Raw genomic sequence first — 110,077 nt, forward strand, 5'->3', positions numbered from 1 at the left:
ATTATAAGAGGGACTTTATCTAACAAATGTGATCAGGGTAACCTAATTTTTTGTACCCTCAATTAATCCCAAACAATAAAAAAAAATTAATAAATTTAGGGTGGCGCCTGTGGCTCAGTGAGTAGGGCACCAGCCCCATATACCGAGGGTGGCAGGTTTGAACCCAGCCTGGGCCAAACTGCAACAAAAAAATAGCCGGGCATTGTGGCAAGTGCCTATAGTCCCAGCTACTTGGGAGGCTGAGGCAAGAGAATCGTCTAAGCCCAAGAGCTGGAGGTTGCTGTGAGCTGTGACACCACAACACTCTACTGAGGGCGACAAAATGAGACCCTGTCTCTAAAAAAAAAAAAGTAATACTCATAAATTTTAAAAAATAAAAAATAAAGCCCTCATATACCAGTCCAAGCAAGAACAAGACCCCGTCTCTACTAAAAATAGAAAAAATTATCTAGGTATCATGGTGGGCCCCTATAGTCCCAGCTACTTGGGAGGCTGAGGCAGGAGGATTATTTGAATCCAGGAGTTTAAGTAGCCTGGGCACGAAAGTAAGATTCTGTCTTGAAAAAAAAATAAATAAATCCTCATGTAACTGGAAAGACCTAGAACTACAGGGAGAAGAAATTGTTAAGAAAGCTCTCCTGGGCGGCGCCTGTGGCTCAGTCGGTAAGGCGCCGGCCCCATATACCGAGGGTGGCGGGTTCAAACCCAGCCCGGGCCAAACTGCAACCAAAAAATAGCCGGGCGTTGTGGCGGGTGCCTGTAGTCCCAGCTACTTGGGAGGCTGAGGCAAGAGAATCGCTTAAGCCCAGGAGTTGGAGGTTGCTGTGAGCTGTGTGAGGCCACAGCACTCTACAGAGGGCCATAAAGTGAGACTCTGTCTCTACAAAAAAAAAAAAAAAAAAGAAAGCTCTCCTTTCAGGTGGTGTAAGGGACTACTTTGATCCCTAGATGCTCTTCTGAGAGAGTTTGAAAGATTTTTTTTCTTGTCTTTCTGTTCTTTCTTTTTTTTTTTTTTTTGTTTGTACATGAGTGATTTTAATTGACTAACAAAATCAAATACTGAACTGGAAAGGTCAGGCAATCTGCTAATAGCAAAAAAATAACACAAATATAAAGGGTGCTGACTTTTCACTGGACTAAATATTAATAAAATGAAATTTTGTAATATACTTTGATCTTCAATAGAACTCTAATAGTCAAGCCTTCAGGAAGCAAAAGTTCATATAGTCTTTTCATCTTAACTAGAACAGTAGCATCATTTTTTCTCCTTGATCTATTTATTTATTTATTTATTTATTTTTTGCAATCACATGAGGGTGTTTATTCAAGCTTGAGCCTGGGCTGTCGGCACTCCCAGATGCAGCTGGGACCGAGAGCTGCGTGCTCGCGGTGCTGTGGGTTTTTTTCTTTCTTTTTTTTTCTTTTTTGAGACAGAGTCTCTAGCTGTTGCTGCCATGGGTAGAGTGCCATGGCATCATGACTCACAGCAGCCTCCAACTCCTGGGCTCAGGTGATCCTCTTGCCTCAATTTTCCTATTTTTAGTAGAGACAGGGTCTTGCATTTTGCTCAGGTTGGTTTCAAACTCGTGAGCTCAAGCTACCCACCTGCCTTGGCCTCCCAGAGTGCTAGGATTACAGGCGTGAGCCACTGCACCCTACAAAGTTTGCAAGATTTTCAGTTGGTTATTTCATCAGAGCTAGAGAAACAAGAAGAAACCCTCCCCCTCACTAAATTGTTTGTGTGTTTAGACACACAGATGCATACATTTGTGTTGTACTATATAGATATATCTTTTCTTCTTTAATATCCTTCAATAAAGGCTAATAGATATATCTTAATATATTATGTATCTTTTTTTTTAATTTTTTTTTTTTTTTTTTTTTTTTAGAGACAGAGTCTCACTTTATCGCCGTTGGTAGAGTGCCATTGCATCACAGCTCACAGCAACCTCCAAATCCTGGGTTTAGGCAATTCTCTTGCCTCAGCCTCCCAAGTAGCTGGGACTACAGGTGCTGCCACAACACCCAGCTATTTTTTTGTTGCAGTTTGGCCGGGGCTGGGTTTGAACCCACCACCCTCGGTATATGGGGCCGGCACCCTACTCACTGAGCCACAGTGCCACCCTATATTATGTATCTTAAGACAGAAAAGAAGTTAAAGGTATATAATTTCTTAAAAAACATATAGTATCATAGATGTTAAGCTATTATAATCAAAAGTCAATGGTAGTCTTGATCAACTTTTAAATAAAAGCCCTGGAAAATAATTTCTTTTCTTTTCTTTTTTTTTTTTAGAGGCAGAGTTTCACTTTGTTGCCCTCGGTAGAGTGCTGTAGCATCACAGCTCACAGCAATCTCCAGCTCTTGGGCTTAGGCGATTCTCTTGCCTCAGCCTCCCAAGTAGCTGGGACTATAGGCGCCTGCCACAACGCCTGGCTTTTTTTTTTTTAATTACAGTTTGGCTGGGGCTGGGTTTGAAACCACCACCCTTGGTACATAGGGCCGGCGCCCTACTCAATGAGCCACAGGCGCCGCCCAGTGAAGTTCTTCTTATCCAGTCTTCCATTCTGGTACCCTTGATAAGCACCCCTAAATACTAATCTCAGAAATACTCCCTGACTCCTGCTAAGTCTTGCAATTCTTTAAGTATATAGTCTCTGTTCTTCCTTATCAGGCCCAGCACAACCCTAAGTTATCAGTCTGGTAGGCAGAAAAGGAGAATGGGTGAGGGCAGCTTCAGAGGAGGGCACTTACCACCAACACAATGAAAGTGATAGGTCTTATTAGCATGTATAGGCCACCTCTTTAGTAAGCCCAGAGGGTCCAGAAGCCAATATCTGCAAAGGCACCCATCCAGATGTACCACCCATATTTTAGGATCCCAGGTTTTTATCTTTTTTTTTTTTTTGAGCATAGTCTTACTTTGTCACCCTCAGTAGAGCACTGTGGCATCACAGCTCACAGCAACCTCAAACTCTTCAGTGATTCTCTTGCCTCAGCCTCTCAAGTAGCTAGGACTACAGGTGCCCACCACAACGCCTGGCTATTTTTTGTTGTCATTGTTTAGCAGGCTCGGGCTGTGTTCAAACCCACTAGCCCCATGCATGTGGCTGACACCCTAACCACTGAGCAACAGGCACCAAGCCAATCCCGTTTTTATCATTAAGACCTTAATTTTCACCTAACACTGTTGCTTTGGCTGAGCAATGCAAACAGTAGTCATGCTTTAGGTCTTCAGTCTGCTCCTCAAATGTGCCTGCCCTTCTACTGGAAGAGATGGGCTCTCTTTGTAAGCTATAAGAGAGGTTCTGAATCTTACACTTAATCATTAGTTATTTGTTAAAGGTCTTCAGTCTCTCATTCTTCTTTAGAGTATCACTACAACTTAGCAGCAATAAGCCAACTCCACTGTCTTTGTAAGCATCATCCCCTCTTTGTTTCTTCCCTTCCTTTCCCTTTCCTTTCTCACTCTTCCAAGACAGGGTCTTACTCTGTTGCCAAGGCTAGAGTGCAGTGGTACAATCATAGCTCACTGCAAACTTGAATTCCTGATCCCAAGTGATGCTCCTGCCTCAGCCTCTTAGCCTTTTGAGTAGCTAGGACTATAGATGGGTGCCACCAAGCCTGGCTAATTGTTTTTTTTTTTTTTTTTTTTTTGAGAAACAAAGTTTCACTATATTTCTCAGGCTTGTCACAAACTCCTGCCTTCAAGCAATTCTCCGCCTCAGCCTCCTAAAGCACTGGGATCACAGGCATGAGCTACCATGTATGGCTTGATTTTCCTGTATTTTTGATAGGCCTAAAATACAGCACCTGCCACAGCTTTCCCCTCTGTCAGCATTCCCCTCCCGAGACAACACTTTCCCAGGTCACCATTAGCGAAATCTTTAACAACTGAAGCTCCACCTTGCGCCAAGTCCCACCAGGACAGCATCCTCTTCATCTGTTGGGCTGTAATTGAGGCAGTCCCAAGTGAGCCAAGTCTCCATCTTGCCACCTGTTTCCTTGGACCACTCCTGGTATTTGTGTTAGTCTGAGTCTTCCAAGAAGCATATGCTAAGATAGGATTAAACATACAAAGATTTTATTAGGGGAAATGACTGTGAAAGGAAATCAGAAGGGAAGAAGGGAACTGGGGAAGTGAACAGACTGCAATATAAAATAAGCCTAAATCAGGCGGCACCTATGGCTCAAGGAGTAGGGCGCCAGCCCCATATACTGGAGGTGGCAGGTTCAAACCCAGCTCTGGCCAAAAAAAAAAAAAAAAAAGAGCCTAAATCAGTGGGTGCGGTGGATCACGCATGTAATTCCAGCACTTGGTAGGCTGAGGCTGGTGGACTACCTGAAATCACGAGTTCAAGATCAACCTGAACAAGAGTGAGACCCCATCCCTAAAAAAAAATAGCTGGGTGGTGTGGTGGGCAGCTGTAGTTCCAGCTACCTGGGAGGCTGAGACAAGAGAATTGCTACAACCCAAGAGTTTGAGGTTGCTGTGAGCTAAGATGCCATGGCACTCTATCAAGGGTGACCAAGTGACACTCTCAAAATAAATAAATAAGCCTAAACCTCAGTGAAGGAGAGAGACAAGCAAGGTTAGGTAGAAGTATCCTAGACTACTGCCCAGTGTAAAAAAAGTTCAGCGGGGCGGTGCCTGTGGCTCAGTCGGTAAGGCACCGGCCCCATATACCGAGGGTGGCGAGTTCTAAACCCGGCCCCGGCTGAACTGCAACCAAAAAATAGCCAGGCGTTGTGGCGGGCGCCTGTAGTCCCAGCTACTCAGGAGGCTGAGGCAGGAGAATCGCTTAAGCCCAGGAGTTGGAGGTTGCTGTGAGCTGTATGATGCCATGGCACTCTACTGAGGGCCATAAAGTGAAACTCTGTCTCTACAAAAAAAAAAAAAAGTTCAGCAAGACTGTTGTGAGTCCCCAAGTCAAAGTTATTGATAATCAGAAGAGCCCCATATCTTCCAGGTATGAGCCTGCCTTAGTATGCTAATTATGTACAGTCACGTATGTTTCTTATAGGTGGAGGTCTTAGGCACTTCTCCTGGCCACCACATCTTGCGAGTGAAGTACTGAAATCTCCAACTAAAATTGTTGAATTATCTATTTTTGGCTCAGTGCCTGTGGCTCAGGCGGCTGAGGCATCAGCCACATACACCTGAGCTGGCAGGTTTAAATCCAGCCCAGGCCCGCCAAACAATGACAGCTGCAACCAAAAAATAGCCAGGCATTGTGGTGGGCGCCTATAGTCCCCACCTACTTGGGAGGCGGAGGCAAGAGACTCGCTTGAGCCCAGGAGTTGGAGTTTGCTGTGAGCTGTGATGGCACAGCACTCTACCCAGGGCGACAGCTTGAGGCTCTGTCTCAAAAAAAAAAAAAAAACCTATTTCTTTTTCAATTACGTCAGTTTTCTGCTTCATGTACTTTGGAGCTCTTTTGTTAGATGCTTATATATTTATAATGGTGATATATTTTTGATATATTGATTCATTTTCATTATTAAATGTCTCTGTTTGTCTCTAGCAATATAATCTAAATCCTAACACCTATTTTGTGTGATACAAAAATAGTCATTCCAGCTCTCTAAGGATGACTGCATGATGTACGATTCTCTTTTAGTTCTAACCTATCTGTGCCCACGAATCTAAAGTGTGCCTGTTGTAAGCAGTATATAACTGCATCTTGCTTTCATAGAAGATCAAGTTATGGTAGATCTGCTAACAGTACAGTGGTCTGCTAGCAACACATTCTCTCAGTTTTGATTTATCTGGTAATGGCTTTATTTCAATTTCATTCCCAAAAATAGTTTTACTATACATAGAATTCTTGGTTGAAAGGTTTTGTTCTCTTTAGGACACTATTAAAATTTGATTTAATATTTTCCTTCTTTTTTTTTTTTTTTTTTTGAGACAGAGTCTCAAGCTGTCACCCTGGGTAGAGTACTATGGCATCATAGCTCACAGCAACTTCCAGTTCTTGGGCTCAAGTGATCCTCTTGCTTCAGTTTTTCTATTTTTTTTTTTTTTTTTAGTAGACATGGGGTCTTGTTTTTTGCTTAGGCTGGTCATGATCTTGTGAGCTTAAGCAATCCACCTGCCTCAGCCTCCCAGAGTGCTAGGATTACAGGCATGAGCCACTGCACCCAGCCTGCTTTAATACTTCTTTGGAAAAAAAGAATACCACACTTTTAGTTAATGCCAAGAAACATTTTTATAGTACTAGTAAGCTTTTGTTTTTAATACTTATAATGCCATGAATTCGTGGGGAATAGGTTCCAGCACCTTATATTACTGTTAAATGGGTTCTCTTGGTTATCTTGTGTGCTATGCTATACACCTATAATGCCATGAATTCATGGGGAATGAATAGGTTCCAGCACCTAATATCACAGTTCCGTTGGTTCTCCTGGTTCTTCTGTGTGCTGTGCTGTATGCCTGTTATGCTATGAATTCACAGGGAATGGGTTCCAGGAGCTCAGGCTCCTTTCTGTTGGTTCTCACAAAGTGGGCTTCTCTGGGTGGAGCAGGCTGCGCTTCAGTTGAACTCAGGTACCTTCCTCTTTGGCTTCCTTCTTTTTCTCATCATTTTCCTTCACGCATTTCAGAAAGCTATCTCGCTCTTAGAGCGCTTAATATGCTCAATACGAACATTAATCCCCTTGGCAAGAATCTTGCCCTTAACTTGTTTGTTTACAACAATGCCAACAGCATGCTGGGTAACACTGTAAACTCTTCCAGTTTTGCCATGGTAACATTTGTGTGGCATGCCTTTTTGAACAGTACCCATTCCCTTGATGTCTACAATATCACCTTTCTCGTAGATTCACATATATGTGGCCAAAGGAACAACTCCATGTTTTCTAAAAGGCCTAGAGAACACGTATCGGGTGCCTCTCCTCTTTCCCTTTGTGTTTGTCATTTTGGTGAATTACTGGAAGATGGCGTCTCTGCCTAAATGAAGGGTTCAGAGGGTTTTTTGAGCTTTTTTGTTTACCTTGTTTTTGTTTTTAGTCACTTGGTTATGTCTTTCTGGCCTCCTTTTGTTTTCTTTTTCTCTTTTTTTTTTTTTTGGCCAGGGCTGTGTTTGAACCCGCCACCTCCGGCATATGGGACCGGCGCCCTACTCCTTGAGCCACAGGTGCCGCCCTTCTCTCTCTTTTTTTTTTTTTAATACTCTGTGAGACTCTGTCACGCTGGGTAAAGTGTCATAGCATCATAGCTCACAATAACCTCAAACTCTTGGGCTCAGCTCAATTCATAATAGCCAAGTCATGGAAGCAACCTAAGTGCCCATCAACCCATAAATGAATCAACAAACTGTGGTACAGGTATGCCATAGAATATTATGCAGCCATTAAAAAAGATAGAGACTTGGCACAGGAGTTATGGCACCAGCCACATACACCGAGTAAGCCAGGTTGAAACCTGGCCCAGGCCAGCTAAACAACAATGACAACTGCAACAAAAAATAGCCAGGCGTTGTGGTGGGCATCTGTAGTCCCAGCTAACTGGGAGGCTGAGGCAAGAGAATCACTTAAGCCCATGAGTTTGAGGTTGCTGTGAGCTGTGATGCAATAGCACTCTACTGAGGGTGACATAGTGAGACAAAAAAAGATGGAGACTTTACATCTTTTACATTTACCTGGATGGAGTTGAAATACAATCTTCCCAGTATTGCAAAAATGGAAAGATGAATATCCAATTAGTATGTACTCCATACTAATATGAAATCAATATATAAACAATTACACGTTCCTAAGAAAAATAAAACGCTAATATAGTCCAGTGCAGGGATAGAGGGAAGGGGGAAGGGACAGGACATATGGTAGAGGGAGGGAGGGCATGAAGCGGGATCTTACCTAATGTGCACATTGTCAGGGTATATATAATACACCCCCTGGGTGAGGAGCTCTTCTACATATGGAACTTTACCCTGGAAGTGAGAACAATGTAACGTAAATTGTACCCTCATATTAATTTGAATAAAGTTTAAATAAATAAATAAATTTAATTAATTAAAAAAAAACTCTTTGGGGTGGCGCCTGTGGCTCAAAGGAGTAGGGCACCGGCCCCATATGCCAGAGGGGGTGGATTCAAGCCCAGCCCCAGCCAAAAACTGCCAAAAAAAAAACCTCTTTGGCTCAAGTGATCCTCTTGCCTTAGCCTTCTTGAGTAGCTGGGACTACAATGAGCCCCCCACAATGCCCAGCTAGTTTTTCTTTTTCTTTTTTGAGACAGGGTCCCACTTTATCACCCCTGGTAGAGTGCCATGGCATCACAGCTCACAGTAACCTCAAACTCTTGGGCTCAAGTGATTCTTTTGCCTCAGCCTCCTGAGTAGCTGGCACTACAGGTGCCCACCACAGCACCCAGTTATTTTTAGAGATTGGGTCTCGCTCTGGCTCAGGAGGGTCTCAAACTTGTGAGCTCAAGCAATTCACCCTCCTCAGCCTCCCAAAGTGCTAGGATTACAGGTGTGAGCCATCGCGCCCAGCCTAGTTTTTCTTTTTTTGTAGAGACAGAGTCTCACTTTATGGCCCTCGGTAGAGTGCCGTGGCATCACACAGCTCACAGCAACCTCCAACTCCTGGGCCTAGGCGATTCTCCTGCCTCAGCCTCCCGAGTAGCTGGGACTACAGACGCCCGCCACAACGCCCAGCTATTTTTTTGTTGCAGTTTGGCCAGGGCCGGGTTTGAACCCGCCACCCTCAGTATATGGGGCCGGTGCCCTGCTCACTGAGCCACAGGCGCCGCCCAGCCTAGTTTTTCTATTTTTACTAGAGATAGTGACTGACTCTTGCTCAGGCTGGTCTTGAACTCCTGAGCTCAAGTAATCCACCCTCCTCAGCCTCATGGAGTGCTAGAATTACAGGCATGAGCCAGCACCTTCAGCCCCAATTTTTCTAGTGAGAAATTTAGGTATGAATTTTATTATTCTCCTAAATATGATGAGTCATTTTTCTCTTGCTACTTTTTTTTTCTTTTTTTTTTTTTCTCTTGCTACTTTAAAAGATTTTTTCTTCATTTCTGGCTTTCAGAAATTTCACTACAATATTTCTTTTTCTTTTCTTTTCTTTTTTGAGACAGAGCCTCAACCTGTAGCCCTGGGTAGAGTGCTGTGACATCATAGCTCATAGCAACCTCCAACTCCTGGGCTCAAGTGAGTCTCCTGCCTCAGCCTCCCAAGGAGCTGGGACTACAGGCACCTGCCACAATGCCTGGCTATTTTTTGGTTGCAGCCATATTGTCGTTTTGGCGGGCCGGGCTGGATTGGAACGCGCCAGCTCAGGTGTATGTGGCTGGCGCCTTAGCTGCTTGAGCCGCAGGCCCTGAGCCCACCACAGTATTTCTTAGGTACAGTTCTCTTTTGTCTATCCTTCTCAAGTTTCATTTAGCTTTTTGGATCTGTAAGTAAAGGTTTTTCATTAAATTTGAGAAGTTTTGTTTCATTTTGTTTTGTTTGTTTTGAGACAGAGTAGAATTGCTTAAGCCCAAGAGTTTGAGGTTTCTGTGAGCTGTGAAGCCACAGCTCTCTATCCAGGATGACAGCTTGAGACTCTAGCTCAAAAAAAAGGAAGAAAAGAAAAACAAAAAAGAATTCTTTCTTGAACTCCCTAAAGCAGTCTTTCTTAAAATGTGCTCCTTGGAACAGTAATCCTGGGAGGAAAAATGATACGAGGAACAAAAGAGTTCCGCCCCTCAATTTTTTTTTTTTTTTTTTTTTTTTGTAGAGACAGAGTCTCATTGTACCACCCTCGGTAGAGTGCCGTGGCGTCACACAGCTCACAGCAACCTCCAGCTCTTGGGCTTACGTGATTCTCTTGCCTCAGCCTCCCGAGTAGCTGGGACTACAGGCGCCTGCCACAACGCCCGGCTATTTTTTTGTTGCAGTTTGGCCGGGGCCGGGTTTGAACCCGCCACCCTCGGTATATGGGGCCGGCGCCTTACCGACTGAGCCACAGGCGCCGCCCAACCGTCCCTCAATTTTTTTTTTTTAACCACAGGTCATTTGTACCAGAATGTTTATTGCAGCTCAATTCACAATTGCTAAAAGGTGGAAGCAACCCAAGTGCCCATCAACCCATGAATGGATTAACAAACTCTGGCATATGTATACCACGGAATACTATTCGGCCTTAAGAAAAGATGGTTGGGCAGCGCCTGTGGCTAAGTGAGTAGGGCGCCGGCCCCATATGCCAAGAGTGGCGGGTTAGGACCCAGCCCCAGCCAAACTGCAACAGAAAAATAGCCGGGCGTTGTGGCGCACGCCTGTAGTCCCAGCTGCTCGGGAGGCTGAGGCAAGAGAATCGGGTAAGCCCAAGAGCTGGAGGTTGCTGTGAGCCGTGACGCCACAGCCACAGCACTCTACCTGAGGGCGGTACAGTGAGACTCTGTCTCTACAAAAAAAAAAAGAAAAGATGGCGACTTTACATCTTTCATGTTTACCTGGAGGGAGTTGAAACACAGTCTTCCTAGTAAAGTATCTCTAGAATGGAAAAAAAAAGTATCCAAAGTAATCAATACTAATATGAAACCAGTATATGAACAACCACACACCACACTTAAGAAAAACACAAGTATAGTATAGCATGGGGGAGGGGAGAAGAGGGAGAAGGGAGAGGGGAGGAGGAGAGATCTCACCTAATGTGCACAGTGAGAGGGTGCTCAGCATGCAGCCTGGGTGAAGGGCTCAGCTATAACTTTACCTTAGAATTGAAAACAATGTAACCGAAATATTTGTATCCTCATATTAATCTGAAATAAAACAAAAGAAAGAAATGCTTCTCTATGGTAACCAAGTGTTCATGCAACAAATTATCCCTTCCAAGGAAATAAACAGTATTTTGCTATCTTGAGAGATGGCCTAAGAGACCTGTTTACATTGAGAAAATATTTATTGATGTTAGCTTTCTACTTGATAAACATGTCCTGTTTAATATTCAGTTATTTAATAATTTATTATAATTGTTCTCTGGCTGAAAAAGTTAGAGATGTTTGGTGTAAAAAAATAAAATAATGCATAAAAATTTTATATAGAATGTGAGAGTCTCCTTTAGTCCTCTGCTAACAATCATTATTACAAGTTTAGTGTTACCATTTAGCTTTTAATATTTCATAATTGCAAAGTTGTTTTAGAATAACTGCTCACTAGTAGAAAAGTTGCATCTGTTTATCCTATCTAACCCAATCTGTACACATTAATAATTAAAAACATGTAGCCAGGCGTTGTGGCGGGCGCCTGTAGTCCCAGCTGCTCGGGAGGCTGAGGCAAGAGAATCGTGTAAGCCCAAGAGTTAGAGGTTGCTGTGAGCTGTGTGACACCATGGCACTCTACCTGAGGGCGGTACACTGAGACTCTGTCTCTACAAAAAAAAAATAATAATAATAATTAAAAACATGGAGACACAGACATTTGGAATCGAATAGAAAACCAGGAAATGAAACTAACATCTTACGACCATCTTACCATCTTACGACTTGTTAGGTTTATCTTCCATAAACCTAACAAGAACATACCTTGGGGGAAAGACTCCCTATTCAATAAATGGTGCTGGGAGAACTGGATGTCTACATGTAAAAGACTGAAACTGGACCCACACCTTTCTCCACTCACAAAAATTGATTCAAGATGGATAAAGGACTTAAATTTAAAGCATGAAACAATAAAAATCCTCAAAGAAAGCATAGGAAAAACACTGGAAGATATTGGCCTGGGGAAAGACTTCATGAAGAAGACTGCTGTGGCAATTGCAACAACAAAAATAAACAAATGGGACTGAATTTAATTGAAAAGCTTCTGTACAGCTAAGGAGACAACAACCAAAGCAAATAGACAACCTACACAATGGGAAAGGATATTTGCACATTTTGAATCAGACAAAAGCTTGATAACTAGAATCCATAGAGAACTCAAATTAATACACATGTAAAAAGCCAACAATCCCTATATCAATGGGCAAGAGACATGAAGAGAACCTTCTCTAAAGACAGACAAATAGCTAATAAACATATGTAAAAATGCTCATCATCCCTAATTATTACAGAAATGGAAATCAAAACTACCCTGAGATACCATCTAACCCCAGTGACAATGGCCCACATCACAAAATCTCAAAACTGCAGATGCTGGCGTGGATGTGGAGAGAAGGGAACACTTTTACACTGCTGGTGGGACTGCAAACTAATATAACCTTTTTGGAAGAAAGTATGGAGAAACCTTAAAGCACTCAACCTAGACCTCCCATTTGATCCTGCAATCCCATTACGGGGCATCTATCCAGAAGGAAAAAAATCCTCTTATCATAAGGACACTTGCACTAGACTATTTATTGCAGCTCAATTTACAATTGCCAAAATGTGGAAACAGCCTAAATGCCCATCAACCCAGGAATGGATTAACAAGCTGTGGTATGTGTACACCACGGAATACTATTCAGCTATTAAAACAAATGGAGACTTGGGCGGCTCCTATAGCTCAATGGAGTAGGGCGCTGGCCCTATATGCTGGAGGTGGCCGGTTCAAATCCAGCCCTGGCCAAAAACTGCAAAAAAAAAAAAAAAATGGAGACTTTATATCCTTTGTATTAACCTTCCACCTGGATGGAAGTGGAACACATTATTCTTAGTAAAGCATCACAAGAATAGAGAAGCATGAATCCTATGTACTCAATTTTTATATGAGGACAATTAAGGACACGGTGGGGGTGGGGGAAGGGGAGAGCAGAGAAAGAAAGAAGGAGGGAGGGGTGGGGAAAAGGAAGAGCAGAGAGAGGGAAGGAGGGAGGAGGGTGGGGCCTTGTGTGTGCCACACCTTTTGGGGTCAAGACACGATTGCAAGAGAGACTTTACCTAACAAATGCAATCAGTGTAACCTGGGTTCTTATACCCTCAATGAATCCCCAACAATAATAAAAAAAAAAAAAATTAAAAACATGTAAGCTTGAAAATAAATATTAACACATAAAAAATATGTGGGAGAAGAGAATATCAAAAGTTAATCCACATAGATAAGATGAAAGAATAAACAAACCTCAGGGAAAGAAAACTGAATACTGTGAAATCTGAAAACTTCCAACAACGAATAGAACACACAATAGATGGGAAACAAAGGGATAATTTGTTTATTTTAGCATGCACAAAACATCTTTTGAATGCTCTGACAATGTTACAAAAACTAGTTTCCTCTATGGCTATTACAAATTAAGATAAATTTTCAGGCTCAGCGCCCATAGCACAGTGGTTACAGCGCCAGCCACATGTACCAAGGCTGGCGGGTTCGAACCCAGCCTGGGCCATCTAAACAACAATGATAACTGCAATAAAAAATAGCCAGGTGTTGTGGCAGGCGCCTGTAGTCCCAGCTGAGGCAAGAGAATCGCTTAAGCCCAAGAGTTTGAGGTTGCTGTGAGCTGTGATGCCATGGCACCATACTGAGGGCAACATAGTGAGACTCTGTCTCAAAAAAAAAAAAAAGAAAAGAAAAAGGGCTTTAGATAACTGTCACCCTGTTAACACCTGCAGAACAATGAATGGTCAACTGAGAAAATAACTAAGCATTAATTTCCTCATTTCTTTTTTTTTTTTCCAAAAAGCACTTTGTCCACGGTAGAGTGCTGCAGCATCATAACTCACAGCAACCTCCAGCTCTTGGGCTTAGGCGATTCTCTTGCCTCAGCCTCCCAAGTAGCTGGGACTACAGGCACCCGCCACAATGCCCAGCTATTTTTTTTTTTTTTTTTGCTGCCATTTGGCCGGGGCCAGGTTTGAACCCACCACTCTCGGTAATGGGGCTGGCGCCCTACTCCCTGAGCCACAGGCACCAGCCCCAAGGGTTGACTTTTATTTTTTTTTCTTATTTAAAAGGTGTATTAGTACAGGATTGACTTTTAGATGTTCTAAGATCCCCCCGCCCTGATTTTTTACAATTATGACATTATAGCTTCTCTGCCACTTTTTCCTACATTGTTATACCTGACAGGAATTTTTAGCAGTATATCCTTAGTTTGGGATTTCATTTATGGGAACTGATTAGTGCAAATTGCATACTTAAGGCCAGGCACAGTGGCTCACCCTGTAATCCTAATATTCCGGGAGGCTGAGGCAGGTGTACTGCTTGAGCTCAGGAATTTGAGACCAGCCTGAACAAGAGTGAGACCCTGTTTTTACTAAAAATAGAAAAAAACTAGCCAGAAGTGGTGGTGGGCGCCTGCAGTCCCAGCTACTAGAGGCTGAGGCAAGAGGATCACCTGAGACCAAGAGATTCAGGTTGCAGAGAGCTATGATGATGCCATGGCACTCTAGGAAAGGTGACAGAGTAAGACTATGTCTCAAAAAACAAAAAAACCCTACAAATTGAACATTTCACCTTGAAATCTCAATTGTTAAATGTAATATACATGTTTCCATCAGCATGTAACTTACTCATCTCCATTTCACTTTTTTTTTTTTTTTTTTTTCAGTTTTTGGCCAGGGATGGGTTTGAACCTGCCACCTCCGGCATATGGGGCCAATGCCCTACTCCTTTGAGTCACAGGTGCTGCCTTTTTTTCTTTTTGAGACAGAGTCTCACTATGTTGCCGTTGGTAGAGTGCTGTGGCGTCACAGCTCACAGCAACCTCAAACTCTTGGGCTTAAGTGATTCTCTTGCCTCAGCCTCCCAAGTAGCTAGGAATAAAGGCACCTGCCACAATGCCCAGCTATTTTTTTTTTTCTTTTTAAAAATCTCTTTATGTTTTTTGCAGTTTTGGGCCGGGGCCAAGTTTGAACCCACCACCTCCAGTATATGGGGCCGGTGCCCTTCTCCTTTGAGCCACAGGCGCCACCCTATTTTTTTTTTTTTTTTTTTTTGAGACAGAATTTCACTTTGTCACCCTCAGTAGAGTGCTGGGAAGTCACAGCTCACAGCAATCTCCAGCTCTTGGGCGTAGGCGATTCTCCTGCCTCAGCCTCTCGAGTAGCTAGGTATACAGGCGCTGCCAGAATGCCCAGCTATTTTTTGTTGCAGTTTGGCTGGGGCCGGGTTTGAACCTGCCACCCTTGGTATATGGGGCTGGCGCCCTACTCATTGAGCCACAGATGCCACCCAATTTCAAATTTTTTTTTTTTTTTTTTTTTGCAGTTTTGGCTGGGCTGGGTTTTGAACCCACCACCTCCGGTATATGGGGCCAGCACCCTATTCTTTGAGCCACAGGCACCACCCCAATTTCAATATTTTAAAGTAACCTTTGGGCTTGTTTATTTGAAACTCGGAATTTTTAAATTAGTTACATCCACAGCTTTCTTTTAAAGTAAAGTAATAAAACTAAGTAATAACATTTTAAAATTCCCCTTTCCCTAAAAATTAGGCATATTCAAACACTTCTGTATATAAATAACACCTTATTACCAAGGAGAATATTTGCCAAAGGCATTAGTATTTCCTAGTAGCTGGGGAAACTGCTTCCTTCCTTTTGTACAATAGTTGATAAACAATCTGGCATTTTCTCCAAGTATTGTGCAAGAGTGGCCTCTGCCATAGGTGAAATGACTCAAACCCGATATAATTTATCCATTGTTCACAGAAATGATTCGTCTGTATTCTACACGGAATCTGTTAATGTGCCATAATGGAATATAATTAGCCAGCATATACAATGGTCGTTTGTGCATTTAAGAGAGAAAGGCTTCACTGTTGTTATTGTATTTTAAATGTTAAATTTTATGATACTGACTTTTATTATTTTCCCATCATATAAATAATACAGATTTTTTTTTGAGACAGAGTCTCACTATGTCACTCTCCATAGAGTGCAGTGGTGTCACAGCTCACAGCACCTCAAACTCTTGGGCTTAAGCAATTCTCTTGACTCAGCCTCCCGAGTAGCTGGGACTACAGGTGCCCTCCACAACACTGGGATTTTTTTTTTTTTTTTTTGTAGTTATCATTGTTTTTTGGCAGGCCCAGGCCAGGTTTGAACCCACCAGGCCTAGTGTATGTGGCCAGCACCCTAACTCCTGAGCTACAGGCACCAAGCCTTTACTTCACTTGTAAAAATAATTTCAGATTTATGTGAGAGCACAAACAATTAGGTTATAATGTCTGCATTTGTTAGGTATAGTCCTTGTTGTAGTGTGTCCTGCCCCCAGGAGGTGTGCATATACCCTTACATTTATCCTGTAAGTGAGAGGACACCAATTCCCTTATTTTTGCTTTTGTTCTTGTGTTTTTGGTGTCATATCCCAGAAGTCATTGCCAAATCCAATGTCATGAATCTTTTCCCCTACATTTTCTTTTTTTTTGTTTGTTTGTTTTTTGCAGTTTTTTTTTTTGTTTGTTTGTTTTGTCCAGGGCTGGGTTTGAACCTGCCATCTCCGGCATATGGGAGCAGCGCCCTAACCCTTTGAGCCACAGGTGCCGCCCTCCCCTACATTTTCTTCTAGAATTGTATTAGTTTTAGGTCTTATGTTTAGGTTTTTAATCTATTTTGAGTTAATTTTAGCATATTTTATAAGATAAAGGTCCAACTTAATTCTTTTGTATGTGAATATTCAAGTTTCCCAGTAACACTTGTTGAAGAGACTGCCTTTTCTTCTTTGAGTGGTGTTGGGACCTTTGTTGAAGATCACGTGGTCATCTACAGAAGAGTTTATTTATGGATTCTCTATCCCATTGGTCTGTTTGTCTGTCTTCATGACCTACCACACCGTTTTGTTTATTTTACCTTTGAAATATGTTTTGAAGTGAGGAACTGTGAATCCTCTGACTTTGTTCATTGTCACAACTGTTTTGTCTGTTCAGGATCCCCTGAGATTGTACATAAATTTTAGGATAAATTTTCTATTTCTGCAAAGAATGCCATTGGGCTCAGCGCCTGTGGCTCAAGCGGCTAAGGTGCCAGCTACATACACCTGAGCTGTGGGTTCAAATCCAGCCCAGGCCCGCCAAACAACAATGAAGGCTACAACCAAAAAAATAGCCAGGCATTGTGGCGGGTACCTGTAGTCCCAGCTACTTGGGAGGCGGAGGCAGGAGAATCACTTGAGCCCAGGAGTTGAAGGTTGCTGTGAGCTGTGACGCTACGGCACTCTACGCAGGGTGACAGCTTGAGGCTCTGTCTCAAAAACAAACAAACAAACAAACAAAACAAAAAAAAAGAATGCCATTGGGACTTTGATATTTAAAATTGCATTGAATGTATAATCAATTTGTGTTAATTTGCTTTTTTTTTTTTGAGACAGAGTCTCACTATGTCACCCTCAGTTGAGTGCTGTAGCGTCACAGCTCACACAACCTCAAACTCCTAGGCTTAAGAGATTCTCTTGTCTCAGCCTCCTAAGTAGCTGGGACTATAGGCACCCGCCACAATGCCCGGCCATTTTTTGTTGCAGTTGTCATTGTTGTTTTATCTGGTCTGGGCTGGGCTCAAAGCTGGGTGCAAGTAGCCAGTGCCATAACCACTGTGCTATGCGTGCCAAGCCTCAATTTGAGTTAAAAGAGGTCTTTGTTAGCCAAAATTTCATTAACCAAGTCCCCACAATTAAGGGATGAAGAAAAGATTGTCCTAACACACATTTACTAGTGAACCATAAATTATATTTACTAGTGAACCAAGATCACATGCAATGATGGTGAACTTTTAACGCAATCAATATACATTTATACCATTCCTTTTTTTTTTTTTTTTTTGTAGAGACAGAGTCTCACTGTACCGCCCTCTGGTAGAGTGCCGTGGCGTCACACGGCTCACAGCAACCTCTAACTCTTGGGCTTACGTGATTCTCTTGCCTCAGCCTCCGGAGCAGCTGAGACTACAGGCGCCCGCCACAACGCCCGGCTATTTTTTTGTTGCAGTTTGGCCGGGGCTGGGTTTGAACCCGCCACCCTCGGCATATGGGGCCGGCGCCCTACTCACTGAGCCACAGGCGCCGCCCCATTTATACCATTCCTAATACTGAACAGTATCACATTGTGAAGGTCTACTGTAATTTATTTGATTAATCCTTTTTTAAAAGTTAGATATTTTGCCTTTTTAATTAGGTAAGAATGTGAAAATATTCTTAAATATTCTTGTTGGGCTATGTGCCTGATTGTTTCTTTTCTGGATCAAAGGTTGTACATATTTTTAAGGCATTTGCTACATCTTGCTAAATTGCTTGTAAAAGTTTAACTTAATTTAATCTTCTACCAGCAGTGTGTATCTACAGTCCTTTATCTTGTCTATAGTGAGTGCTATTTTTTAATATTAAAAAAATTATTATTTTTGGGCGGCGCCTGTGGCTCAGTTGGTAGGGCGCCGGCCCCATATACTGAGAGTGGTGGGTTCAAGCCCGGCCTGGCCAAACTGCAACCAAAAAATGGCCGGGCGTTGTGGCGGGCGCCTGTAGTCCCAGCTGCTCGGGAGGCTGAGGCAAGAGAATCGCTTGAGCACGGGAGTTGGAGGTTGCTGTGAGCTGTGTGAGGCCACGGCAATCTACAGAGGGCCATAGTGTGAGACTCTGTCTCTACAAAAAAAAAAAAAAATTATGGGCGGCGCCTGTGGCTCAGTGAGTAGGGCGCCGGCCCCATATGCCGAGGGTGGCGGGTTCAAGCCCAGCCCTGGCCAAACTGCATCCAAAAAATAGCCGGGTGTTGTGGCGGGTGCCTGTAGTCCCAGCTGCTCGGGAGGCTGAGGCAAGAGAATCGCGTAAGCCCAAGAGTTAGAGGTTGCTGTGAGCCGTGTGACGCCACGGCACTCTACCCGAGGGCGGTACAGTGAGACTCTGTCTCTACAAAAAAAAAAAAATTATTATTTTTAAAAATGGGTCTGAGCGTGGTAGCTGACACCTGTAATCCCAGCACTTTGGGAGGCTGAGGCAGGAAGATCGCTTGAGACCAGGAGTTGAAGAAATGGGGTTTCAGTATGTTGCCCAGGCTGGACTTGAAGTCCTGGGTTTAAGTGATCCTCCCTCTTCAGCCTCTCATGTAGCAGAGACTACAAGCAGGCGTCAACATGCCCAGCTTTTTTTTTTTTTTGGAGTCTCAGTTTGTCGCCCTCGATAGTGCTGCGGTGTCACAGCTTACAGCAACCCCCGGCTCTTGGGCTTAGGCAATTCTCTTGCCTTAGCCTCCCAAGTAGCTGGGACCACAGGTGCCTGCCACAATACCCAGCTATTTTTTGTTGCAGTTTGGCCGGGGCCAGGTATGAACCCGCCACCCTCGGTATAGGGGGCTGGCGCCCTACTCACTAAGCCACAGGTGCCACTCACCCCCTTTTTTTTTTTTTTAAAGACAGAGTGTCTTACTTTGTCGCCCTCAGTAGAGTGCCATTGCTTCATAGTTCATGACAACCTCAAACTCTTAGGCTTAAGAGATCCCCTTGCCTCAGCCTCCCAAGGAGCTGGGAGTATAGGAACTCACCAAGCTAGTTTTTCTATTTTTAGTAGATACAGGATCTTGTTCTTCAGGCTGGTCTCAAATTCCTGAGTTCAAGCATTCCACCTGCCTTGGCCTCCCAGGGTGCTCGGATTACAGGTGTGAGCCACCCATGCCTGGCCTAGTTTATCTTTCTTTTCTTTTATATATGTACTCAGCCAATGCTGCTGCTCTTACCATGTCTAAACACAGCTAATGCTTTCCTGCATCTGTGTTCATGCTGTTTCCCTTGTCAAAAGGGCCTTGTCATCACAACCTATCGAAATTAAAATTTATATGCTACTTCCTTCATGATTCTTCTTAACTGAATCGAAGTTTTTCTTACTTAAGACACACATTTTTTGGGGGGCCGGGGCTGGGTTTGAACCTGCCACCTCCAGTATATGGGGCTGGCGTCCTATTCCTTTCAGCCACAGGCACCACCCGACACCTACATTTTTTATGCCCCTCTGAGTGTTCTTCCTTGACATATTTTTTTAAAACCAACACTGGTTTATAAATGCCCTCAGGATAAGAGATAAACATATTGATTTTTGTATCCATTATAAAGCCTAACAGGACACCCTACTTATTATAGCAGTTTATTTATTTAATGGATGAAGACAAAATGTTACTTCTCCTATTACAATGTAAGTTCACTAGAGAAGTAGGCATCTGCTTATAAAAATTCTGTTTACAAGCATCTTTTGAACAATGTGGTTTCATTAGAATAAACAATGTTTAAGGCCTCTATTTCTGATATTTTATATTTCCAAATACATCTGGGATACTGTAATAGACCTGATTTCAGCCATTATGTACTAGTCTGGATTCCCCCCCCAAAACAGACCTTAAACTAAGGATTTAAGGGCAAATAGTTTATTTGGGAGGTGACTTGAGAAATTACCAGTAGGAGAGCAGGAGAGTGAAAAAGGGAAGGGAAGTCCACAAGTTTTTTTTGTTTTGTTTTGTTTTTTTGTAGAGACAGAGTCTCATTGTACCACCCTCGGTAGAGTGCCGTGGCGTCACACGGCTCACAGCAACCTCCAGCTCTTGGGCTTACGTGATTCTCTTGCCTCAGCCTCCTGAGCAGCTGGGACTACAGGCGCCCGCCACAACGCCCGGCTATTTTTTTTTTTGTTGCAGTTTGGCCGGGGCTGGGCTTGAACCCGCCACCCTCGGTATATGGGGCCGGCGCCCTACTCACTGAGCCACAGGCGCCGCCCAGTCCACAAGTTTTGAAGTCAGTTGTCACTGTGGATAAATGGAAAAGTGGGAGTCAGTGAAGATATGTATTTCAGAGTTATCCCAACTGTCACAATCAAAAAAGAAAAAAGAAAAAGAAGAAATCAGAAATGTTCCATCTGTGGTGGGAGCCAAGGTATTTATAAGCCAATTCTGTCAGTCATGGGTTCAGAGCTTTCCCAAGAGGCCTTAATTCTCTGCACTTCCAGATGGCCTGGCTAGAAGGGCAGAGGTTCCTGTGGCCAGAAGACCTCAGGCATCTGGAAGTTGGCGACATAAATACAAAAGTTAGACCCAGAGGGTGGGCAGGAAATTGACCGGTCTACTATGCTTCAGGATGAAATCTTAAAATTATATACAGTTTTACAAATTTAGATATTTCAGAATATTTTTAGGTTATATGTCCAAGAGTAAAAGCAAAACCCATGTTGGCATGAAAAGACACAGAAACAGGTGGCACCTATGGCTCAGTGGGTAGGGTGGCAGCCCCATATACCGAGGGTGGCAGGTTCGAACCTGGCCCCGGCCAAACTGCAACAAAAAATAGCAGGGCGTTGTGGCCAGCACCTATAGTCCTAGCTACTTAGGAGGCTGAGGCAAGAGAATCGCCTAAGCCCAAGAGTTGGAGGTTGCTGTGAGCTGTGACACTACAGCACTCAACCAAGGGCGATAAAGTGAGACTCTAAAAAAAGAAAGAAAGAAAAAGAAAAGACAGAAACAAAATTTGGTATAGCAGAGGTATAAGATTCTAATAGAAAAAACAAATTATATGATATACAGTGTGAAAATCATTTGGAAAAACAAAAAAATGTAACTATTAAATCCAAACCATTTTTTTTTCCTCTATAACCCTTAGGCTAGTTTGAAATGTGCAATATGTTAGCCTTCAGGTAGATCTGGACTAGAAAAAAATATTTTTTATATGTTTACTTTTACATGGTTCTATATATGCACACAACCAACCCATACCCAATCCTCCCATTTACCTACCAGTTATTTTAGGTTTCAAAAATGGTAAAAAAAAAAAAAAAAAAAAAAGTTTTAAGTAAAATTAAAATACACACACACACACATAGGGAGAGACTAGGTAGTATGTGCACAAAGTAAAAAATTAAATAGTACTAAAAAGTATAAAGATGTAAATCTTTCCTATGTATTTCTCCCCAAAGGCAGTCAGTCTTGACTAGGTTCTCATATATCTTTAAGACAGTTAACCAAGGGCGGCGCCTGTGGCTCAGTCGGTAAGGCGCTGGCCCCATATGCCGAGGGTGGCGAGTTCAAACCCGGCCCCGGCCGAACTGCAACAAAAAAATAGCCGGGCGTTGTGGCGGGCGCCTGTAGTCCCAGCTGCTCGGGAGGCTGAGGCAAGAGAATCGCTTAAGCCCAGGAGCTGGAGGTTGCTGTGAGCTGTGTGAGGCCACGGCACTCTACTGAGGGCCATAAAGTGAGACTCCGTCTCTACAAAAAAAAAAAAAAAAAAAAAGACAGTTAACCAAGGCTGGGCATGGTGGCTCATGCCTATAATCCTAGCACTCTGGGAGGCTGAGGCAGGTGGATTGTCTGAGCTCACAGGCTTGAGATCAGCCTGAGCAAGAGCCAGACCCCGTCTCTAAAAAACAGCTGGGCATTGTGGCGGGTGCCTATAGCCCCAGCTACTTGGGAGGCTGAGGCAAGATGATCGCTTCAGCCCAAGAGTTTGTGGTTTCTGTGAGCTAAGATGCCATGGCACTCTACTAAAGACGACAAAGTGAGACTCTGTCACACACACAAAAAAGATAGTTAACTATATAACACACACATAAAGAGCATATGTGTTCTCCCACTTAAAAAAATAGTAGTGTAGGGCGGTACCTGTGGCTCAAGGAGTAGGGCATCGGTCCCATATGCCAGAGGTGGTGGGTTCAAACCCAGCCCCGGCCAAAAAAAAAAAAAAAATAGGGGCGGCACCTGTGGCTCAAAGGAGTAGGGCACCGGCCCCATATGCCGGAGGTGGCGGGTTCAAACCCAGCTCCGGCCAAAAACTACAAAAAATAAATAAATAAATAATAAAAAAAAAATAGTAGTGTATATTATAGACAATTCTTAGTTTTTTTTTTTTTTTTTTTTTTTTTTTTTGCGGTTTTTGGCCGGGGCTGGGTTCGAACCCGCCACCTCTGGCATATGGGGCCGGCGCCCTACCCCTTTGAGCCACAGGCGCCGCCCACAATTCTTAGTTTTAAAAATCACTATATCTAGGGCCAGGCACAGTGGCTCACATCTGTAATCCGAGCATTATAGGAAGCTGAGGCCAGTGGATTGCTTGAGCTCAGGAGTGAGACCCCATCACTAAAAATAGCTGGGCATTGTGGGGACTCCCATAGTCCCAGCTACTTGGGAAGCTCAGGCAAGAGAACCACTGGAGCCCAAGTGGCTCCTGTAATCCCAGCTACTTGGGAAGCTGAGGCAAGAGAATCACTGGAGACCCAGGGTTTGAGGATGCTGTGAGCTGTGATACTACAGCACTCCCCAGGGCTACAGAGCGAGACTCTGTCTAAAAAAAAAAAAAGGATGTTGTGGAAGCAGAGTAGTTAACAATCAAAGAAGAGAACCTCAACAAAGGGTGCTGGCATGAAGTGATACTTTACAAGAAAATGATTTGCAAGGAAAAGGATTTAAAATTAAATTTTTTTTTCAAAAATGACCCGGTTTTTGGGGACAAGATGTTAAACTCCTATGTCTTTCTTCTTCGGCTCAACTGTGAAGATGCCAGAGAAGCAAGAAGGGTGCTGACAGCTACCCAAACTTCACATGGTAACTGTAAGAAAACCCTGGGAGTAAAAAAAAAAAAAAAAAAGACTCTATCCGTTTCTGAACCCAAGGAAATGCAATCTAAGTAAGAGGGCTAATATGAAAAATGGGGCAGCGCCTGTGGCTCAGTCGGTAAGGCGCCGGCCCCATATACCGAGGGTGGCAGGTTCAAACCCGGCCTGGCTGAACTGCAACCAAAAAATAGCCGGGCGTTGTGGTGGGCGCCTGTAGTCCCAGCTACTCGGGAGGCTGAGGCAAGAGAATCGCTTAAGCCCAGGAGTTGGAGGTTGCTGTGAGTTGTGTGATGCCACGGCACTCTACCGAGGGCCATAAAGTGAGACTCTGTCTCTAAAAAAAAAAAAAAAGAAAAAAAAGAAAAAGATATTCTGGAGGAGAATTTAGTTGTGTCTTTTTCTTTCTCCCCCAGGTTGGACTGGACACATCATTGTTTACTCCTTTTTGACCAGGGGGTAGAAAAATGTCAGCAACATAGTATCAGGCTAGTGCCAGAGCAATACTAGGGTACTGTTAGAACCTGGAGGAGATAACTATAGGTGCTCACTTACTTCCAACTGTTTTCCTCTGGATCCCTCCTCTCCCCTTACCTCCAGTGACTGCAAGAAAGCAGTTCTGTGTAGAGAGGGAAATAAAACTCAGGGATATCAAACAGGGGAGATTGGGGAGGAGGGAAAAGGCAAAAATCCACCTAATGGGTACAACGAACACTATTTGGGTGATGGGCACACCTATCCCTGTGATTTGAGCATTACAAAGCAATCTTTGTAACCAGAAAATATTTGTACTCCCTCAATATTTTGAAATTAAAAAGAAAGCAAGGCCTTGGTGTGTGCCACACCTTTTGGGGGCAAGACACAATTGTAAGAGGGACTTTACCTAACAAATGCAATCAGTGTCACCCTGTTTCTTGTACTCTCAATGAATCCCCAACAATAAAAAAAATAAAAAAAAAAAGAAAGTAAAGAAAGCAGCTCTTAGGTGCCCGGTGTGGTGGTTCACACCTGTAATCCTAGCATTCTGAGAGGCCGAGGTGGATGGATCACTTGAACTCAGAAGTTCAAGACCAGTCTGAGCAAAAGAGCGAGACCCCCATCTCTACTAAAAATAGAAAAATGGAGGCAAGAGGATCTCTTCAGCCCAAGAACTTGAGGTTGCTGTAAGCTATAATGCCACAGCACTCTAGTCAGGGCACCAGAGTGAGACTCTGTCTGAAAAATAAAAAAAGAAAGCAGTTTTTAGGACAGAGCAGAGCAGAAAAGACAATTTTCCATGAGGAGCAGAGTTCACTATGAAGTGGGAGTGACGGGCAGATAAAAGGAGATGGTCCAGTCCCGACATCTGAGGACTACAGGCAACAGAGAAGACAAATGGAACATCTTACTCCAGAGAATTAATAGATGAACCAAAACAAGAATTGAAAATAAACATATTAAATATCATTAAAGGGGTAAGAGAGGCTATTGGGAAAAGGAAGAAATAGTAAAAAAATTTGCTCAGCACCTGTGGCTCAAGCAGCTAAGGTGCTAGCCACATACACCTGAGCTGGCAGGTTCAAATCCAGCCCGGGCCCACCAAACAACAATGATGGCTGCAACCAAAAAACAGCCGGACATTGTGGTGGGTGCCTGTAGTCCACAACAATGACGGCTGCAACCAAAAAACAGCTGGACATTGTGGTGGGTGCCTGTAGTCCTAACTACTTGGGAGGCGGAGGCAGGAGAATTGCTTGAGCCTAGGAGTTTGAGGTTGCTGTGAGCTGTGATACCACAGCACTCTACCTAGGGAGACAGTTTGAGGCTCTGTCTCAAAAAAAAAAAAAAAAGAAAGAAAGAAAATTATGCTGGGAATAAAAAATATAATAACTGAAAGAAAAAAGATCAATGACAGGATTAATGTGAAAAATGAGTAAATAAATCCAAAGAACAAACTAGCAAGCTGGAAGATATGTTCAGGAACTCTTTAAGAATATGTCTTTGAAAAAAAAAAAAAAAAAAGTCTTTGTGGCCAGGCACAGTGGCTCACGCCTATAATCCCAGCAATCTGGGAGGCCAATCTGAGTGGATTGCCTGAGCTCACGGGTTCGAGACCAACCTGAGCAAGAGCAAGACCCCATCTCTAAGAAGTGCTGTGGTAGGCTCCTGTACTCCCAGCTACTCCCAGAGGCTGAGACAAGAGAATGCTTGAGCCTAAGTGTTTGCAGTTGCTGTGAGCTATGATGCTCCAGCACTCTACCTAGGGCGATAAAGTGAGACTCTGTCTCAAAAAAAAAAAAAAAAAAAATGACTGAGAACCCAAGATTTTGGGCGGTGCCTGTGGCTCACTGAGTAGGGTGCTGGCCCCATATACTGAGGGTGGCAAGTTTGAACCCGGCCCGGGGCCAAACTGCAACAACAAAAAAATAGCTAGTGGCGGACACCTGTAGTCCCAGCTACTTGGGAGGCTGAGGCAAGAGAATCACCTAAGCCCAAGAGCTGGAGGTTGCTGTGAGCTGTGATGCCACAGCACTCTACCAAGGGCCACAAAGTGAGACTCTGTCTCTAAAGAAAAAGAAAAGGCTGATGTCATTTTAATCTTTATTTCTTCTTTTGATTGCTATTCAATTTTCTCTTTATTAGGGATTTCAGTAATGTGATTTGACGTGGTTTTGTTTTTACATTTATCTTTCTTGGGGTTAGTTGAGATTCTTGGATCTATGGAGGTAGTTAAAAACAGTATCAAACACTATATATAATAACTGTATCCCATATGGTCAAAAGCTAGAGGAAAGACTGCATATGTTAAGTAGAGATATGGAAGATATAAAAATGTCCCAAATTGAACTCCCAGAAATGAAAACTGAAATGTCTTAGGTGAAAAATATACTAGACAGGGCGGCGCCTGTGGCTCAAGGAGTAGGGCGCTGGTCCCATATGCCGGAGGTGGCGGGTTCAAACCCAGCCCCGGCCAAAAACCAAAAAAAAAAAAAAAAAAAAAAAGAAAGAAAAATATACTAGATAGAACAATACTATGTTTATTAGTGAATTTGTAGACAAAGCACTAGAAACCATCTAAAATAAAACACAAAGAAAGGGAAGAGAGAAAATTTACCACAGGGATCTTACATTTCTGAGAAAGAAGAGGTGAAGTTATTGAGTAAAAATGAGATGAGCTACAACAGGGGTTCTCAACCTGCGACATTAGGAAGGTTGAGAACCACTGAGCTACAATGTGGTAAAAGAGAGAAGTGGGAAGTTCTTCCAAGAGAGGAAATGGAATAGGTATTTAAGAAAAGGGATAAATGTGTGGCAGGCGCCTGTAGTCCCAGTTGCTCGGGAGGCTGAGGCAGGAGAATCGCGTAAGCCCAAGAGTTAGAGGTTGCTGTGAGCCGTGTGACGCCACGGCACTCTACCCGAGGGCGGTACCGTGAGACTCTGTCTCTACAAAAAAAAAAAAAAAAAGAAAAGGGATAAATGGTAAGATTGGTAAAGAGAATACAAAACCAAGTTGAGTTTATATGATGTGCTTTGTGTGATGGTTCCATTCTCCTGTCATCACTCTAGAAACATCAGAAAGATTTTCATCATTTCTCTCCTTTTTCTATTCTCCAAGCTATGTCAAACTAGTCCTGTGAATTGCTCTCAGAGTTTCTCATATTCATCTTTCTTTTCAAAAATAACAACCCAGTTATTACTTTTTCTGTGTGCTTATACTTCAAAATAGTCTGCTAACCTGCCATCAATCCTGAATTGTACTGCCAATTAATTTTCCTATGGTATAACTTTGATCATGGCACTCTTTTTGGCTCTAAAATGTTCAAAGACTCCATTCCCACTGTCTTCTGAATAAAGTTGGGATTTGTGTGTATCTGCAATTCAAAGTTCGACCTCATTTTCTAGCTTTTCAAAAGTTCTGTATCTATACTAAATTATGTTACCTTCAACTAAGCTTTGTTTAATTACCTCTTACTTTAATCATTAACTTAACAAGTTCTTTTTTCTTTCTTTTTTTTTTTGGAGACAGGGTCTCAAGCTGTCGCCCTGGGTAGAGTGGCGATGCCACAGCTCACAGTAATCTCCAACTCTTTGGCTCAAGCAATTCTCTTGCCTCTGCCTCCCAAGTAGCTGGGACTACAGGTGCCCGCCACAACACCGGCTATTTTTTTGTTGCAGTTGTCATTGTTGTGTTAGCTGGCCCAGGCCAGGTTTGAACCCACCATCCTCGGTGTATGCAGCTGGCACACTGAGCTACGGGTGCTGCCTAACTTAACAAATTCTTATTAAGCATCTACAGTGTGGTATTGGTCTAAATGCCAGTAATGAAGTCACTTTCTTTCAATCAAATTTCATAGAGGTTGATCACTGCCATATAATCAATTTTCCAAATTTTCAAAGTTTAAAATCAGACCTCAGGGAGGGTTAAGATCATCATGATGTAGTTACTTCAGGAGGTTTTACATTAAATAGCCAATTGGCATCTCTCCATGTTCAATACTCACAGAAGGAATTATTTCCAGGTGGTTCAAAAAAGAACACTGAGAATAACCACAGAAAAATAAGAAAATCATATTGAAATGAATGAAAGACATCTGGCTAGCTCTGTAGAGAGCAATTTCCCTCCACCTGGGAAAGACTAAGTGACCCGTACCACACTAATACTCTAATGGAAGTGCATTAGTGTGTGTTCCACACTAATGGAAAGTGAAAAATTCGCTGAGCTTTTGCGTATTCACCTCTTTGATCTTCCATTACATCACCCAGTCTCTTCCCACCCAAGGTAACACTATTAAGTCACCATTCTCTTATTTTCCTTTTTTTTTTGTAGAGACAGAGTCTCACTTTACCGCCTTCAGTAGAGTGCCATGATGTCACAGGACTCACAGCAACCTCTAGCTCTTGGGCTTCCGTGATTCTCCTGCCTCAGCCTCCCGAGCAGCTGGGATTACAGGCGTCTGCCACAACGCCCGGCTATTTTTTGGTTGCAGTTCAGCTGGGGCTGGGTTTGAACCCGCCACCCTCAGTATATGGGGCCGGCGCCCTACTCACTGAGCCACAGGCGCCACCCCTTATTTTCCCTTTTAATATCACATGTAAATATATTCAAAATATTGCTTTTGGGGTGGGTTAGATGTTATTAACTTAAGATAAAGTCTACCGCATGCCGTATGTCATCCTTATTTTTGTGTAGTCACCATAGAACAGGCCCTAAGCTGGAGGTACAGTAAGTCAATATGAGATAGAGATTCTGAAAAGACCTAGAATCAGGGACCTGAAGCAATGATGTTCAACAGGATAGCTTATGGTATTTGTGTCTCGGTGTGAGTAAAATCAGTGTTTTGTAGGCAGCACAGTAAATCCCTAAGGTGAAGAATAACAGTTTAAATAGTCAGTAAAAGTGAATTATTGTCCAAAATGCACCCTGGGAATACTAAGTATGATAAAATATGTTTGCAATGGGCAAAAATCACAACAGATTTTAAGCTGCTGTTAAGACTGCCCAGACTCACACATGAGGAAAGGAATGTGAATTTGTTTCGGTAAAGAATTTTCTAAGGCCTCTTCTAACTCTAACATCATACAAATTTACTGTCAAAGTGAAGTTTTTATATTTTTCTTTCCTGATAAAAAGGGCCTTTCAACTACTCTGTGGGAGGCTCATCACCATATCAGGTTAAACTCCAGAGACAAATTTACTGTAAAGTTAACAAAACTTAGATTTCTAGGCTCCACATTTAAACTGATCCCTTCAATTTTTTTTTTTTTTTTTGAGAGTCTTATTCTGTTAACCTTGGTAGGGGCATCAGAGCTCACAGCAACCTCAGACTCCTGGGCTCAAAAGATCCTTTTGCTTCACCCTTTCAAGTAGATAGGACTACTATAGGTGCCTGTCACAATGCCCGGGTAGTTATTTTAGAGACAGAGGTCTTGCTTTTGCTCAGGCTGGTTTTGAATTTGTAAGCTCAAGCAATCCCCTTGCTTTGGCTTTCCAGAGTGCTAGGATTACAGGCATGAGCTACCATACTCAGCCCACTAGTCCCTTCTAAATAAATATTCACATTTGTGGGGCAGCGCCTGTGGCTCAAAGGTTTGGCTGTTGACCCCATATGCTGGAGGTAGTGGGTTCAAGCCCAGCCCCGGCCAAAAACTGAAGAAAAAAAAAAAGAAAGAAAGAAAGAAAATTTTAAATATTCACATTTGTACCTAATTTTGACTTATCATTTTGTGTTCTTTTTTTAAAAAAGAGAATTGTAGGGCGGCGCCTGTGGCTCAAGGAGTAGGGTGCCAGTCCCATATGCCAGAGGTGGCAGGTTCAAACCTAGCCCAGGCCAAAAACCAAAAAAAAAGAGAATTGTATATTCTTTTTTTTTTTTTTGTAGAGACAGAGTCTCACTGTACCGCCCTCGGGTAGAGTGCCGTGGCCACGGCTCACAGCAACCTCTAATTCTTGGGCTTACGCGATTCTCTTGCCTCAGCCTCCCGAGCAGCTGGGACTACAGGCGCCTGCCACAACGCCCGGCTATTTTTTTGTTGCAGTTTGGCCAGGGCTGGGTTTGAACCCGCCACCCTTGGCATATGGGGCCGGCGCCTTACCGACTGAGCCACAGGCGCTGCCCCTTTTTTTTTTTTTGTAGAGACAGAGTCTCACTTTATGGCCCTCGGTAGAGTGCCATGGCATCACACAGCTCACAGCAACCTCCAACTCCTGGGCTTAAGCGATTCTCTTGCCTCAGCCTCCCGAGTAGCTGGGACTACAGGCGCCCGCCACAACGCCCGGCTATGAGAATTGTATATTCTTATGTCACTTAAAACTTTGCGATGCCCTTGAAGGAACTTTAGAATTGTTGATTTTTTTTTTTTTTTTTGAGACAAAGCCTCAAGCTGTCGCCCTGGGTAGAGTGCCATGGCATCACAGCTCACAGCAACCTCCAACTCCTGGGCTCAAGCGAGTCTCCTGCCTCCACTTCCCAAGTAGCCAGGACTACAGGCACCTGCCACAACGCCCAGCTATTTTTTGGTTGCAGCTGTCATTGTTGTTTGGCAGGCCCAGGCTGGATTCAAACCTGCCAGCTCAGATGTATGTGGCTGGTGCCCTAGCTGCTTGAGCCACAGGCACGGAGCCTTAATTTTTTTTTTTTCCGAGACAGAGTCTCAAGCTGTTGCCCTGGGTAGAGTGCCGTAACGTCATGGCTCACAGCAACCTCCAACTCTTGGGCTTAAGCGATTCTCTTGCCTAATCCCTGCCTCCCAAGTAGCTGGGATTACAGGCGCCCGCCACAATGCCCGGCTATATTTTTGTTGCAGTTGTCATTGTTGTTTTGCAGGCCTGGGCCGGGTTTGAACCCACCAGCCTCAGTGTATATGGCCAGTGCCCTACCCACTGAGCTATGGGAGCTGCCTGTTGATGTATTTTTATTCACCTCATTTCTTTTTAAAATTTGTTTATAATTGGTGCACACATCTTACTTGGTTCTAAAAACTACTATTACAGGGAGTCAGTAATGGTAGCTCATGCCTATAATCCCAACACTTTGGGAGGCTGAAGCAAGAGGATCACTTGAGGTCTGATTCAGATCTGCCTGGGCAATATAAGAGGACTCCATGTCTACAAAAAAATACTTTTTAGATTAGCCCAGGCATGGTGATGGTACCTATAGTCCCAGCTACTCCAGAGGCTTCAGCAAGAAGATTGCTTGAGCCTAGAAGTTTGAGGTTACAGTGAGCCACAATCATGATCACACTGCTGTACTCTAGCCTGGGTAACAGAGTGAGGCTTTGCCTCTTGAAAAAAAAAAAGAAAAAAAGAATTACCATTTTATCCTTCAAAATGCTCTTGGATTTGCTCTTTCTTCTCTATTTCTGCTGGTACCACTTACTTGGTTCATGGCTTCCTTACTGAAAAAATCATGGTGATAGTTCGTGATAGTTCATTTTCCTCATAGTACTCATGCTCTCAAATGAATCCATCTTACATGAGGTTTCCAAATTGATTTTTTTTTTTTTTTGTGGTTTTTGGCCGGGCTGGGTTTGAACCCGCCACCTCCGGCATATGGGACCGGCGCCCTACTCCTTGAGCCACAGGCGCCGCCCTAAATTGATTTTTTTTTTTTTTTAGATAGATTTGAGATAGACTCTCACTTTGTCACCTCTGGTGTAGTGCCATGGCATCATAGCTCACAGCAACCTCAAACTCTTAGGCTCAAGCAATCCTCTTGCCTCAGCCTGCGAGCAGCTGGGAGTATAAGCATCTGCCTCAACACCCAGCTATTTTTTAGAGATGGGGTCTCACTCTTACTCAGGCTGATCTCAAACTCATGAGCTCAAGCAATCCACCTGCCTTAGCCTCCCAAAATGCTAGGATTACAAGTGCAAGCCATCACGCCCAGACTCAGACTGATTTTTTAAAAAAGAAATGTGCTTACTTTGAAAACTCCCATTCAAGCTCAAGATATTTCAGTGACTTTCTACTATTACTGATATTCTAAAATTTGGGATGCTTCAGAACCATTTGATAGCATATAGCAATAAAATATAAAATAAAATAGGTATGCTTAAATGCCCAGGCAAAAAGTGGCAATCGATCAGAGGGTACATGAAACCACAAGAGAAAAGTGACACATTTTCCAGAGTATCAATTTTACCCAATTATGAGTAATTTAAAACATAAATTCTCCCTCCCCCAAATTTTCCCTTACTAATATCAAGCAGATACAGAATTTAATGCAAAAAGAAAAAAAATTTTGATTTTAGATGCATACAAGTAGATATATTATTATTTTTGGATCATAACACATTCTGATCATTGGTGTATTCAAGGCCCTCAAGCATTCATTCTTTCAGAATAATACAACAAATACTTATGAACTCACCACCAACATGAAAACTAGGACATGAATTTCCATTTACATTCACCTCTTTGATTTTTCTATTGCATCACTTGGCCTCTTTCCACTCAGGTAGAGTGGAAATCACTTTTAATATCACATGCAAATATATTAAAAATGTTGCTTTTGGGAGAGTTAGATGTTATTAACTTTATAAAAAGTCCACCACACGCTATATGTAATTCTTAACACACATTTTTCACTTAATAATATATTGCTGGATTTAATACAGATTGTGGCACATAATTGATGTACATTCATTTTGACTGCTATATAAATATATCCTAATTTATTTTTATCTATTCCCTTGCCTTCATCAGGGGCATTTGGGTAGTTTTCAGGTTTGGGTATTTTTTTTTTTTTTTTTTTTTGTCGAGACAGAGTTCTACCCTATGCCCTGAGCAGAGGGCAATGGCATCGTAGCTCACTGCAACCTCAGACTCCGGCTGTGGGCATCCTGCTGCCTCAGCCTCCGAAGCCGCTGGGATTACAGGCGCTCGCTGCGGCGCCCGGCTGGGTTTTTCCATTTATTTCCATGAGTCGGGGTCTCACTCTCGCTCAGACAAGCCTCGAACTCCTGAGCTCAAGCAATCCTCCCTCCTCAGCCTCCCACAGTGCTGGGATTACAGGCGTGAGCCACCGCGCCCGGCTCAGGTTTGGGTATTAAAGAGTACACTCACATAAAACACTTTCATATGCATGTTCCAATACTTGTTCAAAAGTTTCTCTTCAGTATATACCTAGGAGCAAAATGGTAGATTAAAGGGCATCCAAGAATTTATCTTTAAAGGATAATGCCAAACTATTCCAAAGGGGCTATATCAATTTATATTCCCAAAAGGAATGATTAAGAGATTCTACTGATCTACATCCTCTAGATATGGTCCAATTAAAAAAAAAATTTAGACAATGGCTCCTCACACAACCTACACAGCCCACAGCCGAACACTATTGGCTTCGTCCGGCTCCGCGGCTCAGGCTGGGGCCCTAGACAATGCCCAGAGTTCTCCGCGCTCCTGCCCAAGCTCTCCCAAGGCAGTTCAACTGAGTGCCAAGTCCAAAAACACCATAATAGCTCACGGGGAAAGGGATCACCATCACGAAGTCCTGGTCCAAAGTACCTGGAAGTTCAACTTCTCAGAGCAAAAACAAAGACAAGGGTGCTAAGCCCTGTCTGCCTCCACCCAGACCAACTGGTGTCTTGAGACCCCTGAGTGACCAACACCATCCTGGCCTGCCCTATTGAAGGGAACCCCTAACACACCAAAGCTGTGAACCCTACCACAAGGCCCATGGCAGTCTCCATGGTCAGGTGGGAGGAGAAGCAGAATGAGATTCTCATCCCAGCCGGTTACCAGCAACATCTCATCTCTGAGGGGCACCCAGTGAGGAAGGCAAGCTGGGTGGTCCCTCACACAACTCCTGAGTTAAGGGTGGGCCCAAAGATTCACTTAATCAAGAGGCTTATGTCCCCATATCCTGCTTCCTCTAAAGTGAGGAGGTGGTGGGGAGGCTTTCCTCTAGAGAGCCTGAGAAGGGATGTCAACCCAGAGGAAACAAGGAAGGCTGTAGTGGAGCAAGGGAAGAGGCCTGGGCTCCCCATGGGGTATGCCACGACTCTCAGCATAGAACAGGACAGGGCCTTAGCGCTGCTCCCCACGGCAGCCAAGAAGGCAGCTGGTGGGGAGGCCAACTCCGTCCAGCAGCCCCTAGTCCCGTGGTCAGAGAAATGACTGCTGGCTTTGGGCCTCCAATTTCTCAGAATTTCCCTGCTCCATCCCTTACAGGCAGCAATAGTCTGGGAACAGCCACTACAGGCAGATCTCCAGGGTATTTTGCGTTGGGCTCCAGATCACCATGATAAAACCAATATCTCAACGACAAATTAACTGGTCACCCTTGGTAGAGTGCTGTGGCGTCTTAGCTCACCGCAACCTCAAACTCTTGGGCTCCAGTGAACCTCCTGCCTCAGCCTCCTAAATAGCTGGGACTATAGGCACCCACCACAATGCCCAACTGTTTTTTTGTTTTTTTTTTGTAGAGACAGAGTCTCACTTTATGGCCCTCGGTAGAGTGCCGTGGCCTCACACAGCTCACAGCAACCTCCAACTCCTGGGCTTAAGCGATTCTCTTGCCTCAGCCTCCCAAGTAGCTGGGACGACAGGCACCCGCCACAACGCCGGCTATTTTTTGGTTGCAGTTTGGCTGGGGCCAGGTTTGAACCTGCCACCCTCAGTATAAGGGGCCGGCGCCTTACCGACTGAGCCACAGGCGCCGCCCTGTTTTTGTTTTTTTTTTTTAGAGATAAGATCTCGCTCTGGCTCAGGCTGGTCTCAAACTCAGGTAATCCACCCACCATGGCCTCTCAAGTGCTGGGATTACAGGCATGAGCCACTAAGCCCAGCCAATTAAAAATTTATTTTTTAAATTTTGATGATATATACATAACCTCAAGTTTACCACTTTATTATTTATTTATTTATTTTTTGAGACAGAGTTTTACTCTGTCCCCTGAGTAGACTGCCACGGTGTAATAGCTCACAGCAACCTCCAATTCTTGGTCTCAAGCAATCCTCTTGCCTCGGATTTTTTTTTTTTTTTTTTTGTGGTTTTTGGCCGGGGCTGGGTTTGAACCCGCCACCTCCGGCATATGGGACCGGCGCCCTACTCACTGAGCCACAGGCGCCGCCCCTTGCCTCGGATTTTTTTTTTTTTTTTTTTGACAGTCTCAAGCTGTCGCCCTGGGTAGAGTGCTATGGCATCACAGCTCACAGCAACCTCCAACTCCTAGGCTGAAGCAATTCTTTAGCCTCAGATTCCCAAGTAGCTGGGACTACAGACGCCCACTGTAATGCCCAGTTTTGTTTTTTTTTGGTTGTAGTTGTCATTGCTGTTTGGCAGTCCCGGGCTGAATTCAAACCCACCAGCTCCGGTGTATGTGGCTGCCACCTTAACCACTTGAGCTATAGGCGCCAAGCCCAGTTTTTTCTATTTTTTAGTAAAGACAGGGTCTTGCTTTTTGCTCAGTTGGTCTCGAACTCATGAGCTCAAGCTATTCACCCGTCTCAGCCTCCTGGAGTGCTAGTATTACAGATGTGAGCTACCATATCTGGCCTAGGATAATTTTTTTTTTTTCTTTTTTTGAGACAGAGCCTCAAGCTGTCGCCCTGGGTAGAGTGCTGTGGCATCACAGCTCACAGCAACCTTCAACTCCTGGGCTCAAGTGATTCTACTGCCTCTGCCTCCCAAGTAGCTGGGACTGCAGGCACCCGCCACAACACCCGGCTATGTGTTGGTTGCAGCCGTCATTGTTGTTTGGCAGGCCCAAGCTGGATTTGAACCGCCAGCTCAGGTGTATGTGGCTGGCACCTCAGCAGCTTGAGCCACAGGCGCCGAGCCAGGGTAATTTTTTATTCCTGAAAAAAATGTCATTGAGATTTTGACAGGGATTAGATTCAATCTGTAGATCACTTTGGATAATCTATAAAGACAGAATGTCTTTCAATGTATGTATTTTCTAATTTCCTTCAGCAACATTTCATAGTTTTTAGTGTACAAGTCTTTTGTTTCCTTGGTTGAATTTGTTTGTAAGTACTTAATTTTTGGTCGGGTGTGGTGGCTCACACCTGTAATCCCAGCATTCTGGGAGGCCAAGGCAGACAGACTGCTTGAGGTCAGGAATTCAAGACCAGCTGGAACAAGAACAAGACCTCATCTCTACCAAAGAAAATAGAAAAACTAGCTGGGCATTATAACAGGTGCCTGTTGTCCCAGCTACTTGGGATACTGAGGCAAGAGGATTGCTATAGCAGGGCTGTGAGGTTGCTGTGAGCTAGATGCCACAGCATTCTACCCAAGGGCAACAAAGTGAGACTGTCTCAAAAAAAAAAAGTGTTTTTGATGCTTTCTAAATGGAATTTAAAACATTTTCTTTCTGGTGTTTCATTGAAATGCAACTAATTTTTGTGTATTGATTTTGCATCTTTTTTTTTTTTTGGCCAGGGTTGGGTTTGAACCCACCACCTCTAGCATAGGGGACTGGCGCTCTACCCCTTTGAGCCACAGGTGCCACCCCTGATTTTGCATCTTGTAACTTCATTGAATTTTTTTTTTTTAGTTCTGACAGTTTTTCTTAGGTGGAATTTTTAGGGTTTTCTACATAAAAGAGTATGTGAACTGCAAACACAATTTTACCTTACTTTCCAATTTGACAGTCCAACTTTTGATTTTTGCCAACTGAAAAGACTGGTCCTGAATACAGTTCACGGATCACTAATGAAGTTGAATACCTTTTTATATGGAGGCATTAATATAAAATTCACATATGATGTTAGCATAAATACAAAGTTCTAAGCTTCAGGCTCTATCTACAGATCTTAGGCTCTTATTCCCTCTCTTCTAATGAGTGCTGAAGTAGAAAAATTTTGAGGACTAATAGGCTATAGCATCAAACTTACGCCTTTCTATCAGTTGCTCAAATGAACAATCTACTGTTTATAAAGGTCTTTGAGAATTTTAATGAAAACTATGAGTCCTCAGAAAAAAATGCATATATGAAGTTTTGCATGCAATATCAGATTTATGCTCTCTTCAAGTTCAACCACGAACCTCTTCCAATATAGCTCCAGATTTGCTTTACTTAAATTAATCCTATTTCTACTGAATGCATATCGTCTTTGAACATTTTTTTTTTCTGCTACACACTAGCTCCCATGTCTTTACCTCTTTCTTATTTCTAACTTGATGCTTTTTTTTTTTTTTTAAAGACAGAGTCTCACTTTGTCACCCTTGGTAGAGTGCCATGGTGCCATAGCTCACAGTAACCTCTAATTCCTGGGCTTAGATGATTCTCTTGCCCCAGCCTCCCAAGTAGTTGGACTACAAGCTCCCGCCACATCGCCCGGCTATTTTTTTTTTGTAGAGACAGTCTCACTGTACCACCCTTGGGTAGAGTGCCGTGGTGTCACACAGCTCACAGCAACCTCTAACTCTTGGGCTTACGCCATTCTCTTGCCTCAGCCTCCTGAGCAGCTGGGACTACAGGCGCCCGCCACAACGCCTGGCTATTTTTTGGTTGCAGTTTGGCCGGGGCTGGGTTTGAACCCACTACCCTTGGCATATGGGGCCGGTGCCCAGCTCACTGAGCCACAGGCGCCTCCCCACCTGGCTATTTTTAAAAGATGGGGTCTCGCTCTTGGCTCAGACTGGTCTTGAACCTGTGAGCTCAGGCAATCCACCCACCTCAGCCTCCCAAGTGCTGGGATTACAGGCTTGAGCCACTGCACCCGGGCTAACTTGATGCTTTTGATCACTTCTTCTCTTTTGCCCTAATTTTATCTTTTCTTCAAGGTCCACCTAGAATTACCAATTTTCCCAAGGTATTTCTCCAATCCATTGTCCTCTCTGCCACAAATTTCATTTGTTATTCAGTAAATACTTACTGAGCAGCTACTTGGTTCTAGGCCATGTCCTAAAAGCTGGAGATACAACAATAGACAAGATAGTCTCTGTCTTTAAAAAGTGCTGGATTGGCCGGGCGTGGTGGTGCACGCCTGTAGTCCCAGCGCTGTGGGAGGCCGAGGAGGGTGGATTGCCTGAGCTCAAAGGTTCCAGACCAGTATGAGCAGCAGTGAGCCAGAGTGAAACCCGGTCTCTACCAACAACAAAAGGCATCGTGGCGGGCATCTGTAATCCCAGCTACTCCGGAGGCAAAGAGAAAGAAAAACGCCTAAAGGAAGAACAGAAAAAAAAAAAAAAGTAAATACTTCAAACGAAGAAGAATGAACAAACAAAAAAAGTGCTGGATTATTCAAAAAGTAGAATAAACATGGATTTAGGGCACACACAAACCACATATATGCACACATACTCACAGAGAAAGAAATTGTAACATTTGAAAAAGAAGATTTCAGGCCAGGCTCGGTAGTTCACAACTGTAATCCTAACACTCTGGGAGGCTGAGGCGGGAGGCTCACTTGAGGTCAGGAGTTTCTCCCAGAGAAACTGGTTGGATTTGATTATCAAATGCTTTTTTTGTGTGGTTTTTGGCCGGGGCTAGGTTTGAACCCGCCACTTCTGGCATATGGGACCGGCGCCCTATTCCTTCCTTGAGCCACAGGCGCCGCCCCATCAAATGCTTCTTTATCCATCATACCACCCACCGTTTTCTTGGGCTTAGCTTATACAAGGTAATTTATATTTTCTCATCACTGTAGGCATGTGGATTTATGACCCCTTGTCTGGACACAACACTCACGGCTCTATTACACACCATGTAATTCCAAGCACCCGTGTCTTTGCCTTTCCCTTTGCCTAGAAAGTCCTTTGCTTTCTCCAAAAGCACCCCTACTCCTCTCAGTCACTGCTTCAATTCCTTTCACCAGCTGTTTCTGACCATCTGTATCACCGCAGCATTCTGGTCATATTTCTACTTAAACCCTAATTATACGATTTGTACCAGTTTCTCTCCTTCGTTCTGGCGTTAGCTCCTGAAACCAGCGGTCCCACGACTAATTTATTTTCGCGCCCCCAGCTCCGCGTTCACGGCTTGGCACCTACACCCAGGCGTTCAGCACGTTATTTGCGCAAGTCAAGTCTTCTTACTTTACGGCAAACCTAAGCTAAACTCTCCACTATTACGACCACAGAAGTGGGCTGAGGTCGAAGCCCAGGCAACCCCCCAAACGGGATGGTGGCCAAGAGGAAGGCGCTCGCCAGCACACTGGCAAGCAAACGCCTCAGTCATTCTCTCCCAGGAGCCCAAGTTTCAACTCTCGCGGAATTTGGCCGGAGAACCAGCCCATCAGCCCCAGACTTCGCGTGGCACTCAGCATCCCGCCGGAGCCCTTCCGGTGCTGTGCCCCGGAAGCGGAAGTGCGGCCTGTCGTCTGTCGGAGTCGGGGTGTTACTTGGTGGTCGCGGAATCTCGGGAAGTGGTTTTCGCTTCTCTTTTGCTGGCTGTAGAGCCCTTCCTTCGCGGCGGGCGGGAGCGCAGGCACGGCAGTGCGAGATGAGCACCATGTTCGCGGACACCCTGCTCATCGTTTTTATCTCTGTGTGCACGGCTCTGCTTGCCGAGGGTGAGAGCGGCTGTCTCAGACGTTTGTTTGATCGGTCCCCGACGAGGGTCGCTGGGCTTCTCGTGTCCCCACGGGAAAGAAGGCCTTGTTTGCTTGGGGAGCTTGTTTACTCTACTTCAGGAAATTTCTAGGCTACTCATGAACAGAAATAGGAGGGATTGTGTGGAATTGGTTGCCGAATTTTCATTGGTCTAAGGTAGTTTTTCACTTGCCTATTTGTGGAGACATCTTCACATCACGTCACTCTTCTTTTGGTTAAGAGTCGGTTGTGTTAACATTTGAAAAAAGTCAACTACAGGTAAATACAAAGCAAAAGGTTGGTTTTCTCCTTGTCCAGCAGTAAGCACTAATAATAACAGTTTCTTGTGATCTTTCCCGGCATTTCTCTATTAGCATGCTGCTTTTAATGTTCTAGGTATAACCTGGGTCCTGGTTTATAGGACAGATAAGTACAAGAGACTGAAGGCAGAAGTGGAAAAACAGAGTAAAAAATGTAAGTATAGCAACACAGTAGAAATAGTTTCAACATCTCGAGCACATTGAGTGCATGTTCACAGTAAATATTTCAAGAGCATCACCTGATACAAAAACTTCATAGGAGTACAAAGATGAATCCAACTTGAATCTATTTAGAAATAGAAGACTTTCCTGCAAAATGTATAATAGCAACTGGAGAGGAGTGTGGGGCAGGTACATGTTATATTTGGTGCTGTTTCTAAAGAGGAGGTGCTGTTCAGTTGTAAGGGACCATGGAAGCCTACAGGATACAGATTGCCTTGCAGTACCTCAAATGTAGTTAGAATTTGAATAGAGAATGAGTTGGAAGGAGGAAGTTCCAGGGAAAGAAAATAGCATATGAACAAAAATACATTAAAAATTTAACATTCAAGATATGTTTGGAGAATGACAGGTTTTTATGACTGGTGTCAAAGTAGTGTCCTTGGGGATAAGCTAAGTTTCATTTAGGTGAGGAAACTGAAGTGTTAGAGGAAAAGATTAAAAACAAGTAGTGTCTGTCGTCTTTGATATAAAATAATAATTCCAGAGAACACAGCTGAGGATACAATGGGAATGGTTCTCAGAGGGCTGATTTGGCTTTCAGTGTTCTGTTCTTCCTTACAAGCATTAAATATGACTTTTGGTTCCAAGAATTCCTATCATTTTTTGTATTCTATGGCTTTTTATATTCTATGTGTTTTTTTTTATTACATCTTCTTAAGAGTTTGAAAGTTTTTTTTCCTTAAATTATCTTACTTGAGGGTGGCGCCTGTGGCTCAGTGGGTAGGGTGTGGCGGGTTCAAACCTGGCCCCAGCCAAACTGCGACAAAAAAATAGCTGGGCATGTGGCAGGCGCCTATAATATACCCAGCTACTCGGGAGGCTGAGGCAAAAGAATCGCCTAAGCCCAGGAGTTGGAGGTGGCTATGAGCTGTGTGACGCCCCGGCACTCTACCCAGGGCGATAAAATAAGAGTCTGTCCTAAAAAAAAAAAAAATCTCACTTGATCCGCACAGCAACTATTTTCATTCAGAGGTAAGGTCAGTGTCCTTATGGTGGCCTACAGAGCTTCCCTGTTACCATTCTGATACTCTTTCCTTCTGACTCTTTCTATTAACGCCTATACTGGCCTGCTTGCTGTTTCTCATACACACTAGCCACAGTTGTGCTAAGATTTTTCTGGTGGTGGTTCCCTGTACTTGGAAATGCTGTTCCCTATCTACTTGGCTAATTCTCTTACCTTTTTCAAATCTCACCTCTAGATTTTAACTTAACCATTGTATTTAAAATTGCAACCTGGCTCAGCGCCTGTGGCTCAAGTGGCTAAGGTGCCAGCCACATACACCTGAGCTGGCGGGTTCAAATCCAACCCAGACCCTCCAAAAACAATGATGGCTGCAACCAAAAAATAGCCGGGCGTTGTGGCAGGTGCCTGTAGTCCCAGCTACTTGGGAGGCGGAGGCAGGAGAATCTCTTGAGCCCATGATTTGGAGGTTGCTGTGAGCTGTGATGCCATGCCACTCTACCCAGGGCGACAGCTTGAGTCTTTTTCTCAAAAAAAAACAAAAAAAAAAAATTGCAACCTGTTCACCTCTTCAACCTCTCTACCTCCACTTTTTTTTTTTTTGAAGACAGAGTCTCATTTTGTCAACCCTGGGTAGTGTGCTATGGCATCATAGCTCACAGCAACTTCAAATCTTGGGCTCAAGCAATCTTCTTGCCTCAGCCTACCAAGTAGCTAGGACTACAGGCACCCTCTATAACACTGGGCTAGTTTTCCTGTTTTTAGTAGACACGGGGTCTTGCTCTTGCTCAGCTGGTCTCAAACTCCTGAGCTTAAGGTATTCTTCCACTTTGGCCTCTCTTGAGTGCTAGGATTACCGGGGTGAGCAACCATGCCCGGCCTACTTCTGCTACCCCTAATCTTCCTTACCTTGCTCTATTTTTTTCCCATGGCTCTTATCACTTTCTTTTTTTTTTTTTTGTAGAGACAGAGTCTCACTTTATGGCCCTCGGTAGAGTGCCGTGGCCTCACACAGCTCACAGCAACCTCCAACTCCTGGGCTTAAGCAATTCTCTTGCCTCAGCCTCCTGAATAGCTGGGACTACCGGCGCCCGCCACAACGCCCGGCTATTTTTTTGTTGCAGTTTGGCCGGGGCTGGGTTTGAACCCTCCACCCTCGGCATATGGGGCCGGCGCCCTACTCACTGAGCCACAGGCGCCGCTCCGGCTCTTATCACTTTCTAATGCACTATATGATTTACTTACCATGTTATTGCTTATTGTTTATTTCCACCTGCCAGAAAAAGCTCCACTAGGGCATGGTTCTTTGTTTAAGGTATTTATTCTTGTACCTTAAACATTTATGTAATATGGATTTGCCCTGTACATGTTATGCTGTATTAGTGTCTGCAGTATTGCCTTGTCTTTAAATATTTGCATTGTAAAAATAAATAAAATGTTTGAGTTAGAATTAGGTATAAATTTCTTTTCTTGTGATGATCTGATCCTTGGCATTATTTGAAGAATACTGACATTATCCACAAAGCAATCCTACTGCCTTTTACAAAAGATATGTCTTCTTAAAGGTAGTGAGTTAGTTGATTTAGATAGTCTCTGGCCTTATAAGCATGCCCTAAATGTCAGTAGGTCTCCCTACATTGTGTTACTGTTGTAATATAGGCAAAGTAATGGGGAAAATTATAGTACACTGTATATATAATTTGATTCTTTTTTTTTTTTTTTGAGACAGAGCCTCAAGCTGTCGCTCTGGGTAGAATGCTGTGGCCTCACTGCTCACAGCAACATCCAACTTTGGGCTTAAACGATTCACTTGCCTCAGCCTCCCAAGTAGTTGGGACCACAGGCGCCTGCCACAAGGCCCAGCTATTTTTTGGTTGCAGCCGTCATTGTTGTTTGGCGGGCCCGGGCTGGATTCGAACCTGCCAGCTCAGGTGTATGTGGCTGGCACCTTAGCCGTTTGAGCCACAGGTGCCAAGCCATAATTTGATTCTTGTAACAAAATTGTTTGAAAATATTAAGTCTAAATTATTGTGGGCTGGGTGTGGTAGCTCACAAGTGGATTGCTTGAGCTCAGGAGTTTGAGACCCATCCTGAGCAAAAACAAGATTCTGTCTCTACTAAAAAGAGAAAAACTAGCCAGGCATTATGGCAAAGGCTGTAGTTCCAGGTACTTGAGAAGCTGAGGCAAGATCACTTGAGCCCAAGAGTTTGAGGATGCTGTGAGCTATGATGCTGTGGCACTGTACCCAGGGCAACAGAGTGAGACTCTGTCTCAAAAAAGAAAAATGGTATAAATTATTGTAAAGGATGATATATTTCTGTTATTTGTAGTGAAATAGGATGGATAGCTTTAAGGGTAATTTAACAAGTAATTGACAAAAGTCTGGAATTCAGAACACAGAAATACTAAGTCCATGGGCAAAATATGTTTTGTAGTAGACATCTTTTAATTTTGTCAACTCTGATAGTTCCACTTGTTGGTGTGGGAGAAGGTTCACACAAGTATTTCTTCACAGCCTCATGAAGTTTGAAAAAACATTAGTTATATATATATATATATTTTTTTTTTTTTTTGTGGTTTTTGGCCGGGGCTGGGTTTGAACCTGCCACCTCCGGCATATGGGACCGGCGCCCTACTCCTTGAGCCACAGGCGCCGCCCTATATTTTTTTTTTTTTTTGGGACAGTCTCATTATGTAGCTCTGGGTAGAGTTCTGTGGCATCATAGCTTACAGCAACCTCAAACTCCTGGGCCTAAGCCAGTGGTTCTCAACCCGTGGGTCACAACCCCCTTGTAACAATGAAAATACATCCTGCATATCAGATATTTACATTACGATTCATAACAGTAGCAAAATTAGTTATGAAGTAGCAATGAAAATAATTTTATGGTTGGGGGTCATCACGACATGAGAAACTGTGTTAAAGGGTCGCAGCATTAGGAGGCATTAGGAAGGTTGAGAACCACTCGCCTAAGCCATTCTCTCTCTCTTTTCTTTTTATTATTACTATTATTTTTTATTATTATTTTTTTTGTAGAGACAGAGTCTCATTGTACCACCCTCGGTAGAGTGCCGTGGCGTCACACAACTCACAGCAACCTCCAGCTCTTGGGCTTACGCGATTCTCTTGCCTCAGCCTCCCAAGCAGCTGGGACTACAGGCACCCACCACAACGCCCGGCTATTTTTTTGTTGCAGTTTGGCTGGGGCTGGGTTTGAACCCGCCCACCCTCGGTATATGGGGCCTGTGCCCTACTCACTGAGCCACAGGCGGCGCCCTTTTTTTTTTTTTTTTTTTTAATTAAATCATAGCTGTGTACATTAATGGCAGCATGGGGCACCATACACTGGTTTCATAGACCGTTTGACACATTTTCATCACACTGGTTAACATAGCCTTCCTGACATTTTCTTAGTTATTGTGTTAAGACGTTTATATTCTACATTTACTAAGTTTCTCATGTACCCTTGTAAGATGCCCCACAGGTGTAATCGCCATTCTCTTGCCCCAGCCTCCCAAGTAGCTGGGAGTACAGGCTCCCACTACAATGCCCAGCTATTTTTTGGTTCTAGTTCTCGTTGTTTAGCAGGCCCAGTCTGGATTTGAACCTGCCAACTCTGGTGTTTGTGGCTGGCGCCCTAGCTACTGAGCTCCAGGAGCTGAGCCATAGATTAATATATCCTTAAAAAGATCTGTCTAGGGCGGCGCCTGTGGCTCAGTCGGTAAGGCGCCGGCCCCATATACCGAGGGTGGCGGGTTCAAACCCGGCCCCGGCCAAACTGCAACCAAAAAATAGCCGGGCGTTGTGGCGGGCGCCTGTAGTCCCAGCTACTCGGGAGGCTGAGGCAAGAGAATCGCTTAAGCCCAGGAGTTGGAGGTTGCTGTGAGCTGTGTGAGGCCATGGCACTCTACTGAGGGCCATAAAGTGAGACTCTGTCTCTACAAAAAAAAAAAAAAAAAAAAAAAGATCTGTCTAGTGTCAACCTGGTGTGCTAGAAGACCAGGAGATGAGGTTAATGTTTGTAGTATAGTCTTTTTTTGTTCTTTTTTTGTAGAGACAGTTTCATTTTATGGCCCTTGGTAGAGTGCCGTGGCATCACACAGCTCACAGCAACCTCCAACTCCTGGGCTTAAGCGATTCTCTTGCCTCAGCCTCCCGAGTAGCTGGGACTAAGGCGCCTGCCACAACGCCCGGCTGTTTTTTGGTAGCAGTTCAGCTAGGGCCGGGTTTGAACCCACCACCCTCGGTATATGGGGCCAGCGCCTTACCGACTGAGCCACAGGCCCCACCCTGTAGTATAGTCTTATGTTTCTGTTCTCTGGCCTTCTTTTTTTCCCCTCTTGTTTTTTTATGCAGTCATGTTTAAATGCCAAGTAATTGTATTATAGTCCTAGAGTAGGAAAGAAATATTTTTGTTTCTTTGTTTAATGGTAATTCTTTTTTTTTTTTTGAGACAGAGTCTCACTATGTTGCCCTCGGTAGAGTGCCATGGCGTTACAGCCCATAGCAACTTTAAACTCTTGGGTTTAAGTGATTCTTTTAACTCAGCCTCCCAAGTAGTTGGGAATACAGGCACCCGCCACAATGCCCAACTCTTTTGTTGTTATAGTTGTCGTTATTGTTTAACAGGCCTGGGCCAGGTTTGAAGCTGCCAACTCCCGTGATGTGGTTAGTGCCACGGGGCTACAGGCACTGAGCCCAGTTGAATAGTAATTAATGAATAAAGCATTCAATGTTTTTTGTCCATTTTGTCTTTTAAAATATTATTTCTATAACATCTTGTGGAATTTGACTACGTTTCCTTTTATGATCTTACATTAGTAGGTTCATTTTAAATCTCTCACTCAATGCATATTTTTTTTGAAACAGTCTCAGTATGTCACCCTCAGTAGAGTGCTATGGTGTCTCAGCTCACAGCAACCTCAAAACTCTTGGGCTTAAGCAATTCTCTTACCTCAGTCCCCCAAGTTGCTGGGACTACAGGTGCCTGCCACAACACCTGGCTATTTTTTTTGTCATTGTTGTTGTTGTTTAGCTGGCCTGGGCTGGGTTTGAACCCGCCAGCCTTGGTGCATGTGGCTGGCGCCATAACCACTGTGCTACAGGCACCGAGCCACAATATCTTGTATATAACTTAATATATAATATAAAACAGTACTTTATTTATAAAACAGTTACTTAGGCTCCCAGAACACACACACATTCCCCCCTCCTTACACACACCCCTCTTTTATTTTGGTCAGCACTCTACCAAGAGTTGCAAAGTGAGACTCTGTCTCAAAAATAAATAAATAAATGCATCAAAAATTTTAGTTTTATTGACCCCTGATTTTCATATCCTGTGGGTATGTCTATATTACCTCCTTACTACAATTGTCATTTGATTATCTCCCTTCACTGGATTATTTATTTATTTTTTGAGACAGAGTCTCACTGTGTCGCCCTTGGTAGAGTGCCCTGGTGTCACTGCTCATTGCAACCTCAAACTCTTGGGCTTAAGTGATTCTCTTGCCTCAGCCTCCCTGGTAGGTGAGACTACAGGTGCCTGCCACAATGTCCAACTTTTTTTTGTTGTAGTTATCATTGTTTTAGCAGGCCCTGCGTTGGGTTCAAACCCACCAGCCCTGGTGTTTGTGGCCGGTGCCCTAACCACTGAGCAACGGGTGCCAAGCCTTCACTGGATTATTTTTTAGAAAGCAAGGATCACATTTTTTCATCTGCGTAGAACAGGCTCTCTTACTTAGGTAGCTAGTAACTGAATGAATGAATTTGTACTTTTTTTTTTTTTTTTTTGGAGACAGAGCCTCCTGGGTAGAGTGCTGTAGCATCACAGCTCACAGCAACCTCCAACTCCTGGGCTCAAGCGATTGTCCTGCCTCTGCCTCCCAGGTAGCTGGGACTACAGGCGCCTGCCACAACGCCCGGCTATTTTTTGGTTGTAGTTGTTGTTTGGCAGGCCCGGGCTGGATTCGAACCTGCACCTTAGCCACTTGAGCCACGAATTTCTATTTTTGTAGTAAATATGAGAATGGAACTGCAATTAACCATAGCTTTCTGAGAGAGTGGAACTTGAAAATAAGGTAATTATCCTTATATCTCAGTTTTGATTTTTTTTTTGTGTGTGTGATATAGAGTCTCACTTTGTTGCCCTTGTAGAGTGCTGTAGCATCATAGCTCACAGCAACCTCAAACTCTTAGGCTCAAGCAGTCCCCTTTCCTCAGCCTCCCCAGTAGCTGGGGCTAGGTGCCCACCACAACACCGGGTATTTTTAGAGACAGGGTTCTCTGGTCTTGCTCAGCCTGGTCTCAACTCCTGAGCTCAAGCAATATACCTGTCTTGCCCTCCCAGAATGCTAGGATTATAGGCGTGAGCCACTGTGCCTGTCAGTTTTCATTCTGATTATGTCTTTTTTTTTTTTTTCATGATCAGACTATTACATTTAGCAATCAACAGCATGGGTGCAAAAAAAAAAAAAATCTATATTAAAACCCTTTGTTGGAATGAATGCTTTACACTTCCACAGAACAGAAAGTAAAATAACCTGTTACACAGTTAGTCACAAATACAGTCCTCAATTTTTTGCTCATACACAAGAGTATTATCTAAAACATGTCTTCTTTGTAGCAGCTAGGCCCTGCCATCACTGAGCTTGGCTGAGTTCACAAATCTGTTGTAACCTGTAGCTTCCCTGTCACTTCTCTGGCTCTCCTTTCCTGCTAAGCTTTGTTTCTGGGGAATAATTAAAACCTCCTGCCACTGCCATAGCTACTGCTGCTACTGGAACCACCATAGCCACCTTGGTTTCATGGTTTGGCAAAGTATTGGCCACCACCACCATAAGGGCCAGAGCTTCTGCCTCCAAAATTTCCTCCCTTCATGGGTCCAAAATTTGATGACTGATAGTTGTGGGTTTTTTGTTTTTTTTGGGTTTTTTTTGTAGAGACAGAGTCTCACTTTATGGCCCTCGGTAGAGTAGCGTGGCCTCACACAGCTCACAGCAACCTCCAACTCCTGGGCTTAAGCGATTCTCTTGCCTCAGCCTCCCACGTAGCTGGGACTACAGGCGCCTGCCACAACGCCTGGCTATTTTTTGGTTGCAGTTTGACCAGGGCCGAGTTTGAACCCGCCACCCTCTGTATATGGGGCCGGCGCCTTACTGACTGAGCCACAGGCGCCGCCCGATGACTGATTGTTGTAATTGGCAAAATCATTGTAACTTCCACCTCCTCCAAAATTGCTTCCACTACCACCACCAGAGCTGCTTCCGCCTTCTCCGTTGTTATATCTGTCATAGCTGCCACTCCCGCCATAGTCACTGCCCTGGTTTCGATAACCCTGTCCACTTCCATAGCCTCTGCTTCCTCCAGAGTAACCAGGGCTGCCTCCACCATAACTACCATCATTACCAAATTCATTGTAGCCATCCCCACTGCCACCATATCCACCAGCATCATGGCTGCCACCAAAGCACCACAACCACTGAAGTTTCCTCCACTGCCAAAGTTGTCATTTCCACCAAAACCACCTCCATGACCCCCACCAAAGTTTCCAGAACCACTTTGACCTCTTTGGCCGGATAAAGCACTAGCCATCTCTTGCTTTGACGGGGCTTTCCTTACTTCACAGTTGTGGCCATTCACAGTATGTTTTTTCTGAATGACCGTCTTACCCACAGAATCATGGTCATCAAACGTAACAAAAGCAAAGCCCCTCTTCTTGCCACTGCCGTGATCAGTCATGATTTCAGTCAGTTCAGTTTTCCCATGCTGTTCGAAATAGTCTCTTTTTCTTTTTTTTTTTGTAGAGACAGAGTCTCACTTTATGGCCCTCGGTAGAGTGCCGTGGCCTCACACAGCTCACAGCAACCTCCAACTCCTGGGCTTAAGCGATTCTCCTGCCTCAGCCTCCCGAGCAGCTGGGACCACAGGCGCCCGCCACAAACGAAATAGTCTCTTAAGTGATGTTCTTCAGTATCATCTTTAATGCCACCACAAAGATCTTTTTCACAGTTAAGTGGGCACCAGGTCTTTGAGAGTCTTCTCTGGAAACAACTCTCTTTGGTTCCACAACTCTTCCATCCTCTTTGTGTGGCCTTGCATTCATTGCTGCATCCACCTCCTGCACAGTGGCGTATATGACATACCCAAAGCTGCTGGAGCTCTTGGTGTTTGGATTTCTCATTACCACGCAGTCTGTGAGCGTTCCCCATTGCCGAAAATGGTTCCTCAGTCTCATCAGTTGTTTCAAAACTCAACCCTCCAATGACTAGCTTCTACAGCTGTTCGGGCTGTTTTGGAGACTCTGACTTAGACTTGACGGCAGCGGGAAGAGAGATTTGAACGATGCTTCCTTGACAGTGTCCACAGGCAGAAAGGAGTAAGCTAACGAACGTATCTCCTAATTATGTCTTAATACAGTCCTTTATGGGCATTTCATTAATAATGCTTAGAATTGTTTTATTCTTAGAATATTGTTTCTACCTTTTCCTGTCAGTGGTTGTGGGAATAGGCCCATTAACTTAAAGAGGAACATAATCAATGTCAATGTATAACTTTTTTGTTGTTGCAGTTTGGCCGGGGCCGGGTTTGAACCCTCCACCCTTGGGTATAAGGGGCTGGCGCTCTACTCACTGAGCCACAGGCACCGCCCAATGTGTAACTTTCTTGTGAGTTTCTTTCATTGGTTTATCTGTAGTACAGCATTCTCTGTTTCTTTAGGATATTGCATAGTTAGGGTGGCACCTGTGGCTCAGTGGGTAGGGCACTGGCCCCATATAACAAGGGTGGCGGGTTCGAACTTGGCCTCCACCAAACTGCAACAAAAAATAGCCGGCCATTGTGGCTACTTGGGAGGCTGAGGCAAGAGAATGGCCTGAGTCCAGGAGTTGGAGGTTGCTGTGAGCTGTGATGCCATGGCACTCTACTGAGGGTGATAAAGTTAAAAAAAACAATATTACATAGTTAATTTTGCTGTTAATATGTTGTTTACAGTGGAAAAGAAGAAGGAAACAATAACAGAGTCAGCTGGTCGACAACAGAAAAAGAAAATAGGTAAGATGAGATATTAGTTTAAACAAAATTTGGATTTTTTGGAAAAAATTCTTAAATGATGAAGATACAATAAAGTCACGACTAGTGATTACTCATGTTTCTCGTGTTTATGTGATTTTATGATTTATAAAGCACTTGCATACCTTATTCTCATTTGATTCTCAAATGTTTTGTGAAATAGATAAGACAAATTCAAGCAGTTGCTCTTTTTTGCTTTTAGCTTTGAAATTTGAATTTTAGTAAAAGAACAGTTGTGGCTTTTGAACTTGGCTGAGGTTTTTTGACATAGTTTGTCATAGTGTACTGTTTTTTATATCTGAGATGATCATTTCCAATTAATTCTGAGTTACTTGGGTTTTAGTGTTTCAATGGCTTCCTTTTGTTTCTTTTTTGAGACAAGGTCTCATTCTGTCACCATTGGTAGAGTGCCATGGTGTCAGAGCTCACAGCAACCTCAAACTCTTGGGTTCAGGCAATCCTCTCTCCTCAGGCTCCCAGGTAGCTGGGACTATAGGTACCCATCACTATGCCTGGCTAGTTTTTCTCTTTTTAGTAGAGAGAGCATCTTGTGCTTGCTTAGGCTGGTCTCTTAGCTCGTGAGCTCGAGCAATTACCCTGAACTCCTGGGCTCAAGCAGTTTTCCTGCCTCAGCCTCCCAAATAGCTAGGACTACAGGTGTATACCTCCACTTCTAGTTAATTTTTTTTTTTTTTTTTTTGGTAGAGATAGAGTTTCACTTTGTCACCCATGGTAGAGTGCTGTGGCATCACATAGCTCACAGCAACCTCCAACTCCTGGGCTTAGGTGATTCCCTTGCTTCAGCCTTCTGACTACAGGTGCCTGCCACAATGCCCAGCTATTCTTTTTCTTTTGGTTGTTGCAGTTTGGCCAGGGCCAGGTTTGAACCTGCCACCCTCGGTATATGGGGCCGGTGCCCTGCCCACTGAGCTATAGGTGCTGCCCACTAGTTAATTTTTAAAAAAAATTTTGTAGAGACAGGTCTTGCTATGTTGCCCAAGCTAGTTTCCAATTCCTGGCTTCAAGTGATCCTCCTGCCTCAGCCTTCCAGAGTGCTGGGATTGCAAGCATGAGCCACTGCTCCCAGCCCACTGACTGTTTAGACATAGGGTCTGGAGAGAGGAATGAGTCTAGGTAGATGCCCAGGTATCTGATTTGGATAGGAAGTACTGGAGGAATAGCAGATTGGGATGGGGAAACAAAAATGTGATTTCATGTTGGATTTGAAGTGCCTGTGTGACAGGATGGAAATATTTGGGTATATAGTTGCATGTACAGTTTGGGAGCTGGCAGAGAGACAAGGGCTACAAGTAGATTTTATTTTATTTTTTTAAACTTTATTCAAATTAATATGAGGGTACAATATTTAGGTTACATTGTTCCTACTTCCAGGGCAAAGTTCCATTTGTTAAAGAGCCCCTCACCCAGGGGGTGTGTCATACACCCTCACAATGTGCACAGTGGGTGAGATCCTGCTTCATGCCCTCCCTCCCTTTGCCATATGTCCTCCCTCCTCCCCCTTTCCACTTTCCTCTACCCCCGAACTGGACTACAATGGTGTTTTATTGTTCTTAGGAACAAGCTACAAGTAGATTTTAGAATGGTATGCTTATAAGTAGTAATTGAGTTCACAGGTAAACAAGATCGCATAGGGATAGAATATAGGGCAAGAAGAACAGAGGGGTCAGGGTGAGAAGAGTATCTTGAGGAAACAGAATCTTAAGAGGTAGCACCATCCTCTCTGCCTCTATCTTATATGTGAAAACTTGTCTCAAACCCTTTGGAGTAAAAAACAAACAAACAAACTTAAAAGTAGTAGAAGTATAACTCTGAAAAAGTATTATTAGAGAAGATGGTAAAGAATAGTGTTGCCGAAGTTGAGGGGAGAATTTTAGGGGGACAGCAGGGTCTGAGGATAGATACATATTAAATGTCTAAGAAATGGAAGTTATTGGTGATTTTATTAAGAATGGTAAGGGATAGAATCCAGATTGTATAGATTAAGGCAATAATATAAAATGAGGAAATGAAGACCTTGAACGTGGACAGCTCTTTCAATTACCTTTGTTACAAAGAATAGGAAAGATAAAATGAAAGGCAGATTACTCTTTATCCTTACATTGATAGCACAAAATATCTGAACTCACATGATGTCAACATGGAATGGAGCCTTGAATCATTTGCTCACCCAAGAAATCTTATCAGAAGTTATAAGAAAAAATATATCTGAAAGTTGCTTAAAAAGTAACCTATTCAGGGCGTCACCTGTGGCTCCGTGAGTAGGGCGCTGACCCCATATACCGAGGGTGGCGGGTTCAAACCTGGCCCCGGCCAAACCACAACAAAAAAAAATAGCCAGGCATTGTGGCAGACACCTGTAGTCCCAGCTACTCGGGAGGCTGAGGCAAGAGAATTGCCTAAGCCAACGAGCTGGAGGTTGCTGTGAACTGTGATGCTATGGCACTCTACTGAGGGTGATAAAGTGAGACTCTGTCTCTACAAAAAAAAAAATAAATAAAATAACCTATTCGTTCTCTCGACTTGCAAATTATTCTCTTAGGTTAAACCAGACTATTAAAAATTTATAAACTTAAACTGCATTATTTTAACTTCACAAAATTGCTTTTACTGTATTTCATCTTGGCATTTGCATTCTTAGGCATGTTATGAAAAACCCAGCCAGGTACAGTTTGTTATGTGACTGTGGAATATTTTTAAGAACATTATCTACAATATTACACAATTGTCTTTTGATGACAGATTGTGGAAATTATTTCTGTTTTCAATGTCAGCAAAAGTAGTGATTATCATAAATAATTGATTTATTTTTATCTGATGGACACTGTGCTTAGACTGCTTTTTTTTTTCTTTGAATTGGCTGCTAATAAGCCTAGTCAGATTGGCTATTCATGTCCACCAAGTTTATAGGACCGATTAAATACATATATTTTTTTTTTGTGGTTTTTGGCCGGGGCTAGGTTTGAACCCGCCACCTCCGGCTATCTGATTCTGTCTCTAATTTTGTTATCCAATCCTTACTTTTCCTTTGCTCAGATTCCCCACTTGAGCTTATTTAAAAATATATACAGAGGATGACCAACAGCGTATAGACATTTTAAGAAAGAAAAAAACTCTTTTTGCCCACGATAGAGTGCAGTGGCATCATCATAGCTCACTATAACCTGAAACTTCAGAGCTCAAATGGTTCTTTTGCCTCAGCCTCCCAAGTAACTGGCACACACCACCAAGCCAGGCTAGTTTTTCTATTTTTTATAGATAATGGAGTCTTGCTATGTGGCTCAGGCTGGTCTTAAATTCCTGCCCTCAAGTGATCCTCCTGCCTTAGCTTTCCAGAGTGCTACAATTATAGACACAAGCCACTGTGTCTGGCTAAAAGAAACGATTTCTACTCCAGTGTTTAAGTGTGCATTGTTCAGACTAGCTACACATGGCTGTCTAAATTTTAAATTAATTAAAATATAGAATAAAAAATTGAAATTAAATTTAAATTTTTCAGAATTAAAAAACTTAATTAACAATTGAGTTTCTCATTCACACTGGCCAGATACTAGATGCTTAGTAGCCAAATGTTAACTAGTGATTATTGTATTGATAGCACAGATACAGAATATTTTCATAATTGTAGAAAGTTCTATAGAATGATATTGGCTAAGGAATCAAGATTTTCAAAAAGTGGTTGGCAACAGAGCTATGGCTTACAAGGTGAGTACCGATTAGCCAGGATGGGGGTGAATTGGAATAGAACAAAAGATTCTAGGTAGGAGTAGGTTATCAACCTTCCCCGTTTGTCCAGGACTGAGGAGTTTCCTGGGATGTGACGTTTTTCAGAGCAGGGGTCAGTGCAGGGAATACTGGGGCAATTGGTCACCCAAAGTAGAAAGGTCATTTGTGGTAAAATGACACTGAATCAAGAGAAAACCATCATATTCAGAAAAACCTAAAGTTGTTAGGTGTTGCAGGATCATAAAAATTCATGAAAGTGGTTCAAAATGAGGCTACAGAAGTAAGCAAGAGACAGATTAAGGACTTGCAAGTGATACTGGATGTGATCTTATGGGGCAAGAAGTTGGGAGGTTTGGTAATTATGGTCAGTTTTGTCTTTTATGTAGGTCAGACAGGCAGCTATGTGGAAGATAGATTTGAGGGAGTAAGTTTGGGAGAAGTGAGGTCTATTAATAGACTTGAAATAATATAGGTAATAGGTGTTAGAAATCCTAACTAAGGAAATGTATTAGTAAAGATGGAGAGGAAGGGCTGGATTTTATAAATATGAAGTATAATTAATAGGTTTTGATGTTTGATTGGATGACATAGTGCAGTCAAGGTATTTCTAGCATAGATGATTTTCAGTACTCTTCTTTTTATTTCTTAGTAATAGTCTTTTTCTCCTTTCTAGTCGTCCCTTATTCTAGTCCTTAAACTTTTCCCCTTCCTCCAATTTAAAAAATGACTGGATACATTATGAGAGGACTGTTAGGGAGCTCCAGATTTCAAGACAGAGTACACTCCACTCCTTTTTCTTTACTTTCTTCCATATATGTTTAGCACCCGTACTCCTGCCTGTGTCCTTTCTTTCCAAGAAGAAGAAACTGGATAGAAACAGTTCAGGGCAAGGAATCTCATATTCATCTGCCATTTACTGTTCGGAAACTTCAGTCTAGTCTGCAAGTTAATTTTTCTGTAGACCTCTTCTAGTTCCTTTCTTTAACCTGTATGAATTTGCCAGCTCTCACATCAGTTTAATGAATCCTAATGGTATATTTTTTGTTTTAGAAGACTTTTTATTATTATATTTTTACTTCATAATCTTCATATGAGGATGGGGATTTTTGTATATTTTGTGTACTTACCCTCAGTGCTCACCAGAGTGCTTTGCATATAGTTGGTAATCATCTAAGTATTTATAGAATGAATTAATCTTGGAGAGAAAATACACGATCAAAGAAAGCAGTACAATAGTGAATATAGAGATCATTGGGTTGGGAGTTAAGAAACCTGAACTCCGGTCCTTACTTTGCCATAAAATATCTGTGTGGTCTCTGGTAAGTCGCTGCCTCTTTGCTGGTCCTTGGTTTTTTCATAGGTACAACAGAAAGTTCTTTATGTTGATGGTATACAGTAAACATAAAAATAAACATTTGAGGCTTTAGTAGTTTGTATATTTTAGCAGTTTCTGTGTGTATAGCTTTTTTTTTTTTTAAATATAGGTCAAATTTCCTAGCTTTATAAGTAACATAGCTATAAGACTCTGCTTATTTTTAGATGGATTAGACTGTAATATGAAAGAACCAGAATTTTAAAGTTACCAACTGGCTTATCATTTTTAAACTATATGCTTTTTCAGAGAAATTGAAAAAGTGAGAAAAAAAAGAGTGGGTATTTAATATTTGAGATAACTTAAGTACAATCTTTGTGTTCCCCGTACGAATTAATCAGTTGGCAGTTTCCATAGGTGTAAGGTAAGAGTATTTCTTAATGTACAGACTTAAGACGATTTTTGGGTGGGGGGGAGGCAGAGTCTTACTTTGTTACCCTTGGTAGAGTGCTGTGGTTTCATAGCTCACAGCAACCTCAAACTCTTGGGCTTAAGTGATTCTCTTGCCTTAGCCTCTAGTAGCTGGGACTATAGGCACCTGCCCTAATGCCTGGCTATTTTTAGACATGAAGTCTCGATCTGGCTCAGGCTGTTCTCTAACCTGTGAGCTCAGGCAATCCATCTGTCTCGGCTTCCCAGAGCGCTAGAATTACAGGCATGAGCAACCTCGACTGGCCCAGACTTAAGACTTTTTTTTTTTTTTTTTTTTTTTTGGTTTTTGGCCGGGACTAGGTTTGAACCTGCCACCTCCAGCATATGGGAGCAGTGCCCTACTCCTTGAGCCACAGGCGCTGCCCCAGACTTAAGACTTAATGTGAGAAGTAATTAGAAAAGAATGAAACCCTAAAGATATTCATTTATTTTTGAGACAGAGTGTCACTGTCCCCCTTGCTAAAGTACTGTAGCATCATAGCTCACAGCAACCTCAAACTCTAGGGCCCAAGTGATTCTCTTGCCTCAGCCTCCCAAGTAGATGGGAGTACAGGCACCTGCCACAGTGTCCAGCTATTTTTATTTTTATTATTTATTTATTTATTTATTTATTTATTTTTTGAGACAGAGTCTCACTATCTGGCCCTTAGTAGTGTGCTATGGCATCAGAGCTCAGGACAACCTCAAACTCTTGGGCTTAAGCGATTCTCTTGCCTCAGTCTCCCATGTAGCTGGGACTACAGGTGCTTGCCACAACACCCAACTATTTTTTTTTTTTTTTTTTGTAGAGACAGAGTCTCACTTTATGGCCCTCGGTAGAGTGCCGTGGCCTCACACAGCTCACAGCAACCTCCAACTCCTGGGCTTAAGCGATTCTCTTGCCTCAGCCTCCCGAGTAGCTGGGACCACAGGCGCCCGCCACAACGCCCGGCTATTTTTTTGTTGCAGTTTGGCCGGGGCTGGGTTTGAACCCGCCACCCTTGGTATATGGGGCCGGCGCCCTACCGACTGAGCCACAGGCGCCGCCCAACACCCAGCTATTTTTTTTGTTGTAGTTGTCATTATTGTTTAGCAGACCCAGGCCGGGTTCGAACCCTCCAGCCCCAGTGTATGTGGTCGGTGCCCTAACCACTGAGCTATTGGTGCCAAGCCTCGCCCAGCTATTTTTAGAGATGGGGTCTTGCTCTTGCTCAGGCTGATCTCGAACCTCTTAGCTCAGGGAAGTCCACCCTCCTTGGCCTCCCTGGATTATAGCTCCCTGGCCTGCTTGGATTACAGGCATGGGCCACCACACCCAGCCTATTTATTTAAATTGAAATATTTAGGTGCTGGTAGTGCCTGTGGCTCAAAGGAGTAGGGCGCCAGCCCCATATGCCGGAGGTGTTGGGTTCAAACCCAGCCCCAGCCAAAAACTGCAAAAAAAGAAAGAAAGAAAAAGAAATATTTTGGTGCTGTGCTACATTTGAACTTTCTTTTCTTTCTTTTTTTTTTTTTTGCGGTTTTTGGCCGGGGCTCGGTTTGAACCCACCACCTCCGGCATATGGGGCTGGTGCCCTACTCCTTGAGCCACAGGCACCACCTGAACTTTCTATTAGTATAAAATATATAGCATTCTATATGTAATAATTACTTTATCTTACTAAGTGATAGTAAGGTAGAGTGGTTTTGTAATTGCCAATTTGTCACAGTTTAACAATTGCTTTTTGCTCAGCACTATCTGTATTAACCATTTCATTAATTCTTTTTAGAGAGGCAAGAAGAAAAACTTAAGAATAACAACAGAGATCTGTCAATGGTAAGAGTCTTAAATATAACTTCTTGGTGAAGCATATGTTTTTAGCAAAAGACTTTGAAAGTGCATTTTATTTACCTTTTCAGAAATTTATCACGTCCGAAGGCCATAAATAATATCATGGGTGTTTCTGAATCAAATGGAAGTGAAAATATGGTACTGCTATTAAACTTCATTTTAATGATACTTTTAAAGGCTGTTGTGGAGGTCATAATTTTTCCTCTTCACTCAGCTCTTAGTTTCCCTTTTACATTTACAAATAAAGTAGTTTATTTTCTTTTTCTTCCTATGTTAATGCTAAATCTTTGGCTTTATGGTGACTTGTATAATCCTGGTGCAGGAGAGGAAACATTGATTAGTAGTTGGATTTTATTATCATCTTTTATTCTAAGGAGGCCTTTTTTCCTGAGTGTCAGGCATACCATAAAGTGTAAGGAGAAGTGATTTCATTACCCATTTATTCATTATTTATAAAGATGAGGCTTTGTTCAAGTATGTTTTCCTAAGGCAGATCGACTAGTTATATGGCTTGACTAATTTTTCCACTTCTTTATTTAACGCAAGACATCTGAAATGTGGAACAGCTCTCTTTCAATTACTGAAAGACTTTTTACTTATACTTTTAACTCATTGGCTAAAATGGGGTCACATGCCATCCCGGTATTTTTCATTACCAGGGACAAGGAGAAGAATTGGAGGTAGAGGGTAGGTTAGCCAACTAACAGCTTTTTGCTAAAGCGTACTTCTTTTTTTTTTTTTTTTTTTTTTTTAGAGACAGGGTCTCACTTTATGGCCCTCGGTAGAATGCCGTGGCCTCACACAGCTCACAGCAACCTCCAACTCCTGGGCTTAAGTGATTCTCTTGCCTCAGCCTCCCGAGTAGCTGGGACTACAGGCACCCGCCACAACGCCCAGCTATTTTTGGTTGCAGTTTGGCCGGGGCCGGGTTTGAACCGGTCACCCTCGGTATATGGGGCCGGCGCCTTACTGACTGAGCCACAGGCGCCGCCTAAAGCGTACTTCTTTATTAATTAGCTAATTAAATAATTTATTTATTTTGAGACAGAGTCTCACTCAGTTTCCCTGGGCAAAGTGCCATGGTGTCATAGCTCATAGCAAGCTCAAATTCTTGGGCTTGAGCAATCCTCTTGCCTCAGCCTCCCAAGTAACTGGGACCACAGGCATGTGCCAGCTAGTTGTTCTGTTTTTAGTAGAGGCAGGTGTTGCTCTTCCTCAGCTGATCTTGAACTCCTGAACTCAGGCAGTCCACCCACCTTGGCCTTCCAGAGTGTTAGGATTATAGGTGTGAGCCACCATGGCCAGGAGTACCTTTTTAAAGAATGATAATGGAGCCAATTTTGGGGATATGCTATAGAGGTGGTTTTCTGTAGTGTGAAATAATTGATCTTGTTAACAGGTTCGGATGAAATCCATGTTTGCAATTGGCTTTTGTTTTACTGCCCTAATGGGAATGTTCAATTCCATGTGAGTATTTTTTCTATGGTTTTGCATAATAACTATTACTCTGTATTTGTATGTAGGTTAACATGAACTTTTATGGTAATATTTTATTTTGGTACAATGTCAAACTTACAGAAAAGTTGTAAGAATGGTATGTACCTTGTCCAGATTCACAATTATTAATTCTTTTCTTTTTTTTTTGCCCCTCATATATATACTCACACATACATTATTTATGTATTTCTCTTAATCATTTAAGAGTGCGTTGTAGGCTTCATTTCCTTTACTCATAGCTACTTCAGTATGTATTTCCTAAGTCAAAGATAATTTTTTTTTTCTTAATTTCATGAGAACTTCTGGATCTTTAAAAGTTTTGGATCATGGGCAGCACCTGTGGCTCAAAGGAGTAGGGTGCTGGCTCCATATACTGGAGGTGATGGGTTCAAGCCCAGCCCCGGCCAAAAACTGCAAAAAAAAAAAAAAAAAAGTTGGAAAAAAAGTTTTAGATCATGGCTGGGTACAGTCGCTCACGCCTGTAATCCTAGATCTCTGGAAGACCGAGTCAGGTGATTGCTTGAGCTTACGAGTTTGAGACCAGCCTGAGCAAAAGCGAGACCTTGTCTCTGCTAAAAATAGAAAAACGGAGGCAAGAGGGTCACTTGAGCCCAAGAGTTGGAGGTTGTTGTAAGTTATGATGCCATAGTACTGTACCGAGGGTGACAGTTTAAGACTCTGTCTCCAAGAAAAAAAAAATTTGGATCAAGGACATTTTCTTATATAATTTCAAGACAATTACCAAAATCATGGAAATTTAATTTTGATAAAATACAAATACACAATAACCCTCTTAATATTAAGGATGTTTTGTTTACAAGGCAAAAGCTTTAAGCATTATGAGGTCTCTAAAAAGAATTTAATGTGTTTCCTCTGTTTTTAAATTGCTTACTATTAATAGCATTCTGCTTCAAGATAAAGGTAGTCATATAAAGATGTTTGGACTCGGGCGGTGCCTGTGGCTCAGTGAGAAGGCTGCTGGCCCCATATACCGAGGGTGGTGGGTTCAAACCCAGCCCCGGCCAAACTGCAACCAAAAAATAGCCGGGCGTTGTGGTGGGCGCCTGTAGTCCCAGCTGCTCGGGAGGCTGAGGCAAGAGAATCACCTAAGCCCAAGAGCTAGAGGTTGCTGTGAGTCTTGTGACGTCATGGCACTCTACCAAGGGCAATAAAGTGAGACTCTGTCTCTACAAAAAAAAATAAATAAATAAAAGATGTTTGGACTCTTAAAATAGAGTCTTAGCAACTATAATCTTGTTTAATGATAAGGTAAGTGACTCTTATCCAAGCTAGCATGTAACAGACCTGGTATTGTAGAACTGCTTTTGACAGAAGTTAAGAAAATGTCCAAAGAATGACAGTCACTTATTACCTTTCCAAAACTCACCCAAATTATATGTATGAGAATTTCCCTCACTTCCTCTTTCTGTTCTCTTTTTTTTTTTTTTTTGTCATCGTTGATAGGGTGCTGTGGCCTCATAGTTCACAGCAACCTCAGACTCCTGGGCTCAAGCGATTCTCTTACCTCAGCCCCCCAAGTAGGGACTACAGGCACCTGCCATACTGTCTGACTATTTTTCTGGTTACAGTTGTCATTGTTGTGCAGCAGACCCAGGCTGGGCTCGAAACCGCCAGCCTCAGTATATGTCGCTGGCGCCCCACCCACTGAGCTACGGGCACCACCCTCTTACTCTCCTTCTTTTGCTTCCTTTCTGTCTGTCTTTCCCTCTCCCTGCATCTCCTCCCCAAGTTTATCCCTTCCTATTAACTGTACTTTGTGCCAGTACTGTGCTGGGCATTAGAATGTAGCAAATAAAATGTGATTCCTCCTCTCAGTGGAATCATTTTTATTTGTTGTTGTTGCAGTTTGGCCAGGGCTGGGCTTGAACCCGCCACCCTCGGCATATGGGACTGGCGCCCTACTCACTGAGCCACAGGCGCCACCCAAATCATTTTTTAAAGTAAGCTCGTACATGCCTGTAAAGAATCAAAATTTTATAGCAAGAAAAGATAGATAAAGAGTACATAAAAAAAAAAGAGTACATTGATAGATATTATTATAATAAAAGTATGAGTTAGGTACAGTAGGGGAGAAAGATAAGAGTAGTCATTTTTTATCTACATGAGATACTAGGTTGTTCATGATGTTTTGTTTTGTTTTGCAGTTTTTGGCTGGGGCTGGGTTTGAACCCGCCACCTCCCATAAACGGGGCTGGCACCCTACTCCTTGAGCCACAGGCACCACCATGATGATTTTAATATACAGTTCCCACTTAAACATTATTAGAACCATAAACTTTTAGAGTTGAAAGGGACCTTTGGAAGATTAAATAACCAAGGTATCTAAAAGTCCTATGATTTCTGTCTTATATTTCTAAACCCAATACTCTCTCTTTTCTTGGGTACCTATCACTGCGAATTATTAGGCAAACCAAACACTGAAAGGTTTTAAAGTTAACCAGTAAGCCTCATTGCTACAACTTGAACTACTCAGATGCTCTCCTTAAATTTGTTACATTCTAGACTATATGGAGCTGGCATAATACTTATTATGCTTCTGCTTATTTTTCTTATACTTCCAATTTTCTTTTCTTTCTTTTTTTTTTTTGTAGACACAGAGTCTGACTTTATCACCCTGGGTAGAGTGCCATGGTGTCACAGCTCACAGCAACCTTCAGCTCTTGGGCGTAGGCAATTCTCTTGCCTCAGCCTCCCGAGTAGAGCTGAGACTACAGGCGCCCGCCACAACGCCCGGCTATTTTTTTTTGTTGCAGTTTGGCCAGGGCTGGGTTTGAGCCCGCCACCCTCGGCATATGGGGCTGGCACCCTACCCACTGATCCATAGGTGCCTCCCTACTTCTGATTTTCTTAATTTTTTTTTTTTTTTGAAACAGAGTCTTTGTCGCCCTCAGTAAAGTGCTGTGGCGTCACATAGCTCACAGCAACCTCCAACTCCTGGGCTTAGGCGAATTCTCTTGCCTTAGCCTCTCAAGTAGCTGGGTTTACAGGCGCCCGCCACAATGCCCGGCTATTTTTTTGTTGCAGTTTGGCCGGGGCCAGGTTTGAACCCGCCACCCTTGGTATATGGGGCCAGAGCCCTACCCACTGAGCCACAGGCGCCTCCCTATTTAATTTAATTTTATTTCTTTTTCAGACAGAGTCTCACTATGTCACCCTCAGTAGAGTGCCATGGCGTCACTGCTCACAGCAACCTAAAATCCTTGGGCTTAAGCAATTCTCTTGCCTCACCCTCCCAAGTAGCTGAACTACAGGTGCCCACCACAATGGCCAGCTATTTTTTGTTGCAGTTGTCATTGTTGTTTAGCTGGCCCAGGGCGGGTTCGAACCCACCAGCCTCCGTGTATATAGCTGGCACCATAACTACTGTGCTACAGGCGCCAAGCCTATGATTTTATTTTCTAACTGGAAGTCTTGCTGAACTCTTAATTGTTCTAAGGTTTGTTTTTTTTTTTTTTTTTTTTTTTTGTAGAGACAGAGTCTTACTTTATGGCCCTCGGTAGAGTGCCGTGGCCTCACACAGCTCACAGCAACCTCCAATTCCTGGGCTTAAGCGATTCTCTTGCCTCAGCCTCCCGAGTAGCTGGGACTACAGGCGCCTGCCACAACGCCCGGCTAATTTTTGGTTGCAGTTTGGCCGGGGCCGGGTTTGAACCCGCCACCCTCGGCATATGGGGCCAGTGCCTTACCGACTGAGCCACAGGCGCCGCCCTGTTCTACTAGATTTTAATTTAATTCACTAGTTTTCCAGATAATCACGTGAGACAATAATTGCATCATCTTTTCCAAATTTCCCTCTTTCTCCCTCCCTCTTTTCTCTTCTCTCTCCCACCATCCTTTAGTTCTATGGTTCATTGAATTGGAGCAACCAAAAGAAGGTTACATACTTTAAGGAGAAATACTGAAGATCTTCCAGTAAAGATGGGAACAAAATGAAGAAAATGCCTGTATCACTACTATGATATTTATGAAATTTTTAGAAGACAGATTTCAAAGCCAACCATGATGGCTGATGCCTATAATCCCAGCACAGTGTGAGGCTACGGCAGGAGGATTGCTTGAGGCTAGGAATTCAAGGCCACCCTGGGCAATGCCCCAGTAGTCCCAGGTGAGGAGGCTGAGGTCGGAGGATTGCTTGAGCCCAGGAGATGGAGGCTGCAGTGAACTGTAACCACGCTACTGCTCTCCAGCCTGGGCAACAGAGCAAGACCCTGTCTCAGGTAGGGTCAGACAGACAGACAGAGATTTTCAAAGCTATATGCAAGAACATGTGAAGAACGAAATTACTTTTTCTATCAAAAGAGCCCTCAAATTTATATTCTTCTGGCTCCGGGCCTGCAGCTCAGCGGCTAGGGCACCAGCCACATACACCAGAGCTGACAGGTTCAAATCCAACCCGGGCCTGCCAAACAACAATGACAACTCCATCCAAAAACAAAATAGCTGGGCGCTGTGGCCAGGGCCTGTAGTACCAGTCTCCTTGGGAGGCTAAGACAAGAGAATCTCTTAAGTCCAAGAGTTGGAGGTTGCTGTGAGCTATGATGCTACGGCAGTCTACCAAGGGCAATATAGTGAGACTCTGTCTCAAAAAAAAAATTTACATTCTTCTGCATTTTTATAGCATTGTTACCTAGTCTCTCACGTATTCTGCAGTGTCATGTATTTTCATTTTATTTTTCTACTCTTAACGCTCCTAAGTCAAGGGCCATTTCTTAAAAGTATATATGCTACATGATTCTTAACCAGACTTAACCATACAATAAATAATTAGCAAATATTTGGTGATTAAGTTTGTAGACCTTAGGAGGCTGGGCATGGTGACTCACACCTGTAATCCCAGCACTCTGGGAGGCCAAGGTGGCTACATTGCTTGAGCTGACAGCTGAGCAAGACTGAGACCCCATCTCCAAAAATATCCTGGCGTTATGGCAGGCGCCTGTAGGCTCAGCTACTTGGGAGGCTGAGGCAAGGGGAGCCCAAGAATTTGAGGTTGCTGTAAGCTGTGACGCCACAGCATTCTACCGAGGGTGACAAAGTAAGACTCTGTCTCAAAAATAAAAAGTTTTAGACCTTAGGCTAGTAATTAAAATGCTTGATTATTTATGTAGTTGATCAGTATAAGATAAAATATAAAGTATAAAAATATAAGTATAAGCTAAAAATGTAAGGTACTTTTTTGTGTGTCGTACAGATTTTCTGAGATAATAGGAACCAAGGAAGTCAAATAGAGTACTTTTAGGAGGAAAAGACTATGACAGATTCATTATAATCAGACTTTTTATAAAAGGCTACTATTGACAGGAAGGAAGGCTATTTTTTGTTCTTAAGTATACTATTTTCTTTTTGTCAACTTTCTTATTCAGAACAGTGGGAAATGGTAGCTTTTCATTTGCTTATTTTTTTTTTCTAATGCTGGTGGAGGTTCATATAATGTAAGTGTTTTGCTTATATTAGTGCTGTATTCATGTTTTTGTCTTGGTATTTTTTGCCCTGTACATTTAAAAAAAAATGTTATTGTTGTATCTTAGATTATCAAAACCTAGAATTTAAAGGCTATGTCTCTATTTTTATACTAGCATATAAAGTTAGAAGTCTAATACATATTTTGATTATACTGAACAAAATTTATTCAATCTGAGTTTAACTTTGACCATCTGCTTGGAATCTACAGTCTCTTTATATCCTTTATAGTAGCGGCACTGAGCCTATAGAAGTGGCACTGGCACCAGTTTCATAGAAGTCAGTTTTTCCATGGACTGGGAGGGAGGAAGAGTATCATCTCTACCTCAGATTGTCAGGCATTAGATTCTAGTCAGGAGTATATAGCCTAGATCCCTCACATGTGCAGTTTACAGTAGGGTTTTTGGTTGTACTGTGAGAATCTAACGCTGTTGCTAATCTGACAGGAGGCAGACCTCAGGCTTTGAGTGATTATAAATACAAATGAAGCTTCACTTGCCTGCTGTCATCTTCTGCTATGTGGCCAGATTCCTAACAAGCCATAGATTGGTCTGTGGCATGGGGTTGGGGACCAAAACCTTATAGTTTCAGAATTTGCGGACAGCCGGCACATACTTTAAGAAAAAAAGACTAAAGTTAAACTAAGAAGGGAAGGACATGGGCTCCGAGGTTGCCAGAGAAGCAACTAGAAGGACTAGATACAGCTACTAAGTTATCTTCGGCTTCTCCTCTTGAACCATTTCCTTACAGCTGAAATAATAGGAGTTTAGAATTGGAAAGTATTTTAAAAGTCATTTAACAGTACAGAAATCTCATCAGTAATGTCTCGTAGATAGTTTTTCATCCTTTTAAAAATTATTTCTAACAATAATTGGAGGAGCTTGATTGTTTCTGAGATGTCATGCTTGAGTAGTTTTTAGGGTTTGAAAATAATTCCTTTTACTGGCCGAAAGGAGTGGCTAGTACTCACAAGTAGTGTTCCTGTGCTCTAGAGGTGCAGAGAGTAAGTGCAATTGGAATAATCTATATTTGTAAGTCATCTGTCTGTGCCTTCCTTCTCAACACCAGTTCATTTAGCTATTTCTTCTAGTTCCCTGGAAAAAAATTAGTTCATTAAGAGTTCTTGGCTTGGTGCCTGCAGCTCAAGCGGCGAGGGTGCCAGGCACATACACTGGAGCTGGCGGGTTCGAATCTAACCCAGGCCTGCCAAACAACAATGACAACTACAACCAAAAAATAGCTGGGCATTGTGGCAGGCGCCTGTAGTCCCAGCTACTTGGGAGGCTGAAGCAAGAGGATCACTTAAGCTCAAGAGTTTGAGGTTGCTGTGAGCTGTGATGCTACAGCACTCTACCCAGCATGACAGCTTGAGACTGTCTCAAAAGAAAGAAAAAAAAAAAAGAATAAGAGTTCTTGGAAGTTTTTTTCTGTGTCTTTGCTTGTTTATGGTCTTAGGTATAATAGATGTTTACCTCACACAATTTGGATAATTTACAGGGCATAAAGTTTTTCTTTTGGTTATAATTTCAAGTTGCAAATAACAAAATGACTATATGGGATGACTTTGGATGTGTGTCAGGAATAAGAAGGATAAACATCGTATCTGTTCCATTCCTTCATCTCACAATTCAACAGAAGGATACAGAATGGTATTCCTAGAATAGCATACTGGTCAGCATTATCAGAAAATGTTGGGATAATTGTATTTAGTAATTATTGTTATTATTTTGAGACAGTCTCACTTTCTTGCCTCTAGTAGAGTGCCTTGGTGTCATAGCTTACAGTAACCTCAGATTCTTGGGCTCAAGTGATCCTCTTGCTTCAGCCTTCCGAGTAGCTAGAACTACAGGCACCTGCCAGAATGCCTACCTATTTTTAAGAGGAGAGTCTCAGTTTTCTTTAGGTTAGTGTCGAACTCCTGAGCTTAAGCAGTCCGCCCACCTTAGCCTCCCAGAGTGTTGGGACTATAGGTGTGAGCCACTGCACCCCACCTAAATTTGTAATTCTTAGAATGTGAGGGAATAGGAATACATCCTCTTAGAAAAAATTATTACTTTTGTTTCACTTTTGTGAGGTTAGTAGAAAAGAATAAGAATAATTACTTCAAGCAGATCTTTAAAGATTTTTGTCAAATAGAAGTAAAGTTGCCCCATGATTGATCCCCTTTCTCTGTTTAATATATACTAAGAAGGCAGTTGGAAGTATAGTATTAAATGGACAGTTATACCTATAGAAGATACTGCATTTATTCCATATTCTTTAGAGTACAGTTGTGTAAGCCTTTTAGAACCACACAATAATTGATCTGGATACTTAAGTTTTTTTCCCCCCAAAGAAAAAGATGTATTATTGCCTCTCTCTTCCCCAACAGAAATAGGCTAAATACCAAGTGTTTTTCTGTGAGAGGATTTTCTAGCCATTTTAACTAAAATTAAAGACCATTGTGGTAATTTAGCTGATACTGTCATTTTTTGTTAATGTTATAGTTTAAATAAGTATCACTATCATTAATCACATTAATTTTTTTTTTGTTTTTCAGACAGTCTCAAGCTGTCGCCAATCACATTAATTTTTATAAGTTTCATTATTGTTAGCTTATTCATAGGAAAATATAACAGAAGCTCCTATCTCTAGCACCTTAACATAAACACTGAGATGTATTTGCTTCTAGCTCTTTTCCCATGCTTTCCTACTTTAGAAACATTTCTCTTTTCTATTTCAGAAAAAGTCAAAGGAATTTTTTTCAAACCCTAAAAACTATTAAGTAAAAGTAAGTTATCTCAGAATATTGCATGTCCAGTTTAGTATCTGCTTTTCTGATTTGCCACTGTACATTCTATATAAATTGAGAAATGTTTATCCTGTTTAATATGTGTATTGGGGATCTTTGGATCTTAGAAAAGATGTTATTGGTGTTATGGTTCTTACAATAGTGGTTCTCAAAGTGTGGTCTGAGGCTCTCTGAAAGTTTCTGAGACCCTTCAGGAAGTCCTTGAAATGAAAACCATTTTTACAATAATTCTGAGATATTTGCCTTTTTTTATTCTTGTTCTGTCATGAATCTTTGGTGTAGTTTTCCAGAGGCTTTATTATATGGGGTACTGCAACAGCCTAAAGACCTAAGCAACTATGAAATCCAACTATTTTCTGTTAAACAAGACGTTAAAAAAGATTGCAAAAATAGCCAGGTGCAGTGGCATACACCTGTAGTCCAGCTAGTCAGGAGGCTGAGAGGGGAGGATCACTTGAACCCAAGAGTTTAAGACCAACCTGGGCCATATAGCAAGACACTGTCTCCTTAAAAAAAAAAAAAAAAAAGCTTGCAAAAATAAAACAGCGCATCTCTTCTCACTAAAGTTTTGGTTCCTGAGGCTGAGGCAGGAGAATCGCGAAAGCCCAAGAGCTGGAGGTTGCTGTGAGTCCTGTGGCATCATGGCACTCTACCAAGGGTGGTAAAGTGAGACTCTTGTCTCTACAAAAAAAAAAATTAAAAAAAAATATTTTCCAAAGTTATTTTTCATAAATATTTATAACATAATGAACTCCTTGCTTTTTTTTTTTTTGAGACATGTCTCACTGTGTCACCCTCAGTAGAGTGCTGTGGCATCACAGCTCATAGCAACCTCAAACTCTTGGGTTCAAGTGATTCTCTTGCTTCAGGCTCCCAAGTAGCTGGGACTATAGGCACCTGCCACAACACCCAGCTATTTTTTGTTGTAGTTGGCATTTTTGTTTAGCTGCCCCAGGCTGTGTTCAAACCCGCCACCCTCTGTGTATGCGGCTGGCACCATAACCACTGTGGTATGGACGCGGAGCCCCCTTGCTACTTTTAAAATAATAAATATTTTAACATTTCTCAGTTTCAGTTTATAATATGGTATTAGTAGCCGTAACATATGCAAACAAAAAGTTTTTAGGGTCCTTATGTCAGTTATGTGAAGAGGTCCTAATTCCAAAAGAATTGAGAACAACTAGTGTAGAAAAAGACTGATGGGAATAATCTAGGCCCTTCCTTACATCACTATACTTTAGGTTTATGTCTCTTTTTAGCATGTCATCCTTTCTTTGTTTTTTAGAGATCAAGATACTTAAAGTTCTATTTCTGTCCCAGATTCTTTTCTGGAAGTTGGAAGCTTATCAGCCTTCTAAAAATAACAATTCTTTGTTTTTTTCCTTTTTAGATTTGATGGTAGAGTGGTGGCAAAGCTTCCTTTCACCCCTCTTTCTTACATCCAAGGACTGTCTCATCGAAACCTGCTGGGAGATGACACCACAGACTGTTCCTTCATCTTCCTGTACATTCTCTGTACTATGTCAATTCGGCAGGTGAGTGATCATATCCACTATTTATTATGTACAGTCTTCCTTGCTCTCATACCTTAAATTAGTTCTTAACTTCTATAATGCTGGAAATATATAATAATGCTTAGTACCTGCTGTTACTGAGTTCTTTCTGTTGCTCATTTTAGAATTCCAACGTATCATCTTAAAGCTGTCAGATTTTGGGCAGCGCCTGTGGCTCAAGGAGTAGGGCGCCGGCCTCATATGCCGGAGGTGGTGGGTTCAAACCTGGCCCCGGCCAAAAACTGCAACAACAACAACAAAAACAATAAAAGCTATCATATTTTACATGCCTATAGGTCTGGATTACTGATCCTTAGGGATAAGAAGCAGTGATAAAACCAAACATAGATTCCACATCCCGTTCTGAGAGTTCTCAGGTTTCTTCCTTATTACAACTGTCTAAAGCTACAAAAGCAAACAGTGGGTTTGTTTTTTGCATTATCATTTCTTCATTATGCATCAGCACTTTTGGCAGTTCCAGGGTAGAAGTAAGAATAGTAATTGGTGGGTGGCGCCTGTGGCTCAAGGAGTAGGGCGCCGGTCCCATATGCCAGAGGTGGCGGGTTCAAACCCAGCCCCGGCCAAAAAAAAAAAAAAAAAAAAAAGAATAGTAATTGGTGATTTTAGGTTAGTCACAGTTGAGATAAAGTCTGTGTCATAGAATTTACATTTGTCCAACTTGATCATTGGACATTCATAGTGAAAAACAGTGAGAGATCATAAGAAGGAAGTAAAAGGGTTATGAGGATCCACTACAAATGAAATGGCTTTTAGGATGAGACTTTGAAAGTGGAAGGTGGGTAAAGTCTGTGGCCTAAGAATTCTTTGTATTTCCGGACATCATTCCATTTTGAACCTACTGGCATTCAGCAGGCATTATAGTAGAGAGGACTGTGCATGCACCAAATATGAACATGATTCTTTCAGTATTTGTTACATAAGTGATTCTCTTAGATTTGTTTTTATACCTCTCTTCTGAATACTGTCTGTGGCAGTAGATTTTTGGTTGACCAGGCATGTGAGAATCAGTAGGAATGAATTACAGTTTATGGCTCAACAAGATTTGTGTGATTATATTGCTTGATTTTTTTTTTTTTTTTTTGTAGAGACAGAGTCTCACTGTACCACCCTCGGGTAGAGTGCCGTGGCGTCACACGGCTCACAGCAACCTCTAACTCTTGGGCTTACACGATTCTCTTGCCTCAGCCTCCCAAGCAGCTGGGACCACAGGCGCCCGCCACAACGCCCGGCTATTTTTTTGTTGCAGTTTGTCCGGGGCTGGGTTTGAACCCTTCACCCTCAGCATATGGGGCCGGCACCCCACTCACTGAGCCACAGGCGCCACCCTGCTTGATATTTTTTTACAAGTTATCTTTCATCCCATTCCCCAAAGACAGCATTTTTGTTATTCTGACTTTTCTTTTTTCTTTTCTTTTTCTTTTGTTATCCTAATCTCTTGCATGGGACTGATTTTCTTAACACTTTTCATATTATACGTACCCAGATACTTTTTTTGCTTATGTTTTTCCTTGTCTCTGAATGCCTGCTTCTTCCAATTCAATGCAATCAAGGCTTCCTAGAGTCATTTTCTAAGCACTTATATATATTGTAAGGGATAGATAAGAGAAGCAGAACTAAATACAGAAGACGACTATCACAGTAGTACAATAAAAATCCATTGTTACAAACTATGACAGTCATGAGAGAGATGAAAAGGAGGGGACAAGATTGAGAAAACGAAAGGTAAAACCAGCAGAATTTAGTGATCGATCTTAAGTGAGGGAGAAAGGAGAAACGAAGATAACTCACACGTTTCTGGTTTTGGTGACCCACTGAGGGTAATTTTACTAAGAGGTTGAGACTAGAAGAAAGAGGAATAAGTCAGTTAGAAGATGTGTTGAGTTTGAGGCATTTGTAGAGCAGCTAAGTGTATGTGTCTACCAATAAATTGTACTCTTATATAACTTTCCCTTCTAGAGGAGCTGGCTTAATCTGTTTTCTGTTACCATAAGAGAATACTATAGATTGAGTAGTTGATAAAGAAAAGTTTTATTTAGCTCATATTTCTGGAGGCTGGCAAGTCCAAGAACCTGGCTGTGGGATCTGGTGAGGGACTTCTTGCTGCATTGTACGTATATAACATGATGAAGGGTGTCACATGGTGAGAGGGCAAGAGCAAGGGAGCCGAGGACACTGGCTGCGATAATGAACCCATTCCCATGATAATCACATTAATCCATTCATGGAGGCAGAGGGATTAAATTCCCAGCATATGAACTTTCGGGGGAGACTTTCAAACCATAGTAGGAGGTTATCCAAAGGCAAAAGCCAAGGCAGTAACAATATAGACTGTTGCTCTTTAATTTGATTAAGTCTATAAAGTTTTTTAATTTAAAACTTTAAAGTTTAAAAAGTAATTTTAGATGCGCCATACATGTTGCTGCCAAGAAGTTATCACTTGAAACTGTAGAATTTTGAAAATGAAATATATTTTAAGGATTATCATTTAGGAAGCTCAACTCAAGCAGTCTTTACATTTCTTTCAGTTATTTCAGAAAGTATGATGAGTCATGTATCTAGCAGTTAATTCTAGTATGAGTGAAATGTCATTACAATGGGGATCCACAAACTTTTTCTGTAAAGGTCTAGAATTAGGAGTCCTCAAACTGCGGTCCGCAGGCCATATGAGACGGTGTGATTGTATTTGTTCCCGTTTTGTTTTTTTACTTCAAAATAAGATATGTGCAGTGTACATAGGAATTTGTTCATAGTTTTTTTTTTTTTAAACTATAGTCCGGCCCTCCAACGGTCTGAGGGACAGTGAACTGGCCCCCTGTTTTAAAAGTTTGAGGACGCCTGGTCTAGATAGTAAATATCTTAGGTTTTGTGGGCCATAGAGTCTTTGTCACCATTCTTCCACTCCACCATTACAGTATGAAAGCAGCCATGAGTACATTTACATTGTTGTGCGACCATTACTACCATTCATCTCTAGAACTTTTTCATCTTTCACAACTGAAACCTGTTAAGCAATAACTCTGTGTTCTTCTCTCCAACCCCTGGCAACCACCATTCTGCATTCTGTCTCTGTGAATGTTTTGTGGCGGTTTTTTTGAGACAGGTTCTCACTATGTCACCCTTGGTAGAGTGCCGTGATGTCATAGCTCACAGCAACCTCAACTCTTGGGTTTAAGCAATTCTTTTGCCTCAGCCTCCCAAGTAGCTGGGACTACAGGCACCTGCCACAATGCATGGCCATTTTTTTGTTGTAGTTGTCATTGTTGTTTAGCAGGCCTGGGTCTGAGTTCGAATCTGCCAGCCTTGGTGTATGTGGCCAGTGGCCTAACCTCTGAGCTACGGGCACTGAGGTGTGAATTTTTTTTTAAGGGATAGAGTCTCACTATGTTGCCCAGGCTGGTCTTAAACTCCTGGGCTCAAGTATTTTTCTGCCTCAGCCTCCTGAGTATTGTGGGTTACAGAAATTAGCCATCACATCTGGCTTATCTGTATGAATTGAACTACAGCACTCAAATTTGTGAATTTGACCTCATGTAAGTGGATTCATATAATATTTGTCCTTTTGGACTGGCTTATTTCACTTAGCATTTTTAAGGGTCATCCATGTTATAGCATTCATCAGAATTTCCTTCCTTTTTAAGACCAAATATTTCATCGTATCTACTTATCATATTTTGTTTACACATTCATTTATTAATGGATACTTGTATTACTTCCCCCTTTTTGGCTATTGTGACTAATGCTACTATGAACATGGGGTACAATTATCTGTTATAAGTCCATGTTTTTACTTCTTTTGGGTTTATTTCAAGAATTTGAATTACTGGATCATATGATAATTCTGTGTTTAATTTTTTGAGTAATTGCCATACTGTTTTCCATACTGGCTGTATCATTTTACCCAATGCTTTTAATCTTAAGGCTTCAATGGCTAGTAGTGATTAAAAGCACTGACTATTTGTTAAAATACACAAGTAATTTCTCATGTTTTTATTTCAGTGACTGGAAGTCATAATTTCATCCACTCAGTTGTAGATTATGCTAAATATATAAAAATAGTGTACATTTATGTAAGTTACCTCTAGCAATGAGATTGGCCTTAGGTGTTTTAATGTACAGATGTTCTTATAGTAAATAAGAATTTAGCATCTAGAATTATGAGAAGCACTTTTTTTTTTTTTTTTTAGAGACAGAGTCTCACTTTGTCACCCTTGGTAGAGTGCCATGGTGTCACAGCTCACAGCAACCTCCAGCTCTTGGGCTTAGGTGATTCTCTTGCCTCAGCCTCCTGAGTAGCTGGGACCACAGACGCCCGCCACAACACCTGGCTATTTTGTTGTTGTTGTTGTTGTGGTTTGGCTGGGGCTGGGTTTGAACCCACCACCCTCGGTATATGGGGCCAGCACCCTACTCACTGAGCCACAGGCGCCGCCCATGAGAAGCATTTCTGTTGTTAATGTCTTTAAAGTGCCAACAGTTTAATTGCTGAAATGATTAGATAATTTTACTACTAAGTTTCCTGGGTTTATGTTTCATCGTCTTTTATTTGTAAAAGGTTACGACATTTCCTTATGTAAGTTAATAAAATCTCTATAGTCCCTTTTGCGGCCATCGCCGGAGAGGTAGCGGCCAAAATGAAGTTCAATCCCTTTGTGACTTCGGACTGAAGCAAGAACCGCAAAAGGCATTTCAATGCACCTTCCCACATTTGCAGGAAGATTATGTCTTCCCCCTCTTTCCAAAGAGCTGAGACAGAAGTACAATGTTCAATCCATGCCCATCCAAAAGGATGATGAAGTTCAGGTTGTCCAGGGGCATTATAAAGGTCAGCAGATTGGCAAAGTAGTCCAGGTTTACCGGAAAAAATACGTCATCTACACCGAGCGGGTGCAGCGGGAAAAGGCTAATGTCACAACTGTCCACGTGGGCATTCACCCCAGCAAGGTGGTCATTACTAGGCTTAAACTGGACAAAGACCGCAAAAAGACCCTTGAACGAAAAGCCAAATCTCGCCAAGTAGGAAAGGAAAAGGGCAAGTACAAGGAAGAAACAATTGAGAAGATGCAGGAATAAAATAATCTTATATGCAGCTTTCATTAAACACTGCTAAAATGAAAAAAAATAAAATAAAATCTCTATAGCATAAACCAGGATCTACTTCTTTTACTAAGTGTGAGCTAGACAGTGTCCTAGTCCATTATACCAATGTTGGAGGTATAAGCTTGAATTAAAGGTATTCATTTGTTTCAACCATATTTATTCTCATCCTTAAGAATGGAACATTCTATCATAATGACACTTCCTTGATAGACTTGGCTGTTTATTCATTTATTCAATAAAATTTGGTACATGTATGTGTGAAGCATTGTACTGGATGCTTAGTATATAGTCGTAAATAAAACTGACATGATGGTCTTTGTTCTTATAGAATGAAGGTTTTGTTTTAAATAAAAAAGTTAGTTTTCTACTTATAGCTTTACTTTTTAAAAATCATTAATCAAATAGCTGGGCGTTATGGCGGGCACCTGTAGTCCCAGCTACTCGGGAGGCTGAGGCAAGAGAATCCCTTAAGCCCAGAAGTTGGAGGTTGCTGTGAGCTGTGTGATGCCCTGGCACTCTACCAAGGGCCATAAAGTGAGACTGTCTCTACAAAAAAAAATAAAATAAAATAAAAATCATTAATCAAATATGAAGTTTTGAAGTATCTTTTAAAATTATTTCTGTCATACTAATCATTCAGCATAGAAACAGATTAAGATTAAATTTTAAACCTAAACTAAAGCAATTTTATGACATATTGCTAATTTATACAAGTATTTATAAGTCTGGTTTTCATCTGTTACATATTTTTTTACAAAGATGAAATGGGATTTGGTGTACAAATTCACAATGGTTTGGTAACCAGATAATAATGATATAAAAATGTTAGTAATTGTTCTTAACATCAATATTTTTAAAAAAATCAACACCCCTCTTTTGGAGTATTTTTAAAATTAGAATTTGTTTTTCAGCTCAAGATAAGATCGAGTTTCTTTTTACAGGTTAAAATACGATATATCAACTGAAAATAAATCTAATTACCTTTTCTCATTTTATCTTTAAGTTGTGTTTACTTCCTTAATGTTTAGTGATTAGCTGCCTTGACCTTCACATCACAAATATTTCCTTTGTGTGAATTTGTAGCAGCGGAAATGGTAGGTTTGCCAGCTTCCACCAGAGGTGTTAATCTTAGTTCAAGGTAGTGATGGAGTTCAAGAATAAAAAGAAATTTCTTTAACTCCTAAAATTAAGAGACTTTTAAAAAAATGTGTCAATGGTGGATTGAATAAGGAAATTAAGATTTGGTAAAATGGGCGGCGCCTGTGGCTCAACGGGTAGGGCGCCGGTCCCATATGCTGGAGGTGGCGGGTTCAAGCCCAGCCCCGGCCAAAAATAAAAAAAATTAAAAAAAAAAAAAAAAAAAAGATTTGGTAAAATGAAAAGATATAACCTTTTTTTTTTTTTTTGTCTAATTTGTCAGTATTAAAACTCCAGTTTTTGACTGCTAACTCAATAATATTTCAGCTATACCAAGCATGTGCTGTCAGTTTTTTCACAAATATTTAATCTCTGCATCATTTTCCCATTAGTCTACTCAAATGTAATCCTAGGAATGTTGGAAGGGACCATTTGAAGTGATAAGATTTTTCACACCACTTTGTTGGTATAATAAATATTATGTTATGGGAACTAGTGAGAAATTATGATCAATTGTAAGTAAAGATTGGTTACAAGATGCTGGAAAAACACAGAATGTACTGAGGATTGACATAGCTGAGTTATTTTAACAAAATGACTAAGGAATAATATTTAGCAGAATGTGTTTATTGCTATTGACCTGGGTCCTCCCAAAATATCCAGTTAGCAACCAACAACTTCCTTTTTTTGATTAGTGGTTCTTAACCTTTACAAAGAGGAAGGAGCATACATATTGTAGTGGTATTTCTCTGTGTTTCCTGCCAGTTGAAGACACGATTATGGGAAAAAGTTTTTCCTTTGTTTTTCCTTTGTAACGTTCATGCTTCACTTGTTACCCTATTATGCAGAACTGGACAGACATTCAACATAATTATAATTTTCCAAAACATGATCACGTCTTTATTTTGCATTTGTATTTTCTTTTTTGTGTACTTTGATGCATTTATGGGATTCAGTGTACTGATTTGATATACAGTGTGAAATGCTTACATTGAACTGATTAACACATTCATCACCTCGCTTACTTATTTGTTGTGTTAAGACAATTATATTCTTGGGCGGCGCCTGTGGCTCAAGGAGTAGGGCGCCGGTCCCATATGCCAGAGGTGGTGGGTTCAAACCCAGCCCCGGCCAAAAACCACACACACAAAAAAAAACACAATTATATTCTTTTCTTAATAGTTTTGAAATGTACCATTGCATCATGCACATTGGGTGAGGTCCCCCCAAATATCTTCCCACCTCCCTTTTCCCCCCTTTCCCTTCTACTTTCTGGACTATAGTTATGTTTTACCTTTAGTATGAATATGTAGGTGATTATATATTGATTTCACAGTAGTATTGAGTATTTGGATACTTTTTTTCCTATTCTTGAGATACTTTACTAAAAAGAATATGTTCCAGCTCCATCCAGGTAAACATAAAGAATGTGAAGTCACCATCTTTTTTATGGCTGCATAGTATTCCATGGTGTGCATAGACCATAATTTGTTAATCCATTCATGGGTCAGTGGGCACTTGGGCTGTTACCATGTCTTGGCAAATTATGAATTGGGCTGCAGTAAACATTCTGGTGCAAATGTCTTTGTTGTAAAATGATTTTTGATCATCTGGGTATATACCTAGTAGAGGAATTGCAGGATCGAATGGTAGGTCCACTTTAATTTTTAATTTTTTTTATTAATTCATAACTTAATAAATAAATAAATAAAATGTGCCTGGGATTGAATGTACTGATTTGATATACACTGTAAAATGCTTAAACTGATTAACACATCCATCACAATTATTAATAGTTTTGAAATGCACCATTGCATCATGCACATTAGGAGAGGTTCCCCCAAAATACCCTCCCTCCTACGCCTCCCCTCTCCGCTCCCCTCTCCCTCCTCTTCCCTTCTATTTTCTGGAGTATAGTTATGTTTTACCTTTTGTATGAATGTGTAGGTGATTATATATTGATTTCATAGTAATATTGAGTACATTCGATACTTTTTTCCCCATTCTTGAGATACTTTATAAGAAGAGTATGTTCTAGCTCCATCCAGGTAAACATAAAAGAAGTGAAGTTGGCTGGGCACCTGTCACTCAAACGCTAAGGCGCCAGCCATATAGACCTGAGCTGGCAGGTTCGAATCCAGCCCGGGCCCATCAAACAAAATGGCTGCAACCAAAAAATAGCCAGGTGTTGTGGTGGGCGCATGTAGTCCCAGCGACTTGGGAGGTGGAGGCAGAAGACTCGCTTGAGCCCAGGAGTTGGAGGTTGCTGTGAGCTGTGCTGCCACAGCACTCTACCCAGGACGACAGCCTGAGTCTCTCTCAAAAAAAAAAAAAAAAAAACAGTGAGGTCACCATCTTTTTAATGGCTGCATAGTACTCCATGGTGTACATATACCACAATTTGTTAATCCATTCATGGGTCAATGGGCACTTAGGCTATTTCCATGTCTTAGCAATTATGAATTGGGCTGCAGTAAACATTCTGGTGCATACGTCTTTGTTGTAAAATGATTTTTGATCATCTGGGTATATACCTAGTAGAGGAATTTCAGGATCGAACGGTAGGTCTACTTTTAGTTCCAAACTTCTTTCCAAAAAGGTCGTTCCCTTCTCTCCGCATCCACACCAACATCTGTAGTTTTGGCATTTTGTGATGTGGGCTAATCTTACTGGAGTTAGCTGATATCTCAAAGTGGTTTTGATGTGCATTTCTCTGATGATTAAGGATGATGAGCATTTTTTCATGTGTTTGTAGGCCATGCACCTGTCTTCATGAGAGTTTTCTGTTCAAGTTTCTTGCCCACATAGAAATGGGGTTATTTGTTCTTTTCTTATTGATTAGTTTGAGTTCTTTGTGGATTCTAGTTATCAGACCTTTGTCCAAAGCATAACCTGCAAAAATCTCCCATTCTGCAGGTTGTCTGTTTGCTTTGCTTACTGTGCTCTTAGCTGTGCAAAAGCTTTTTAGTTTGATCAGATCCCAGTAATGTATTTTTGGTGTTGCTTCAGTTGCATTTGTATTTTCTTCATGACATCTTTGTTATATATTAAAATCATATTATTGGCTTGGCATCCGTAGCTCACTGGTTAGGGTGCCAACCACATACACCGGGGCTGGCGGGTTTGAACCCAGCCTGGGCCTGCTAAACAACAACTACTGTAACAACAACAATAAAATAGCCAAGCATTGTGGCGGGTGCCTGTAGTCCCAGCTACTTGGGAGACCGAGGCAAGAGAGTCACTTAAGCCCAAGAGTTTGAGGTTGCTGTGAGCTGTGATGTTATGGCACTCTACCAAAGGCGACTTAGTGAGACTTTGTCTCAAAAAAAAAAAAAAAAAAAGTCATATTATTTGGAAAAAATGCATAATTTCTAAACTAAGTCTTGCTACTTAATAAGATGTGAAAAATTGACTGCAAGGAGACTTGAGAGACTAGGAAAGCAGTTAGGTTAAGTTTAATGGGTAACGTTTCTGAAAGATGTAAAGGAGATAATATATACAAAAGTGCCTGCTGTGCAATGTGTTCAGTGAGTATTTATTGAATTACAGTCTGACAGTTATCTTCTTTTCTTTATCTTTATGGAAGGATAATAATAATGCCTGCTGCATTGAGTTGTAAGGATTTATTTATTTATTTTTGAAACAGAGTCTCAAGCTGTCGCCCTGGGTAGAGTGTCGTGGCATCATAACAGTTGGGCTCAAGTGTTCCTCTTGCCTCAGTTTTTCTGGGGTTTTTTGTTTTTGTTTTGTTTTTTAGTAGAGACGGGGGTCTTGCTTTTTGCTTAGGCTGGTCTTGAACTCATGAGCTCAAACAATCCATCCGCCTTGGCCTCCCCGAGTGCTAGGATTACAGGTGTGAGCCACTGTGCCCAGCCAGAGTTGTAAGGATTCAAATGAGAACATGTATGTAAAGTGCTTGGAACAATGTCAAGCACAGTGTAAGTAATCAATAAGTGTTAACCATTATTATTATTGTTATTCTTCTTTTAGCTTCTTGCTACAACCTTCACTTTGAGATAGCACCCAAAGAAATATTTTTATTTATTTTAAATTACCTGTTGGGCTGTATTTCAAAAATTTGGGGGAGTTGAGGTGTAAGAAAAAGATATACAGCTATTAGTATTACAACTATTATTTTGCTGTATATTCTTTTTTTTTTTTTTTAATTTCAGTGTGCTTATTCATTCTTCTTTGTTTGAAGTACTCCTTTTTTGTTCATTTTCTTCTTCCTCTGCAGTGCTGGCTGTTTTTTTTTATGTTGTTAGTAGAGATGGGGTCTTACTCTGGCTCACTGTTGCTCATACTGGTCTTGAACCTCTGAGCTCAGACAATCCATCCCCCTCGGCCTCCCACAGCGCTGGGACTACAGGCGTGAGCCACCACGCCCAGCCTTGCTGTATATTCTTAAATATTCTTTGTATTCCTTTTTTATAGACTTTATTTTTTAGAACAGTTTTAGATACATGGCAAGATTGACTGGAAGGTACAGAGATTTCCTCTAGGTGCCTTACTTCTCATATACACACAGCCTGTCCCACTAGCAACGTTTCTTCCCAGAGTGGTACCTTTGTTGTAGTTGATGAACCTACTTTGACACACCATTATTACCCAGAATCCATAGTTTACATTAGGGTTCCTTCTTGGTGTTATACTTTCTATGGAGTTTTTGCATAGTTAGTTATGATGTAGCATTTATATTTTATATGTGGATATTATAGAGAGGGTAACATTTATTAATCTAACAGTATACATGTAGCATATGTATTTTTCTATGGTGTATTCATGCACAGTTTTCATAACTGTGATTTTTTATAGGCTACATGATTTTTTACTCCTAAAATAAAAATGCATTACCAAGAGTTGATTTAATAAAAGAAAACTGGTTGGGCATAGTGGTGTTAGCCTGTGGTCCCACTTAGAAGGATAAGGCAGGAGGATCCCTTAAGCCTAGGAGTTGTAGATTAACCTGGGTAATATATCAAGCCTCTGTCTTAAGAAACAAAACAGCTAATAAACATTAAAAAAATAATAATAAATGAGGTGGCGCCTGTGGCTCAGTGAGTAGGGTGCTGGCCCCATGTACCAAGGGTGGTGGGTTCAAACCTGGCCCCGGCCAAACTGCAACAAAGAAATAGCTGGGCATTGTAGCGGGCACCCGTAGTCCCAGCTATTCGGGAGGCTGAAGCAAGAGAATCGCCTAAGCCCAAGAGCTGGAGATTGCTGTGAGCTGTGACGCCACAGCATTCTACCGAGGCTGACAAAGAGAGACTGTGTCTCTAAAATAATAATAATAATAATAAAGGGAATTTGTACTTTGCATAGTCTGTCAGTTTGATTCTTATAACTTCTCTTTTTCAGCTTTCTCATCTCAAAAGCAAGTAAGGATTGTTATCTGGTCCTTAGAACTCTTTGCAAACTGTAAAGAGCACAGAAATGTGTGATGTTACTGCTACCGCGGAGATATTAGTGACCTCTAGTCTTTTTACTGATGGCTTTTGCATCTTGAGACCATTCGTTAGTTCCTACATGTGTTTTAGATTTCATTGACAAGAAAGCAGGCTAAATTTTATCTAGAACTAGAAAAACTAGGTTTCATTTGTGAGACTAGGAATTTGAATAGACCAGTTTAGAATTTCACTAAAGGATAGGATTACATGCAGTAAATGTAGAGCATTTGTATTAAATGTAAGTATTGGAGTGATCTAAGATTGATACAGTCTATGTTCTGACAGGGGGCCTGTGGTAAGAACCACAGGGGAAAAAACTACATAGCTGCCTGGATTTCCATGAACTTTGGCTATATCGCTGCTGAAGTGTCTCATTGTTAACTTTTGCTGTTGGAGCTGTTCTCATCTAGAGCATTGGCATAGTGAGTTTTTATGTTTTGAGTTAGTAAATGAAACTGTCAATAGTCTACTGGTTCAGTGTCTAGTTTCTCCAAACTATTTTTTATTTATTTTCCTTTCATTTATCTTCTTTAAATCACAGTAAATTGTAGTGTAAAGGATTTCAAGATTTCTTTTGAAGGGGGAAGGTGGGACAGAATCTCACTCTTTTGCCCCAGGCTAGAGTGCTATGATGTCAGCCTAGCTCACAGCACCTTCAGACTCCTTGGATTCAAGCAATTCTCCTCCTCCTGCCTCAGCCTCCCCCAGTAGCTAGGACTACAGGCACCTGCCACCAACACCCAGCTAATTTTTCTATTTTTATTAGAGATGGGGTCTTGCTCTTGCTTGGACTGGTCTCGAACTCCTGAACTCAGGGGATCCTTTGCCTTGCTTCTCAGAGTGCTAGGATTATAGGCATGACCCACTACCACCACTGGTCTTTAAGATTTTTGCATCAATTTTTATCTCTAAAATAAGGACTCACTTAATTGACCCCTGTTCCTGCAGGATAACTGAGCAAGGATCCCTTGTATATTTTGCCCAACCTGTATCACTGTATTTGTTAACTGGACAAATGTGTTTTTCAGCAGCTAATTCTGTAATGTCTTATATTTCAAATTTTATCTTTAAAGTACTTTCCCATATTGCCTAGCTCAATGCTAAATACAATATAAATGCCTAAGAAATACTTAGTATTGATTAAATAACAGAAACTGTAAACTGTTAACATCATTTGGTCTTTTTATTGCTTTGTGTAATGGGTATTTTAGAGGCGGGCATAAAGGAACTATTTTTATTATAAAAATAATATAAACTCTAGTTGTACTAAGAAGTTTGCTGATTTATGTATGATTGATTTTTCCTCCTATTTTCAGATTTCTTCTTAAAGTATAAACTATAATATTGTGGAATATATTAAAATGTTTTGTGGTAAATATGTTTTAGCTGAGTTGTTAAAGTTACGTTCTTTATATTTAAACATTCCATTATATTCTGACATTGTTACCTCAGAAACACACACACACTGCTATCGGAATGGTCATCATTTCTTAAAATGAGGACTGAGAGGAGTGTATATTTCCAAAGAAGCCTGGGTATGGTGGGTATGGATATTCTCATAGCACAGTATGTCCAATAGGCATTCAGTAACTGTTGAATGAATGATTCAATGCATGCAAACCTGCCTCCTCAGGATGAAATTTGTTCTGAAGACCAGATTTAACATTGTGTAAGTCTTTCCAAGAGAACCCAGTAAACTAAAAATCAAAACACATTGGTTTAAATTCTATCTGAGCTCTAAATTTAGCTTTGTAATTTTGGACAAGCCATCATACCTTTCTAAGTTTTTTTTTTTTTTTTATTGTTGGGGATTCATTGAGGGTACAATAAGCCAGGTTACACTGATTGCAATTGTTAGGTAAAGTCCCTCTTGCAATCATGTCTTGCCCCCATAAAGTGTGACACACACCAAGGCCTTTCTAAGTTTTAGTTTCCTCAAATATAAAATGAAGGAATTGGGTAAGAATAATCAAATGATCGCTAAGATTTTTCCCTCTTCTAAAATGCTATATAAACTTTCAAAGCTGGCCTTTACTTAACCTTTACACATTCAAAAACTCTCTGTCTTCCCTCTTTAAAGTATACCAGTTGGTCTTTGTATCACACTATCTACTCACGAGTGCTCTTTAGTACGCCCACAATTGTCTGCTTCCTCCAGTTGAGTCACTACCTTTAGAGAGTCAGTAGTGTTTATCCCAAACCTGTTTATGTTGCTTTTACTTGTTATTATACTTATGTAATTTAATTAAATGTTATATTAACCAAGAAATATGTGTATAAAAATAGTTATTTTGGGGGATGAAGAAAGGTTGGTTAATGGATACAAAAATATAGTTAGAAGGAATAAGGCTTAGTGTTTAATAGTACAGGGTGACTGTAGTTAATAAAATTTATTGTCTATTTCAAAATAGCTAGAAGAGAAGATGTGGGATATTCTCAACACAAAAAAATGAATAGGCTAGCATGGTGGCTCACATCTTTGATCCTAGCACTCCAGGAGGCCAAGGTGGGTAGATTGCCTGAGCTCACAGGTTTGAGACAACCCTGAGCAAGAGGGAGGCCCCTGTCTCTAAAAATAACTGGGTGTTGTGGCAGACGCCTGTAGTCTCAGCTACTTGGGAGGCTGAGGCAAGAGAATTGCTTGAGCCCTAGAGTTCGAGGTTGCTGTGAGCTGTGACCCCATGGCACTCTACCAGGCGTGCAAAGTGAGACTTTGTCTCAAAAAAATAATAATAAATAAAGATTGTTTTTATGATGTTTTTGAAAAACTAAGTAAAGGTGAGTTTCTAAAAAAATACTGTTTGTATTAGATATGAGTGAGGTAAGTGAAAACGATGTGGGGGTGCTCAAAATTTAGGAGGATTCTGAAATCAGATTGCTTTGCACACCTTTAAATTCTTTTACCACTTTAAAGAAATTGAAACTGAAAATTGTAAATAGTACAGTAATGACCAAATCCAGCCAGAAGATCCATATTCAAAGAAAGGCCCTGACACCAGAAATAGGTAATGTACTTTATACGTTTCGTGGTCAAAGTAAAAGATGATCTCTTACGATCCTTCACTTGGGGAAAAAAACAGCTACTTTGATTAGTAGACCAAGGTCCCATCAGGTAAAGAGGACTTTTGCTGTTTCGTAGGTCATAATGGTATGAGTTCTCTTTGCCTAAGATCTACATAAAACATGTCCTCTGCACATCTCCTAGTAAAACCTAATTTTTATTATGTTCTCTTCACAGAACATTCAGAAGATTCTTGGTCTTGCCCCTTCACGAGCTGCCACCAAGCAGGCGGGTGGATTTCTTGGCCCTCCACCTCCTTCTGGGAAATTCTCTTGAACTCAAGCAAGAACTCTTTAATTCCTGTTAATTCTTTTCAGAAACTCACATCAGACTGGCAACTATTTTGCAGCAAGAGCCACAGGCTGCCCTAGCACTTGGGCCACTTTTTAGTTTTCAATTACTTTTAGACCTTTTGGTTATGATTAGAACGAGAATGGCCACCAACAAATATAATAGTGCTTTTGGTCATAGATGAATTATTTTTTAAATAAATGGATTGATTAGTTACATTCAGGTGATGTTTATGTAATGAGAAACAAACAGCATCTTTCTGTTTCACTTTCATAAATATTTTCTGTGGGACCGATTCTCAAGGCTGTTGTGTGTACCATGGAAGATGGCTTTCTATGAACATTTAAAGATCTAGAAGGAAAATTTTGTTTATGATTGTAACTCTTAATGGAACTCTTGTGTTGTTTTTTTCAAGCCAAATATATGACTTGAGAGCAATAAAGAGGCCAAATTTTTAGCTATTTTATGTATAAGGAGAGATTTGTTGCATTTTGTTTTGCTGTATTTCTAGATACGGGTTTTTAATAATTTAAACATAAACATTGTCCATGAAGGGCTAAAATAAAAGTTTTAATGTACTATACTTTTTGCTACACTTGCCTGTTATACTCAAAATACAGTTGTCATACTATAGGAATTAGAAAGCAAGTGTGGAAAGTAATGAATTATGGGAGTTTAAAATTGAGGGTCCTCAGCAGTTCTCTTTACACACTATTAAAGTCTGTTGGATTCTTGTGAGGTCATGCTTAGATCTGCCATGAAAGCAGGGTGATAATTATATGGGTTAATCTTGCAGAGCTTCCTTTTTAGTAACAATGTACTTCAGTTTCAGCTATGTTCCTTCATAATGAGGAGAATGCTTATACTATAGTCTTCTCTCATAATCCGTGGAATTAGGAGTCTGTATAGAGTAGTAACGCTATCAATAAATATATACATTCATCAGTAGTCTCCTTAGATGTGAATATTCTACCAGTGAAAAAGTACATATAATTTGCCAAGTCATAACTTAAAGAGCATCCAGATTTCCCTTACATCCAAAGCAAGAGCATTTTGCCACATACTAGCATACAGATTTTTTTCAAAAATCTTCTACTTATTTTGCATATTTTAATACTGCCCTTCAGGTAAAAGTACAATACACTTTTTCCTTTTTGAGATTAATTCTGCTTAAGTTATGATCTTTTGTTTTAATTTATTCTTATTTGGGTTTTTTGTTTGTTTTTGAGACAGAGTCTCACTCTGTTGCCCAGAGTCTCACTCTGTTGCCCAGCCTTGTTCACAGTAACCTCAAACTCCTGGGGTTGAAGTGATCCTCTTGCCTCACCTTCCCAAGTAGCTGGAAATACAGATGCCCACCAGCATGCGTGGCTAATTTTTCTGTTTTTTGTTTGTTTGTTTGTTTTGTTTTGTTTTTGAGACAGAGTCTTAAGCTGTCACCCAGGGTGTGGTGGCATCTTAGCTCACAGCAACCTCCAACTCTTGGGCTCAAGCAATCCTCTTGTCTCAGTTTTTCTATTTTTTTTTTAGTAGAGATGGGGTCTTGCTTTTTGCCCAGGCTAGTCTCAAACCGGTGAGCTCAAGCTATCCACCCGCCTCAGCCTCCTGAGTGCTAGGATTACAGGCATGAGCCACTGTGCCTGGCCTTAATTTTTCTATTTTTAGTAGAAATAAGGTCTTCCTCTTGCTTAGACTGGTCTTGAACTCCTGAGCTCAAACAGTCCTCCCACATGGGCCTTTGGGGAGCAGCAAGGATTGTGTAAAATACATCTCACTATGGGTTCATGGTCTTACTGAGATTTCAAGTGATTTGGAATGGTTTCTTTGAAGTTATGCCACTAAAATACATAATTGCACTCATCTGATTTGCTTTTCAATTTTTAGAGATTACTCTCTAATTCTACTTTATATAATGTTGTGATAGGTCTCTAGGCTAGCCCACAAAAACTTTACCTACTATAGACCATCCCTTATCACACTTGTATGGATGTAACCTCACTCATAAGCCTCATAATGTGTGGAAAGATGGGCAGGTACAGATTATTACCAGAAATATTTTTATCTAATTTTAAGCCAGTAGTGGGAGCTGACAGGAATACTACCTGCAGTGACATTGCTCCTCTATTGTTGGGGGCCATACTTACTGGCTAAACGGAGGAGGTCTAGTGGGAAGAGAGTACTGGATGTCACCAGCTCTGACTCAGGTCCTCACCACTGTCCCCTTAATTTCCCTGCAATAGTTTTAAGTGATCTACTTTATTTTGGTCTCTCCCAGCTCCAGTCCATCCTCTATCCTGCCATGGCAACGATTTTTGTAAAATATAAATCTTGAGTGTGTTGCTCCTCCAAGGAAAGTTGTCCAATGGTTCCTAGTGGCTTTTAAGTAAATTTAAAGCAATTAACAAACAAAATCATCTCAATCTGGGTCTCCATCCTCTCCCCACTCTACAACTTAGGCTCTAGTAAAGCCAGATTTATTAAACGAATTCTGCATTTCTCATGTTCTTTTTGGACTTTACTACCTTTGTTTTCTGCCTAGAATGTACTTTCCCTTATTTGCCTCATTTTCTCCTGCTGCCTTTCTGACTTAACATCACCTCCCTATGAAAGTGTTCTGTGATCTTTATGTAGTTGTATTGGATTTCCCCTTTCTGTATTTTGTTTGAGCTTTTTATATTTGAGTCATTCATTTAAAAATGAGCAATTATCTTTAACTTCTTAAGCCTCAATCGCCTCATCTGGAAAATGGAGTTTATTAACCCAAAGTTCCTTTACCAATTTCAACTTGTCTGAGTTTTCAGATGGATCTTGGTTCCCTCTGGAAAGCTGTGACTAACACCCATGTCATGCTAAACGCCTTTGCCATGCTCGTGTACTTCATTTCCTGCCATGAATTGTGTAACACATCTCACTTATTTTAATTAAATAAATTGATTAAATACTATGTAAATGAATATGAATTTTTAAAAGGATTGCTTTTATGAAAACTAAGCTGAATGATTTGGAACGACTTAGCAAAAAGCACGTTGCTAAAAATAATTGCTGTTTACTTGCATGTGGGTGAAATAACAGACTAAAAAAAGTAACAAAAAATTAAGAAAGATTCAGCACTTACATCTTTTCTTAGTGTTCTAGTTCATACTCTAAAGAAACCTACACTGGAAATCAGAAGAAATACATTTGGGGTTTGATTTATGCAGAAAAATGGAATGGCACTCCACTCAAGTCATACTCAAGGAAAAAGCCTTGACCCCACATCAAAAATGAATAGGTATATGTTTGTATTTGGGAGTTAAAATAAACATGTTCAAAGTATGGGAGTTTTTTTGTCGTTTTGTGTTCCTACCCTGTACTTGACTATTTTTAGATTAACCTACAAATTACTGATTCTGGTCCTTATGGTGTTTTTGATGGATTATATATAAAGCAATTGATATTTTACAAATGCTCTCATAATGTGTCCTAAAAAAAAAAAAAAAAAATTAGCTGGGCATGGGGCAGGCGCCTGTAATCCCAGCTACTTGGGAGGCAGAGGCAGGAGAATTGCTTGAGCCCTGGAGTTGGAGGGCTCCAACACTCCAGTCTTCTGAACAAGATAGGATATCTACTTATTGTCCCCATTTTATGACTGACAAGTCAGGTTCAGAGATTTTAAGTGATTTGTCCAATACCATGACTAGTGAGTGACTGGAAGAAACCAGATCCTTAGGTTTCAGAGCCCATGTTGTTTCTACTAGAGTAGCTAGAGAAGCTAAACTGCTGAACCTGAATCTCATTCAATTAGTTACCCTGTGTACAACATGTCTTCCTGTGAGATAAGTGGGGTCTGCAAAGAGTATCATTTAAATGATTATCACTATCTCTATTCCTTTTTTGTAAAAGAGACGGATCTCATGATGTTGCCTAAGCTGGTCTTGAATTCTTTTTTTTTTTTTTGAGACAGAGCCTCAAGCTGTTGCCCTGGGTAGAGTGCTGTGGCATCATAGCTCACAGCAACCTCAAACTCCTGGGCTCAAGCAAGTCTCCTGTCTCCACCTCCCAAGTAGCTGGGACTACAGGTGCCCGCCACAACGCCCGACTATTTTTTGGTTGCAGCCGTCATTGTTGTTTGGCGGGCCCAGGCTGGATTCGAACCCGTGGTCTTGAATTCTTAAACTCAAGCCATCCTCTTCAGCCTTTCTAGTAACTAGGATTATAGTGCATGCCACTACATCTGGTAGCTATTCTGTTTTTCTTTTTTAGACAGTTTACTTTGTCTCCTCGTGTAGAGTGCGGTGATGTCTTAGCTCGCAGCAACCTCAAACTCCTGAACTCAAGTGATCCTTCTGCCTCAGCTTCCCAAGTAGCTGGGACTATGAGCACCCACCACAATGCCCAGCTACTTTTTTAGACATGGGGTCTCATTCTACCTCAGGCTGGTCTCAAACACCTGAGCTCAAACAATCCACCCACCTCGGCCTTCCAGAGTGCTAGGATTACAGGCGTGAGCCACTGTGCCCAGCTATTCAATTTTTTAAAAAATGTTTTCACATTCAGGTCTCAGGCTGGGCACAGTGGTTCATGCCTGTAATCCTAGCACTCTAGGATGCTGAGGCAGATGGATTGCTTGAGCTCCCAAGTTCGAGACCAACCTGAGCAAAAGCGAGACCCTGTCTCTACTAAAAATAGAAAAACTAAGGCTAGTGGATCACTTGAGCCCCAGTTGGAGGTTGTTCTGAGTTCTACCACAGCTGTTACCCTACCCAGGGTAACAGTTCGAGATTATCTCAAAAAAAAAAAAACCAAAAAAAACTTCCTGTCTCACCATCTAAATAGTATATATTAACAAGACTTTTTTTTTTTTTTTTTTTTTTTTGAGACAGAGCCTCCAGCTGTCACCCAGGGTAGAATGCCGTGACATCACAGCTCACAACAACCTCCAACTCCAGGGCTCAAGCAATTCTCCTGCCTCTGCCTCCCAAGTAGCTGGGATTACAGGCGCCTGCCACATGCCCAGCTAATTTTTTTTTAGGACACATTAAAATTTGCTTTAATACTTCTTTGGGGGGAAAAAAACCACACTTGTAGTGAATGAACAAGAAACATTTTTATGCTATTATTTGTATCTACCATGCCATGAATTCATAGGGGAAGAGGTTCCAGCAGCTCAGGGAGGCACCTTGCCATTTAATGTGACAGTGTTGATTGACTTTTTCAATTCATGGGAAATAGGTCCCAGCACCTTGTATCACTGTTACATGGACTATTGGTTATCTTGTGTGCCCCTGCTGTACACATATTATGCCATGAGCTCATGGGGAATAAATAGGTTCTTGCTCCTAAAAACGTGGGTCCACTAGTACTCCTGTGTGCTATGTTATATGCTTATTATGCCATGAATTCATAGGGAATGGGTTCCAGGAGCTCAGGCTCCTTTCCATCAGTTTTCACAAAGTGGGCTTCTCTGGGTGGCACAGACTGGCGCTTCAGTTGAACCCAGGTACCTTTCTCTTTGGCTTCCTTCTTTTTCTGATCATTTTCCTTCACACGTTTCAGGAAGCTATCTCGGCTCTTAGAGTGCTTAATATGCTCAATACGAACATTAATCCTCTTCGCGAGGATCTTGCCCTTAACTTGTTTGTTTACAACAATGCCAACAGCATGCTGGGTAACTTTGTAAACTCTTCCAGTTTTGCCATGGTAGCATTTGTGTGGCATGCCCTTTTTGAACAGTACCCATTCCCTCGATGTCTACAATATCACCTTTCTTGTAGATTCTTGTAGATATGTGGCCAAAGGAACAACTCCATGTTTTCTAAAAGGCCTAGAGAACACGTATCGGGTGCGTCTCCTCTTTCCCTTTGTGTTTGTCATTTTGGTGAACTACTGGAAGATGGCGTCTCCGGCCGAAAGGAAGCCAGCTAATTTTTTGGTTGCAGCCGTCATTGTTGTTTGACGGGCCTGGGCTGGTTTCGAACCCTCCAGCTCAGGTGTCTGTGGCTGGCGCCTTAGCTTCTTGAGCCACAGGTGCCGAGCCTAACAAGATTTTTTGAATATTAGATGGAAGTTATATGTTATTTAACATCTCTGGATGGGTAAGGAAGAGAATACACACTGTCTACTAAGAGATGACATATCAAATGGCCCTCTGAAGATGAAGGCTAAAATTTTTTTTTTTGTTGTTGTTAGAGTCTCACTCTGTTGCCCTGGGTAGAGTGCCCAGGAGTCACAGCTCACGGCAACCTCCAACTCTTGGGCTCAAGCAATTCTCTTGCCCAAGCCTCCTGAGTAGCTGGGACTACAGGCATGCGCCACAACACCTGGCTATTTTTCTATTTGTAGTAGAGATGGGTCTCACTCTTCCTCTGGTCTTGAACTCCTGAGCTCAAGCAATCCACCCATATCGGTATCCCAGAGTGTTAGAATTACAGCTAAACACATTTTTTTTTATATATATATTTTTTTGTAGAGACAGAGTTTCACTTTATTGCCCTCAGTAGAGTGCCGTGGCATCACACGGCTCACAGCAACCTCCAACTCCTGGGCTTAGGCGATTCTCCTGCCTCAGCCTCCTGAGTAGCTGGGACCACAGGCGACCGCCACAACGCCCGGCTATTTTTTTGTTGCAGTTTGGCCGGGGCTGGGTATGAACCCGCCACCCTCGGTATATGGGGCCGGCGCCCTGCTCACTGAGCCACAGGCGCCGCCCAGCTAAACACATTTTTAAATCCAGAAATTTATATTTGGATCCAAAGTTCATTCAGTAGTTTAAGAAATCCTTCAGTAAAGGGCTGGGCACGGTGGCTCACACCTGTAATCCTAGCACTCTGGGAGGCTGAGGCGGGTAAATCACCTGAGCTCACAGGTTCGAGACAACCCTAAGCAAGAGGGAAAATAATTATCGTAAGAAAATATAACAGTGCAGCTGTAGCATGTCTCGGTGTTATTGGCTGCCTAATCTGCCTTCTCTCTTCTCAGAAGTTTCTTTTAAGAAATCTTACTTCCTTGGGCAGCGCCTATGGCTCAGTAAATAGGGCACTGGCCCCATATACCTAGGGTGGAGAGTGTGAACCCAGCCGTGGCCAAACTGCAACAAAAAAAATAGCCGGGCATCATGGCAGGTGCCTATAGTCCCAGCTACTCGGGAGGCTAAGGCAAGAGAATCAAACAGGTTGATTGAGGTTGCCACAGCCCTCTACTGAGAGTGACATGATGAAACTCTGTCTCAAAAAAAAAAAAAAAAAAAGAAGACGTTCATCTTTGCCACTAGTAGTTAGCTAGATCTGAGTCACACCTTTCTGAAGTTCCACCTTGGTGGGGGAAAAACACCAGGAACCCTAAACCCATCAGTGCCAAGAGGAGTAAGACAACCTTGCTGGTCTTATTCTATTCATGATTCATCCTAGAGATGTGGATTAGATGCTGGAGCAAAATCAGGGCTCTGCACATCTGGGAAAAGGGAGAAATGACTTTGGGTAGGATATAGATGTTCACGGGTGTGGACAGTGATTTAGAGAGGCCACTCAAGATATTATAAAAACAGACTGCCGGGGGATGGAGAGGTAATTAGGCCCTTAGTTTTTGTGCTTTAGCAACTTTTATTCTGTACTTTGCAATTTGCTGCCCCCTGGTGCAGAGATATTTCTTTCTATGATGACCAAATACCCAGCCTCAAGTCCTGGGGCACACACACACAAAAAAAGCAATTTGGTGGTAAAGATTTCAAAAGTGCAATTTTAATTTGTACTTTACCTCATTTGCAATTTACCTCATTCTTGCAATTCCTTGTTTGTTGTATGGGTTTGCTTTTCCTATATTTCAAATTTCTCTTTTCAACCACTCAACTTACTGCTTGTATGTGTGTGCCACCTAGTGATGGTCCTTGGCCCTGCCTACTTTGTAGGGAAATGAAGTGTTTTTGTGTCCACCATACAGGGGAAGGGTGGCAGGGGGTGATGTGGGTCATGCACTGAGAAGATTCTAGGATGGGTAGTCTGATGGGGCCGGTGGAGGGCTCCTGTGGTTGAGCATAAAGACACAGGCCTGTGTCTGGTAAATGAATGGTAGGTATTATGTTTTTCCATTCCTAGATTCTCTTTCTGCTATTCTTTAATCCTCTCAACATTCTTCTATGAAAAGTACAACAAAACAACCTTAAAAGAGGCTTGTGTCCCTTTGACAGGATGAAAAACCTTAAAAATAGGAGAGAGAGGGCGGTGCCTGTGGCTCAGAGGATAGAGTGCTGGCCCCATATACCAAGGGTGGCGGTTCGAACCCAACCCCGGCCAAACTGCAACAAAAAAACAGCTGGGCGTTGTGGCGGGCGCCTGTAGTCCCAGTTACTCAGGAGGCTGAGGCAAGAGAATTGCCTAAGCCCAAGAGCTGGAGGTTGCTGTGATGCTACAGCACTCTATTGAGTGGGATAAAGTGAGACTCTTGTCTCAAAAAAAAAAAAAAAAAAAATAGGAGAGAGAGCAGGTGGAGCCAGGAGATCTTCTCTGGCATACCTCCAGCCTCCTTGGCCCCTTCTGCTGGCCCCCTCTCGTCTTTCCTCTTATCACCAGTCCCCAGTCACCTCGCCCTTCCTCCTCCCTAGCTCAACATCACTCTCTTCCCAGTGAGTCCTCCGGAGCCCCATTCTTTGCTAAGACTTTGCTACATCCTCCATTTTGTCATAAAATACTCCTAACCAGTTTAATATAATAAAAACCTAACTTTTGACACATTTTATTCAGGTAACAGTCTGATCACAAATGTCCATGAACTCTCAAATAACACATCAAAAAGAATCAGATGATGCCGGGTGCCATGGCTCACGCCTGTAATCCTAGCACTCTGGGAGTGGGTGGATTGCCTGAGCTCACCAGTTGCAGACCAACCTAAGCAAGAGCGAGACCGTCTTTAAAAAATAGCCAGGCGTGGGCGGTGCCTGTGGCTCAAAGCTGTAGGGTGCCGGCCCGATATGCCGGGGGTGGTGGGTTCAAACCCAGCCCTGGCCAAAAACTGCAAAAAAAAAAAAAAATAGCCAGGCATTGTGGCGGGCACCTGTAGTCCCAGCTACTTGGGAGGCGAAGACAAAAGAATTGTTTGAGCCCAAGAGGTTGAGGTTGCTGTAAGCTATGACACCATGGCACTCTACCAAGAGTAACAAAGTCTTAGTCTCAAAAAAAAAAAAAAAAAAAAAAAATCAAATGTTAAAGCTTGGTCTTCAGGCCAGATGCAGTGGTTCACACCTGTAATCCTAGCACTCTGGGAGGCCGAGACTGGCAGATAACTTGAGCTCAGGAGTTGGAGCCCAGCCTGAGCAAGAGCAAGACCCGGTCTCTATAAAATAGCCAGGCGGGGCAGCACCTGTGGCTCAGTGGGTAGGGCGCCAGCCCTATATACCAAGGGTGGTGGGTTTGAACTCGGCCTGGGCCAAACTGCAACAAAAAATAGCTGGGTGTTTTGGCAGGCGCCTGTAGTCCCAGCTACTCGGGAGGCTGAGGCAAGGGAATCACTTGAGCCTAAGAATTTGAGGTTGCTGTGAGCTATGACCCCATAGCACTCTTTCTAGGGTGACAGAGTGAGACTTTGTCTCAAATAAATAAATAAAAATCTTTGTTTTCCAATATTATAGAAAGGAATGCCACACTTATGATCTCACAGATACAAAACCACATCCACACCTCAGTGGTCACCAAACCATTCAGTGCAGCTTCCTCAACTGTGAGCTGTTTGAAGTTACCAGTTTTAGCAGCATTGACTACTTTTTTCAGGCTTTGAAAAGCTCTAGGGATCTCAGCAGGGGTTGGAGAAACCAGCTCAATCTTGGTGTAGGACCAAGATGTGGCCAGTCGAGTATTGAATAAGTCACAGCACCATTCATCAGCGCAAAGCCTTCTCTGTGAGGAATATCCATTAATTGAGCCGTGGTGCTAGGATGGGAAGTACATCTCCCCAACAGCCAGCTGAATGTCATACCTCCAGCATATGCCCCAAACCTAACTTTCTTATGATGGAAATACGTACACATATGATTACCTAAATATATCTGACAATACACGGTAGTTCACAGCCCTCTGGAGTTATAGTCTGCTGTTTACCTTCCCATCCTGTCAACTAAGAGGCGAGGTTGATGTGCTTCAGCTAACATTGCTCATCGTCGTCTTTTTTCAGAGAGACTTTCTTCTTTTCAGATCTATTGTCTGTGCTGTTGTCAGTCTATAACATCTTTTTCCATTCTTAAAATAACAGTTTTAAAAAAGAAGTAATATACGTGCATGGTAAAAATGCAAAGACTTAGAAAGATACGAAATGAAAAGGAAAAATCTATGCCTCTTCCCCCGACCCTGTCCACCTTCCCCTTCCCTTCCTATTCCAGCTTTTAATGGCCATTAAAAGTTGAGTATGGTTGGGCGGCGCCTGTGGCTCAGTCGGTAAGGTGCCGGCCCCATATGCCGAGGGTGGCGGGTTCAAACCCGGCCCCGGCCGAACTGCAACAAAAAAATAGCCGGGCGTTGTGGCGGGCGCCTGTAGTCCCAGCTGCTCGGGAGGCTGAGGCAAGAGAATCGCTTAAGCCCAGGAGCTGGAGGTTGCTGTGAGCTGTGTGAGGCCACGGCACTCTACTGAGGGCCATAAAGTGAGACTCTGTCTCTACAAAAAAAAAAAAGTTGAGTATGGTTAATCTCATGCATCAACTTTGCCAGGCTACCAGGTCTAGTTGTTTGGTCAAACACCAGCCTAGATGTTGCTGCGCAGTTTATCTTTTAGATGTAGACTTTGAGTCTACATTTGTAATTAGTAGATTTCAAGTAAAATGGATTATTTCCATAATGTGCATGGGCCTCATGCAGTCAACTGAAGGTCTTAAGAGCAAACACTGAGGTTTTCCAAAGAAGGAATTCTCAAGATTGCAACATAGAAAGCTTGCCTTAGGTTCCCACTTGCTGCCCTGTGGAATTTGAACTCAAGACTGCCACCGCCAGGTGCCTGATTTTCCAGCCTACAAGCCTGGCCCACACAATATGAGTCATTTCCTTAAAATCTCTCTCTCTGTCTCTATAGCCCATTTGTTCTCTTTCTCTGAAGAACTCTAACATGGTATCTGTGATGGCGATGGGACTACTGTCTCCCCAAATCCATTCTCCTAGTTAGTTTCCATTGCCATTCAACTGAGTTCTCACCACTGGTGTGGGAAGAGAAGTGATGGGAACCCTTGTGTGTGCTTGACCCCTTTGAAATTTCTTTTTTTTTTTTTTGTAGAGACAGAGTCTCACTTTATGGCCCTCGGTAGAGTGCCGTGGCCTCACACAGCTCACAGCAACCTCCCACTCCTGGGCTTAAGCGATTCTCTTGCCTCAGCCTCCCGAGTAGCTGGGACTACAGGCGCCCGCCACAACGCCTGGCTATTTTTTGGTTGCAGTTTGGCTGGGGCCGGGTTTGAACCCGCCACCCTCGGTATATGGGGCCGGCGCCTTACCGACTGAGCCACAGGCGCCGCCCCCTTTGAAATTTCTTGTTGCTTTTCTTCTGTGGATGAGTGGCTGCTCAGAACATCCTGGGAAGCCATGTGTTGAAGATGACATCCTGGCTCTTCAGGAACTATGTGGAACAGAGGTCCCCTGTTCCCTGCCTCTGCCCCTAGAGCTCTTAAACATTTTATCAAGAGGCTCCTGGACTGTTAGGGAAATTATAAAGAACTTCTACTGTGTTTAAATTACTACATTTTAAATCTGTTTAATAAATTAGCTTGGCCAGGTGCAGTGGCTCACACTTGTAATTCTAGCACTCTGGGAGGCAGAGGCAGGTGGATCGCCTGAGCTCGGGAGTTTGAGACCAGCCCGAGCAAAAGTGAGACTCTATCTCTAAAAACTAGCTGGACATTATGGCAGGCGCCTATAGTCCCAGCTACTTGGGAGGCTGAGGCAAGGGGATCACTTGAGCCCAAGAGTTTGAGGTTGCTGTGAGCTGTGATGCCATAGCACTCTACCAAGGGCGACAAAGTGAGACTGTCTCAAAGAAGAAAAAATTAACTTACCCTGACTAATATAGAAATCAAACACTTAAAATGTAGGCATTGGCTTAGCAGATGCACAGCAGGAGGAGAGGTGGTTGGTATCATTGCCTGACAAGATGGGCCATCTTCTTATGCCATGGCAAATGTTTGGTAAAACTGTTGCTGTGGTAACTTGAAAGGCAGGCACAATTTTTATTATGTTGCTACTTCTAGAGAAGGTAGTTGGGATGAGCCAGAATGTAAGTGTGAGTTGGTTGCTGCTTGCTGTTTTTAGCTAGGTATTAAAAAAAAGACAGAATGTAGGAGGGAAAAGGAGGGGGATGGAAGGTGAGGGGGGAGGTTTGATGGAGGGAGGGTAAATGGTGAGACCACACCTATGGAGCATATTGCAAGGGTACTTTGTCAAATCTACTAAGTATAGAATATAAATGTCTTAACACAATAATTAAGTAAATGAGGTAAAAGCCTATATTAACTAATTTGATCTAAGCATTCCAAATTGTATATAAAATCAGCACATTGTACCCCATAAATGCATTAATGTATACATGATCTATGTGTATATGACTTAATAGAAAAGTAAAGTAAAAAACAAACAAACAAAACAAAACCCCAAAAAGATATGAGCTCAGACCAGATTCTCCTGGTATGTAAGCAAAGGAAGGGAATATAGAGTCCAGAAATTTGCGACCTTACAGATACAAAAAAACCACCTGCTATAAAACCAGTACTATATTGACAAGAGATAAGACTTGTAGTTCAGTGGCCTCTCACTAAGACATCTCAGTCAGGCAAAAGATCTCTCCAAAGTCTTGCCCCAATCGTTTCAGAAGGTTTCAAGACTAATTGCCACGAAATCAGAAAAAGAGGCTTTGGGTAAGGAATGAGAGAGATAAAATAGACTTAAGGACTCTGTTTAGAAAAAACTCTAAGCATGGCTACTGGAACTTTGAACTGAATTGACACAAATAGATGAAATGCCTTATAAGTTTCAAAGTGAGAGCACTGCTCAAGAAACCATAGGAAATCTGGCCTAAAAAGTCTGTTAAAACAAACAAATCATGTGCCCCCAAACTTGCAGAAATCAGGCTGCAAAAGCTGAACAATCTTTGAAGAAGGAATATTCCTCAGTACCCACTTTAGAATTGTTCTTTTTTATATATTTTTAGCATTTTGATTAGGTTGTATTTTGGGGTAGTTTACTTTTCTTTCTTTCTTTTGCAGTTTTTGGCCGGGGCTGGGTTTGAACCCACCACCTCTGACATGTGGGGCTGGTGCCCTACTCCTTTGAGCCACAGGCGCCACCCCGGAAGCTCTTTTTAGGTAGAGAGCTAGGACTCTTGAAGAGCTCTCCTTGTCTCCCTTCCTTTAGAGATAACTGTCTTATGCACTCATTGTCAAATGTCTGTAAATCATTGTTTCTATGTTTTGCCCAGTTTTCTAGTTGTTTAAGGCAAAGGAAGGTAAATCTAGTCCCAGTTATTTCATGATAGTTGGAAGAAGAGGTTTCAATACTCACTTTTTTTTTTTTTTTTTCGAGACAGAGTCTTATTTTGTCCTTCATCGGAAGGCTGTGCTGTCATAGCTCACAGCAACCTCAAACTCTTGGGCTCAAGCAATTGTTTTGCCTCAGCCTCCCAAGTAGCTGGGACTACAGGCACCCACCACAATGCCTGACTATTTTTAGAGACAGGATCTTGCTCTAGCTCAGGCTGGTCTTGAACCTGTGAGCTCAGGCGATCGGCCTGCCTCAGCCTCCCAGAATGCTGGGATTACAGGGGTGAGTCACCGCGCCCAGTCCTCACCCTTTGGATGAGGACATGGAGGGTAATGGGTAAGAAAGTACCTCCCAGGAGACATGGGCAGGGACTTAACATTGTCTGGGTTCTTTCAGATATAACCTACAAGTCGGTCTCCCAGATTTGCTGATGACTTTATCACAGAGCTTAATCTCTTCCTACCATTGTTTTTTGTTATTGTTATTCAGATGAGTCTCACTCTGTTGTCCAGACTGGATTGCAGTGATATCATCATAGCTCATTGTAGCCTCGAACCCCTGAGTTCAAGTGGTCCTCCTGCCTCAGTCTCCCCAGCAGGTAGGACTACAGATGTGAGCCACTGCACCCAGCTCCTTTCTATCCTATTTCCCCTATAATCCCAGGCATCTATAACATCCTCACTGTTGATCAGCCCAGTAATAACAGCTGTTATTTATTGAACCTACTGAGCCAAATGATTTACATATTATTTTCACATTGCTCCTACCCTTTAGTTATCATTTTCTCCTTTTTTAAAACATAAGAAAACGGTGGTTGAGAGGGTCGGGCAACTTGTTCAAATTTATTTGTTGTTAAGGTTCAGAGCCAAGATTTAAAGGTAGCCATTGCTCATTGCACACCCTGTCAGCTCGCTTTACAATTCCCAGGCATCCTTCACTGCCGCAACCTCCCCTCCAGTTCACTCCAACAATTCATTCCCAGAAATGGATTTAAGTACCACCTACCACTTTGAAATATCAATCGTAGAAAATCTCTTTGAACACACCTCGTTATCCCTCCAACTCTTCTATTTCTGTGTCCCCTGCCACCAAACCTGCTTTTCCATGTCCTAGAAGCCTCCACAAGCTTAGCTTTCCCCTATTCTTCTCATTTTCTCGTTTTCTTTTCTCACGAAATTATCATTCAGTAACACTCCCACAAGGGCCTGTGGTACCCTTTTTGCCTGCTCCATTAATCCTTATCCCTAAAGCAGTGGTTGTCATCCTTCTTTTTTTTTTTTTTTTTTTAGAGACAGAGTCTAACTTTATCGCCCTCGGTACAGTGCTGTGGCATCACAGCTCACAGCAACCTCCAACTTCAACTTCTGGACTTAGGTGATTCTCTTGCCTCAGCCTCCCGAGTAGCTGGGACTACAGGTGCCCACCACAGCGCCTGGCTAGTTCTTTGTTTCAGTTTGGCTGAGGCTGGGTTGGAACCCACCACCCTCGGTATATGGGGCTGGTGCCCTACTCACTGAGCCACAGGCGCCGCCCCTGGTTCTCAACCTTCCTAATGCTGCAACCCACCGGTTCAGAACCGCTGCCATAGAGGAATCCAAACACAGATTCGTCCTCCTCTGGACCACTGAGAGACGGTGGAGAAAAATCTACTCAGTATTCAACTCAGAATTAAATTCTGCTCAACCATCTTTTTACTAGTTCTTCATTAGCAATATTTTTTATTTTCCTTAAGTGCTGTTCCAAAACTTTGCCTGCCAGCTTACAACCTTTTTCTTTTCTTTTCTTTTTGTACACAAGTCCTTTATAATATTGTTTATGTGTGATATAAGTCATGAAGTCTTTACCTTGTGCCAGGTATGATTTTCACAATAATCTGACTATAGCATGTTCACTAATTGCATTATTCTAACTACTGTATTTTATGTCCTTCAATTGACTAAATAGCTGAAAAACTTTCAGTGATATCTCTGTGTGTGTGTGTGTGTGTTTTTTTGTTTTTTTTTGTAGAGACAGAGTCTCACTTTATGGCCCTCGGTAGAGTGCCGTGGCCTCACACAGCTCACAGCAACCTCCGACTCCTGGGCTTAAGCGATTCTCTTTTAATTAAGTCATACACACATAGATCATGAATACATTTATGCATATGTGGGGTACAATGTGTTGATTTTTTGATACAATTTGATGTGCTTACATCAAACTAATTAATATAGCTTTCGCCTCATTTACTTGATTATTGTATTAAGACATTTATGCTCTACACTTGATAGATTTGACTTGTACCTTGTAATATGCTCCATAGGTGTGGTCCCGCTGTTTACCCTCCCTCCATCAAACCCCCCCCTTCTCCCTTCCCTTTTTCTTTTCTTCTCATTTTCAGCAGGTGATTTTCTTTCGTATTCCATAGAGAAAAACAGCTCTCATGTAGCCATGTCCCTTCACTTCCAAACATATAAATCTATACCCATATTCTACCTTTTCTCAGTTTTGAGGACAGAAAAACAGTATTGTTTCTCTTTAGTATTATTACACCCTTACCGGTCCTCTTGACTCCACCTCTTTTTGCTGCCTTGGAAACTTTGTGTCAGGGCTTCCTTCTTTCTCTCTAGTTTGCAGGCTCTCCCTCTTCCTGTCTCCTTTTCTCTTTTGGGAATTGTGTTGCACTTTTCTACCTTTCACTTTACCTTTTGATAGTATAGTGTAGCCTCACTGTATCCATTTCACCTCTGGCTCAGTCTATAACTTATCATTGTCTTGACTTCTCCCTGGTCTATTGCTCTATTTAAACGTACTTAGCTGTAGCTCTCTCACTTGTTAACTTTCACGGTCTCTTCTCAATCTTATCCAACCTGATTCTAAAATAGCATTTCCGAAAGAAGTATTAATGGGCGTCACCTGAAAAAGCAGTGCTGACCTCAAGTAAGCTAGCGAAACATTGGCTTGTAAAACATGTAACATAGTCGGCGGGGTGGCTTACATCTGTAATCCTAGCACTCTGGGAGACCGAGGATGATGAATAGCTGGAGCTCACAATTTCGAGAACAGTCTGGGCAAAAAGCAAGACACGCAGCCCCCCTCCCCCCCTGTCTCTATTAAAAATAGAAAAACGGAAGCAAGAGGATTATTTGAGCCCAAGAGTTGGAGGTTGCTATGAGCTATGACCCCCATAGCATTTCATTACCCAGGGCAATGGCTTGAGACTCTTAAAAAAAAACAGTTTAACATATTTCTTTACTGCAGCACTTATTTAAGCTCTAAGTATGCTGATCATCATTATTTCCAGACCTAATTATCAAGAGAATCCTATTTATGTGAAGCATCTTGCAAAATTAGCGTTCTGAGAGTCCTAATATGGGGAACAACACTTTGTTGTTTTGAGTGTGGGGCAAAGACGTTGACACCTGCATCAGAATCAATTTGATGCTCGTGATTGATATAAAAGATCAGAGCCACGTCTTGCTATGTCATAAGCTCTTCTTCCAGAAGCTAAATGACAACACCCTTTGAAGGAACATGGAGACATTAACATGTGATGGTGTCAGAACACCTGGGTCCCTAACTTTGGAGGCTACCACATGATCCCTCGACTGCTTAGTATGGACGGCTACATAATAAAGAAATAAATTTCTTGACCAAGGCACTGCTTTCTTCTGCCGTGGATAATAATGCAATTGATCTATCCTAGATCATCAATCATGGTGAAGAGGGAATGGACATTTTTCAGTTAGACAGTTTGGAAAAGTTTACCTTCCTGGTTATCCTGTGTCAGGAAACTACGATGAGAGGCTGTCTGTGTTAAAGTAAGAGAGTACACCAAGGAAGAGGAAGAGATGCAAGGCGGGGAGCAGAAGGGACCACATCCGAGATGATGCTGAGGATGACAGCAAGCGTTCAGGCAGCTGGTGGAAACAACTCGTCCAGAGTAGAGGAGGGGGTCAGAGGAGGCCCATACAGGTATCCTCAAGGGAGAGGACCTAAAATAATTTATTTTTTTGAGACACAGTCTCACTCTGCCACCCTGGGTAGGGTGCTGCGATGTCATGGCTCATAGCAACCTCACTCTTGGACTCCAGTGATCCTCTTGCCTCAACCTCCTGAGGCATCCAGAACTGTAAGAAATGAATTTCTGTTTTTCATAAATTAATCTGAGGCAGGAGTGTCCAACCTGCCCCCTGTGGGCTGCATGCATGGCTATGAATGCGGCCAACACAAAATTGTCAGCTTATATAAAAGATTATGTGATTTCTTTGACTTTTTTGAGGAACTCAATTGTGCGGTTAGAGTGTGAACTTTGTAGATGACAACATTGTGTCACATCGTGTAAAATAAGCATATGTACATATGATCTTGCTGTTTGCACACATGCACAGCTTCAGTTTTATGGCAGTGTGCAGTTTCCAGTGTGTCCCCTTCCAAGCACAGACAGTTGAATTGACACCATCAGATGTTATACATGGTCATGGTAACTTGTCGAGGCAGTGATTATCAATAATATTTCAAACTGCCATCACCGCAACAGTAGGATTTTTTTTTTTTTTTTTGGAGAGAGTCTCACTTCATCACCCCTGGTAGAGTGCCGGTGGCGCCATAGCTTACAGCAACCTCACATGCTTGGGTTCAAGCAATTCTCTTGCCTCAGTCTCCCAAGTAGCTTGGACTACAGGCATTCTCTCTTGCTCAGGCTGGTCTTGAACTCACGAGCACAGGTGATCTACCTGCTTCAGCCTCCCAGAGGGCAGGGATTACAGGTATGAGTCACGGTGCCCAGCCTACAGTGGTTGGCATATAATGTTATTTAGAAGTCAGGTAAGCATCCTTACTTGATTGTTAAGGTATTTCCACAGCTCCATGGTACTTCATACATTGCCCATTATGCTTACAAATGGCCCTCCACCTCACCCTGCATCAGCACCCAAGACATAGAAGGGGCCAAACCTTCTATTTTCCTGTCAATTAATTTTCATAATAAAAGTAAACATAATCCCTTATCTATTGTTATTTTTGTATCCCAGCTCAATGTCACAAAAGAAAACAGAACCCCAAAATAAAAATTATGGATCAGGGCTGGGCACAGTGGCTCATGCCTGTAATCCTAGCACTCTGTGAGGCCGAGGTGGGTGGATTTCCTGAGCTCAACGGTTAGAGATTAGCCTGAGTCAGAGCGAGACCTTGTCTTCAAAAAGTGCTGGGCGTTATGGCGGCTTCTATAGTCCTAGCTACTTGGGAGGCTAAGGCAAGAGAATCACTTAAGCCCAAGAGTTTGAGGTTATTATGAGCTGTGATGTCACAGTACTCTACCAAGGGCGACATGGTAAAACTTTGTCTAAAAAAAAATAAAAAAGCCATTAATGTCAGGTCTTGTCCCTTTACAGAAAGATTGTGTCTTAAAGACAAAATAGCAGAATTAAAAAAAAGTCTTCTCAACAAAATTTTTTTTTAAAAGTTACAACTCAGATTTTATGTAAGAGCTAGTATGTGGTAGCACACTTAATAGTGAAAAATCAAAACTGTTTATGGAGAGTCAGCTTATTAAGCAATGTATGGAAAGTGTGGCAGATAGAATTTGCTCTGATAAAATGGGAGATATTTCGAAAATCAGTTTGTCTCACTAGACGATAGCCAAGTGAATTGAAAAAAATGGAAAATCTATAGAAAGAAGTTTGGATAGTAAAACTGCTAATTTTCAATATTATGCTTTGGTGACGGGTGAGAGCACTGATGCTACAAATATAACTTACCATTTTTATTAGAGATATTGATGACAAATATGTCTCTAAAGAAATGGCTTCTTTGGTACCATTAAAAGACACAACTAATGCTGGGCACCTATAGCTCAGTGGCTAGGGCACCAGCCACATATACTGGAGCTGGTGGTTTCAACCCAGCCCAGGCCTGCCAGATAACAATGACAACTACAACCAAAAAATAGCCGGGCATTGTGGCTGGTGCCTGTAGTCCCAGCTACTTGGGAGGCTGAGGCAAGAGAATCGCTTAAGCCCAAGAGTTGGAGGTTCCTGTGAGCTGTGATGCCACGGCACTCTACCCAGGGTGACATAGTGAGACGCTGCCTCAACAACAACAAAAAGACACAACTAAATCAAGAGATATGTATGAAGCAATAAAAAATACGTTAAAGTGATTTTCTTTGTTCATTGTCAACATATCTGGTATAGTTACTGTTGGTGACCCAGTGACGGTAAAAGAGAGGGACTTATAAAATTAATAGAAGACAAAGCAATTGCCTCCCAAACTCACATTTGATGAAGTATCATTCCATAGTATATCAAGAAAATTTATGCACAAAACCTTTAAAAATGGATAATGTCATATAAATCATAATCAAGGATATGGATTTCATAAAGGCCAAGGGATTGAATCATTGCCAACTTCATGAATTTCTTTTTTTTTAATTATTTTTTATTAAATCATAACTTTGTACAGGAGTTTCTTAAAGTATTGATGCTGACTATGGTGACATCATTTACTTTTTAGAAGCAAGATGGCTGAATTGAGGCCAAATATTGAAAAGATTTTATGAGCCTGAGCACTGTGGCTCAGACCTGTAATCCCGGCCCTCTGGGAGGCTGAGATGGGAGGATCTCTTAAGCTCAGGAATTCAAGACCTGCCTAAGCAAGGGCGAGACTCCACCTTTACAAAATAATGGAAAAATTAGCTGAGCATGTGTGCCTATAGTCCCAGCTAGTCAGGAGCCTGAAGCATGAGAATCACCTGAGCCTAGGAGTTTGATGTTGCTGTGAGCTACAGTGATTCTACAGCACTATAGCCAGGGTAACAGAGCAAACACTCTGTCTCAAAAAATAAATAAAATAAAGTTTGTCTTTAACTACATATTATATACATGCAAATAAAGTTCTGCTAGGTTCTAGAAAAAACATTGACACAAACACTAGTATATCTTATTTATTTAATTTATTTTTGAGACTGTCTTACCTGTTGCTCTGGGTAGTGTGCCATGGTGTCATCATAGCTCACAGCAACCTCAAACTCTTGGGCTCCAGAGCTCCTCTTGCCTCAGCCTCCCCTTTTCTTTTCTTTCGCTATTGCTTAGGCTGGTGTGGAATTACTGGATCCACCTGCCTCGGCCTCGCAGAATGCTAGGAGTGCAGGCATGAGACCCAGTGCCTGCCTTTATCTTATGCATTTAATAGAGTTGGAATAACTCCTATATCACTCTGCTTTCTTATTTTTTTTTTTTTTGTAGAGACAGAGTCTCACTTTATGGCCCTTGGTAGAGTGCCGTGGACTCAACACAGCTCACAGCAACCTCCAACTCCTGGGCTTAAGCAATTCTCTTGCCTCAGCCTCCCGAGTAGCTGGGACTACAGGCACCGGCCACAATGCCCGGCTATTTTTTGGTTGCAGTTTGGCCGGGGCCGGGTTTGAACCCACCACCCTCGGTATATGGGACCGGTGCCTCACCGACTGAGCCACAGGCGCCGCCCACTCTGCTTTCTTAGATAACAGGTTCCTGGGGGAAGGTAGGTATAGGATAAAAACTTAGTTACTGGGTACAATGAACACTATTCTGATGATGGGCACGCCAAAGGCCCAGAGTTAAGCATTAAATAAGACATCCATGTGACAAAAATACTTGTGCCCCCCTCCCTTTTTTTTTTTTTTTTTTTTGAGACAGAGCCTCAAGCTTGTTGCCCTGGGCAGAGTGCTATGGCATCACAGCTCACAGCAACCTCCAACTCCTGAGCTCAAGAGATTCTCCTGCCTCCGCCTCCCAAGTAGCTAGGACTACAGGGGCCAGCCACAACGCCCGGCTATTTTTTGGTTGTAGCCGTCATTGTTGTTTGGCGGGCCCAGGCTGGATTTGAACCCGCCATCTCAGGTGTATGTGGCTGGTGCCTTAGCTGTTTGAGCCACAGGTGCTGAGCCACTTGTGCCCCCTTAATATTTAAAAAATTTTAAAAACATTTTAAATATTCTGTAAGGATAGTAGTCTCCATTTTCCAGCTGAATGTCAGCTTTAGGAACCAATTCCAAATTCAATGACCCTAAATTTCATTAAAAAAAAACAGGATGGCACTTCAAACTATGAATGTTGTTATTATAATAACAACAGTATAGTGCTTTATGCTTTTTAGACCACTTTCACAGGTCGTGTTTCATATTATCTGGAATTTAGAAATCAAACCTATTTTTTCTTTCTTTCTTTTTTTTTTTGCAGTATTTGGCTAGGGCTGGGTTTGAATCCGCCACTTCCGGCATATGGGGCCAGTGCCCCACTCCTTTGAGCCACAGACGCCGCCCTGAAATTAAACCTATTTTTGAAAATATGACACTTATAGACTGGGAAAAAAACTTGGAAAATGAAAAAGACTGGATTCTCCAAGTAGAGATACCTAACTAGCTTGGATGGGTGTCCTTATCAGGGTGGTGATTTCAAAGTCCAGGTCTGTAGCCCTTTTGACTTGAATTACTTCATTTATTTATTTAGCAAATATCCATTAAGGTCCCAATCCCAGTGTCAGGCTGCTTGGATCATGAAACCTGTTAGTTTTTCACTGAGAAAATTATATTTTATATATGAAGAAAATAAGAACACTCAAGCTTAAAATGGAACTCAATCTGTAAACTATTGTAAGAGAAAGTCCCTATTAAGATGAGATGGAATGGGATTTTGATGGTTTATTTTATGACTCTTGTGTGATAGTGATAGACATATTGTTTAGGAGATAAAAATGTATCTGTGTATGCATTTTTATTGTCATTCTAAGCTAAGAGCTAGCTACCCCCCTAAAGATCTTTTCTTTTATTCTGGAAGTTATATCCAAGAATAGAGTACTTACTGCTAATGGTGGAACTAAGCTGAGAAGCAGCCTGGCAGCTGGATGACTTGGGCAGAGGGGAGTGAAGGACCCTGGATCACAGTACAGGTTCCCAAGGACTCCCTCCTTTGGGGGGCCTAGGAAAGGAAATGGGGCGTTGGAGGCTTTAGTGGTACCCAAGGTTGACTTTAAGCAAATTTGAGGTAGGCAGTTTCTCCTTAGCTCTCTGCTCCTTCAGCATGATTCTACCCCTTCTCTATCTTTTCTCTCCCATATCAACACTCCAGCACATATCCATCTCAGGGGTGCTTCTCCTTTCGCATTCCTTCCTCTCCTTGTGGCTCTCTTTGTCTCCTTGAATTTTCACCCTGAACTTGTAAGATTGATCAACCCTCTGAGCCCTCCCGTTACTTTGGGGTACTGTTGGCAAACTTAGCCTAGGAAATTTACATGTCATTTAAGTCTTCTCCCCAGGGCCAGCTTTCTGGGCTTCAAAAATTCTTTTCTTTGATAAATAACCACTCAAGAAGAGTGAATTTTTATTATTATTATTTTGAGACAGAGTCTTACACTTGCCCAGGACAGAGTGCCATGGTATCATCATAACTCATAGTAACCTCAAACACCAACTCATAGTAACCTCGCTCAAGCGATCCTGCCTCACTGTCCCGAGTAGCTGGGACCACAGACACATGCCAAAACATCTGGCTAATTTTTTCTTTTTCTTTCTTTTCTTTTTGTTTTTTGGAGACAGTCTCAAGCTGTCATCCTGAGTTGAGTGCTGTGCTGTCATAGCTCACAGCAACCTCCAACTCTTGGGCTCAAGCAATCCTCTTGCCTCAGTTTTTCTATTTTTAGTAGAGATGGGGTCTTGCTCTTTGCTCAGGCTGGTCTCAAACTCCTGAGCTCAAGCAATCCACCCCCCTCGGCCTCCCAGAGTGCTAGGATTACAGGCGTGAGCCACTGTGTCCACCCTGGCTAATTTTTTCTATTTTTAGTAGAGGTGGGTATGGAGAACCAGTGCTAAGAAGGAGAATGAACCTGTGTGGGAATGGTGGGGAATGAGGAAATGAAGTATACAAGAGACAAGGATGGGGTCAACCGGTCTGGAGCAGTCACAACTGTGGAAACAACTTTATTTCTATAGTACTTAAACGAGGTCACTTACCTTAACAAAGCTGCAAATCTAGCACATGAGGTAAAGATTAACTTTAGAGACAAAAAGCTATGTGATTTCTGGCAGAGGAGAAAAGCATGTTGTTGTGCAAGGAGGAGAAGCAGTTGGGGGTGGTTCCTTGAACATCTCCCTAGGCTGTGGGGGCCTTAGTGCCTCACAGCCCATATTCCACATCTGGGGTCTCGCTCATGCTTATGCTTGGCCTCAAACTCTTGAGCTCAAGGATGCTCCCACCGCATCTCCCAGAGTGCTAAGATTACAGGTGTGAGCCACCATGCCAGCCAAGAGTGAATATTGATTCCTGCATCTGGACCTGGTGTAGTGAGAAGAAATTGGCTTTAAACTCACAAAGAGCTGGACTCCAATCTCATGGGGCAGCTCTATGACCTTCCTGAGCCAGTTTCCTTCTCTGTACAATGAGAATGGTAAAACTTAGGTTGCAGAATTGCCACTGAGATATTTGTGAAAGTCCCACTTACTACTTCTTAGCAGTTTCTTTCTTTTGTGGGCTTAGTAGGAGGATTACAGGAGAAAATCAATGTGGAAGCTTTTGTACCATATTAAGGTCTGTCTACATGTTGAATTTTGCTAATAAAAATAATTTGTTAATTAATAATAAAAGCACAGGTGAGAGGAACAGTTAGATATTTTGGAGGAGGTTTGTCATTTTTGTAATCTATTAATTAGTTCCACAGACATCAAGACCATATTTCTAAAACAAACACTCAGGCATCGTGATGTGACAAATCACAATGCATTTGTTGGAGGCAGAACACCTTATTTTTACTTTTTTAACAGATTAGTTTATTTTTTGAAAATATGCTACTGAGGGCAGTACCTGTGGCTCAGTCGGTAGGGCGCTGGCCCCATATGCCCAGGGTGGCGGGTTCAAAGCCGGACCCGGCCAAACTGCAACCAAAAAAATAGCCGGGCGTTGTGGCGGGCGCCTGTAGTCCCAGCTACTCGGGAGGCTGAGGCCGGAGAATAGCGGAAGCCCAAGAGCTGGAGGTTGCTGTGAGCCATGTGACACCACGGCACTCTACAGGAGGGCGGTACAGTGAGACTCTGTCTCTACAAAAAAAAAAAAAAGAAAAGAAAAGAAAAGAAAATATGCTACTGAGCTTCTGACAACTCCATCAAGCTTATGTGGGAGGCAGGAGAACGCTGGCCCTAGTATCAGATCTAAGTTCAGATTACAGTTCAGGGGCAGAACACTTTAAATAGAAATTATCCCATAACATTTTAGATGTAGGCTCAGAGCCCGTAGCTCAGCAGCTAGGGTGTTAGCCACATACACCAGAGCTGGTGGGTTCGAATCCAGCCTGGGCCTGCCAATTGACAATGGCAACTATAACCAGAAAATAGCCGAGTGTTGTGGGGAGCACCTGTAGTCCCAGCTACTTGGAAGCTGGGGCAAGAGAATCGCTTAAGTCCAAGAGTTTGAGGTTGCTATGAGCTGTGACATCATGGCACTCTACCCAGGGCGATATAGCGAGACTCTGTCTCATAAAAAAAAATTTTTTTTTTTTAGATCCTTAGTCTCCTTACACTCAAATGACCATCCTTACTCCAATGATCCTGAAGATCTACAGTGCTCATCACCCCCTCCTGGTATGTTTCAATTCTGTTTCCAATGGGCAGAAATAACATAGTCCTGCTCAGTTTGACCTCAGCTGTTCTGAGTTTGGGCACTGCTGTTTCCATTTGAGGACCAAGACCCACATATCTCAGTAGCACCGAAAGGGTTAACAAATTGGTGTGCAGGAACATTTATATCTACTCTAAACCAGAATGATTTATATCTACCCTAAAGTTGAAAACCACACTTCCTAATATGTGCTAGTCAGTAAAGGAAAAAAACACGGAGAAAGATTGCAGCCCATAGAAGAGAAATAAGCCTGGCGGAAATGTCCTAATTGCCAATTGATTTCTGTTCATCTTAGTCTCTACTGGAGATGTACGAAGCTTAGAACGAGCCTGCCTTTTGTAAGATCCCTTAGCTGACTGACACCTGCGAGTGCTCCAAGTGGCAGATTTGCCTTACAGACGGCCTTTTCCTGTGGCTTTTGCTCTTTGTACCCTGTCCGTTAGGCTTAGGTTTGTATCACTATTTGTCATTAACAGCATTTACACTGCACTTTTAGAATTTAAAAAGCAGTTTCTGGGTTCAGCGCCCATAGTTCAGTGGTTAGGGCGCCAGTCACATACACCAGGGCTGGTGGGTTGGAACCCAGGCAGGGCCTGCTAAACAACAATAACAACTACAACAACAACAACAACAACAAAAAATAGCTGGCATTGTGGTGGGCACCTTTAGTCCAGATACTTGGGAGGCTGAGGCAAGAGAGTCGCTTAAGCCCAAGAGATTGAGGTTGCTGTGAGCCGTGACCCCACAGCACTCTATCCAGGGGGACATAGTGAGACGCTCTCTCCCTTCCCTTGGTTTCTACAGTAACCCTTTCAAAAGCATTATGTGCCTATAGTACCAACTGCTTGGGAGGAGGAGGCAAGAGGATATCTGAGGTTGCTGTGAGGTATGACGTCACGGCACTCCACCAAGGGCGAAAGTGACACTCTGTCTCAAAAAAAGTGTTATTAGGGGCGGCGCCGGCCCCATATGACGAGGGTGGCGGGTTTAAACCCAGCCCCGGCCAAACTGCAACAAAAAAATAGCCGGGTGCCTGTAGCCCCAGCTGCTCGGGAGGCTGAGGCAAGAGAATCGCGTAAGCCCAAGAGTTAGAGGTTGCTGTGAGCCGTGTGACATTATGGCACTCTACCCGAGGGCGGTACAGTGAGACTCTGTTTCTACAAAAAAAAAAAAAAGTGTTATTATGCAGATAAAGAAACCGTGGCTCATCAGTGAAGTAACTATCAAAGTAAAACTCTTGGCACTTCAATCCTCTTCCTTCTTTAGGCGGGAAGATTGAAGAGTGGGATCCTGGGATGATT

The 110,077-nt window shown here is 42.2% G+C and overlaps 1 protein-coding gene, 1 long non-coding RNA gene and 1 pseudogene across 3 annotated transcripts; 2 read left to right on the forward strand and 1 right to left on the reverse strand.

Annotated features, from left to right (window-relative positions):
- Positions 1–1,405: 1,405 nt before the first annotated feature.
- Positions 1,406–38,958, reverse strand: LOC128596857 (uncharacterized). The gene is made up of 4 exons (XR_008383154.1): positions 38,735–38,958; positions 10,643–10,756; positions 7,861–7,934; positions 1,406–4,056 (listed from the first exon to the last, which is right to left on the reverse strand). It is a non-coding gene; the product is annotated as an uncharacterized LOC128596857 (long non-coding RNA).
- A 164-nt stretch (positions 38,959–39,122) lies between these two features.
- On the forward strand, positions 39,123–84,628 carry TMCO1 (transmembrane and coiled-coil domains 1). Of its 2 annotated transcripts, XM_053606646.1 has the most exons (8): positions 39,123–39,356; positions 39,772–39,849; positions 49,872–49,931; positions 57,246–57,292; positions 58,707–58,774; positions 68,464–68,608; positions 80,614–80,750; positions 83,567–84,628. In XM_053606646.1, the coding sequence occupies exons 1-7, from the start codon at positions 39,287–39,289 to the stop codon at positions 80,707–80,709; spliced, it is 564 nt and encodes a 187-aa protein (XP_053462621.1). In that variant the 5' UTR covers positions 39,123–39,286; the 3' UTR covers positions 80,710–80,750; positions 83,567–84,628. The 2 variants fall into 2 exon arrangements, with proteins under 2 accessions (XP_053462621.1, XP_053462620.1); XM_053606645.1 differs by lacking the exon at positions 80,614–80,750.
- LOC128596855 (60S ribosomal protein L26-like) lies at positions 73,279–73,745 on the forward strand (annotated as a pseudogene).
- Positions 84,629–110,077: the final 25,449 nt, after the last annotated feature.

Source organism: Nycticebus coucang, chromosome 10 (genome assembly GCF_027406575.1).
Source record: "Nycticebus coucang isolate mNycCou1 chromosome 10, mNycCou1.pri, whole genome shotgun sequence".
Classification (NCBI taxonomy): Eukaryota; Metazoa; Chordata; class Mammalia; order Primates; family Lorisidae; genus Nycticebus; species Nycticebus coucang.

Coding starts and splice junctions, on each gene's coding strand:
- TMCO1 (XM_053606645.1), top strand. CDS start 39,287: ATGAGCACCATGTTCGCGGACACCCTGCTCATCGTTTTTATCTCTGTG. Junction 39,850..49,871: donor GGAAAAACAGAGTAAAAAAT/GTAAGTATAGCA, acceptor TGTTGTTTACAG/TGGAAAAGAAGAAGGAAACA. Junction 57,293..58,706: donor ACAACAGAGATCTGTCAATG/GTAAGAGTCTTA, acceptor TCTTGTTAACAG/GTTCGGATGAAATCCATGTT.